This window comes from Cynocephalus volans, chromosome 11 (genome assembly GCF_027409185.1).
Source record: "Cynocephalus volans isolate mCynVol1 chromosome 11, mCynVol1.pri, whole genome shotgun sequence".
Taxonomy (NCBI): Eukaryota; Metazoa; Chordata; class Mammalia; order Dermoptera; family Cynocephalidae; genus Cynocephalus; species Cynocephalus volans.
In genome coordinates this window covers 28,123,105-28,267,283 of record NC_084470.1, presented here as the reverse complement: position 1 = coordinate 28,267,283, position 144,179 = coordinate 28,123,105, and the positions used below count along the sequence as shown (strand labels likewise).

The 144,179-nt window shown below is 39.4% G+C and overlaps 1 protein-coding gene across 2 annotated transcripts; it reads left to right on the top strand.

Moving 5' to 3' along the window:
- The first annotated feature begins 53,934 nt into the window (after positions 1 to 53,934).
- Positions 53,935 to 143,544, top strand: COL6A5 (collagen type VI alpha 5 chain). Of its 2 annotated transcripts, none has more exons than XM_063114881.1 (40): positions 53,935 to 54,001; positions 55,577 to 56,176; positions 57,755 to 58,387; positions 64,920 to 65,480; positions 68,583 to 69,137; positions 71,164 to 71,739; positions 74,817 to 75,392; positions 76,983 to 77,323; positions 77,436 to 77,517; positions 79,475 to 79,617; positions 80,179 to 80,271; positions 81,895 to 81,948; positions 83,816 to 83,887; positions 84,236 to 84,262; positions 84,355 to 84,399; positions 84,490 to 84,543; positions 87,055 to 87,117; positions 87,800 to 87,865; positions 88,279 to 88,332; positions 91,573 to 91,608; positions 91,981 to 92,043; positions 93,570 to 93,632; positions 94,669 to 94,731; positions 95,903 to 95,965; positions 98,139 to 98,189; positions 98,310 to 98,345; positions 99,725 to 99,787; positions 100,837 to 100,899; positions 103,156 to 103,191; positions 103,305 to 103,341; positions 107,818 to 107,829; positions 109,808 to 110,295; positions 114,564 to 114,657; positions 115,201 to 115,860; positions 118,312 to 118,399; positions 120,592 to 120,800; positions 134,606 to 135,295; positions 136,630 to 136,726; positions 137,509 to 137,753; positions 143,468 to 143,544. In XM_063114881.1, the coding sequence occupies exons 1-40, from the start codon at positions 53,935 to 53,937 to the stop codon at positions 143,488 to 143,490; spliced, it is 7,842 nt and encodes a 2,613-aa protein (XP_062970951.1). In that variant the 3' UTR covers positions 143,491 to 143,544. The 2 variants fall into 2 exon arrangements, with proteins under 2 accessions (XP_062970951.1, XP_062970953.1); XM_063114883.1 differs by lacking the exon at positions 143,468 to 143,544 and adding an exon at positions 138,948 to 138,976.
- Positions 143,545 to 144,179: the final 635 nt, after the last annotated feature.

The window sequence follows — 144,179 nt, the reverse complement described above, 5'->3', positions numbered from 1 at the left end:
TGTTTGCTTTATATATCTGGGTGCTCTGGTTTTGGGTGCATATATATCATACATATTTATGATTGTTATGTCTTCTTGCTGGATAGATCTCTTTAACATTTTAAAGTGGCCTTTTTGTCTCTTTTTATGGTTTTTGGTTTAAAGTCATTTTATCTGATGTAAGAATATTCTTAACTAAGAAAAATTATCCTTTGATGTCCACCCGAGTGAACGCTCTATGGCTTGTGCTATTAGTCTTCTGAACAAAGACAGCTGGTTCCCAAAAAGGGTACAAGTCTGCTTGATCATGGGTCAAGTTGAAGGCTAAAAACAATTTTTCCCCAGGTGAAGGAATACTACAGTCTCCTTGCAGAGAATTGCAGTGTTTTATGGGATCTGTGTCATCAGGGTAATTGTCAATGACATGGTGGGCCTAAATAATTCCCAGGAATGATGGGGGATCATAGGCAGTGCATGCCCCTCTCTCATGATATGATTTGATGATTCTTTAGTTAGAGAAAATATTTCTCCAGCCTTTGGAGAAGAGAAGGTGTTCATGAAATGTTTGCTCAAAAATGACTGAACTTAATTGCCTGCTCCCACAAAAATGTGTGCTTTCTGAAATAGAAATAAACATGGTCTCACTCTCTGTTGATGGATGAGAAGAATAGTGAAAGACTGAAAATATTAAAATATCATTTTCTACTTCAGGCCTTTCACTAAGTATAACTTCTAAGGGCCCTTCCACTCACTAGGGAGCAGAATTCTTCCCATGTCTTCCTGTGATCCAACATTCAAGTATTGAGTAATTTCAATTGACCAGGCTCTTTGCTAGTTCTTATTGGGCATGCAATGGGGATAAAGATAGAGACTTAAAACACATGAATGAGCAAGACTTTACTTTCTCTTTCAAAAAGCCCAGAATTTAGTGAGGTTTAAATTCTCCCTATGAAAGACAGAAGGAGTTGTGGACTTCCATAGACAAGTCCTACCACTGTGAGTTACGGTTTATCATCTATAAACTGGAAAAATAAAGTTACTTATTTAACAAGGTTGAAAATTCAGTATGCTTTTGGTGGTCTCTCTTGGTTGTACAAAGTTGAGGGACTACATCTAATATTTTTTGTCTTTTTTGGCAAGCTGGTAAAACCTACCAAATTGAAAAGACACGTAAGACATGAATTTTGGATCTCAGCAGTCCTGCATTTGAATCCTGTTTCTCTCATCAACCAGCTATGTAGCTTTGGGAAAGTTACTTCACCTTGTAAAGCACATTAGTTTATGGGAATACTCATGCCCACTTTGTAGGGTTTTTTGAGAATTAAATGATACAAAACATTTAAATTATCTAGCGTAGTGCCTCGCATATAAAATATAGTTGATAAATACTAGTTATTACTATGAATACTAAAAGATCCCTCAAAAAATAAGATAGCACTTTCTAAATAAAAACCAGTAATAAAAACAGTTAATGTTCTAGGAGTTCAAAGAAGGAATTGACCCAACATACTAGTTGAATTTTTTTGTGATAGTATTGTATAATTAACAACCCTGACAATCCCAGTAGCTTAAAACAACAAACATTTGCTTCTTGCTCATGAATTTTAGCTTAAAATGTGGCCCAGAAATCTAATGTAAATTCAGCTGGATTGGGATGAATTCCAGGCATCCAATAGGATTCAGATCTGCTCCACAGATTTTCATTTGGCTACCTAAATTATGCTGTTCTCATGGCAAAAGTTTGAAGTACCAAGAGTGCTGGTAGAAACTCCATAATCCTTAAAAGTTTAACTAGAAAAAGACACTGTCATGTTTGCTTACATTCCATTAGCCAATGTATGTCACAAGGCCACACCCAAAATAAGTGCAGGTATACTTATAAGTTGTGGAGGAAAGAAAGAATTGTGAGCAAATATTGCAATCTACCACTCCAAAGTTCTCTTGAAAGAGATATGATCTGAATTCTGCGTTACAGAAAGGTTGCTTATAGTTAGAAGAAAAGGATGAAATTCTTTCAGGCAGGGAAAACAATGTATGTACAGTTACAGATACCAAATTTTGCATAGCATGTCAAAGAGGAATTAGAAAACAAGGTTACCTGAAGCAGAAGATTTATGTAAATAAAAAGCAAAAGAAATTTGAAAGGGGGTATGGGTGAAATTGTCAAAGACCTTTCATAGCTAGTTATGCAAAGTACTAGTAAACATTGAATTGTATTGAATTACATAGGCAATAGAAACTCACGGAAAGTTTTTGAGAAAGAGGATGGCACATACAAAGCAATATTTTAGAAAGTTAACCTTGAATTGGACCATAGGACGCATTGGACAGAAAAGATATTGAAGGCAGAGAGTCCAACTAAGTAAGAATAAGCTATTGTAGAGGTTTATGGGATGAGAACATGGAGTAGGTGCTTAGAGAATGGAAAGAAAATAACCAATATTTCAAAGAAAAGATCAATTAGATCTTCTGCAAAGTATGTCTTTTTTAATGGCAGGTAATAAAAACCTAGTTTAAACTAATATATGGGAAAAAAGGGGGGGTCTCATTGTAAGGACTTGGAGATTTCTTATAGAGTCCAAGGTGAGCACTGGAGTTAGGTTATAAAGACAACTGGGATGAAGGTTTGAACTCCATCATGTTTTCTCCATTTTTTTTCTGCTCCTTTCTCTGTGTTTGCTAATTCTTATTTTTTCTTTCTTTCTTTAGTCAGGCTTTTTCAACTTCTTCTACCTGTATGGCATATGGTAGCAAAGCTGGTCACTGATGGCTCCCAAATTTCAGTCTGGGTACTCAGAAAGAGAGTGATCCAAGTTCCCAGTGTCCAGGAATGAACTATGATTGGGATTATAGCTTGGGTGAGGTTTCCACCTAGGTGAATGAAAAGTGGGCAAGAGGCAGATATTCTTGAATAAATATGGCAGCTACTGTAGTAGCCATGTGGGTGGAGGCAGGAGGACAAGTCAAAAAGGGATGACAGATAGTCTGAATGAGCTCTTTATGTGTGGTGACTGCTTATTTTTATAGAGATTGGAGGATAGCACAATCAAAGATGACTTTAAAGTTTGAGTCTGAGAGAATACCGGTAGCACTGACAGAAATACAGTCTTGTGGAGCTGCTGGATTTTGGAAAAAGACTGCAAGCTTGCTTGTGGATATGTTAATATTGAGATGTCATGTAATGTCCAAACAGAACTGTCCAGCAGACAGTGGAAGATGTAGTACTAAAACTGAGCAGAGTCCTGGAGCTGTGGTATTAGTGTTCATTTGCTCAGAGATGAGAGATTACATCATCAGAATGGATGAACGTGTAGGAGAAGCAGAGCAAAAGGTCAGGGATTAAACTTTATTCAATATGGCTATAGGCAGGAGGCTGGAGAATGACTTAAGAGTCAAAAAAGTGTCATGATATATAGGAGTAAACCTAGAGTGTATGGCCTCCCCAAAGGCAAAGGAGAAAACTTTTAAAAAAATCTATTTATTTATATTATTATTTTTTCACATTCTAAGATGTTGTGGAGCAGTTGGAGAGGAGGAGGAGAGGATAGGAGAGAGAGAATTAGGGTGGAAGTAGGAGAAAGGAGGGGGACATGGTCAGGGCCCATGGCACTCCCCTCACTCTGGTGGGGGAGACCATGGGGGTTCCAATGGCATCTCAGTCATTGCTAGGCTGGATGCAGATGTCAGGTGGGCCTGGTTGAAGGCTTTGGCCTCCATCACCCTGGCTCAGGAGCTTGGCGATCATTGCTGGACTGGTTGCAGATGTTGGGAGGGGAGTGGCTGAGGCTCTTGGTCCCCCACTGCACTGGCTCAAGAGCCTGTGGAACTTCCTGTGGTGGCTTAGTGGTCATCTCTGGGCTGGGTGCAGATGTCAGGGAGGTGTGGCTGAGGCCCTTGGCCCCACTCCTGAGCCAGGGCACTTCTGGTGACAGCTTGGTGGTCATTGCTGGGCTGGGTGTGGTCATCATAGAGGTGTGACTGAGGCCCATGGTCCTCTCCCATCCCCAGACTGGGAGCCTAGGGGGCTTCCAGTCCTAGATTTTATAGGTATTCTTTGGTGGTGTTAGACCTTTACTGGTTAATACCAAACTTTGATCTGTGGGTTTTTTGTTTTTTCTTTCAGTTCTGTGTTGGGTTATTTGCTGTTCCCACCACTTAAACTCTGCACTGGAACTAATTTGTTGTCCTTTGTTTACTTCTAAGGTGGGGGAAATTCCTAAGGGAACCAGCACTTGAACCCTGTAGTTGAGCTAAGTCATTGCTTTGCTGCTGATTCTCTGGGGAAGGCTTTTGTGCAGCTCAGGTTTTAACTGTTGACCTTGTAAACACTTTCTGGTCTTGTGAGGTCTGGTACACCTGGAAACTCTGGTCTGGACCTGAGTCTTTTCAGCAAACTGCACCCCTGCAGTTCTATATTTCTGATTAGTCTACACTGAGTGAGCCCATGCTGATTGGAGGGCAGATCAACTGTCCATGCTGTGCCCTAGTGTTCTCCCACTGGCCCATCTCCCCCACCACCCACACTCCAAAAACTTCCCATTGGACCAGTCCTGTGCCAGTCCCTTGGGATCATTCACTGGCCTCTGAGTGGCTCCTTTTTGCAGCTGTCTGTGGCCCCTCACTCCTATTGGGTCTGTGGGAACCCTGTTAGGGGTCTTGCTGAACTGGGGGCCACCAAGGCCTTCATCTCCCCTGCTGCCTCCAAACAACTTCATAGGAAAGTCACAGCTATGGCTTTTGCCAGCTCTTTCTCTGTGTGCTCACCAGTGCCAGGCTTGAGATGGCTGGGGCTCAAAATGGTGGGAGCAATCCTTCCTTTTTCTCATCATGGCTTTTCCTGCCTTCATGGACTCCGTAGGTCTCTCCTCCTCTTCCTCTGAGCTCTAGTGGCCCTAGCTTGGCTGTTGCTCCTTTTTAATAGTTGTAAATTGGTTGATATGTGGGAGAGAGTGATACTGGAGATTGTCTATTCTGCCATCTTGACTGGAAACCCAAAGGAGAAAACTTTTAATGGTAAAGACAGCAGAACTTAACACCATATAACTAACACCAATTGTTCTCAAACTATTCAAAAAATGGAAGAGGAGGGAATTCCTCCAAACTCATTCTACAAGGGATCATTACCATGATACCCAATCAGACAAGAACACAAGAAGAGAAGAAAACTCCAGGCCTATATCCCTGATGAACATAGATGCAAAAATCACTCAACAAAATATTAACAAACAGAATTCAACAGCTTGTCAAAAAGGTTATACACTGTGATCAAGTGTGATTTATCCCAGCAATGCAAAGATGGTTCAACATTGCAAATCAATAAGTGTAATACATCACATTGAGAAAATGAAGGAAAAAACCTGTGATTATCCCAATAAATACAGAAAAAGCATCTGATAAAATTCAACATCCCTTTATGATAAAAACTCTCAACAAAATAGATATAGAAGAAATGTACCTCAACACAATAAAGGCCATATATGACAAATCTATAGCTAGCATCATACCGAATGGGGAAAAGTTGAAAATTTTTCCTCTGAGAACTGGAGCAAATCAAGAATGCCCACTTTTGGCATAGTACTAGAAGTCCTAGCCAGGGCAATTAGGCAAGAGAAAGAAATAAAAGTTATCCAAGTCAAAAAAAGGAAGTCAAATTGGCCCTGTTTGCAGACAACATGCTATATATAAAAATCCCTCATTTAGCACCATACTGAATGGTGAAAAATGAAAGCTTTTCCTCTAATATCAGGAACAAGGAAAGGATGCCACTCTCATCACCTCTATTCAACATAGGACTAGAAGTCTTAGCCATAGCAATTAGGCAAGAAAAAATATATATATAAGGTATCTAAAACAGAAAGAAAGAAGTAAAATCATCTCTGTTTGAAGATGATATGATCTCATATGTAGAAAACCCCAAAGACTCCATGAAACACCTGTTAGAACTAATAAATGATTATGAGAAAGTTGCAGGGCACAATATCAACATACAAAAATCAGTTGCATTTTTATGCACTAACAACAAACTATTTGAAAAGCAAATTTAGAAAGAAACCCAATTTATAATAGCATCAAAAAGAATAAAACATCTAGGAATAAACTTTGCCAAGAAGATGAAAGACTTGTATAATGAAAACTACAAGTCATTGGTAAACAAAATTAAAGAAGACACAAATAAATGTCATAAATAAAAGACATCCCATGTTCAGAGCCTGGCAGAATTAATATTGTTAAAACGTCCATACTACCCAAAGAAATCATATTCAATGTTATCCCTATCAAAATCTTAATGGAATTTTTTACAGACATAGAAAAATAATTATGAAATTCTTATAAAACTACAAAACCCTCCAATAGCCAAAGCAATCTTAAAAAAGAACCAAGCTGGAGGTATCACACAACCTCATTTCAAAATTTAGTACAAAGGTATAGTAATTAAAACAGTGTGTTATTGCCATAAAAACAGACAGATAGACCAATGGAACAGAATAGAAAGCCCAGAAATAAACCCACACATACAAGATCAACTGAGATTGGACAAGAGTGCCAAGAATATACAATGGGGAAAGTATAGGCTCTTCAGTAAATGGTGCTGAAAAGACTGGATATCCACATGCAAAACAAATTGGAACCTTTATCTTATACCACATACAAAAATCAAAGATTTAGGATTTAAATGTAAGACCTGGAACTGTAAAACCACTAAAAGAAAACAGAGGAATAATTTCATGACATTGAGCTTGGATAGGGCACCAAAATTACAGGCATAAAGGCAAAACTAGATAAGTGGGACTACATAAAATTAAAATCTTTCTGCACATCAAAAGAAACAATCAACAGAGTGAAAATGCAACCCACAGAATGGGAGAAAATATTTGCAAAGCATATATATGATAAGGTATTAATATCCAAAATATACATCAGAACGTCTACAACTCAACAGCAAAATTTAATAACCCAATTAAAAAATGGCCAAAGGATCTGAATAGAACAGTTCTCCGAAGAAGATATCTAATATGAGGAACAAGGAAAGGTTGCCAACAAATGGCCAACGGGAATGTGAAAAGATGCTCAAAATCGCTAATCTTCCTGAAAATGAAAATCAAAATGAGATGCCACCACATACCTGTTTTAATGGCTATTACCAAATAAACAGAAGATAAGTGTTGGTGAGGATATGGAGAAATCGAATCCTTTGTACACCATAGGTGGAAATGTAAAATGGTGCAATCAGTATGAAAAACAGTATGGTAGTTCCTCAAAAAAATTAAAAATAGAAATACCATATGATCCAGAAATCCCATTTCTGGGTATATATCCAAGAGAATTAACATTAGGATCTCAAAGGTAAATATTTACTCCAATGTTCATTACAGTATTGTTTACAATAATAATGATATGAATTAAAAGATAATGGAAATAAATAAATAATAATGAATAAAAAGATATGGAAACAGCTTAAATGCCCATCAACAGATGAATAAATAAAGAAAATGTGGTACATACGTACAATGAAATATTACTCAGCCTTTAAAAAGAAAGAAATCCTGCAATATATGACAACATGTATCCACCTGTAGGACATTATGCTAAGTGAAACATGTGTCACAGAAGGAAAAATACTGCAACGTTTTACTTATATGAGGTACCTAAAATAGTCAAACTCATTGAAAGAGTTTGCCAGGGATTGGGAAAAGGGGCAAAAGCGGTGTTACTGTTCAATGGCTATAAAATTTCAGTTATGCAAGATGAATAAGTTCTAGAGATCTGCTGTACAACATTGTGTCAATAGTTAACAAACTGTATTGTGCACTTAAAATTTGCTGATAGAATAGATCTTATGTTAAGTGTTATTACCACAGTATAAGTACTGAGAGAGAGAGAGAGAGAGAATGTTTAGACATTCCCTCATATGCAATTGGCTAGAAGAATTTCACATGGCCACTGGCAAGAATAGGACTACCATGACTGGTTTAAACTGAGCAGGGAGCAGTGTCACTTTCACTAAGTATAATGCCACACAGAGAGAGTAGACACCTAAGCAAAACTTGAACACTGCTAGTGAAGAAGAGTGGCGTAGTGGATTTTGAGTAGAAAACCAATATTTTCTGCTACATTCATCTACTGGGAAATTGACAAAGAGTATGTGAGAGTTAAGAAATTGATTGGTATAGAACAGTTTGAAATAAATGTGGTAAATTAGGCAGAACCAAATGGAATGAGTAAAAGACGTCAAAGAGCAGTACAGGCCTATTGAAGTTAAACAGCATTGCTCGGAGGACAATGATCAGCAATGTTTTGAGTTATTGAGTAACATTCAAGACATTTATTTACAGGAATTGCAGTCATCAAAGTTTCTGACACTAGTCAGGGGAAAATTCAGGGGAATAATGCTTTTCTAAGTGTCCATAAAAACATCTTGTTTGCTCAATGAGGAGGGCTTAGGTAAAACCCTCACTTGTCTTGAGTCATAAAATTGACTTATTCTATTATTTTACTGATTAGAAATCAGAAGATTCCTGAAAACTCCAAGCCCAATAGGGCAAGAAGGCAAATAAGTTACCTTACCATCGAACCTCACATGATCACAATGAATGAATTTTTCCTAATATACGGATTTCCTTGAAGAGATGCTATTAGCACAGTCAAAATGCCCTTGATTCCTCACTTTGGGGTCACTGTATAATCAGAATCGGGTGTCACTCTCTCTTTACAAGTCCCCTGGGTTTGGTGAAGTGGTTGATGATCAGGATGTACCTACCCAGCAGAAAATTCTGTTCTCCAGTTAATAGCAAAAAAGAGTGTTTTAGAACTGCCTCCCTGGGCTGTTGAAAATCAAACTGAATCAAAGGAGCTGTACCTGTTTGGAAGTGTAAAATTTGACCCTTGACATCGATGGTGAAAATGTTCATCCTTTTGATAAATTATTTCCCAAGTTTCTTGGGTGGGAAAATGGGTTAAAGTCTAGGAATTTCAGATGTTGTGACCATAAATTTCATTTGTGTTACATTTTCCACACATTTGGATTTGGGAAGCATTTGGAATTCTTCTGTAAAATCTTTTCTAACACCCCTCTCACCATCTCTTAAGGGAGGTCCACTGCTGGTGGCCAGTCGTGGGGGCTGAACGCCACTTTGCCCTCGGCAGGAGAGGCTGCCTCATTTACAGGCAACAGCTTTGAAGTATGGAACAGGAAAAGAACTGTTTTGTAGCTGCAAAAGCGAGTCTCGAAACAGGGAACACGGTGCCAGAGCTGCTGTGGATGCAGACAGGATCCCGGAGGCCGGGGCCATGCTGAAGGCAGCCAGCTGCCCTATTCATGATTCGAGGCTTCAGGCCGGCATAAAAGAAGTTTCCTGGGAGTGCCAGAGCTGCACCGCGGGACCAAGCAAGCAGTCCGAGGTGGCGGGAACCGAGAACGGGGAAGGCGACAAACCAGAGGCAGAGAGTGAGCGCCCGACCTGGCACAGCCCTGTGGGTGACCCCTGGCCTGGCCCTGCTCGGGGGGCTGATGCCCACCTGGCTTCCGCCTGCATCACCGGGCCACTCACCGCCCTGGGGCTGCCTCCATTTTCCCAGGTGCTGGCAGCTCCGCCCGGCTCGGCCGTCACTGAGCCTTCCCACTTGCTTGGCCCGGCGTGGGGCTTTCCGGAGCCTGTGGGCCGGACTCCCCTCCCACTCCCTCCGCGGTTCTCTGGAGGGGCTGGTGGCGTGGGGCATCCCTGGCCAGTGTCGGGAGGGCAAGGAACTATGGGCGGGCCGACTGTCACTCCACCACACCCTGGACTCCGGCCCCCGGTAAACTTCCTGTTACTGGGAGGCAGATACCATCTCTGCGGCCACCAGTTCAGAAAGACACCTAACCAATTTCTGGTTGGGAATAGTGTGGTAGGAGAGTCCCCAAGTCCGCTTAAACCTGCTGGAGAGCTGTCTGCAGGTGGGCATTGGACTCGTCTGGGCGGGGGGATACAAAGGTGAACCGTGTGCTGCGGACTCCTCCCCCGAGGAGCTCATGCTCTGGTGTGGGAGATAAGACAGGTACACAAATAACCGCAATACCAGGAGGAAGGTGATTAGTCCCGAGAAAGATCTACACAGTGCTACAAAGGCACCCAGAGGGAATGGTCGTCAGTGCCTAGCAGAAACCTGGTAGACTTCCTGGGCGAGGTGGTGCCGAGCAGGGTCTTGAAGGCCCAGCTGATAGACGAGGGTTCCAGAAGACACATCCCAGCCCAGCCCAGTGTGCACAGAGCAGGGAGACATGCGGCCAGGGAGGTGGAGACTCGACAGAAACCACACACCGTGTGGGGTCGCCACTGCACGACCCAACAGCCCGGGGCAGAGCACACAGAACAGGGAGAAGTCCTGCACGGGAGGTGAAAGCTCAACAGAGATCACACACCCTGTGGTACGTGATCCACCAGCCCAGCAGAGTCCAAGTGGACCAGAAAGGTGGCTTCCCGGAGAGGCCCAAGACCTGAGGCAACCATACACACAAGGCACTAGAGGCCAACTGAGCAGTCACGGAGGGAGCCATACCAAATTGGCAACCACAGCAACATCTTAGTTAGTCAATAGTCTCAAACCGGTGGACTGTGAAACCCCCTGCCACAATGAATAAACATTAAAAAAAAAGATACCAGAAATACAAAAAATCAAGAAAGTACACCACCAAAAGTTAATAAATCTCAAACTCTAGATCCTATAGAACAAGAAGCCCTTGAAATGACTGACAAGGAATTTCGAGTGATAATTCTAAGGAAACTGAATGAGATACAAGAAAACTCAGCTAGACATCATGATGAAATGAGGAAAAGTATACAGGATCTGAAACAGGAAATGTACAAGGAAATTGAAGTCCTGAAAAAAAATGTAGCAGAACTTGCTGAACTGAAGAAGTTATTCAGTGAAATAAAAAACACAATGGAGAGTTTAACCAGCAGGCTTGTCGAAGTTGAAGAGAGAACCTCTGAACTTGAAGATGGGCTGTTTGAAATAACACAAGCAGACAAAAAGAAAGAAAAAAGAATCAAGGACATTGAAGAAAATCTGAGAGAGATATCAGACAACCTTAAGCACTCAAATATCCGAGTCATGGGTATTCCAGAAGGGGAGGAAAATTGAGATTCCATTTAAAACATATTCAACAAAATAGTGGCAGAAAACTTCCCAGGTATAGGAAAAATCACAGATCTTCAGATCCAGGAAGCTCAACGATCTCCAAACTTATTCAACCCAAAAAGGCCTTCCCCAAGACATGTTATAGTCAAATTGGCAAAACTCAGAGATAAAGAGAGAATCTTAAAAGCTGCAAGAGAGAAGCGTCAAATCACCTATAAGGGAGCCCCAATCAGGCTAACATCAGACTTCTCATCACAAACCCTAAAAGCTAGAAAGGAATGGGATGATATATTCAAAATACTAAAAGACAAAGATTGCCAGCCAAGAATACTCTACCCTGCAAGGCTGTCCTTCCGAAATGAAGGGCAAATAGTATATTTCTCAGACAAACAAAAACTGTGGGAGTTCACTGCCACACGACCACCCTTACAAGAAATCCTCAAGGGAGTACTGGGTTTGGTTCCTGAAAAATAACTACCACTGCCATAAAGACCCAAGAAAAATCTAAACCCACTAGTATAATAAAAATAGCATTCATGAAGAAAAAAAAAAAAGGCTATCTACAACCTAAGGAACCAACAAACACAGAAAACAAACAGTAAATCAGAAAGCAAGGAACAAAAGACACCTAAGACAACCAAACAACAACCAATAAAATGCTAGGAATAAAGCAACACTTTTCAATAACAATTCAGTGTAAAAGGCTTAAATTCCCCAATCAAAAGACACAGACTGGCTGACTGGATTAAAAAGGTGGACCCAAATATATGCTGCCTTCAAGAGACCCACCTCACCCATAAAGACTCACATAGACTAAGAGTGAAAGGATGGAAAAAGATTTACCATGCAAACAGAAAAGAAAAACGAGCTGGAGTAGCTATTCTTATATTTGACAAAATAGACTTTAAACAAAAAACCATAAAAAGAGACAATGAGGGACACTAATGACAAAAGGACTGATCCATCAAGAAAACAAAACAATCATAAAGATGTATGCACCCAATGTTGGAGCAGCCAGATTTATAAAACAAACTCTATTAGACCTAAAGAAGGAAATAGACACTAATACCTTAATAGCAGGGGACCTGAAAACCCCACTGTCAATATTGGACAGATCATATAGGCAAAGAATCAGTAGAGAAACACAAGATCTAAACAATACTCTAGACCAATTGGACATGGCAGATATCTACAGAACATTCCATCAAACAACCTCAGAATATTCATTCTTCTCATCAGCACATGGATCATTCTCCAGAATAGATCACATATTAGGTCACAAATCAAGTATCAACAAATTCAAAAAAGCTGGAATTATCCCATGTATTTTCTCAGACCACAATGGATTAAAACTAGAAATTAATAACAAACGAAACTCTGGATACTATACAAACACATGGAAATTAAACAGCATTCTACTTAATGACATATGGGTCCAAGAAGAAATCAAGCAGGAAATCAAAAAATTTATTGAAACTAATGAAAATAATGATACATCATACCAAAATCTGTGGGATACTGCAAAAGCAGTATTAAGGGGGAAATTTATTGCATTAAATGCTCACCTCAGAAGAATGGAAAGATGGCAAGTGAACAACCTAACACTTCACCTTAAAGAACTAGAAAAACAAGAACAATCCAAACCTAAAGTTAGCAGACGGAAAGAAATCATTAAGATCAGAGCAGAACTGAATGAAATTGAAAACCAAAAAACAATTCAAAAGATCAGCGAATCAAAAAGTTGGTTTTTTGAAAAGATAAATAAAATCGACAAACCATTAGCATGGCTAACAAAAAAAAGAAGAGAGAAGACTCAAATAACCGAAATTAGAAATGAAAAAGGCGATATTACAACTGATTCATCTGAAATACAAGGAATCATTCGAGACTACTATAAACAACTATATGCCAACAAATTTGAAAATCTGGAGGAAATGGATAAATTTCTGGACACACACAAGCTCCCAAAATTGAACCATGAAGACGTAGAAAATTTGAACAGACCAATAACAATAAAGGAGATTGAAGCTGTTATCAGAAGGCTCCCAACAAAGAAAAGCCCAGGACCAGATGGATTCACAGCAGAATTTTACCAAACATTCAAAGAGGAATTGACACCGATTCTTTACAAACTATTCCAAAAGATTGAAACGGACGCAAATCTCCCAAACTCATCCTATGAAGTAAACATCATCCTGATACCAAAACCGGGTAAAGATATAACCAAAAAAGAAAACTACAGGCCAATATCCTTGATGAATATAGATGCAAAAATCCTCACTAAAATACTAGCAAACAGAATACAGCAACACATACGAAAAATTATTCATCACGATCAAGTGGGATTCATCCCAGGGATGCAAGGTTGGTTCAACATACGCAAATCAATAAATGTGATACACCATATTAATAAACTCAAACACAAGGACCATATGATCATCTCTATAGATGCTGAAAAAGCATTTGATAAAGTTCAGCACTCATTTATGACAAAGACCCTCTATAAGTTAGGTATAGAGGGAAACTATCTCAACATAATTAAAGCCATATATGCCAAACCCACTGCCAATATCATCCTGAATGGGGAAAAGCTGAAAGCTTTTCCTTTAAGAACAGGAACTAGACAAGGATGCCCACTCTCACCACTCCTATTCAACATAGTGTTGGAAGTACTAGCCAGAGCAATCAGAGAAGAGAAGGAAATAGAGGGCATCCAGATTGGAAAAGACGAAGTCAAACTGCCCCTGTTTGCAGATGACATGATCCTACATATCGAACAGCCTAAAACCTCTACAAAAAAACTGCTGGAATTGATAAATGATTTCAGCACAGTAGCAGGATACAAAATCAACACACAAAAATCAGTAGCATTTCTTTTCTCCAATAGTGAACATGCAGAAGGAGAAATCAAGAAAGCCTGCCCATTTACAATAGCCACCAAAAAAATAAAATACTTAGGAATTGAGTTAACCAAGGAGGTGAAAAATCTCTATAATGAGAACTACAAACCACTGCTGAGAGAAATTAGAGAGGATACAAGAAGATGGAAAGATATCCCATGCTCTTGGATTGGAAGAATCAACATAGTGAAAATGTCCATACTACCCAAAGTGATATACAAATTCAATGCAATCCCCATCAAAATTCCAAAGACATTTTTCTCAGAAATGGAAAAAACTATCCAGACATTTATATGGAACAATAAAAGACCACGCATAGCCAAAGCAATGCTGAGCAAAAAAATAAAGCTGGAGGCAAAACACTACCTGACTTTAAGCTATACTACAAAGCTATAATAACCAAAACAGTATGGTACTGGCATAAAAACAGACACACTGACCAATGGAATAGAATAGAGAATCCAGAAATCAACCCACACACTTACTGCCATCTGATCTTTGACAAAGGCACCAAGCCTATTCACTGGGGAAGGGACTGCCTCTTCAGCAAATGGTTCTGGGATAACTGGATATTCATATGCAGGAGAATGAAACTAGATCCATACCTCTCACCGTATACTAAAATCAACTCAAAATGGATTAAGGATTTAAATATACACCCTGAAACAATAAAACTTCTTAAAGAAAACATAGGAGAAACACTTCAGGAAATAGGACTGGGCACAGACTTCATGAATACGACCCCAAAAGCACGGGCAACCAAAGGAAAAATAAACAAATGGGATTATATCAAACTAAAAAGCTTCTGCACAGCAAAAGAAACAATTAACAGAATTAAAAGACAACCAACAGAGTGGGAAAAAATATTTGCAAAATATACATCTGACAAAGGATTAATATCCAGAATATATAAGGAACGCAAACAACTTTACAAGAAGAAAACAAGCAACCCAATTAAAAAATGGGCAAAAGAGCTAAGTAGGCAATTCTCTAAGGAAGATATGCAAATGGCCAACAGACATATGAAAAAATGCTCAACATCACTCAGCATCCGGGAAATGCAAATCAAAGCCACATTGAGATACCATCTAAACCCAGTTAGGATGGCTAAAATCCAAAAGACCCTGAACGATAAATGCTGGCGAGGTTGAGGAGAAAAAGGAACTCTCATACATTGTTGGTGGGACTGCAAAATGGTGCAGCCTCTATGGAAAATGGTATGGAGGTTCCTCAAACAATTACAGATAGATCTACCATACGACCCAGCTATCCCACTGTTGGGAATATACCCAGAGGAATGGAAATCATCAAGTCGAAGGTATACCTGTTCCCCAATGTTCATCGCAGCACTCTTTACAATAGCCAAGAGTTGGAACCAGCCCAAATGTCCATCATCAGATGAGTGGATACGGAAAATGTGGTACATCTACACAATGGAATACTACTCAGCTATAAAAACGAATGAAATACTGCCATTTGCAACAACATGGATGGACCTTGAGAGAATGATATTAAGTGAAACAAGTCAGGCACAGAAAGAGAAATACCACATGTTCTCACTTATTGGTGGGAGCTAAAAATTAATATATAAATTCACACACACACACACACACAAAAAAAAAACGGGGGGGGGGGAGAAGATGATATAACAACCACAATTACTTGAAGTTGATACGACAAGCAAACAGAAAGGACATTGTTTGGGGGGGGGGAGGGAGGAGGGAGGGAGGTTTTGGTGATGGGCAACAATAATCAGCCAGAATGTATATCGACATAATAAAATTTTTTAAAAAAATCTTTTCTAACAAGAACAGCAACAACAAGAAAGTCCTAATCACCCACTGAAGATGTCTTCCAGACTTATATAATGGCAAAAACACAAAGATTCATCAGCTTATTCAACATGTCCCCCTCTACTTTTTTCTGGCCTCACTCAGTTGCATTATTTTCCTTTTAGAGAACTAATACAGAAAAGTGCAGAAATTTCAGGGGTATGCAGCTGGAATAATTACACCAACTCAGGACATCCTGCCAATGTATGACTTGGTAGTTATATGTATACTGTAGAATGAACATTAAGAACTTAAAACTTCTCATTACTTAATATCCTTCAGGAACATGTTTACAGAATTACTATGCTTGTGTTTGACAGATGTTTGGTGGTTCAGGAATGAATAGTTAAGAATTCAGATATGTAAACATAGATATGAACGGCTCAATAAATGAGACAGGGAATAAGTTTCCCAAGAGAACCAAGTAAAATAAGCAGAAAAGGAGCCAGAACGTTTGGCCTTTCCTTTAAGCTTTATACTTGCTTATACATAGACCCTTAGGTCTATATTGGTTTCTTTAGATTCTTGACATCAAGGCCAGTGTTTGTGGAGTAGCAACAACAATATGAATTCAGGATATTTTCAAAGGTAGAAGTAGCAGTTACAGGATTAATATGATGGAAGCCATTTCAAGATGGGAGAATGAGCTCACACTGTGGTATCTTTTGCACAAAAGATGGAAAACTAAATAAACAAACCAATTGGTAAATACATACACTAGCAAATAGAAATGGAAACTCTTGAAGGACCAAAGACTAAAAGAATTTTCTAAAGATGAAAGTTAGACATACTCAGATTAAGGATTAAAAACCATAGCACAGGCCATTTGTGGGAAAATACTATAGTGAAAGATAGAAGAAGGATTAAGAGTAATCCATGCTGAAAAAAATAGACAGCAGAGTCTGTAAGCATCAGGAGGCTCAGGGACAAATGACAGGGTAACTATTTGGGGGTGCTTTAGGGGAAGGCCTGGGGAGAGAGATGCCTAAGTTTCTTCCTGATCTTGGGCCAGGTGGTGACAATGGTGGAATTTTAGTGCTCTAGGTGGAAGCAGTGAGTATGGGACCTGTATTTCAGAGGCAGAGTTTTGTGTGGTAGATGATCCTCTGAAAGAACACTAAGGAGACCAGCCTCTGAAGCATGGCACAGAGGTATGCCCCATTCCTCACCAACTTTTACTGAAAGCAGCATGGTAGACCAACCAAGGCAGCAGCCCTCGCTTACTCTTGCCCTCTAAGAGGACTGCTGCTGCGGGCTGAATGTCCTCTCACACTCATTGAAGCTTAAGCCCCTCTGTAACTGTTTAGGGTGGGAAATCCTATTACGGTAATTGAGAAGTGGGACCTTGAATAGGTGACTAGATTGTGAGGACCATGCTGTAGCGAATGGATTAATCCATTTGATAGTTTAATGGTGATCATGAGCATGATTCTGTTGGCTTTAAAAGAGATCACGAGATGCTCTCTTGCTTCTGCCACAATGTGAGACCATGTGTTGCTCTAGTCACCACCAAAGAAGGCCCTCACCATATATGTTCCCTGGACTTTGGATTTCCCAGCTTCCAAAACTGTAAGCAATAAATATTGTTTTTTTTTAACAAATTACCCAGTTCCGGGTATTTTTTCATAAGCAACAGAAATGGACTAATACAACTACACAGCAGGAAATCTCAACTACAATGATGACCACACAATCCTTAGTCACCAAACATTTAAATAAATCCAATATCATGTAAGGAGAAATCATACATAAAAAAAGGAAGAATTTGCACCTAAGGAAATAAACTTAATAAAGAAATAAGGACTCCATGTAGGTTTTATAAAGACTTAGATTCTTTGTAATCTCAGCTCTCCCTTTTTTGTCTTTGGACTAACTTTCCTCCTGGAAGCAAAATGGCAGCAGGAATTTTAGGCATCATAACTGTATATCACACCATCTAGGACAAAAGAATATCTGTATACAAAAATTTCCAGAAAACATCCTGAGAGGCAAACTGCCTGGACCACTCTTAAACCAACTCATGTGTTTAGCAGAGGATCAGACACTGACTGGATTAGACTTGGGTTACCTGAACCACTGATGGCAGCAAAGAGAAAGAGATTAGCCTGATTTCTTGGACCAATCAAGGCCCATTACTGAAAATGGAGGTGAAGTCATTTCACCCAAATCTCATGACCGCTACACAGTGATAAAGGGATAGAATAGATGTTGGGGAGACAAAGTATTCATTACTGTGGCAAAAGGAATCTTGATGAATTCTAAACAGAGTATATCAAACAGGCCTTGCTCAATGATCTCAAGTCATGAAACTAGAAAAGACACATGGAAAAATCTAAAAACCTAGTTTAGAATAACTCAGATTAAAGAAAAAATTTAACTGGAAGTCAAAATGTATTTAGAAATGAATTAAAATAAGAAGATTATACAAAAGGTAATTTTGTTGCAATGAGAGCAGTAGTCAGAGGAAAATTTTGTATCCTTTGATAAATTCATCTTTCAAAGATGGGAAAAAATATGCATTGAAACCAAGAGACTGAAAACAGTAAGATAAATAAAAAAGTTAAAACAGAAGTTACTATAATAAAAAAGAACATTTGATCAACAAGTCAAATCTATTGTTTTAAAAAAACCAATGAACAGAGAATATTTTGAGAACTCTGTATAAGAAAATATGAGAAGATAGAGGCTTCTGGTCAAGATGGTGGAATCGATGGTCCCTAGCATCACTCTCTTCTACAAATCAACCAATTTACAGCTATTAAAAAGCAATGACAGCCAAGTTGGGGCCGCTAGAGCTCAGGGGAAGAGGAGGAGAGGCCAAGAGGAGTGCATGAAGGCAGGAGAAGTCATGATGAGAGAAAGAAAGGATTGTTCCCACCATTTCAAATCCTGGCCACTTCAAGGCTGAAGCTGCTGAACACACAGAGCAAGTGGTGGCAAAAGCTACAGCTGTGCCCTCTGGATGAAGTTGCTTGGAGGCAGCAGTGGAGAAGAGGACCTTGGTGGCCCCCAGGCCAGCAAGACCACTAACAGGGTTCCCATGTACCTACACAAGAGCAAGGAGCCACAACAACTGATAAAAGGAGCCACTCAGAGGTTGCTGAGTCATCACAAGGGACCGATACATGGCTGGCCCCACGGGAAGTGGTTCGAGTGAGGGTGGTGGGGGGACATTGGGGCACAGCATGGACAGCTGATCTGCCCCCCAAACAGCTCAGGACCACTCAGTGGAGACTGGTCAGGAATATAGACCTGCCGGGGGTGCAGTTTGCTGAAAAGTCTCAGGCCCAGACCAGAGTTTTCACACAACCCAGGGGCACTGGATCTCATGAGAGCCAGAATTACATACATGGTCAACAATTAAAACCTGAGCTGCACAAAAAGCCCTCCCCAGGGAATCAGCAGCAAAGCAACAATTTAGCTCAACCACAGGGCTCAAGTGCTGGTCCCACAGGAAGTTCCCCCATTTTAGAAGTAAGCAAAGGACAACAAATTAGTTCCAGTGCTGAGTTTAAGTTGTGGGAACAGCAAACAATCCAACACAGAACTGAAAGAGAAAACAAAATACCCACAGACCAGAGACAAAATTTGATATTAACTAGTAAAGGTCTCACATCACGAAAGAACACCTATAAAACCTAGAAGGACCAGAAGCCCCCTAGGCTCCCATGCTAGGGCAGTGGGGGGCCTCGGTCTTTGGCCATGCCCCCTAACACCTGCAACCAGCCCAGCAATGAACACCAAGTTGCTGCAGGAAGCACCCTGGGCTCCTGAACCAGGCTGTTGGGGGGCAGGGCTCCACTTCTAATTTTGGTTCTCTTTCTATTTCCACCAGTTACTTCCTCCACGGAAGCACTGATCTCCTCAAAGTCATCCATGAGGGCTAAGATCAACTTCTTCCAAATTCTTATTAATGTTGATATTCTGACCCCTTCTCATGAATCACAGATGTTCTTAATGGCACCTAGAATGGTGAACCCTTTCCAGAAGGTTTTCAATTTACCTTTGCTCAGATCCTCCATCAGAAGAATCACTATCCATGGCAGCTTGAGCTTCACAAAATGTATTTTTTAAACAGTCAGAATTGAAAGTCATTTTTCCTCCTTGATCCATGGGATGCAGAATAGAGGTTGTGCTAGCGGGCATAAAAAATAACATTAATCTGGGCTGACCCCGTGGCTCACTCGGGAGAGTGAGGCGCTGGGAGTGCAGTGGTGCTGGGAGCGCTGAGGCCGTGGGTTTGGATCCTATATAGGGATGGCCGGTGCTCTCACTGGCTGAGCGCGGTGCGGGCGACACCAAGCCAAGGGTTACAATCCCCTTACTGGTCACTAAACAAAAACAAACAAACATAAAAAACATTAATCTCTTTGTACATCTCCATCAGAGCTCTTGAATGACTAGGTGCACTGGCAATGAGCAATAATATTTTGAAAGGTATCTTTTTTCTGAGCAACATTGGGTTTAATCATTTAGTAAACCATGCTGTAAACAGATTTGCTGTCATTTAGGCTTTGTTCTTCCATTTAAACAGCACAGGCAGAGTAGATTCAGCATAATTCTTCAGGGCCCTAGGATTCTGCAAATGGCAAATGAGCACTGGCTTCAACTTAAAGTTACCAGCAGCATTAGTCCCTAACAAGAGTCAGCCTGTCCTTTGAGGCTTTGAAGCCAGGCATTGACTTCTTCTCTCTCGTTCTGAGAGTCTTCCAGCAGAAGGCTGTTTTGTCTACTTTGAAAATCTGTTGTTTAGTGTAACAATGATCTCAGCTAGATTTTCTGGATCACTTGCTGCAGCTTCTATATCAGCACTTGCTGCTTCACCTTGCACGTGTATGTTATGGAGATGGCACCTTTCCTTAAACCTCATGAGCCAACCTCTGCTAGCTTCAAAGTTTTCTTCTGTAGCTTCCTCACCTCTCTCAGACTTCATAGAATTGAAGAGAGTTAGGGCCTTACTCTGGGTTAGCCTTTGGTTAAGGGAATCTTGTGGCTGGTTTGATCTTCTAGCCAGACCACTACAACTTTCTCCATCAGCAATAAAGCTATTTTGCTTTCTTATCATTCATATGTTCCCTGGAGTAGCACTTTAAATTTTCTTCAAGAACATCTCCTTTGCATTCACAACTTGGCTCACTGCTTGGCACAAGAGGCCTAGATTTTGGCCTATCTCAGCTTTCAAGATGCCTTTCTCACTAAGCTTAATCATTTCTAGCTTTTGATTTAAAGTGAGAGATATGTGACTCGTCTTTTTACTTGAACACTTAGAGGTTATAAACTAGCCTAACTTCAATATTCCTGTGTCAGAATATAGGGAGGTTTGAAGAGAGGGAAAGAGATGAGGTAACAGTGAGTCAGTCAGAACACACACAGCATCAGTCGATTAAGTTCTCTGTTTTGTATGATCAGGGTTCACGGTGGTGCCCCAAAACAATGACAATTGTAACATCAAAAATCACTCATCACAGGTCACCATAACAGATATAATAATAATGAAAAAGTTTAACATATCGTGAGAACTATCAAGAAATGACACAGAAATGAAGTGAGCACATGCCTTTGGCTCTGTTGCTCCATGCAGAGTTGCTACAAACCTTCAATTTGTAAAAAACATAGTATCCATGAAGTGCAATAAAGTGAGGTATGCTTATATTTCAGGATATTCAAAAAGAATGTTAACTATCCAACCCATTTTATCCAGCTAAGAGTGTACTGATACCAAATATAAGAACAGAACAAGCAAATAACAGAAAAAGAATAAAAGAATAATGTCGTGTGACTGAATAGTATTTACTCTGGAATGGACAGATAGTTCAACATCAGAAAATAAGGACACTTTAACAGATTAGAGGAGAAACAATAGTATTGTTTTGTTATTAACTTGTAGTTTAATCCCAATGTGTACAGAGAACAAACTTTGTATGACTTGAATCTCTGTACTGAGACTTGTTTAATGGCCTGCAATACAGTCTGTCTTTGTTAATATCCTGAATGTGCTTAAACAAATGAAAATTAAAATTTCTGTTTGAAAAAAGCTACAGTTGTAAAGATAAAATAAAATTGATAGAATGGAAGCAAATATTTGCAATAGATATTATGTATCTATATACTACAATAGATTTATATCTACAATATGTAAAAAATGCCTACAAATTGAATAGAAAAATATTCTCATTAAAAAAAATAGGCAATGAGTGGGAACAGGCAATTCAAATAAGAGAAGATGTAAATGGCTAGAACTCAATTGCAAAAATGTCAAACTTCACTATTCTTTATGAAAATGCAGTTAAACAAATGTGATGTCATTTTTCACCTATAAGACTGGCAAAAGACAAAATCAAAAAAGAAACACATTTGTGGTGATTAATTTTATGTGTCAGTTTGACTGGGCTATAGGGTGCCCAGATATTTGGTCAACCATTATTCTGGGTGTGTCTCTGAGGATATTTTTGGATGAGATGAACATCTGAATCTGTAAACTGAGTAAAGAAGATTGCCTTCCATAATGTGAGTGGACCTCATCCAATCAGTTGAAGAACTGAATAGAACAGAAAGGCTGAACTTAGCTTGAGTAAGAAAAATTTTCCTGTGTCTCAAGGAAATTAACTCTTCCTGTGTCTCAAGACTGTTGGCCTTTGGATTGGACCAGAAACATCAACTTGCCTTGTTTTCAAGTCTTTGGGCTCGAACTTTAACTGCATCATTACCTCTCCTGGGTCCCCAACTTGCCAACTCACCCTGCAGATCTTGGGACTCATCTGCCTCCGTAATCATGCGGACCAATTCCTTTTTAAAAATCATATATATATGGCTATTGGCTCTGTTTCTCTGGAGAACCTTGATTAATACACTATTTCATGGTATCAATTGAAGTCTAGGGTATAAAGAAATAAGTTTCGTACTTATTTAAGAGTCAACTGAAATCATAAGGCCAGCAGTTCATGACCTATGCCTCTTTTATACTAAAGGGTAATTTTCAGTTTAGTCTCCACATGGGCTATGGTGTATTTGGATCATTGTTGTCACTTCTTCGCTCTTTCTGCATCCATGACCTTTGCCATATGACTTGCTAAGTCCTTTCACTAGAGTTGGAGGGACATATTTTTCCACTCCATCGATATTGAGTTTGTCCATGTGAACCACTAGCCCAAGGAAAATATGGAGACCTGTAAGAAGACCTTATACCCCAAAGCATAGAGTCAAGCTCTTACCTACAGCCTGAAGCAGAGCCACTTCAGACAACCCACAGGCCCATGTGTGAGAAAAATAAAGGCTTGATGTTATAAGCCTCTAAGTGCTGGCAAGGTTTGTTGTGAAAAATTATTGCAGTGATACATGAATAACTCAAGAGCCAAAGAAGCAGAAATGAGCCTATAAACTGGAAGTTTCAAACCAAACTCCCAAACAAAAATAACCTAGATGTGAAAATGATGTATAATGTAAAAATGTGAATGAGTAATTATATAGCAGCCTTTGTAAACCAAAGGAATCTTTATAATTTCTCCAAATCATTTAATTACAATTGTACTTTAAAAAGTATTTATTGAGTACTGGGCGAGTCCCTGGTTCTGGGGATGCAGCAATATACAAGATAAATATAGCCCTTGACCTCAGAAGCTTGCAGTCTGGTGGAGGATCTGGTATTGGACTAAATAGTCCAGTATTTAACCTCTTTTGTACGTAAAACCAAAACCAAACAAAAAATCCAACTCTAAATACGTAATTTCTCATTTCAAAATGAGAGACACCGCTATTAATCCCTACAGAATACTTAGAAGCACTGTTTCCTGCGGTCCTCTAGGTGTAAGCTATCAGTGTGTGGACATCTACATCTAATGGGAATAAGGCACTTTCTGAAAATGGAGCTAGTTAACCTCAAATTTCATTGTTGACAAGTGTTCTGCAAACTTATGAAACTGAATTTATTATGAACATATGCTGAAATGAAGAGGGATATTAATAAGAGCAAATAGAAAGCAGAAGGGAGATGTTTACTGACGAGTGCACAACAGAGATCTGGCTAGCAAGGCTTTGACAATGCTTATACCCAGCTTCACTTATGAGAAGGAGATACTGCACTGAATACTCATAAGCTCAGAGAAATAAATACTACCACTGGAATTACCTAACCCTATAGATGATGACACTAAGATCCAGAAAAGTAAATTAATCTGCCCATTCTAATTTATTACAGTGAAACTGGGGGTGCTTTATCAGCCTCCACATAAACCTGTCTCTTCCTCTACCTGGTGAATTCGTACATATTCTTCAAAACCTTCATTTAGTTATTTTCCCACTTTGGCCCCTTTTCTTCCGATTTTTTTATTGTGTTAAAACATATGAAACATGAAGATTACCATTTTAAGAATTTTTAAACACACAACAGAGTGTAATTAATTACATTCACAGTGCTCCATGACTACTACCTCTATTTCCAAAACTTTTTCATCGTGCTAAGCGTAGACTCTGTACCCATTAAGCAATAACTTCTCCTTATTCCTTCCCCTGCCCCATTTCTGGCAACCTCTAATCTACTTCTGTCTCTGAATTATTTTTTTTAATTGACCCATGATAATTGTACATATCTATGGAGTACAATGTGATAGTTGTGTACATTTATAGGGTATACAATGATCATGTCTATCGCCTCAAACACATTTGTCACTTCTTTCTGTTGAGAACGCTCAACACCCTGTCAAGTCACTACTTGAAGTTATACAGTAACTGGCTGTTGACTGTAGGATACCTATGTTGCTATAGAACACTAGATCTTATTCTTCCGGTCTACAGTTTTGTATCCATTAACCACCCTCTCTCCATCCCCGCTTTACCCTCTTTTTATTAATTTCTGGTAACCACTATTCTACTCTCTACTGCTATGTGATCAACTTTTTTAGCTTTCAAATATGACCCACTTTGCCCTTTCTTGGCCTACACAAGTGGTATGAACTGTTACTTTCACTGTAATCTTGTAGAATTTAGGTATTTACTCTATTAGGCTGCATCACAATGTGTTATGATGGTTAGTTTGTATATCTTATTCTCCCCTTTCCACCCATCTCTCACCTCACTAAATTATGACCTCCTTCTGGGCAGGAGTTGCATAAGGCTTCAATGTTGCATGGACCACAAAACAGCTTTATTTGCTCGTGCTCCATTCTTTCAGTTGCCACATTAAATAATTTGGCTCCTCCAAACCTGGTTGTTGAAATGGGTAGAAGGCCATGCAAATTTAGGCCAATGGAAGGGTCTACTCATAACAAGGACAACATAAGTGGGCATTATGTTTTGTTAAACAGGATTTTATGCATTTGAGTCTATGAATTAGTGTTTGGACTGGTGGCACTCAACCCTATATGGTCAAAATCATCAATCCTGGAGCCTTAAAATATCCAAATTTCTAGCACCAATCTCCCAGGGATTCTGATTCAGTAGGCCTTAGGTGGGGTCTATACAGATGTATTTTTCAAATGCTTTATTGATTTTGATACACAATCACTCTGGAGACATATAATCTCATGCCTGACATAGCTAGTATTCATAACAACCTGCAGCATAATTATCATCCATGATTAGCAGATGGGGAAACAGACTTAGAGAGAGATTCAGTAACTTGCCCCAAATCATACAGCCAATAAAAGCAGACACATTTTACATAATAAAAGGCACATTTTACAACTACAGCATTTCATTTTATTCTTATAACATTGTCATGTGGCAAACGCAATTATCCCCATATTGCAGACATAAAAGCAAAAAGGTTGACTTGCCCAAGATCATCACCTTGCTGTTTGTAAACTGTAAACCATTTTAATTCATCTCACTCTCAAAATTCATATTGTAGTTCAGATGATGTTGCATTAATAGGGATAGCACGTTTCCCACAATAGCTTGGAAATATAGAATGGAATTCTTGTTCAACAAATTTCTTAAAAAAGATATTTTTTCATGTTTTTGTTAACTTTAAAATCAAAGTGTAGAAACAGCTGAAATTGGCTTTGGGTTGGTTTAGAAAGATTCATAGCTATTATCCTTGCTGGATAAATCAGGGGAACTTGAGCATGGGGTTTTAGGATCCTGCCCACCCTGGGGAACTTTCTCCTGTTATCTTCATATTCATCCTTTCATCCAGGACTAGACAAAGTTTCTCCTCACATTTCTTCAGTATCTGAGACTTTCTTGACAACGCAGGGAGGTAGGGGATTGCCCTTCTTTTTACCAGGAAATCTTGAGCTTTCTGCTTTTAATCGTTCTTGGAGGTGGAAGTTTTCTCCTAATGAGATATGGTTACCCAGTCTTGCAGCGTTGAACTCTTTCAGACCTAGCTCTCATGTCAACCTCTCATGAAGCTTTTATTTATTCTACTACCCCCAACCACCCACACATCACCTTCCTCTGGAATGCTGTAGAATGAAATAATAAACCTGATTACAGTCAGAAGACCACCAGAAAAACCTGTTCATCAGGCTCCCTGCAGTAATGGTGAAAACCACACTGACAGAGTCTTAGTAGTGTCTCAGAAAGGAAGTCGGGAAGCATATTTATATGGTTCAGGTCCTGGGCTGGGTGAATTTTAGGTGGGTTTTGCATCCAGAGAACTGGTTGGGTTTTGGCAGAGTTCATGACATACTAGCATTGGATTGGAAGACACAGGGAAATGAAGGAGTTGAAGCATGTCTTCTTGAAAAAGCTAGTTAATATTAAGCTATTTTGGTTAGGCATAGTCTTGTCTTTTAGGAGCAAGTATTTCCTGGAGCAAGTGTTTTCTGTTCTTTTCTCTCTTAATAATTTTAATTGCACCAAGGAGAAAGTCAATCAAATTTCATTTCAATTATCTTCACCCAAAATTATCTTACATATATCTGATAATATGGTTTTCACATTTTGAGAAGTACCATCAATATTTCCCAGTGGGAATTGATGAGTACACAGTAGAGCAGAGTTTGATATCTCTCACTCTGATCTTGTCTCCTTATTTAGAACAGTTCCAGAAAATACAAATTGTGAAGGCTAGATTAATAAAAAGCAGATATAACTAATAATAAATTCTGAAAAAAATATTTAATATCCTTTCCAAGCTTTTGAAATTCTGGATTTCTTTTCTTTCATTCAGTAACTTTCCCTTTTCTAGAGAAAATAATAAGTGAAACCCAAGTCAGATAAAGTAATGTTAGTCCAATTATGTTCTTTTCTGTGTTGGGAAATTTAAAACTTGGTGTTTTCAGTGCTCGAGTTCCTTCAGATGTTCATCTCCAAACGCCTACTATCTGAAACAAATTAAGTTAATGTGTCTTTAATGGAATAAATGCAATTCTCAATAGAGGACAAATTTTGCATTACAATTTCTTTAGTGAAAAAGTTGTTTCAATTTTATAAGCAGAAGAAAGGGAGAGGAAAGGATAAATTCTGGGGAAAATGTGGTAAATTCCCAAAGCCACTTTTATTTCATATTGTGATTGTGAAAGTTCAACCATAATTGTATTATAAAAAAAAAAAAAAAAAAATCCTACAATATACTTTCCAGAGAAGTTTCTCAAAAAAATGCAAATTCCTTTAGACCCCAGTGCTATTTGAATATTACCCTAACTGTGAAAAAACAAACCCCTACCCTTCTGAAGTAAAACAGGCCTCCTTTTTCGTGTACAGCATTGCTCTTGGTGGGGGAAGTACATTTCAGTTGGTAAATCTTTGCACACTGAGGGGGTGTGGTCATAGCAGGAGCGAAGCGTCTGCCCAGGCCAGGCATGAATGTGAAATAGAAGTATATTTTGTCCCCCAGACTCGAGCTTCCTGATTTTCCAGTCCTCAGCATCACCCTCTGTGTTTCACTCTGGTGACCAAGGTGCGTTCTCTGTTAAAACCTGGTTAGGATCTCAGACTCATTGATACTGAAAGGCAAGTCTCGGCATTCAAATCTAGAATTTCACCCCATAACCCTGACTGTACTAAGTGGATTCAAAATAGAGCAAATACACTTTTGAGAAAAACCATTTCCCCCCATCAATTATTGACTTATACGTATTTGGGTTCTCTCTGTAAAAAACAAAAACAAAAACTAGCAATAAAGGGAAAATAATTTGACAGTCTTCATTCAATTTCCCTCTCTATCCTTCCAAGCCCATTCTTTATAAAGACGTATGTACTTGGATACCTTCTAATTAACTTCAGAAAGAATCCCAGAATTAGAAGGCCTGGTGCCCCAGAAGTCCTTGACAAGCAAGGGTGTGCTCCCATGTCTCCTCTTTCCTGTTGGCCATTTAATAAGAGCTCATCAGCCTAAGTAATTTCGGCATGTCTCTTGGTGGACAGCCTGAAGAAGCTGGCAGGCTGACGGCAGACCGATAGATTGAAATCAGCCACACAAGCTAAGAATATGTTTACTGGGAGGAGAATATATTTATGTAACATAGAATCTGGACCGTGAATACTTGTCCATGAAAAACAAACATAAAAAAAAAAAAGAAAGAAAGAAAGAAAGAAACCAGTCATGTGAGAACAGCCAGTGCTTTCCAAGTTCTTCATTATGAGCTGCATGCTAAAATTACATCTTCATTTTTGTCCTCCTGCATTGCCCCACCCTGCCCTTTCTGGAAGTTGCTGGATAAAACTCCTGCTACCTGTCGCATCGGAAAGCTAGTTAACTTTCTTACTCCGGCTTTCCCCAGACATCGCCCCACTTTGGGAATTTTCTCTGGTTCTCTGGCTCTGAGGAATTGTAAACCTTGGAGCCAAATGGTGACTCCTCAGCCCAAGTAGCAGCAGTGACCTCAGCTCAGCTGCAAACAGACACAGGTTGCGCTCGGTTTCTGAGAAACCCTGCCCTCTCAAGTTCATCTGGCCGTAAATAGCTGGAGCGTCTCTGGACAGTCACATTAAAACCTGCTGAGTTAAAAAAAAAAAAAAAAACACCCAAAACGAAAACCAAAAAAGCCCCAGGGGAGAGCCAGGGTCAGCGCCAGCTTAAAAGAGCCGCCCAGTGCCTGCGCGTTCGCTCGGGGACCCACCTGCCACTGTGCGGAGTGGACGGACTTCGAGTGCGCTGCATCCCGCGGCGCGGCGGGCGGCCAGCAGGGGGCGGTCTCCAGGGCCTTGAGTGTCACCACACCCCGGGAAAGGTCGGTGAGTGTAGGGTGAGGGGTCCTGGGGCCTGCGGCGGTGCGGGGAGGGATCCCAGAGCTGACAGGTAGGTGTGAGTAGGATTCTCGCTTCTGGTGATTTTGCACCGGTCGAGGGCCATAAAGTCCGAGTTTTTAAGGAATTTTGCAAATGGTTGAGCCTAAGGTTCTGAAAGACCAGACTCAAATTGGAAAGGACCTTAGAGCAGCGCTATTAGAAGTGGTCCAAGGACTAGCAGCATCTCCCTCCCCTGGAAACTTGTTAGAAATGCAAATTCGTGGCCCCCAGCTGCTGAACCAGAATCTCTGAGAATGGGGATCAGGAATGTGATTTAACAAGTCCTCCAGGGGGTTTTGATGCAGCTAAAGTTTGCAACCCACTGCCTTAGAGGTCATTTAGTCTAACACTTGGGTCCCTAAACCCAATGCAGGAACCCCCCCCCCCCCCACCAAAACCAGCAATGCTTGCACAGACAATAAGCCATAAAGCGTTAGATGCCAAGGTGTATTCAGGTGTAATGAGAATTTTGAAATGCTTATTGTTTGTGGAATTGCTGTCTGTCTCAAGCTGTAAACTGTGAACTTTGAGATTTTCTCAAAACAGCACTCATGGCTTCAACAAACATTGCTGAGTTCCACCGTGCGCAAGACTCCAAGTAAGGCTCTTTCAGAGTGCTTCCAAACTGACGGCATATTATTTCTTTAACCAGGATCTTTGTAATTTGATGTAGTGCTTTATACTCACACATATTTTAGTTTTCAGTGTTCAATTGCTCTTTCCGAAGTTAATTTTTGTTGTTGTTAACCCACAGTGCCAGATTAGATATTTTGGAAGAAATAAACTAACTTTGTGAGTTCTGAACAAAAATTCTAAAGAAAAATTCATACCGGCAGGACATATTTTTCAATCTTCGTATTTAAGCCTATGGTGCTACAATTAATGAGTAGAATAAATAAGTGGTCCTATTTCTAATGAATACTGAGATTTCTAATGAATTAAAGTAGAAAACACAATTCCCAAAAGTTCTGAATAAATCTGCATATGATGCAGACTTTTCATCACTACTGAGAACCTGACTTATTAAATATTAGATAATAAAGGCTCTATGAATGGTTTGCTGTGAGTTGTGCTTTTTGTTATTATTCTCCTTTTGGTGGCTTAACTTAAATTTTAAGTCTAAATACACCACTGACTTATACTGAGACCTCTAGAGCAAATTTCTTTGCAGATATTTCTGTTTTCCCCTCTCTTCAATGAAGGATGAAAGATGTAGGGTTTTGATATGGCTGTATTATTCTAAGGTATTTCCCCAGAGTTCTCTACCTGACATTGAATCACATTATTAATGTTAAAGCAGAGAAAATATTCAATATTCAATGCAATGACCGTATATTTAATTATGTATTTATGCATGTTTTAAGTTAAAACATATAAAAGGCTTATTCAAATTTCTAGGAATGTTATGAGCCTGCAAAAATAAAATTTGCCACTGTAAATATTCCTCCATCCTGAAATCAGAGCTGCACACAGAGTTTACGCATGAGTATTCAATGAGTATGTGCTCAGCATCCTTCTATAATGAAGTATAAGGTTTACATCACGTGTCTTGTTTTCATGGTATTTCATGTTGTGCTTTTCCTCCTTCAAGTTCAAATCACCTTCCAAATGGGAAGAATTTTCAACTCTGGAACATCTACCCAGAACCCTCTAGCTCTGACAGAGGAAGGCAAAAATTCTCTTGGGATGTGTACTTTTCTTGGTATTGCAAATTGCTTTGAAGATGCTTCTGTCAATCTTGTAGGATCTCAGATCCAGGTCCACTCTGGGTAGGTGCAAAAGAAGAGGAGGTGGGCAGTGGGCTAAGCTGGGACCTAAGGTACAAACGAGATGCATGCCTTACAAGGAAGGGCTGGCTGGTGGTGCATAGGGCCGTTGATAGCATTTTTGTCACTCCTTTTAATACCAGGTACTATGGTACTGCCCTAGATTCCTCTGACTTGTTTAAATTCTCATCCTTCAAGCCATTCTTTGGGACCATCCTGTGATTCGAGACTTGGTCTCTGAAAGACCACTGTGAAGTTCCACATTATTTGATGGTCCTGGGTGACACCTCAAGCCCTCTCCCTTTTATTTATTTATTTATTTATTTATTTATTTATTTATTTATTTATTTATTATGAGATACCCCCACTCTGCTTTGTAGCCCTAGGAATGTTCCCTCCCTCTGTAAGACCAATGCACTGCTGTGGTCTTTCTTTCCTTCCTTCCTTTTCTCTCATAGCTCCCACAAATGAGTGAGCACATGTGGTATTTATCCCTCTGTGCTTTGCTTATTTCACTCAACATGTTTCTCCAGGTTCATCCATGTTGTTGCAAATGGGAGTATTTCATTCTTTTTTATGGCAGAGTAGTATTCCATGGTGTATATATACCACAGCTTCCTTTTCCAGTCATCCATCAATGGACATTTAGGTTGGTTCCACATCTTGGCTATTGTAAACAGAGCTGCTATGAACATGGGAGTGCAGGTATCTCTTTGACATGATGATTTTACATTCCTCTGGGTATTTACCTAGAAAAGGGATTGCTGGATCATATGGAAGATCTATCTGTAGTTGTTTGGGAAAACTCCATACTGTTTTCCATAGTGGTTGTACTAATTTACAGTCCCACCAACCATGTAGGGGTGTTCCCTTCTCTCCACACCCTCGCCAGCATTTGTTATTCACTGTCTTTTTTATTATAGCCAGTCTAACTGGGGTGAGGTGGTATCTCAATGTAGTTTTAATTTGCATTTCCCTGATGACTAGTGATGTTGAGCATTTTTTCATGTATCTGTTGGCCATTTGAATGTCTTTCTTTGAAAAATGTCTTTTCAGCTCCTTTGCCCCTTTTTTAATTGGGTCATGTTTTTTTACTGTATAATTGCTTGAGTTCTATGTATATTCTGGATATCAAACCCATGTCAGATGCATAATTAGCAAAAATTTTCTCCCACTCTGTAGGTTGTCTCTTCACTCCGTTGATTGTTTCCTTTGCTATGCAGAGACTTCTTAGTTTGATATAGTCCCATTTGTTTATTTTTTCTTTTGCTGCTTGTGCTATCAGGCTCATGTTCATAAAGCCTGTGCCCAGACCTAATTGCTGAAGTGTTTCACCTGTATTTTCCCATAGTAATTTTTCAGTTTCAGGTCTTATAGTTAAGTCTTTAATCCATTGTGAGTTGACTTTAGTGTATGGTGAGAGATACATATCTAGCTTCATTCTTCTGCTTATGGATATCCAGTTTTCTTAGCACCACTTGCTGAAGAGGCAGTCTTTTCCCCAATGTAGATTTTTGTTGTCTTTTTCCAATATCAGATGGCTGTAAGCCTGAGGGGTGATTTCTGGGTTCTCAATTCTACCCCACTGGTCTGAATGTCTATTTTTATACCAGTACCATGCTGTTTTGGTTACAATAGCTTTGTAGTATAATTGAAGTTAGGAAGTGTTATGCCTCTGGCACATGGACTAATAGTAGTACTCACTTCATAGGGAAGTTGTAAAGATAAAGAACAAGGAATAGTGACTTGCACATAATAAGAAACATGTAAGTGTTTATTGATCTAGATAGACCATGACTAAGTGAACCAATTGAAAATTATTAAACCTAAGGACTAAGTTAATTAAGGTAACTGACTACAAAATAAATCCAGAAAAGAATAAAAATCTTTTCTACAGAGTAGTAACAAGCAGTTAAAATTGTGAGAGGAAAATTTCTATTTTCAATAGCGATAAACTACAAAATAGCTGACAACAATGAATGTGAAGTGCTCCTGTTGGATTCTTCATTCCTCAACATTACTCCTTTCTCAGATACATATCCAAAGGCCACACAGAAAACCCAAAGCACCAGTATGAGTCTTATGCAAAAATACTTCCAATATAAAATAAAGCATCTTTTGTATGCAAAACAGCAATTAAGAGTTATTCCAGTAAGCAGAAGAGACTTACTCCAAACTCAATGTATTAGAAAACCCAGGTTCTGTAAATCAAAGACTCCAAGAAATGCAAGAGATAATGAGAAGCAAAGCCAAGGAAAGCACAGGAGGAAAATCATACCATTACAAAACCAAAACCCAAATTAGAAGCAGCTAGATGTAAGTCGACCTTGTGGAAAATAGAGTTTTAATTTAGAAGACAACTTTGGGAAAAATCACATAGATTGTAGTACAAAGAGTTAAGTGGTTAGAGAGTATAATAACGGAAAATAGACAACAGAAAAACGGCACAGAACTAAGTGGACTTCCTGAAAAAAGAAAAAAGAACAAAAGGAACTAAAAATAAGTATGAAACATTGTATTTCTTGGATGTGAAATTTTTGTTAATTTCAAGATGCACCACTGATTTAAAAATAGCTTTTGGGGAAATAAAAGAGAACAGTAATATGTTAAATGCATGTGTCACTTACAAGTTATTTCTCAGTTGGAGAAAGACTAAAATGTGAAATAGATGCATCTTTAAATTAAGGAAATGTGGAATTAGATGAAAACATTCCCGCCTGAATTGACAGATCAAAAATCTCATCACGTTCCAAAAAAATAAATAGAAGAAAAAATGAGGTTAGCATGGTGATATTTAAGGACAAAGGATAAAATATTCAGAGAGGATAAGAAAAAATAAATTATGCAGGAAAAGAAAAAATAAATTATGCTGGCCACATAAATTATCTCGGCAATATCAGATTCCAGAAGACAATGACTCAATATCAAGAGCTTAGATGGAAAAGGAGAGGAATGGGACTAATGAAGTCTATAGCCATATTTTATGTATGTATGGCTTATGTTGTGTTTCTATTGGACAGCACTGATTTAGATTGCTCTAGACAGCAAGTTGAAAAGATATCAGAAAGATATTCTTGGTTATGCAAAACCTCAGTATATATGACCCAACCCCTGCTACTCAAAGTGTTTTCCGAGGACTGTGATCCTCTAGGAGCTTATTAAAAATACAGAATCTCATGGTCCTCTCCATAGCTGCTGAATCAGAGTCTGAATTTTAGCAAGATCCCCAAGTAGTTCCTAGACACATTAAAGCTTGGGAACCACTCTTAATTTACCACTTCCTCGTCTGAAGAGTCATCCCGCCCAGAGTTTCCCAGCTGGTGTGCCTTGTGAGAAATATGGATGTGCTGAGACATTGATCTCCTTAGCCCAAGGCTGTGGGGTGGAAAGTGTTGTGCTAAAAATCATTGTCATTTTCTGTGTGTACCATGATCTAAAACTGTGCCATCCAGCAAGGAAGTGCTCATCATATGTGGCAACTGGGCATTTGAAATGTGGCTAGTCTAAGTTGAGATGTACTATACAAGTAAAATACACACTGGATTTTGAGGATTTGGTATGGAAAGAGAATGTAAAATATCTCATTAATAATTTTTATATTGATTACACATTAAATTATAATACTTTGGATATATTGGGTCAAGTAAAATACATTATTTATTAATTTCACCTGTTTCTTTTTATTTTTGTTAATGAGGCTACTAAAATGTTTAAATTACATAGTTGGTTTGCATTTGTATTTCTCTCTTTTTTTCAGGATAATTACTTTATCATGACACAATGTAATCATTTTTTGTGTCCCTTTACCAATTTCTCCCTAAAGTTCCCTCCCCCTACCCCATTCCCACCTCAGGTGGCCTCAGTTCCATTCTCTCCTTTCGAAAGTTCAATGAATTAGTGATTGAATAAATGAATTAGTCACTGAATGAATTCAGTGATTGTTGTATATTACTTTCTTTTTTCATTTATTTATTTATGTGTTTTAGGCTCCCAGTTATGTTTCTTTCTGTGCCTGGCTTACTTAATTTAAGATAATTTTCTCTAAGTTCATCCATGTCGCTGCAAATGGCAGAATTTTGTTCTTATTCGTGGCAGAGTAGTATCCCATTGTGTATATAGATCACATTTTCTTTATTCAGTCAGCGGTCAATGGACATGTAGTTTGCTTCCAACTCTTGGCTATTGTAAATAGAGCTGTAATAAACATGGGAGTGCAGGTATGCTTTCAGCATGATGATTTCCATCCCTTTGTGTATACACTCAGCAGTGGAATTGCTGGGTCATATGGCTGTTCTATGTGTAGTTATTTGAGGAGCCTCCATACTGTTTTCCATAATGGCTGCACTAATTTACAGTCCCACCAACTGTGTAGGAAGGTTCCCCTTTCTCCACATCCTCACCAGCATTTGTCATTCTGTTTTTGATAATAGCCAATCTAATGGGCTTGAGCTGATATATCAGTGCGGTTTGGATTTGCATGTCTCTGATGCTTAGTGAAGTTGAACATTTTTTTCATGTGCCTGTTGGCCATTTGCGACTCTTCCTTTGAGAAATGCCTCTTCAGCACCTTTGCCCATTTTTTAATTGGATTATTTGTTGTTTTTTTTTTACTGTTGAGTTCCTATTATATTCTGGATGCTAACCCTTGTCAGATGCATAGTTTGCAAATATTTTCCCCCACTCTTTGGGTTATTTTTTCACTCTACTGTTTCTTATGCTGTGCAGAAGTGTTTTAGTTTGATATAATCCCATTTGTTTATTTTTTCTTTTGTTGCCTGTGCTTTTAGGGTCTTATTCATAAAGTCTTTGCCCATTGTTACTTCCTGATATGTTTCCCCTATGTTTTCTTTTAGTAGTTTTATAATTTCAGGTCTTATATATGTCTTTAATCCATTTTGAGTAGATTTTGGCTTATGGTGAAAGGTACAGTTCTGGTTTCATTCTTCTACACATTGATGTCCAGTTTTCCCAGCACCACTTATAGAAGTGGTGGTCCTTTCCCCAATGTATGCTCCTGTTGCCCTTGTCAAATATCAGTTGACTGTAAGTATGTGGGTTGATTTCTGGGTTCTCTATTCTGTTCCATTGGTCTGAGTGCCTGTTTTTATGCCAGTACCATGCTGTTTGGTTATGATAGCTTTGTGGTATAACTTGAAGTCAGGTAGTATAATACCTCCAGCTTTATTTTTTTTTGCTCAGGATTGTTTTGGCTATTTGGGGTCTTTTGTTGTTCCGTATGAATGTTAGGATTGCTTTTGCTAGTTCTGTGAAGAATCTCATTGGTATTTGATGGGGGGTTGCACTGAATTTGTGGATTGCTTTGGGTAGAATGGACATTTTCCTAATGTTATTCTTCCCATCCAAGAGCATGGTACTTCTTTCCACCTTTTTGTGTCCTCTTTAATTTCTTTCAATAGTTGTTTGTAGTCCTCATTGTAGAGATCTTTCACCTACTTTGTTAAATTGTTTCCTCGGTATTTTATTTTTTGGGTAACTGTTATAATTCGGATTTCTTTCTCGATTTCTTTTTCTGCTAATTTGTTATCGTAATATAAAAATGCTACTGATGTTTTCGTGTTGATTTTGTATCCTGCAACTTTACTGAAATTGTTTATCAGCTCTCAGAGTTTTTTGGTAGAGCCTTTAGGTTTTTCAATATGTAAGATAATGTCATCTGCAAACAGGGACAGTTTGACTTTATCTTTTCCAGTCTTGATGCTCTTTATTTCTTTCTCTTGCCTGATTGCTCTGGCTAGTACTTCCAGTACTATGCTAAATAGGAGTGGTGAAGGTGGGCATCCTTTTTTTGTTCCCATTATTCAGGATAGTATTGGTGGTGGGTTTTTCATACATGGCTTTTCTTGTGTTGAGATACTTTCCTTCTATACCTAATTTGCTGAGAATCTTTATCATGAAATGATGTTAAATTTCATCAAATGCTTTTTCTGTGTCTATTGAGATAATCACAATGTTTTTGTCCTTGATTTTGTTGATGTGGTGCATTACACTTACTGACTTGCATATGTTGAACCATCCTTTCATCCTTGGAATGAATCCCACCTGATCATGGTGTATAATTTTTTTGATGTGTTGCTGTATTCTGTTTGCTAATATTTTATTAAGGATTTTTGCATTTATGTTCATCAGAGGTATTGGCCTGTAGTTTTCTTTTTGTTGTGTCTTTTTCCAGTTTTGGTACCAAGGTATTGGCCTGTAGTTTTCTTTTTTTGTAGTATCTTTGTCTAGTGTTGGTATCAAGGTGATGCTGGCCTCATAGAATGAGTTTACAATAATGGCTTCTGTTTCATTTTTTTGGAATAGCTTGAAGAGAATTGTTATTGATTCCTATTTAAATGTTTGGTAGGGCTGAGAAGTAAAGCCATATGGTCCTAGGCTTTTCTTTGTTGGTAGATTGTCGATTACTGCTTCACTTTAGCTGCTTGTTATTGGTCTGTTTAGATTTTCTATTTCTTCTAGGTTCAGTTTTGGTAGTTTGTATGTGTCCAAAAATTTATCTATTTTCTCCAGGTTTTCAAATTTCTTGACACATAATTGTTTATGATAGTCTCTAATGATTCTTTGTATTTCTCTATCAGTTTAATGTCTCCTTTTTCATTTCTGATTTTTATTTGGGTCTTCTCTCTTCTTTTTATAGTTAACCTAGCTAATGATTTGTCAATTTTATTTATCATCACAAAATAAAAACTTTTTCATTGATCTTTTGTATCATTTTTGAGGTCTCTATTTCATTTAGGTTTGCTCTGACCCTAATTATTTCTTTCTGCCTTCTAATTTTGAGATTGCATTGTTCTTGTTTTTCTAATTCCTTATTGTGTAGCATTAGGTTGTTTATTTGAAATCTTTCTTTTTTTTTTGATATAAGCAATAAAATTCCCTCTAAGTAGTGCTTTTGCAGTATCCCACAGGTTTTGGTATGAGGTGTCTTTATTTTTATTCATTTCAAGAAATTTTTTGATTTCCTGTTTAATTTCTTTTTGGACCCATAGATTGTTCAGGAGCATGCTGTTTAACTTCCATATATTTGTATAGTTTCCAGAGTTTTGCTTGTTATTCATTCTAGTTTTAGTCCATTGTCGTCTGAAAAGATACTTGAAATGATTTCAATTTTTTCAAATTGGTTGAGACTTGATTTTTGACCTAACATGTGGTCTATCCCAGAGAATGTTCCATGTGCTGATGAGAAGAATATATATTCTGTAGTTGTTAGATGCAGTGTTCTGTAGGTATCTGCCAGGTCCAATTGGTCTAAAGTGTAGTTTAAATCCTGTGTTTCTCTGTCAATTTGTTGCCTAGATGATCTGTCCAGTGCTGAGAGAGTGGTGTTAAGGTCCCCAACTATTATTGTATTGGGGTCTATCTCTTTAGTTAGGTCTAATAGTTTTTGCTTTATATATCTCTGTGCTCCAGTGTTGGGTGCATATATATTTATGATTGTTATGTCTTCTTGCTGGATACATCTCTTTATCATTATATGGTGGCCTTCTTTGTCTATTTTTACGGTTTTTGGTTTAAAGTCTATTTTATCTGACATAAAAACAGCTATTCCTGCTCGTTTTTGGTTTCCATTTGTGGGATATATCTTTTTCTATCCTTTCACTCTTTGTGTGTATCTTTACAGGTGAGGTCGATCTCTTGAAGACAGCACATAGCTGGGTCTAACTTTTTAATCCAATCAGTCAGTCTGTTTCTTTTTAGTGGGGAGTTTAATCATTTATATTTAGGATTGTTATTGAAAGATATTGTCTTACTCCTGACTTTTATTGATTTTCATTTGGATGTTTTAATCATGTTTTGTTCCCTTCTTTCCCTTTTATGGTTTGTTTTTGATGTTTGTTGGTATTTTAGGTGGTATGATTTAGTTTCTTTCTCTTTCTTGTTTGCATTTTTGTTCTGCCAGTGAATTTTTTTTCTTTCTTGTGTATTCATGGTAGTGATTATCATTTTCTGGATTCCAGATGCAGAGCTCCCTTGACGATTTCTTGCAGGGTTGGTCATGTAGTGGTGAAACTCTTGTAGTTTTTGTTTGTCTGGAAAATACACTATTTCTCTGTCATTTATGAAGAATAGCCTTGCTGTGTATAATATTCTTGGCTGGCAGTTTTTTGTTTGCTTGGTTTTTTTTTTTATTTTTTTGAATATATCATCCCACTTTCTTCTGGCCTGTAGAGTTTCTGTTGAGAAGGCTGCTCTTAGTCTGATGGGGGCTCCCTTATGGGTGATGCTTTTCTCTTGCTGCTTTAGGATTCTCTTTGTCTTTGAGTTTTGCCAGTTTGATGATAGCATGTCCCAGAGATGACCTTTTTGGATTGAATCTGTTCAGGGATCTTTGAGCCTCCCGGATCTGAAGATTCATGTCTCTCCCCATACCTGGGAAGTTTTCTCTTATTATTTCATTGAATAGATTTTCAATGCCTTTCCTGTCTCCTCCACTTCTGGAACAGCCATGATTCAGATGTTTGTGCATGGAAGGTTGTCTGCTAGCTCTTTTAGATTTCCTTCATTCTTTTAAATCTTTTTTCTTGTTTTTTGTCCACCTGCGTTATTTCAAAAAGACTGGTTTGAGATCAGAGTTTTTTTCTTCTGCTTGCTCTAACCTGCTGCTTAAGCTCTTGGTTTTGTTTTTTATTTCATTGAATAAAACCTTCTGTTCTATGAGTTTTGCTACATCCTTTTTAACATATTAATCTCTTTGTAAATTTCCTCCTTCATATTCTGGATTTTTTTTCCCATTTCATTATGTTTTCTAACTGAGTCTTTTCATATATCCTTGAGTTTCCTTAAGGTTGTTGCTTGGAATTCCTTTTTAGTTATTTGAAGGGTTTCCTGCTGTTTGGGATCTGGTTACTCGAGAATTACTGTATTCTTTTGGTGGTGTCATATTTTTCTTGGTTTTCTTATGTCTAGTATCTCGATGTTGATGTCTGGTGATCTAGTAGAGCAATTGCTTCTTCTATTACTCTAGAATGGGCTTTGAAGAAAGAGATTCCCTCTTTTTTTTCTGGTCTCTGCTGGTGATTCTCCTCATGTCAATGCACTCAAGTGGGTGAGGGGATGCCTGTTTATTGGCTGAGGTTGCTACTATGGAAGTGAGTTGCCCTTTTGGCAGCAGTAGCTCTGGTGGACCACCTATGGAAGGGGTGTTTTCATCAGGGGCTGCCCTTGGTTCCTGCGTAGACCCCCAGGTGTGCTCCTACCTTCTGCCAGGCAGTGGAGACTGCCCTCCGCTCCCGCCTAGGACCCTGGGCATACTTCTGCCATCTGCTGGGTAGTCGGGACTGCCTAGGACCCTCGCTGTCCTGCTGCCTTCTGCCTGGCAGTGGGTTTATATTTCTCTTGAAAAATGCTGATCTGAATTGCTTTAGATAGTAAAAAGAGGAATTAAAATTAAATCCCTAGAATGTATGTGAACTTGTAGTGTACATTAATTCTATTGAAAATTAAAAATAAAATGGAAATAACTGTAATATTATGATCATAAAGCAAGAATTTTGCTTCTTGAAAGAAAAAATGTAGTATAAAAAACCTTAAAATTTAAAAGATAATTTCATAAAAATAGACTGGGAAATTCCTCTTGCCCCTATAAAATGCAAATAAAAAATTGAAGAAGGGGAAGAAAATGTTATTAGACTTATTTTTTATCTTTCATAAGTGGGAATTATAAATATTATTTTATTTCTAAAGGTGATACATGTAAAAATATAATTTCAAATATTTTATTTGCAAATGATTTACCTAGTTTGCTCTAAGTAATAATGTGATATATATATGTGTGTGTGTATTAGCTTCCAAATAAATGATTAATGGACAGAAAATAGAAAATAAGGGGAAAATAATAAGGTAATAAAAATAAACAAAACAAATGGTAGGGAAAAGTAAAGGATAATATGTAAAATGGAGATGACAGAACCCCAAACATAAATTTATAATATAAAAAAATTAGTTCAAATCCCTCTCTTAAAAAAAGAAAAGAATCACAGATAAGATGAAAAAGTTGGATCGAGCCACATGTTGTCTATAAGAGATACATCCAAAACAAAAGAGATTTGATAATTGACATTAAAATGCTTGTCAGTGATACACCATCCAAGAGAAAGCAGGGATGTAAAATGATATCAGATAATGTTGAGGTCAATAAAAATATACACATATAAAATGTGTATAGTGCATGCTTTCCCCCCTCCTTCCATTCCTTCCTTTCTTTGCATCTTTTTTTCAACCAAGACTTATCAAATGCTAACTATTGATGAGGGACCAGTAGAGACTGCAGGTACAAGAGTGAGACAAAGCGGACATCCGTCTCTGATAGAGGTTACAATCTAGTGTGGCACAAACTACAACCAAAGGTCACATAGACAAATGACAAATATGTCCCACAATGACATAAACCTTATGAAATAACTAGCACTATGTAGAAATGCATAAGGAAAAAACTACAGAAAATAAAGGAGAATTGATAAAAATACAGTTATAGGGGAAACGGTGAATCTAGCCCTCGAGAGATTAGATAGGCAAAAATAAATAAGGATGAACTAATAAATTAATAATGAATTCTATATCATCAGGAGAAAATATATTTTCTTTTCAAGTATCCATTAAGCATTTCAAAAATTGAGTATTATATATATTAGGTCAGAAGGGAAACCTTGATATAGTCCAAAAAAGGAGAAATAACTGTATTTCAGAGCACATTCTCTAACTGCAATGTAGGAAAACCAAAAGTAAATATTAAAAGTCAGAGCTATACTCACACTGAAAAATAAAACAACCAAATCAAAATGGAAAGTCTCTATGCACATGAAAGTTTTAAAATCATAATTGAAGAATATCTGGCCTATAATAATGATAAAAATGCTTGCATATCAAAGATAATGCTGTAGTCAGGAAAACGCATTGCCTTAAAAAGCTTTCATTACAAAATAAGAAAGAACAGAAATAAGTGGATTAACCATCCAATTCAAGACGTTAGGGAAAAACTCAAAAATGAACCTAAGCAAAATAGAATAAAGTGAAGCTAAAGACAGAAAATTGAGAATTAAGACAAAAAAATAGTATTGATTAATAAATGCAAAAAAGTCTTTGGGAAAAACCCATGGTAAAAAGGGAAATCTGCTAGTTACCACAATCCAGAAAAAAAGAAATAAATAAAACAAATGTGTATCATTAGGAATGAGAAATTAGAGATGATCCTGGAGGGTAGAGAGAAATAAGAATAATTTATTTGATTTTTATCATAAGCAATTTGAAACCAGGATGAAATGAAAAACAGAAGGAAACATGAATAATAATTGCAAAATCTAACATAAGAAGCAATAGAAAATCCAAATGGCTTGTAACTTGGAAGGAATTGTGAAATCCTGGAAGCTGATGATTCGGCTATTAAATTTTACCTAAAACAGAAAATATTAAATTTTGAAGTATCTAAAGTTATATCAAAAATAAATTTTAATTTATTGTATTGTGATGAGAGGGGCCCATAAGGCAAAAGTTTGTGGGACACACAGAGGTCATAATATGGTTCTGCAGCCACGCTTGTTTGTTTACATATTATTCTGTGGCTGCTGTTGCTAGGACAGAATTGAGCGTATTTGTGCAAGAGACGGTCTGGCCCACAAAACCTAAAATAGTTTACAAGTTTGGGATAAAATTTCAAATTTATTCTTGGATTTCTCAAATTCCTATTATTGTGGGGATATATAGCGTAGGCCTCAGTTTTGCTGATATACTGATTTAAGATGCAGGCAGTTGGCATTCAACTAATGTAGATTATGACTCATGTATGCACAGGAAAACTTCTGGAAGAATATATCCAAACCGGCACGAGTTTTTTCTCCAGGGAATGGGGATACGTATCTGTAGGTGTAGCCCGATGGAGCAGTGGTGGAAATAATCCATGCAGCTAGGAAGGAGGAGGTTGTTACTGACATCACTTAGAATTGCCTGCTCCTTGGGATAATAAAGCAGGCCACGTTGGTTTTATTTTTATTTTTAAAGTCTCTACACACCCCTTTATCGCCAGTCCAGACTGCTCACACAGCCCGGCCCTTGGTACACCACTTTTAGGATAATTTACCATTCAAACTGTGCACTTAAAAAAACAACACTGTATACAATATAATGCATCCATTTTAAGTATAGTATTTGAACCGTTTTGGCAAATGTATACTTTCATGTAACTATAATCGATATAACAAGTATTTTCATCATTCTGAAAAGATTTCTCATGCCCAAACTGGGGCACAATTTAGCTTCGCAGTAAAATCAAGAGAGAAGTACAGCAAGTTCCCAAATGCCCTCCTGCCTCGAACACATGTATCTTCCCCTCCTATCAATATCCTGCACCAAAGTGGTACATTCCATACAATCGATGAAAGTGCATTGACGCATCAATATCACCCAAAGTCCATAGTTTACATTAAGGTTCACTCTTGGTGATATACAGTCTATGGGTTTTGACAAGTGTATAATGACGTGTATCCACTATCATGGCATCATACAGAATAGTTTCGCTGCCCTAAAAATCCTCTGTTCTCTATCTGTTCATCTCTCCCTATCCCCAACCACAGATATTTTTACTGTCTCTGTAGTTTTGCCTTTTCTAGAATGTCATATAGTTATAAAAATATAGTATATAGCCTTTTCATATTGGCTTCTTTCACTTAGTAATATGCATGTAAGTTTCCTCCATGTCTCTTCATGGCTTGATAGCTCATTTCTTTTTAGCATTGAGTAATGTTGCATTGACCTGGATGTATCAATTTATCCTTTCACCTACTGAAAGACAGTTTGTTTGCTTCCAAGTTTTATCAGTTATCAAAGAGCTGCTATGAAGATCCATGTGCGGTTTTTTTGTATGGACGTAAGTTTTCAACTCATTTGGGTAAATATCAAGGAGCATGATTGCTGGATCATATGGTATGAATATATTTAGTTTTGTAAGAAAGTATCAAACTGTCTTTTAAAGTGGCTGTGCCATTTTGTATTCCCATCAGTAAAGAATGAAAGTTCCTGTTGCTCTACATCCTTGCCAGAATTTGGTGTTGTCAGTGTTTTGGATCTTCACTATTCTAACAGGTGTGTGATAGTATCTTACTGTTTTAATTTGCAATTCCCTAATGACATATGATGTTAACCATCTTTCCATAGCTTATTTAGCCATCAGTATATCTTATCTGGTGCAATGTAGGAAAACCAAAAGTAAATAATAAACGTCCGAGCTACACTCATACTGAAATATAAAACAACCAAGCCAAAATTGAAAGTCTCTATGCACATAAAAGTTTTAAAATTATATTTGAAGATTATCTGGCCTATAATAATGATAAAAATGCTTGCATATCAAAGATGATGCTGTAGTCAGGAAAACACATTTGTTTGTTCAGATATTTTGTCCATTATTTAATTGGGTTGTTTGTTTTCTTATTGCTGAGTTTAGAGTTCTTTGTATATTTTGAATGACAGTCCTTTATAAGATAGTTCTTTTGCAAACATTTTTTCCAGGTCTGGGGCATGTCTTCTCATATTGCCTGTAGTATCTTTTGAAGAGCTGACGTTTTTAATTTTATTTGTCATTTTGAAATTTTAAAAAATTTTTATTTAATCAAAATTGATTACACATATTTTGGGGTTTCAACACTGAGATATGTTGATCAAATCAATATTACTAGCGTATATATTGTTATAAATCATAATTATTCTTTATGCCCCTTGTCCAATCTCTCCCTCCCACCCTCCACCTTCTAATTACCCTAGATTTCTTCTCTCTTTCCAAAAGCATAATGGTTACTCTGGTGATTTGTTGCCTAGATGATCTGTCCAATGCTGAGAGGTGTTGTTAGGTCCCCCAATATTATCATAGAGCAGATGCTTCTTCTGTCACTCTGGAATGGGCTTTGTGGAGAGAGACATCCTCTTCTTTTCTTTATCTCTGCTGGTGACTCTCCTTGTGTCAATGCACTCCAGTGGCTGGTGGACCATCTTTGTGGTGGTTGTGGCATCTAGCCACTTTCATGGCAGCCGTGGTTATTGTGGTGGCTGTGGTGGGCCACCCACATGGGGGTGATGTTTTGGGCACACTCCTTGGTGCTGATGGTGTGCCTGTTTGTGGGGAGTGTCTGATGCCTGGCTCCAGGGCAGGCCCTAGGGTGCTGGCAGTGTGCCTGGTTGTGGGAGGGGGATCTGATGCACAGATCCATCCCTCTGGTCCCCAGGCAGGCTCTGAGGTGCTGGCGTGGTGTGCCTGGTTGTGGAAGGGGGTCTGGTCCCCTTCTCCATGCCTTGGGTCCCTGGGTGGGCCCCAAGGCACTGGCATGGTGTGCCTTGTTGTGGGAGGGGGTTCTGGTCCCTGGCTCCATTCCCCAGGCCTTTGATCTTTTGTCAAAGATCAGTTGACTATATTTGTTTGGGTCTATTTCTGGCATCGCTATTCTGTTCCATTTATCTGTTTGTCTATTCTTTTACCAATGCCACACTGTCTTGATTACTGTAGCTTTATAGAAATTCTTGAAGTTGGGTAGTATCAGTCCTCCAATTTTGTTCTTCTCCTTCAAAATTGTGTTGGCTATTCTGGGTCTTTTTGCCTCTTCATGTAAACTTTAGAATCAGTTTGTCAATATTCAGAAAATAACTTGCTAATATTGATTTGGATTGCACTGAATTTATAGATTAAGTTGGGAATAACTGACATCTTGACAGTAGAGACTTCCTATCCATGAACATAGAATATCTCTCCATTTATTTTGTTCTCCTTTCATTTTTTTTCATCAGAGTGTTGTAGTCTTCCTCATATAGATCTTGTATGTATTTTGTTGAATTTATACCTAAGTATTGCAATTTGGGGGGTGCTAATGTAAATAGTATTAAGTTTTTAATTTCAAATTCCAATTGTTCATTGCTAGTATATAGGAAAGCAACTGAGCTTTGCATATGAGCATTAACCTTGTATCTTGCAACTTTGCTATAATTGCTTATTAGTCCCAAGAGTTTTTCTGCTGATTCTTTGGTATTTTCTACAATTGTGTCATCTACCAACACAGGTAGTTATATTTCTTTCTTCTCAATCTATATACATTTTTTTCTTTCCCTATATTATTGTATCAGTTTGGACTTCCAGTACAATGTTGAAAGGAGTGATCTTAGCAGGAAAGTGTTCAATTTCTCACCATTAAAGTATGATGTTAGCTGTAGGTTTTTTGTAGATGTTCTTTACCAAGTTGAGAAAGTTCCCCTCTCTTCTTAGTTTGCTAAGAGCTGCTAAATAATAGTGGTTTAAACTGAGTGGGGCAGTTGGGAATGTGGAAGGTGGATTCAGGCTGCAGTAGTCAGGGAGCAGATAGGCTAGGTCCTGAAATGCAGTTTGTATTTGACTTTGCACATAAGATAAGGCTTGGAGCAGAGGAAAAAATGGTGTAGACACCATGGCATTTGGTCAGATCCAGAGGGACTGGGAATTTGAGATCTCTCCAGTGAGTCTGGTTCTGCAAAGATGCAGTAGGAAGAAACTGTCATAGAGACCCCAGTCTTGGATATGCCTGGGGTCTGGCATCCAAGTATCTTCAAAGTTTGCCAAGTACATTTTGGTTAAGATTCTTTTGCATGTGAATTAATCAATCTAGCTCAATCATGAAATAGGATTTATTGACTGAGATGCCTGAAAATGTCCAAGCGTTGGTCAGGCTGATCAAGGTGCTCAGCTGATGTCATCACAGGTATGTCTGTCTGGATCTTTGGGTTCTCCTTCATGGTGGCAATATGACTCCAGAAGTTTCAGGTTTGTATTCTCTTGTTTAGAAACCTCAGCAGCAAGAAATCTTCTTTCCAGTAGGTCTAACAAAAGCCTATAAATTGGCTAATGCTCACTGGCTCTGATGTTCCAGGTCAGGGGCTCATCCTCGGATCAATCATAGTGACTGTAGCAATGCTAGCCTGGGCCAGGGGTTCTTTCTTGGAGTTGGGGTGAGGTCAAGATTCCAGCAACTATGTGGATTGAAAGTAGGGAAAGGGATTTCTCAGAAGGAGTAATGAATGTTGGGCAGAAAGAAATAATGGGTGTCTTCTACAAGATGCTTTATATACATGATCTCATGTAAATTCTCAACAACACAATGCTATAGCCATTATTGACCACAACTTACAGATAAAGCCACTGAGATCCAGACTTTCTTCTCTTTTGGACTTTATCTCTTTGCTCTCTCCAGAGAGCTTTCTTAGATCCTTCAGGATGGCCTGACCCAGTGGTTCTCAGCCTTGGTTGCATGTCAGACTCACCTCGGGTACCTTAAAAAATCCCAGTCCTCAGCCCGTACCCCTGATCAATTGAGTCAGATATTCTGGGAGTGGAATCAGGCATCCGTATTTTTTAAAGCCCCCCACTGTACAGCCAAGGTTGAGAATCACCAGCCCAGAGCTTGTTCTCTCTTAAGAAAGTTGTAGTGAGATGAAACAGCAGACCCATGTTCTGTTTTCTCAGCAGCAGCACCAGCCAGAGACGAGGAGATCAAACAGCCTCACGAAAGCAGGCTACAACCCCAGCGGAAACCAGCCATTGGTGGATGGTAGTGACACTAATTTGAGGGTTTCGTGATTTGAAGGGTAGCTATGGTCCAATGTCATTTATTTCCATGTGGATATAACAGGCTTTGTGAAGTTTTGACAAATGGAAGTATTAGAAACATAAGAAAGACATTCTTCTCTGCAGGATTACTTATTTTCTAAAAGCCTGGTGTGGAAGAAGCTTATGGATTTGATGGTTGAAATGTAATTAATAATACTTAGAAAACTAAAATAAAAAATCTCTGATATCTGGGCCTTCTGATAGAGGAGGCTTCTGGATGTGCCAGGGTGGTTTCTGCCAATGCTCTGGCAAGAAGAGTGACTTATTGCCCTTCTGAGAGGTCCTCAGACTGACAGGCCCAGACGTTAGATGGATGGACCAACGCATTTCATGCCTTTGGCTGAGCTCGTGTTCATGAAAGACCTAGACTCTAATTCACAAAATGAAAGCAGCTGACGTCCAACCCTCCTGTTTTATAGATTAGGGAACTAAGTCTCAGAGGGGAGCTTATGATTTGAATTATGAGTTCTGATTCCTTGATATTCTACCCACTACCCCTGATCAAAGTTGTAGAAGCTTTTAGAGTGTATCAAGTGCTTTGGTATGTTTTCTTTTTGATTCATTTTTATAAAATAGACTCTGAAGTGTTATATTTTATTTTTTAAACTGCATTCTAACTCAGTTATTTGCAATTTATTCTGAAACACCACATTAATTTATTCTTTCAACCAATATTCACTATGCGTCTAGTGTGTGCTAGGCACTGGAGTAAGTACCACAGATAGTTATTGTGTGATGGAGTTTGCAGTGATAGTTTAGTCCAAACCAACAAGGTTCTGCCCTTACTGACCTTACAAAGTAAGCCCTTTTCTATGGAGCTTAGCATTGGTGCTTTCTGTATTTTATCTATTTTTGAAACTGTTCTGACTCCCCAAGTAGACTGGACGCTCTTGGAGAGAGTATTTTAGGTATTTTACTCTTCGTGTCCAAGAGCCTATAATAGTTCCATTAAATATCTATAAATGGCAGTGCTGGATGACTGAGTGACAGTTGGTAGACTCATTAATTAAGCTCAGCCCATGTTTCTGTTATGCCTTCATTGTCTTGATTTTAGAAGTCTGTGGCATAGCATTCCTGCCTTCAGTGCTAACCTAATTTGCTCTGATAAAGATGTCCTCAGAATGGCATATCCTCCAAATAAAAATAACTTGAGAAATTGTTTCCTTGGAATGATGTGCTGTGTAATCTAGTTGTAGGTACCTCTCTATCCTGGATCCTTGATCTCTCCTCTTCCCCTTTGTGCACAGGAACCCCTTGCTATTAAAACGTGCACCATGGGCTCTCTAGTCAAGGTCCAGGTGGTGCAAAGAATCAGCCGTCCCTCAGCATCCCTAGTACCTTTCATTCCTTCCTCTTCCTTCAACCAAGAACCATCATTGGCTCACAGTTGCTGATAGAATAAAGTCTGACTCCTGCAGGGCTCCATAGAGCATCTGAAGCCCACCACCACCTCATCATCTCAACCCTGCCTTGTCTACCTTGTCTTCTACTCCCCCATGTCCTACATCCCATGCCACAGCCAAAGCAGAATCCTGCAGCCTGTAGGACAAACCCACTCTTGCTCCTGTCCAGAGCTGAGGCCTATGCTTTAAGTCCATCGTCTCTGCCTTATATATTCCAGGTGTCCTTCAGGCTAATCCAAATGACACTTTTTCCTTGAAACTTTCTCCCAATTCTGCTCTGTTTCCATGGTATTTTGTTCATCCCCTCAGTTGAGATGACACCTCATTCTGCCTTGTTTTATGAACATTTGCATACGTTTATGTCTTCCAATCTTCCTCATTTCTTTTTCTCCTTCCTTACTGAGTGCTCACTCTGTGCCAAGCACTGGAGAAATAAAGATGCATTAAACACACTTTGGTCCCTCCTCCAAAGAAGTTTGCAGCTCAGAGGGGGAGGAAGACATGTAAGCAAGCAGAATGAAAACTTCATGTGAGCTTTTTGTTTGTTTTGTCCTCTACTAAATCCAAATTGCTTACAACAGTGTCAAGAACATAGCTGGCACTCAAAAAATATGTGTTGAATAGACAACCTATCAGAAGTGTGTGCACATGTGTGTACATATATACATATACATGTGTACATGTATATATAAACGTATGTCAACTATATAAATAAAGTCCAATGAGACCACAGAGGAGGGAAGACTTTGTGGAGACAGGTTCTAAATCATGATTTGGACTGTGCCTGGCAAAGATTCTACTCCTGTTTTATGCAAGGATTAGGTCTCTGCCTTCATGTCCTGCACGTTGCTTGCACTGAGCTTCATGCGTCATGGGTGGTCAGTAAATGCTTGTGGCATTGCACTAAAACTGTTGCTAGTCAGACCAGAACTTTGCATCCTCACCTCTCACGTGCTTTGCCCGGCCTGAATTAAAGGACATACTGGTCCTAGAACTGCAGCCAAACCTCCTTCCCTCCATCTACTTTCTCCCCGGGCTGATCCCAGGGGATTTGGAAGGCCTCTGTCTTTTACAAAGATGCAAGTAGGACTCTTCACACAGCCTTCCCTGCTAGAGCAGTTTCTCTAGGACTAGTCTAGAATGGTCCGCTATGATAGTATAGTTTTGCCACATAGTTGCTCAAACTGGTGGACTTTGCTTCCCATGCATAGAGCATTACTTTATCAATCTCAGGATACTCCAAACCATGTGTTTGTGGCATTGGCCCAGATGCTTCAGAAATGGGCCAAAGCACCAGGGAAACTGAGGTCTAAGCTTTGACTCTAGCTCTGCCATGGGCTGGCTGTGTAACCTTGGACATGCCACCCAACCTCGCAGGACCTCAGATACTCAACTAGAGATGAGTTGGTGGCACATGTGCAGTCTTAGGCCCTTACCAGGGGGAGGTAGAGGCTCCCAAAGTTTTATCCATCTCCCTCTGCTGGAGCTCCATGTTCTGGTCAGAACTTTGTCTTGGCCTGTTTGTGGTGCATATATCCTGAGTGACAGATGATTAAAAAGGGAAAGTGGTGGCTGGGTATTGAGGAGAAGGGAAAAAGGGTGGGGGAGAGAAAGAGAGATGGCCTGACCTTTATTTTTTACCAGCTTTCAGGACCTCTTGCTCCTTTGGCTACAGAAGGAGAGAAAGAGAAACTAAGCTTGGCAGTTTTAGAATGCTATTTGTGCCATGTTTGATTTAGGATTTAGTAGTATAAACTTCCAATAAACTGTTTACATACTTATTTTCAATCCAGTGGGCTCAAGACTTACTCTAATGCCTTTGCTGTATTATTAGAGCTTATTAAATAATTTCTGTTTTCCTTTAATTATGGCAATTTGGCAATATCCATAAAAACTTAAATATACCTTTCACCCAGCAATTCCACTTCTACAGAATTAAGCTAGTGCCTCCATCTTGGAGCCAAGACATGCAAAGTGGGAATCTGACCTGGAGAGAGAACTGGAGCAGAGACAAGCCAAGGGAGGTGGGTGTGGATGGCCATCCAGGGTGTCTCCTCTGAGCTCCAGTGTCCATAAGCAAAGACGGCAACTGAGTCAAGCCTGGATTGGAACCAGCCCAACCCTACTCTTCAAATATACACCCAATCTAAAGAGGGATACATACATAACTCTGAACATTTATTTACTCCTGAGTCAGCATGGCTATTCACAGAGCCCTCCTCTTCATCCCTGAGTTCTTATTTATTATTAATTTATTCATCCATTCATTCATTTTTAGTTAATACATAATAATTTTACATTTTTATGGGTCCAGTGTGACTTTCAATACATGTACAAGTACATATGAAGGTACTTCAAAAAGTTCATGGAAAAATGGAATTAAAACATAATACAAAACTTCCCACAAACTTTTTGAAGACCCCTCATATAATTTCTGTTCTTGAAGAACATCAATGAAAATATGGTATTAATGGCATTAGGAGATCCAAAAATTATTTCCTACATGTAAAGCTTATGTTAATGGATTGGAAGATGTAGTATTGTTAAGACGGCAATAATCCACACAAATTTATTTACATGTTCAATGCAATCCCTATCAAAATTCCAGCTGCCTTTTTTGCAGAAATTGACAAGGTCATCCTAAAAGTCATATAGCAATGTATGGGGCCCAGAATATCCAAAACAATCTTGAAAAAGAACAAAGTTATAGGCTCACACTTCCTGACTTCAAAACTTTCTACAAAGGTAGCGCAGTCAAGACTGTGTGGTACTGACATAAGAATGGACATAGATAAATGGAATAAAATTGAGAGTCTAAAAATAAACTCATACACTTATGATAAATTTGTTTTTGACAAGGGTGCCAAGACAATTCAATGGTAAAAGAAAAGCCTTTTCAATAAATGGTTCTAAGACAACTGAATATCCATATGCAGAAGAGTGAAATTGTATCTTGACCTCACACCACGTACAAAAAATAACTCCAAATGGATCAGAAAACTAAACCTAAAAGCTAAAACTATAGAATGCTTAGAAGAAAACAGGAGTAAATCTTCATGACTGTGGAGTAGGCATTGGTGTTTTAGATATGACACTAAAAGCACTAGCAACAAAATAAAAACAGATAAATTGGACTTCATCAAATTTAAAATCACTTGTGCTGCAAAGGACACCATTAAGAAAGTGAAAATACAACCCACAGAATGGTAGGAATATATTTGCAAGTAATACATCTAATAAGCATCTAGTATCTAGAATATGTAAAGACCTCTCACAACACAACAATAAACGACAAACAATCCAGTTAAAAATGGTCAAAGTATTTCAATAGATGTTTCTCCAAAGAAGATATGCAAATGGTCAATAAGCACATGAAAAGATACCATCATTCGTCATTAAGGTAATGCAAATCAAAACCATAAGATATCATTTATATCCACTAGGATGGCTATAATTTTTAAAAAGACAATAACAAGTGTTGATGAGAATGTGGAGAAATTGGAACCTTTGTATACTGTTGATGGGAATGTAAAATGGTGCGTCAACTTTGGAAAACAATTTGGCAATTTCTCAAAATGTTAAACGTAGAGTTACCGTAAGACCCAAAATTCCACTCCTCGGTATCTATACCAGGGAAATAAAAACATACACCCACACAAACGCTATATGTGATTGTTCATAGCAGCATTATTCATAATAGCCAAAAAGTAGAAAAAACCCAAATGTCCATCAACTGACAATACATTTTTGAAGTGTCATATCTTTGTATAATGGAATATTCCTCATCCATAAAAAGGAATGAAGTATTGATACATGCTACAGCATGGATAAACCTTGAAAACATCTTTTTTTTTATGACTCCATTTATATGAAATGTCCAGAATAGGTAAATTCGTGAAGAAAAGAAAGTAGATCAGTAGTTGCCAGGACCTGTAGGGAGGGAGGAATGGGGAATGACTACTAATGGGTTTGGGGTTTCTTTTGGGGGTCATGAAAATGTTCTGGAATTAGTGATAATGGTTACACATCCTGTGAATTTAAAACACATGGAATAGTACCATTAAAAGAATAAATCTTATAGTATGTGAATTATATCTCAATAATAAAACAAATAGAGAAGAAAAATATATGGTGTATTAGAATTTGATGAGCATAGATTTGAAAATCACTGTTGACATAATTCAGCCAATAATTACCTAGGAGCCTCAGTTTCCCCTTTAGTAAGACAGGGAAAACAGGGTTTTAGTCTAAATGATTTGTAGGGTTTTTTTCCATCCAGCTTCCAATGATTCTGTCAATCTTCCTGCATGATCAGCAATTTCAAAAAACTGTTAAAAAAATCAACTCTAGAATGAAAATCAGCCCTTATACCTCTGGTACCTTATTTAAAGAAGATCTATTTCTGAGTATTGATCATTTTGATGTAATCTTTTTTAATAAAGAACAACTCTGATTTGGTGGAATTCTATGAGATTTTATTTTCCCATGAAGATTTCTGACTGTGAGCTTTGTGAAGAAAAACGCCGAACTTAAAGTAACTTGTGAAACTGGTTGTAACCATTAAGTGAGAGAGCAGTTTTCACAAGACTTTAACGAAAAGGCAGGGATAGCTGTTGGCATTTTGGAGCCAAGTTATGAACATATATACATGAGTCATTGCGGTACGAAAATAGAGAGCAAATCGTGTGAGGACACAGATTTCGTATCAGGCTTATGGCACAGTGTTTAAGAGCTTGGGCACTGCAGTCACCTTTTCTGGGTTGATACCCTGGATACACCACTTACCAAGCCACTCTGTGCCTCAGTTTTCTTGCCTGTCCATAGCTATAATAATCGAAACTCCTTCTAAGATTGTTTTGAGGGTTAAATTAGATGATACTTGTACAGCACTGAGAAAGTTGCTTGAGCTATGGTAAGGGCTTAGTAAACATTAATATTATCTATTTTCAACGAATACTCCAAATGCTTGATGAATTGCATAAACACATTTGGCACTGCTTGATGAATACTTGTTTACAGTGTATGTGCTCTAATACAACTATCTCAATAGTTATTCCCTCATATACAAAAAGATTTTTCACATTGTAAATAAAATTTTTTTGTAGAATAAAAGCAAGAAACCTCACCAACAAAATGAAGTTCCTGATAATTATATTTGCTGTAATCCTTTGGACTGAAACACTGGCAGATCAGAGTCCAGGTACCAGTATATTTTATGTTTGTTATTATTTAGGAAAATAAATAATTTTATGTTGCAGCACACTTTATTTTAATAAAAAGAGAGAAATAAAGAATTTATTTACTAAAAAATCAAAGTACACAGCATTTAGTAGTAGTTGTAGGTATACAATATCAAACAAACTTATTCTCTCAAAGATGGCACAAAGTCATGAATTATGTTACATCTTGTTAAAAAAACTTTCAATGATTTATTTAAGTCCCCATGTTCCGTGTCTGTATGAATAAAGTCAAACCATTCATTTACTGGTCAGTTTGAATCTTGGCCTTAATAAATGAAAGAAAAAGAACCCCACGCAGAAAACAAAGTCTAAGTATTTTTGTGGCTAAACCATTGCCTACCTTTTCTTTTACAAACATGAAATACACACACACTCTCTCACACACACACACACACACACACACACACACATGCATATACATACAAAGGTACTTCAAAAAGTTTGTGGAAAAATGAATTAAAAGATAATGCAAATCCTTCCATGAACTTTTTGAAGACTCCGTGTGTGTGTGCGTGTGTGTGTGTGTGTGTGTGTGTGTGTGTGTGTGTGTGTGTGTGTGTTATAAAGGTTAGGTTTTTCTGCTCTCCTGCAATTACTAAAAACATAGTTCAAAGAAGTATTTTTACCCTGCACTTGCTACCCTAGGATTCTCTGACAAATTTCTGAGTTCCTTTGAAAGAAAGAGCCAGTTGTTAGACGTTCACCAGTGCACCACTAATTCCAAGAGTGGAGGGGACTGACCACGACTGCTTAAAGTAGATGCTGCCCGGACTGTCTTTATCAGGCTGGTGCACCCTTCCCCCAGCTGCCGCAAGTATCACCTGCAACAGCTCACAGCTGCACCCCCTTTCTCAGGAGACTGCTCCCAGCTTTCCCAGAGCCTCCTTACCCAAGAGGTTATGCCCATAACCCTCCGCTCCTTTCAATTCCTGGGGGTGGTCTTAGGCCAATGACTGATAGGGAAGTACAAAAATCTGGTCCTCTTGCCTCGAAGAGTGACAACTGCTGTAATTTATGCTCCAGAGTCCCCTGCAGTCTGGGTCAAGGTGAGACTGCCTGATGACACATCATTCTCTGCCCTTTGCCCTGTCCTATCCTGCTTCTCTTGCACTGCTTGACCTCAAATTGAGCCCATTCACCTCAAATCCCCGTCTCAGACTCTGCTTCCAAGCTGTCTAACCCAAGAAGCCGCTCACTCTGTACTGTTTCCAAAAACTGCTGTTAGTCCACAGACCATTTGGGAATTTTCTGGGGTGGTATTGTGTTATTCATTCCTTAGTACAATGTCAGAGCTTGGAGTTTCAGAACTAAAATTTTTTAAATTGTACATTGCCTTTGGTATAGAGTTAAGAAAGAAAAATCCATTGGCTAACTTTACTCTTGTTTGACATTTTAGCAAAAACCAGTGCAGTTTCTTCTATCTGGCCTCTGATATACCCTCAACATCAGGACATAGTCTCAAATGAGTACTGTGGTCTAAAGCATAAAGGCTAAACAGTAACCTTGTTTTTGTTGTTGTAATTTTATTTTGACAGAGCCAGGCCCTGAGTATGCAGATGTCGTGTTTCTGGTGGACAGCTCTGATCACCTGGGAATTAAGTCCTTTCCTCTTGTAAAAATGTTCATCAACAAAGTGATTAACAGTCTCCCCATAGAGGCCAGCAAGTACCGCGTGGCCCTGGCCCAGTACAGTGACAAGCTCCACGATGAATTCCACCTGAACACGTTCAAGAACAGGAGCCTCATATTGAACCACCTCAAGAAGAATTTCAGGTTCATTGGCGGGTCCCTGCGGATAGGAAACGCTCTGCAGGAGGCTCACAGGACCTATTTCTCTGCACCTGCAGATGGAAGAGACAAGAAAGAGTTTCCCCCAATTTTGGTGGTCCTGGCTTCGGCCGAGTCTGAGGATGAGGTGGAAGAGGCTGCAAAGGCCCTGCAGAAAGATGGGGTAAAAGTCATCTCTGTGGGGATGGAGAAAGCTTCTGAGGAAAACCTGAAGGCCATGGCCACGGCTCAGTTTCATTTCAACCTTCGGACGGTCAGAGACCTCAGCACGTTTTCCCAAAACATGACGCAGATCATCAAGGAGGCAGCAAAGCATGAGGCAGGAGCGGCCAGTGCTAATATGAGAGGTGAGGAAGCCCGTGGCCCAAGGGCAGCCCATGCCCATGCGGGGCCGCCTGCGCCCGCCTCATCTCTTGCAAACCCTGCTCGGGTTTCACGACTAGCTGGGCTGAAGCATAGGGAGCTTCTGCTCCTCCTCCCACCTTTGCCTGTGCTGTTTTCAATGACAGCAACCCTGTCATGCTCCTTTGCCTTCTTACAGCTTGAATAACTCCTGACATCATTTAAATATCAACCCCACATTCTTTATCCTCTTGGAAGCCTTCCCTTTCAAACCTCTCCTTGGGTCTCACAGTGCCTGTGCACACCGTATGGCAGGAGCTCTGCCCGTCCTTACCCGTTTCCACGTTTCTCCTTCTCCCCAGCAATGAACTGGGAGCACCGTGAGGACAGAATTGGCAACTTACACGTGTCTTTGCCTTCCTCAGGCCTAGCACAGTGCCTGACAATGAGCTGGTGTTCTATTCCTTATTGATGAGTGAACAAGTGAGAGTTTTCCAGATAAAGCCATAACATCCTTGTCTGTTCTCTTTCCCTCACAGTCCTGGTACAGTGTGAGGCACCCAATAAATTTCAATAAACTCCTGCCAACTAATAGATGGCAACCCTCAGTGGGAATGATAACCTTGCAATGAGACACCCAGTAGCACATGTTCATGCTTTGTGTCCCAGCAGGCAAAAAAGGGGAGCGCCTCGGCTGTGGGTAGTGTGGTGCAGTGGGCTGCGGTCTTGAGCACCACCCGGGCGGCGTGGGCACCTCCTCCCCCTGCACCATTTTTTTCCCCTTAGAGGAAGAATCTCTCCAATGAGTGTCAGGGTCTGCTAAAGCCAGAAGCTTGACTCATTAGCTCTCAGCCATACGGTCATTTTATGACAATATTTTTCACCACTCTTCCCTCTCTCATTGGCTCCAGCCACCCTGGGCTTCTTGCTTGTTCCCACCTCTTGCTGCTCTTTCTGCCAAAATTTCTCTCTTCAGAACTCCACGTGGCTGAATCCTTCATTCATGTCTCAACACAATTGTGATCCTCTCAGAGAGGCCTTCCCTGACTTCAGGTCTCAGGTAAGGTAGTTCCCCCACCCCCGAGCTCCTGTTTTATTTCCTGGCTAGCACTTATGACTGTGTGAAATAATAGGATCTAGTTATCTGCTCTCCCCATAGAATGTGCGCTTCCTGAGGTTAGAGATATTTCTGCTAACTCATCCCTGCATTCCAGCACTTGAGAGCAGTGGTGATGGTGGTCATAGCGGTGCTCAAGGTGGTGGTGCTGGTGGTTGTACTGGTGGTGATGATGGTCATGGAGATGATGGTGGTGGTGGTGGTGGTGGTAGTGGGATATGGTAGGAAAATTGGTGAGAAGCACTCTTTGGATAGACGGAAAAGCATATGCAAAGCTTTTGAAGGTAATGACCACGTAAGGCTTGTTCAGAATTTTGATCGTTTGTCCACTAAAGTAAAACGATGCTAACTTTTTCTGTCATGACTACATCTATTTGCACTAATGCCTGCTGACAATCTATAATGTACCCTTTTCACTCTGGGCCAGTGGTTTATACTAGTCTTAATATTTTTTCTCTCTTCATAGTTCCCTTCTCCATATCCTGTCAGAAAGATTCACTTGCTGATCTTGTGTTCCTGGTGGATGAGTCACTTGGGACCACAGAAAATTTAAGGGCTCTTCAGAGCTTCCTGGAGAACATTACCAGGTCAATGGATGTGAAGGACGACTGCATGCGGCTGGGACTGATGAGTTACAGCAACAGCACTGAGACTATTTCTTTTCTGAAATCAAACACAACTCAATCTGAATTTCAGCAGCAAATCCAGAAGCTTTCTCTGCGGGCTGGAAAATCCAATGTCGGGGCTGCCATTGAGCAGATGAGAAAAGAAGCCTTCTCAGTGTCAAGTGGCAGCCGAAGGGCACAGGGGGTGCCTCAGATCGCAGTCCTGGTCACCCACAGACCATTGGATGGTGACGCACGTGATGCCGCACTTAAACTGCGGCTGGAGGACATAACTGTGTTCACCATGGGCATTGAAGGGGCTAACAGTACCCAGTTAGAAGAAATAGCATCTTACCCTCCAAGACAGACAGTTTCTATGCTGAGGTCCTATGAAAACTTGGAAACTTTCAGTAGGAACTTCCTGAAAAAGATCCAGAATGAAATATGGTCTCAAATTTCTACTCATGCTGAACAAATGGAACTTGATAAAACTGGTATGTTTTTTAAAATACTGTTCTTTTTTTTATTGTTGTGAATATTCATGAGATACAAAGCTAATTGTCACCCCTCGTGCCCATGATGTGAGGGCCAGATTCATACTGCGGACATACCCATTACCAGAAATTACTTTTGTACCCTGTGTCCCCTCCCAGTTATCCCCCAACCACCCTCCCCCTCCCCATTTCCCCCCACCCCACTTTGTAGCCCAAGGAATGTTCCCTCCCTCTGTAAGACCAACGCCCCACTGTGGTCTTTCTTTCCTTCCTTCTTTCTCTCTTAGCTCCCACGTATGAGTGAGCACATGCGGTATTTACCCCTTTGTGCTTTGCTTATTTCACTCAACATAAGTTTCTCCAGGTTCATCCATGAAAAAATGCTCAACATCAGTAGTCATTAGGAAAATGCAAATTAAAACTACATTGAGATACCACCTCACCTCAGTTAGACTGGCTTTAATAAAAAAGACGGTGAATAACAAATGTTGGCAAGGGTGTGGAGAGAAAGGGAACACTCTTACACTGTTGGTGGGACTGTAAATTAGTACAACCACTATGGAAAACAGTATGGAGGTTTCTCAAACAACTACAGGTAGATCTTCTATACAATCCAGCAATCCCTCTTCTGGGTATATACCCAGAGGAATGTAAATCATCATGTTGAAGGGATACCTGCACTCCCATGTTCATTGCAGCTCTGTTTACAACAGCCAAGACATGGAACCAACCTAAATGTCCATCGATGGATGACTGGAAAAGGAAGCTGTGGTATATATACACCATGGAATACTACTCTATCATAAAAAAGAATGAAATACTCTCATTTGCAAAATGCTGTTCTTATTATAAAAATTATAGTATTAGTCCATTTCTGTTGCCTATAACAAAATACCCTGAACTGGGTGATTTGTAGAAAACAAATTTATTGCCTACAGTTTCAGAGGCTGAGAAGTCCAAAGTCCAAGGAACACATCTGGTGAGAGTCTTGGTGGTGGCAACAGTGACCCAGGGGTCTCACATGGCAAAAAATGGTGGAGCAGAGACAGACTGACTGTGCTCTTCTTTTAAAGCCCTCAGAACCATGCCCCTGACCACCATTATTAATCCATTCACTGTGCCATAGTCCTATAATCTATTCACTTCTTTAAAGCCCCACCTTTCAATTACCATAATAAGATTTCCCACCCTCAACAGTTACAGTGGGAATTAAGCTTCTAATATATGAACTTTGGGGGCACAATTCAATCAATCCACAGTAGTTATATAAGTGGCTGCTTAGGGTTGGGGCAGGAATGAGGATGGACTGTAATCGGGTAAGTGGTGGAAATGTTCTAAAACTGGATTTTGGTGATGGTTTCACAACTTTATAAATGTAGTAAAAAACAATGAGCTAAAAATCAATGAATCACTTATAATAAATCAATTTTATAGCGTGTAAATCATACCTCAATAAAATGTAAAAATTAATATGTGTTAATTATAAAATATTTTAATAGTATGGATGGCCATAAAGAAGAAAATAAAATTACCTGTAATCCTGTCTTTAGATAAAACCATTCTTAACATTTATTTCTCTTTTTTTTCAGTCTCTTCTCTCTCTCTGTCTCTCTCCACTCATTCCACTCATGCACACACACACACACACACACACACACACACAGTTTTTAAAAATGTTATCACATTGTATATATCAGTGCTGTTCAACAGAATGATGGAAATAAGGCAGTCACCAGCTACATGTGGCTACTGAGCACTTGAAATGTGGCTAGTGTGATGGAGAAACTGAATTGTAAGTGTAATTTAGTTTTAATTCATTTGAATTTTATAATCAAATGTGCCTAGCAGCTATCTTATTGGACAGTGCAGGTGGATACAGTGGGGTAACTTGTATCAGTTACAATTACATTTGGGTGTGATTAACAGAAGAAACCAAAATAACTGTGATTTAAACAGGATAAAATTACTTTTTCTGTTTCACAAATAAGCCCCGAGATAGGCAGACTGAGCTGATGTGGAACACCACAGTGTCAGGGACCCTGTCTCTTTCTATGTTATCTTTTGCTGTTTGTGGCCTTTATTTCCAAGATCATCGTCCAAGAAAACTGCTCCAGGCATCACATTTACATCCAGCAAGAAGGAAAGATGAAATAGAAGGAACCCCCTTTTCTTCAAGGATACTCCTAGAAGTTATACAATTTCTGCTTACTTCCCATTGGCTAGAACTTGATCACATATCACACACAGTTGTAAAAATGGGGGCTAGGAAATGTAGTCTTTATTTGGGAAGCCAAGTAGCTAGGTAAAAATTGGGGGTTTGATTAGTGTAGAAGAAGGAGAGAATGGATATTGGGGATAACAAGTACTATCTGCCTTACCCACTTTTCTATCAACCTTGTATCATGAACTTTTGTCTGTTTGCTTAAATATTCTTTTGCAACATTCTTTTAGGTTGAGAATAATATTCCATTGCATAGATATACCATAATTTGTTTAATATATCTTAAATTGTTGGGTATATAGATCATTGCCAGTGGTTTGCTCTTGTACCTATATCTTCATGCACAACCATGATTATTTTCCCACATTTTGATCTTTTTAATTATTTTTTCCTTCTATGATTTGACTGAGGAATATCCTAGTTAAAGTTCTTTGTGAAACTGCTATAATTTTGCCGAGCTCTTTTCGAAGGTACATGCCAAGGGATACTTGATACGACTTTGAGTGTATCTGATTCTGAGATATCTGCTACCTTTACACTTTTCCTCTACAGATAAAATGCTTCCAAACAATTGACACTAGAATTTGGCAGCATTCACATGGGAAAAAATTGTAATCTTCCATATTAAAGGCTAATTTTAAACTCAGACCAGTCAATTGAAGGCAAGTTTAAGGGTGCCTCTTGGGCCAGCCCTGAGTTTTTTGGCTTGTGTACATTGTAAAGCAGCAGCAAGAAATCAATCCCCCTTTACCTTCTGAATGATATGTAGGGGACTCCCTCCAATGCAGCTGCCTTGGTGTAGTACCGACTATTAGGGCAAAGGAGGGATGTGTAGTGTGGTCTCTCTTGAGGAGTTTGCAGTGATGGGACAAAAAACTATTATTGTCATTATAGAAATTTTAAATTGGAAGGTATGAGACCAGGCTAGGTCAAAGGCTATCCAAGGGGGATAGTTGTCTTCCATAAGGTCTCACAAGGTGGCTTCTTGTTAATTCAGTTGCTCTCAGATGTACCTGACTCAGGTGGTTTCCTCAGAAGCAGATGTCAGGCAGGGATTCACATGAAATTGATATATTAGGAAATATGCCCAGTATATTAGTCCATCTCTGTTGCTTGTAACAAAATACCTGGAGCTAGGTAATTTATAAAGAAATAGAATACTTATTGCTTACAGTTTTGGAGGCTGGGAAGCCCAAAATCCAAAGAACACATCTGGTGAGGGCCTTCTTTGGTGGGTGGTGACAGCAACACAGGGTGTCCCATGGCAGATGGCTGAGCAGAGAGACAACTTCTCACGCGCTGTCCTTTTAAAGCCCTCAGAACCATGCCCATGACCACCATTAAACTATCAATGGATTAATCCATTGACTTGGGCATGGTCCTCACAATCTAATCACCTCTTCAAGGCCTCCTCTTTTAATTACCATAATTTAATTACCACCCTCTTAACACTGTCATAGTGGGGGATAAGTTTCTAATACATGGATTTTGGGGGACATGATTCAATCCACAGCACCTAGGAAAACTGGAGATTGGTAAGGAAACAAGAAAGTAGAAACAAGAAAGGAAAGATAGTAAGAGAAGTCCCACAGAGGGTAATGTTGGCTCAATTCCATGGTGCCATTCTAGAGACAGTGCAGGTCAAACCTTAGAGTTGTTCCAGTCAGGGGACAATGTAACCAGAGAATTTGCATTCAGCACATGGGGAAATGTAAATTTCCAGACACTTCTGGCTCAAGTGCCAAGCAAAGAGGATTCCAGCAACCCGGGAGCCACTTGCCCACCAATATAGTGTTTACCATTGGAAGTGAAAGCAAAGGACTAGGACCAGTGTGCACAAAAATGGTAAGAGATTTAAAAGCATACATGTAGAGCACCAACAGTACCTGCTGTAAACTTATCAGCATCTCCTAAGGGGCTTGTTAATGATTCAGTGGCCCAAGTCCTGCCTTAAACCTAATAAATCAGTCTCGGAGGGTAGAGCCTGGGCACCTACATTTTATTTAAGTCTCTGACAAACTCATGCTAGCATCATTTAAAAACCACTATCTTAGTGAATTTTCTGTGATCTAGAGCATTGTGGCCAGCTTTGCGGTTTCAGATGACCAAAGCACAGAGAAACACGTTGTATCTGGCTTAGTGACTGCTCTACTCACTACATCTGACAAACAGTAAGTGTTCAATTTTTATTAAATAAAACTTCATTGAATCAAAGGGAAACTCACATTAGCCAAACTCAAGAGACTGATGTATAGGAAGAAAATGAAAATTATCTTTATAACCATGAGAACTGTCAGGGCCCAGCATCCTGTGCATTCATGTCCTCTGAGCAGTACATTCTCTCCCTATAAACATGCCAAGTTAGAAGCTCAATTGTAGTCAAAAGATGGCTAGGGATTGTGGAATTAGAAGAAGGCAGTCAGTTTTATGATTGAAATGTCTAGTTGCATTCAATTGGGAAGATGTTTGTTTTTTAAAGTCAAATATGTTCATCTGTGTCTATGTTTGTCTGTATATCTAACTGCACAGATGAGGCCTTGAGCCAAGGGACACATTCCTCTTCAGCACTGTCCAACTGAGATTTTGTAATGATGGAGATGTTCTGTATCTATCCTGTCCAATATGGTAGCCACTAGCTACATGGAGTTGTTAAGCACTTGAAATGTAGCTAGTGCAATTGAGGGGCTGACTTTTTATTTCATTTAATTTTAAGTAGTTTAAATTTACATTTTAATAGCAACCGGTGACAAGCAGCTAGAGTATTAGATGGCACAGCTCTGGGCAGGGTTGGGTGGACATTGCCACAGTTACCCACTATGACTCACATTTTTCTCTTACATTGCTGACTACTGCTACCTCTCTTCTGAGGAACACTCAACTTTTTTTTACCATCTATATTCTTTATGGTTTGTTTCAAGTTTTGCTGCCCTGGGATCAACCCTGTCTGTTGCAGATAACTGCTTATCTTTGCCCTAGTACTTTATGTATGGATTTTGTAGTTTAATTCTTAAGGCCAAACTTATTTTCAGTATTTCTGATTTTTTAAGGAACAACTGTCCATAGCCTGAAGTAGTGTCAGTAGCTGTAAATTACCCAAAAGCTGCGAAGAAAGAAAAGAATTCTGAAATGACTAAATTGTCTTGTATTTTAAGATTGGTTCATATAGTCAACCAGATAATGTCATAAATAACCTAAATTTTGAAAATATGCTCTTTCTCCTACCCAATTTTGATGAATGACTACATATATTAGTATATAGACTATTAAGAAAGTACCTTTTTCATAGCTTCAGCTTAACAAAGGAAGGAACATTGAGAGGTTTTTTATTAAAATTTTTTTTTTTTTTTTGCTGAAATCCTATGATATGCCAGGCCTATGAGGCAAAAGCAGAGAATTAGGCAATGTCTCTGTCCTCGTGGAGCTGACATTCTGTGGTAGGAAGCAGGCTGTGCTCACAAACAAATGAATAAGATTTGTCCAGAAAGTGCCATAAAGAAAATAAAGGGTAATAGGATAGACAATGACTGATGTGCTTTAAGCTGGAAGAGAAGGGAAGTCCTTTTTCAAAAACAGACATTTGACTTGACGCATCCGTAATGAGAAGGAATCAGCTATGTGAATATTCTGGGGGAAGAATATTCCAAAAAGAGGGGAGGGCAAGTGCAAAGGCCCTGGGGCATATTCAAAGAACAGAAAGAAGCCCAGTGTGATTGGAGCACAGGGAGTGAGATGAAGAATTGCTAGAAATAGGGTCAGAGAGAAAAGCAGGAGGCAAAGTAAGGCTGATTTTTCATTTTTATATTCTAAATGCAATGATAAATCATTTAAGTAGAAGAGTAATATGATGTGATTTTAGCTTTAAATGTATTGTTTTAGTTGCTCTGGGAAGAAGAGATTATTGGGAAAGTAAGAATAGACGGCCATCAGTCCTATGCCATTTGTCAAGAAATGATAAGGCATAAACTGTCTAAGAAGGCAGGTGTCAATGCTAGAAAATTTATTCAACTTAGAGCCTGGAGGCTTGGGAATCTGGTCATCACTCTTTGATTTATTGGCTGTGTGACCTTCAACAAACTACTACATGTACTCTATTTCAATTTCCTCACAAGGTGGTTGTAAATTTCAAAGGAGAAAATGGACATGGGTGTGCTTGATGAAGTGTACAGGGTCCATGCAAACATGAAGAGTCCTCATTCTTTATAACCTGCGCACCTCATGTTCCTCCACAAATTCTCTTGCAAAGTTCTTTCTAGATTCTCTAAAACTAACAGAGAATGCACTTTCTGCTTACCTTTTTTTTTTTTTTTGCAGGCTGTGTGGATACGAAGGAGGCCGATATCTATTTCCTCATTGATGGCTCAACTAGCATCCAGGCAAAACAGTTTGAGCAAATCAAGGCATTTATGTCAGCGGTGATAGAAATGTTTAGCATTGGCCCAGACAAAGTCCGAGTTGGAGTTGTGCAGTATTCAGATAAGAAGGAAGTGGAATTTGATATCGCTGTCTATTCTAATGACATTGACTTAAGACAGGCTGTTTTTAACATCAGGCAACTACAAGGTGGTACTTACACTGGGGAAGCCCTGGATTTCATACTTCCAATAATAAAGAAGGGAAGGAAGGATAGGACAAGCGAGGTTCCCTGTCACCTCATTGTACTGACTGATGGGATGTCTACAGATAGAGTCCTGGAACCTGCTGAGAGACTAAGGGCTGAACAAATCACCATCCATGCAATCGGCATTGGAGCGGCTAATAAAATGCAACTGCAACAAATTGCTGGGAAAGAAGAAAGGGTTAGCTTTGGGCATGAATTTGATGCTTTAAAAAGCATCAAAAATGAAATTGTTCGCAGCATCTGCACTGAAAAAGGTAAGCAAAACAAAAAAGGATGTATTCTCCGCTTTTCATCAGCTTCAGGCACATTAATGGCCAGGCCGAGACAAGGCGCGATGTGACCAGTTGTCTGGTTAACATTTTGCTGACTTCCTTTATCACCCTGGAGGGGATTCAGCACCTCACTTTAAACCAACTATCAAGACTGAAGAATTCCTCTGTAGTCAGCTGTCCCAGGGCCATCTTGGAAGTCATAGCAGGAAGTTTGTTAAGAATGTGTTGTGGCCCTGACAAAGCCTGCTGCTGTGGAGTGAGAGTCTATTCTACGTGTGTGTGTGTGTGTGTGTGTGTGTGTGTGTGTGTGTATGTGTGTGTGTGCACGAAGATGAGAACAGCGGAAGTACAGTACATGTGTGCACACAGATGAGTATGAATGCAGTGGAAAGAAAATGAGCTTTGACTTTAGGGTTCAACTTGATTTTCTGCTTGAGCCTGAAACAACCTCATCTGTAAAATGAGGATAAGGCCTACATCAGAGAATTCTTATAGGTTGAGTGTTATAAATGCCAATCATTATTTTTATATTATGAATGCATATCTAGTACACTTGTAACCATCATTCATTTTTATTTATAACAGAACAAAAACACATATTTGCATTTTTGTTACATCTACAGATTAAGTACTAAAAGTCAGAAAAAATAATTTGTAAATTTCTGTATCTGGTTGTTTGTTATTTCTCTTGTTAGTAATAGCCACTTACGAATTCAAGATGGTATATGTTGATGGCCAGGATTAGCACATGAAAATACTGCCCACTGAGAGGCACGTTAGCTTACTGGTTAAGAGTAAGGAGGCTGGAATTAGAGTCAAGGCTCAAACCCCAGCTTTACTACTGATTAGCTGTGGATAAGATACTGTCTGCCTGCCTTGGTTTCCTTGTCTGTAGGCTTATTGTTAAGTTTAACAGTGATCACACATGTGAAGCACTTAGATGAGTGCCTGGCATGAAGTAAATGCTACGTAAAGGTTAGCCATTGCAGAAATCAGTTAAGTTGATGATGAGTAACGGAAGAGAATTCTCACTTATTTAAACTTACTGAAGTGGAAATGTGTTTGAATTTTTTTCTGAGTCACTAAAAAACAAAATAAAAATAAAGAAGCAAGAAAGTAGCATTAACAACAAAATCCTAAATCACAATTTTGTTCACTTTTCTCCCTGTGATGGACAGTAATAGAGCTGAATCTTCAGGGTATCTCAGAAACAGTGCCAGAGTAAAAGGTCACCAACATTCCCTAGGGTTGATGCCAAGAAAGCACAAGGGTTTCAGGAAGCATAAAGTAGATTGTATCTCAGGTCCTTTCAAGGGAGAAGGTCCTTGCCCAATCTGAGGAGGTGCAGAACATCTCTTGCATTTCAGGTAGTTGCAGTGAAGTTGTCAGCCTGAACACTGGAGGAGACCAGCTGTGCACAAGGAAATAAGTCATAAGATGGTGAAGAGAGAGGCAGGAAAACTTAGGAGCCTAAGGTTGAGGTGCTAGAAAAACACTGACAAGTCTCAGAGCAGATGCAGATGGAATGAGCCACAATACATTGATGGGGGACAGGGTAAGCTGCTCTAATAAAAAGACCCCAAACTACACAATACAGAATATTACTTCTCTACTACACATTCTGTGTAGTCGAGGTCTAGTGGAGAGGCTGTTGTGCCCTCAACACATAGCTTTCATCTTTAGGTCAAAATTGAAGCTTCATTTCTCATCACCTCCCTTCTGTGGAAAGGGGAAAAGGACCAAGGAAACCCACTGCACTTATTTGTTTAATGGTAAGACCCCAAATTGGCTAGATCACTTCTGCTCATATCTATTGGCCAAAACTTACTCACAGGGCCACGTCTAGCTACAAGGAAGGCTTTAGCTGGGCAACTATCTGCCTTGCTGAAATTTTATTAGAATGGAAGGAAGGGAAAATAGATATTAGGGGACAAGAAGCAGTCTCTGTCACAAGTAGATACAAGGAAGTAGATTTTGTAAAAGTCTACTCCTTATACATGTGTTACCTAGAAGACAGTCTTCTGCACTTCACCGCAGTGGGGCTTTGCCAAGGCTACAAACATCATCAGAGATCTCCCTTCTTAGGAAATTTCAGAGGGTTCCAGGGAAGTTTGGGTATTAAAATAGTGGTGTCAATGTCCCTGGTGGATCAGAGGGCTGGCCTTACACAAGTTATTAAAAAGTAATTCACATCTTTTTATTTTTCCATAAATGGCTGATGCTAAGTGTTTATTTTCAAGTAGTATGGGATAGACTATGTTGAGTGTTGAGGAGAAACTGGTAAAAGGAAAGCAGAGATTACAGATAGACAAAAGGGAAAAGACTAAGAGATACACGCTAAAGAAAATTTATGTGCATATTTTATATATGTATATATATACACACATATGTACCATGACTAAACAACACTTTTTTAATAGCTTATAGAAATTTGTCTTATATATGTGTAGATATGTACATATACATATATATGTCCATTTCCAATCAGTAGGCTATTCACAAATTTTATGTATAAAGAAGTAGTCCATGTTAATGGCTATGTGCTTACTAAAGCCCTTATTATCTCTAGAAAATTCTACAATTTCTCTCATTGGTCAAATCACTTTAAATTATCCCAGAAAATAATGCTATTTAAAGATTATTTGGAATTTTGTTTTTCAGGAATATGGAATACTAGTCCTCGGAGTGCAGGGAATCAATTACTTTAGCTCTGATTCCTTTTTTTTTTCTTTTTTATCACCAGTGCATGTTTGACATAGCCTGATGCTTAGCATTTCATATATCTCAAGAATTATGAATGGATAAATTATAAATAAGTGATGTATGCATGCATGTACGAGTGAATACTCACTTTGGAAGTTGCATTTTGTCTTTAAGACTCTTTAAAATCCACGTTCAATGGATTTCTAATTCAGAGTTTTAGTCAGCAGACTTCTACTAAAGATGCAAGTAAAATTTCCAAAAATAATAGTAATTTTCAATCAATGTTTTCTCATTAATGCATTTATTTCTGCTTTACTCTTTCTACATATTCTAAGACCTATGTGGACCTGGTGTATTTCTTGTCTTTTTTATAACATGTAGGATGTGAAGATATGAAGACTGACATCATGTTTCTGGTGGACGGTTCTTCCAGCATAGGACATGAAAATTTTGGGAAAATGAAAACCTTCATGAAAAACCTGCTATCTAAAGTGCAAATTGGTGCAGACAAAACCCAAATTGGTGTCGTTCAGTTCAGTGATCATAATAAGGAAGAGTTCCAGCTTAATAAATACCATACGCAGAAAGAAATTTCCAATGCAATAGATAGAATGTCTCTCATCACTGGAAATACTTTAACTGGAAGTGCACTAACCTTTGTAGATCAATACTTCACCCACCCCAAAGGGGCCCGCCTTGAGGTCAGAAAGTTTCTCATCCTCATCACAGATGGAGAAGCACAGGATGATGTGAGAGATCCTGCCAGGGCTCTTCGGGATGAAGGCGTGATCATCTTCTCTGTTGGGGTGTACGGCGCCAACAGGACTCAGCTAGAGGAGATTAGTGGGGATGGCAGCCTAGTTTCCCATGTTGAGAACTTTGATGATCTAAAGGCAATAGAAAATAAACTCGCCTTTCACGTGTGTGCACTCCATGGTAAGTGACCCTGTTATCCTTCAGGATTCAAGGATGTGAGCTGTTATTTTTGTGGGTGAACAGAGTACTGTATTCTGGGCATGGCCTCTACCTGAACTTCAGTGTTTAATTTTGGTCTTATCTATGTTATATTAAAACACCCATGACCTCCAGGGATATTCCAGATGAACAATTTTGGCAGCTAATTTGGCACACAATAGCCTGGCTTTGGTGACTTCAAATATATTCCAAGAAGGTCTAAAAATTTTACATTAAACTTCCAACTCTTCATACCTGCATACCTGGATTTTACAAAGCCAATTTTTAATCCCAAATGATTTCCTGGAACTGTTTCTTGGCTACCTGTAACCAATGTCAAGCAGTAAACAATTGAAATGCAAATTCATGTTCCTCTTAGTTAAATGAAAGGCAGTACTTTAAGCACCCCCACCCCCCAAAAAACCCCTTTGTATTTTAGAGATATAGTGTGTATTTTCATTACTTCACAATATTCTTCTTAATCCCTATCAACTAGGTATTTTATATTTGTCTGTTCATGTGTCTGTTCCTTTGGAAAATTTTAATTTGGGACTTTTTTCTTCTGATTGCTTAGGGTCATCATTTCTATCTCACAAATTGTAGTGCTTCTCAAATTGTATTGAGAAAACTTCAGTTTGAGCCTATCAATTTTAATGCCTCATGAATGAAAACTTGCTATAAAGTCACACATAGAATAAAAACACCTGTGCTTTTAAATCTATTGTGCTATTACCTGTGTTTTGTATACAACTAAAAGAACAAACCAAAGCATCAGTAAGTTTGTTGTATGTTATTCCCCTAGCAACGCAGACGACTCCTTTGAACTTCATTCTTGAAAATTACGATTGTAAAATTTTCAGAAAGTTAACAAACAAAATGTCTCATTGTAAACTCTGAGTTTTAGATGACAGCTTTAAGTTTTCCTTGCTAACAGTTTAATTAGGGTTTTTTCTTCCTCCAAGAGTAGCAGTGATTCCAGAACCCTTGGTAATGTTGAGTGGTGTACCTAAAGATCATAGCCTCGACTTTGATAAATGTAATGATTGTGGAGGCACTGTCTATAGCATAAGGTGAAATTTCAATTGGCTCATACCTTAGATCGACTCAATATTTATTGTCTTGACTGGTCACCAAATCTCAGTGGAGCGTTGCCCCTGTTTTTAATAGATATAATCTGGGCATCTACAGTGTCTGAGACTTGAAAAATTGAGATTTCATTGCAAGAAATAAGGACTGGAGGTAATATATACAGACGGATAGTGGAGAAAGTGAAACTTTGGAAGGCATGTGCTTACATTATTAAGGAAAGGAAGAAAGGGGGTAGAGAGCCTAGACTCTTGAGACACAGCCAGAGTGGTCACTTGGCTTCTAACATGGAGGAGGGCTTCGGGCTAGGAAAGAGGTGATAGGAGTCTTGGCTTTCCCTCTAGATTGGGCTACTCCTTTCTGAGTTCTAATTCAGGAGGTCAGGGGAAGGAGCACAAAAAAATGTGCAGACACATGATGCACGTGGGAAGGTTTGCCTACCCGAAGCTTGGAAGACAGCAGGGGCCGGAGGAAGTAGGATTAAAAACCCCAATGTACACAACGAGCTCCTGAGGTCTTTAAAACAGCAGGTCAGTTTGGCAAACATCAGTATGTCTCAGCATTATATTAGTATTGAAGTAGCCTCTGACGTTGCCTTTCAGTTGAAAGCCTTCTTAGCAAAAGGCATCACATGTCTTAATGAGATATAGCAGAACAGAGTGTTGTGCCATAAGGACCACCAATCGTGGAGTTGTACAGAAAAGGGTACACATGTCCTTGGAATCATGACATAGGCAAGTTGTGTGCTTGTCTGAGTCTCAGCTTCTTTCTCTGTAAAATGCCAACAGCCACCTCGAGGAACTAAGTGGGATGCAGTGTCTGGCACATAGGAGGCTCATGAAAATGCTAATTTGCTTCCCTTCTCAGCAGTCTGTGTAGAATGCACTGTAGAAAGTTTGTGATTCCCACTTTCTTCTTTCAGATTGCAAAAGGATTAAACTGCTAGACGTTGTGTTTGTGCTGGATCACTCAGGCAGCATAAATTCACAACAGCAAGAAAGCATGATTAACCTAACCGTGCATTTGGTGAAGAAAGCAGATGTTGGCAGGGACCGAGTTCAGTTTGGAGCTCTCAAATACTCTGAGCATCCTGAGATTCTTTTCTACCTTAATACATACCAAAACAGATCAGGAATCATCGAGAACCTGAGGAGGCGCAGGGACACCGGAGGGAGTACCTTCACAGCCAGGGCTCTCGAGCAGGCAAAGACCTTGTTCAGAGAAGAACACGGCAGCCGCATCAAACAAAACGTGAAGCAGATGCTCATTGTCATCACTGATGGGGAATCCCACGACCACGATCTGCTCAATGACACAGCATTGGCATTAAGGGACAAAGGCATCACCATCTTTGCAGTGGGTGTAGGAAAGGCCAAACAAGATGAACTTGAGGCTATGGCAGGGGACAAAAAAAATACTATCCATGTAGAGAATTTCGACAAACTGAAAGATACTTACCTGCCTCTACAAGAAAATACGTGTTCCAATGCACAAGAGGGTGAGTTGTCATTTTTAAAATTTCTATGGGGATAGCAATAAAAGTTTAAACAAAAATAAATTGTAAGTCTTGGCTTCCCAGGTGTCATTGGCTGAATATTTCTCTGCTAAGGTTATGAGTTTTCTCATCTCTAAAATGGGTTGACTGAGCAAGACCCCAAAGGTCCCTTCCCACCACAATATGTATTGAAGAGATTACGCACAAAAGTTTCAGAAGCATTTCTTGCTGTCTTGCCACCCCATTGCCTTTTTCTGGCAGAAAAGAACTCTTCTTAGGATAATATTCATCTTACCCTTTTAATGACTACTCATGCTGCTTTACTTGCTTTCTGGTCTCAGTGCAGCCACTGGGCATCAGTTTCAGGCCAAACTCAGGTGGAAAGTTTCATGGTTTAAATGGATAGACTTTTGTCTTCAAAGATCCAGGGCCCTCTGAATGGGATTATAGGTGTCCTATAAGGCTATAGGAAATTCAAGTGGTCTGATGTGCTGATGTGTTTTTCTGGATAAGGGCTACTAGTGCAGAGGAAGGGATATAGGAGTTGAAGGTGGGGTAATGCAGACTAGCTGCTGGGAATGGGGAGGAAAAAGGACTAAGCTGATTTCATAAGCTGCCACAGGGGTGGGTGGGCTGGAGACAGCACTTCCCAGTGAAGACAGGGTGAGATTTGCCACCCAGTCTCAAAAGCAGCAGAGAATGACAAGTCATCTAGGAAGAGCTGCTGTGCCTCGTGGAAGGTCTGAATCCTTGCCGTGCATGTATGGGCCCAGTCCTCCCAACCTGGCAAATGAACAGCCAACTAACTAACTTCCTTTCTTCTTTCCTTTCTCACTCCCTTCCTCCCTCCCTCCTTCCCTTTTTCCTTTCCTTCCTTCTTTCTTCTTCTCCACCAATATGAAGCCCACTTTTGTAGCCCACACAAATCATGTTTCTAAGACTGACATTAACCACTCCCATCTCTGTAACCAGTCCAACCCCAGATGAAACCTTCCCCCAAATTCTGTGTCAGATCATCATTTGCTTTGCTCATTGAAACCTTGCCTGACCACTATAGCTTTACCTTACGTAAGTACGCAGTAAATTCATCTTCTTGATTTCAGATATTGGACAATGATATAATCTTTACTTAAGAAAAAAATTACGATTTTTCCCAAGGCAATGGGACCATCCCAATTTTTCTCCCTTTTCTGGCCTCTCTCTGGACTTCCCCGCTGAGCCATGGTCTCCCCTCCATCTCTCCTGCCACCTGCCAATCCACTTGACATTGAATGATCTTTCTAATATGCACTGGACTATGTTACTCCTCTTCTTACAGCTTTTTGCAGGCCTCCCTCTTCCCTTGAGGCAATTTCCAAACTCCTGAGCTCCATCTAGCCTCTGCTCACCTCTCCAACCTCATTTACTGCCCCTCGCCTCTTCACAGTCTACTCTGTCATTCAGAAATTCCTCCCCATCTTTACGCACACCATTCTACCCACCATGAACACCCAAGCCCACCACCTCACCTGCCTACCTCTAGCTTGTCTGTCAAGTTTCAGCTTTTGCTAGTCTCCTGGTCTGACACCTGACCCCATGTCCCCATTATGTCCCTCAACTCTTGCATCTTCAGTTTCTCCTGGTGGTAGCACTTGATACATATTTGCTGTTTTCTTATCAGTATCTGTCATAAGACTATGAGCTCCTTGGGCAGGCTTTGTCTTCTATTTAGTATTGGGTCCCCACGAAACCTAGCACATTATTAAGAGTACAGTGTTTTCCTAGGAATATGGAAGCTGTTTTATTCTCAGCTCCCATGCCTACATTTTGGAGGTAGACACTGAGATTGAGTATGGGGTGCAAGATGTTTATTAGGGATCCACAACTGTGAAATAAAGGGGGAAAGCAAAATGGGCAGAAGAAGTCAAACAATGACACTTGTTCTGCAAAGTCAGACCTAGCAGTGAGCTCTGGAGCAAGTGCTGTCCACAAGTGTTGCCCAGCATCAGACTAAAATGGCTGGGACTGAGAACTCCATTCCCACTTAGTCCCAGGATATGGGCTGCCCTGGGAAGGGCATGGCCTTTGGCGAGGCATCTCTCTGTATCAAGGCAGACCCTGAGGGAGCTGACAGTTGGGGCTGTCTACTGGCCCTACTCTCACATCTGGGAAGTAAGGCCTTCATTGAAGGTCTACCTGGGCAGCCCATCTCCATGTCTACCATACTACTATTACAAGGACTAATGTGACAATGGGCAAACTATTGTCTCAATTACATTTAGTAATTATTTAAGTGCTGCTCCTACCCCAGTCATTGAGTTTGGTTGGAACTGAGTGCAAAGTCATACCTTGATTTGGGGACATTTTACACTGGACTTCAGGGAGATGACCGTATGCCCTGCTTACTAGCCACCAGCACTTGTCCTATGAAGTTTTAATATTTGGGTCTTGATATTAAAAAAAAAAAAACATTGCCTAGAAAAAAGTGGTAGATTTAAGGGTAGAAAGGATCTAGAGGTCCAGATACCAGTCCACCCCATAGTAGTTTTATGCACCTAGGCAACTTACTTAACCTCTGAATTCCATTTATATATCTACAGAATTAGGATAATTCTTTATAAGGTGGTTGTGAATACTAACTGTGTTATTGTGTGCCAAAAGTATTTTCAAAATAATATTTCTCAATATGAATTTAATGTGGTAGCATTTATGGTAATAGGAGTACTAAAAATAGTATAGTAGTACTATTACCTTGACTTGGGTGAGTGTTCCAATGTGGGTATGCTGAAGGGACTTCCAGCCTCGTAATTACTTTTTAATGAATCTATCCAAACTTCTTTTTTTCCTCTCTTTGAGTATTTCTAGTGTCTTTTCAAATGAATCATATCAATAGTTAAAATTGGAAAAACCTCTCTTATCTTTCCCCTTCCTGCTATTTTTCCTTCTCTTTGAGGGCCAATCAGTGATTCTCTCTTCTGTTAACTTATCTAAATTTGCTACTAATGTAAAACAATTTAAGTATTTGGGTAAAGGGTAAATAAAGTATTGGGTAAATGTAGAATGGTTCATGAGGAAATAATTTATCTTTTTTCCTATTGCAGTCTGTGACCTTCAAGAAGCCGACGTGATTTTCCTTTGTGATGGCTCTGACATGGTATCTGATTCAGAGTTTGTTACCATGACAACTTTCTTGTCAGATTTAATTGATAATTTTGACATTCAGCCGCAAAGAATGAAAATTGGGATGGCTCAGTTTGGTAGCCGCTACCAGGAAATTATTGAGTTGGAAAGCTCTTTGAATAAAACCCAGTGGAAGACTCAAATTCAAGCTGTCGCCAGGAGCAAGGGGGTTCCGCGAATTGATTTTGCCCTTAAACACGTGAGAGATATGTTTGATCCATCTGCTGGTGGGAGAAGAAATGCTGGTGTCCCTCAGACTTTGGTTGTTATCACCTTTGGGGATCCCCGCTATAACGTGGCAGATGCAGTAAAAACCCTGAAAAAACTTGGAATTTGTGTCCTGGTTTTGGGCATAGGAGATGTTCATAAAGAACAGCTTCTGCCAATAACAGGCAATTCTGAAAAAATAATCACTTTTCAAGACTTTAATAAATTAAAGAACATGGATGTGAAAAAAAGAATGGTCCGTGAAGTCTGCCAGAGCTGTGGGAAAGCCAGTAAGTGCCCTGTCTGGTTTCATTTACCTGCAGCTTCCCTTTTCTCTGTGCTCCAGAGGTGTCTCGTGGGCTAGCTCTAGCAGAACCCCTGTGTTTAGAACAGTGTGCAGTGTGAAGAGACCCGTCCTCTGCTCCTACGAAGTTTGGGATCAGTCAGCCTCCCTCGGAGATGAGGAAAGGGCAGAGGCTGCAGGGCCGGGCTGTGCTCTCTGGTCAGCCCTATCCCCTCACTGCAATCCAGAGTCCACGTTCCTCTCAGCACCTGGATCCTAGTCTCCTCTTTCCACCCTTTTCACTTCCTGGGATGGTGCCCTGCATCCAGTAGAAAATAAGTAAAGTAAACATGTGCTGACTGGAAGTTTTACTATTTTAACATTGTTAAACCATCTTGTAAGGGATGCAGTGTGTGTATGTGTACAGTGTATGTTTCCTTCTCTTAGTGAGGCCATTCCTGTTATTATAACATAGTACAGATTTGAATCATTCTTAGAGATCATTTAATCCAAAGGCTGTAAACGAAAATGGCCACAAAGACCAGGTGGGCAGTGTAAATGAGTCAGGTGGGCTGAGTGTGAGGAAAGGGGCTGAGGAACAATGACCCATCTAACAGGTATGTCACTATCCAGCTCCAGGTGACAGTAAATTTGGGGCTGGAAGGTGAGAGGACAGCGTTTCCAGAAGCAACAGTGAATTTAACATTTTGTGGAGTTTGCACAATATTCAGAAATTCCTCAGCGTGCTTCTGTTTCTGAAGTCATTATGATGAAAGCCACTTCTTTCACAATATGTGTCAGTCTTTCCAAGCTCTCCAGATCTTTTATGTCCTATTTGGGGTGCTCAAGTACAGGTAGATTGCTGTGGTGGAAAGAGCCTTGGCCTGGGAATCAGCCTCTTCATTTGTGGAATGAGCAACCAGACAGGACCAGAGGTGACCAGCAGGCAGGTGGCAGATGCAGTTTATTTATCTCATCTAGTGTTGACATCTTGTTAAATTAGTTGACAGCATTTAACAACTGGAAATTTTACATTTAAAAAAATGTAGGTTTCGAGCTCCTCTCTAAAAAATCAGAAGATCTGACAACACTGGGTGCATTTCCCACGTGGCTGCCCTCAGCTGCAGCTGAGCAGTGAACAGATGCTAGGGTGGGTCATTGTTCCTCAGCTCCTTTTCCTCACACCCTGCCTGCCTGACTCATCTGCACTGCCCACGTGGCCTTTGCAACCATTTGCATTTGTGACCTCAGGAAATTACATTGTCTCTAAGAACAGTTCATATCTGTAATATGTTACGATTTTATAAATCAGAATGTGTCAACATTAAAAGAAGAAAAAACGTGCATGCTCTCATACACACATATGCATACACAAAGCCAGTGAGAATAAGACTAAACTATTGTTTGAACTTCAAATATCTATTGGAACTTGTAATATTTGAAAGGAGACAGAGGAAATGCTGGTGTTATATATTGGTAGAGTAGCCAGTATCTTCCTTCTTGAAGATTTTTTGAGTACTGCAGACCCTCCAGCTCTGTCTGCCCTTCCTTGCTCCTATCTGCTCATTAATCTGGTGTCGTTTTCCTCGGTCTCCAGATTGCTTTGTGGACATAGTGGTCGGGTTCGATATTTCCACTCACCTTCAGGGGCAGCCTTTGTTCCAGGGCCACCCCCGACTGGAGTCGTACCTCCCAGGCATCTTAGAGGACATCACCTCCATCAGGGGGGTGAGCTGTGGGGCAGGTGCAGAGACGCAGGTGAGCTTGGCCTTCAAGGTGAACAATGCCCAAGCATTCCCTGCCAAGTTCCAAATCTACCAGAAAGCAGTATTTGACAGCTTGCTGCAAGTCACTGTCAGTGGGCCAACTCATCTGAATGCACAGTTCTTGCAGTCACTGTGGGACACATTCAAGGATAAATCTGCATCCCGGGGACAGGTACCCATGTCATGTTCTATTTCTCATCTCCATGTTCTTTCATTTGTCCTCTTTCCTCAATTGTATGTTTAGCTTTTACATCATCCCATTCTCTGCTTCCCTCTTTCTCTAGGTGCTGCTTGTATTTTCAGACGGTCTCCAGGGTGAAAGCATCCCAATGCTTGAAGATCAATCGGACAGGCTCAGAGAAGCAGGTATTGAGTTGGAAGCTTAAATGATGAAGCATGGGATATGCTGAATGAGAACCTGTCATTACTCAGGTGCTTTAGATATTGGATATGTCTGGCCACTTGTAGCAGATGCTGTTGGTGCCCTCCCTGAACCCCCTGACCAGCCCGCACGCCATCCCCTGAGTGCTGCAAATGCTATGGTCAAGTGCTTACACCTGTGACCTTCTACAGATGTGTGCCCTTGACTAACCTGAACCATGCATGTGGACATGCTTGGATTGGGGGTGGGGTTGGGTTATATCATGTCCCTCCTCAGTGGGGATGGGGGCTATCAAAAACGTAGAAATATGAAGGCCCAGTACTCTTGCCTCAAGTGGGTCAACTCTGGCACAGTTTACGCTCCAGAGTCTCACATGAATCAAGCCAAGGCTAAGACTTTACTGAGCTAAATCCCTGCTCACAGCTTCTCCTTCCCTTTTCACTTTCTCTCTCTCTCTGTCTCTCTCTCTTTCTCTCAAAAAACCCACATGCACACAAATTTCTCTCTCGGGTTCTGCTTCTAAGGAGCCTGACCTAAGACAGCTCCCACTGTTTCTGGTTATGTGTGTGAAATAGAGCAGTCCTCCCTCTACACCTTCTGTCCATGGCATAGCTTCAGACGGAGCTGGATGCAGAAGCTGACAGTAAGTGCACATGGAGTGCATTTTGCGAGACGTCCTCGGTACAGCCCAGACTGGCTGCTGGGGTTCAGCTTCCACAGGCAACCTTCCTAGAAGCCACAAAACTTCCTGCTTTACTGCTGGGTTGTGTCACCTTCCCTGCTCCGATCCCTTCAGCACCTTCTTACCGTTCTTGGCATATATATCAAATTCCTTACTATGGCCCACGAAGCTTTGCAGGCCCTGGTCCTGCTCTGCACTGTAGCCTTAACTCCCTCTTCACGCTCCATGTTCCAGGTATTCAGAACTTTTCTCCTGTTCTTCCTCCAGTGTACTTGACAGCCTCATTCCTCCTGGTCCCTGCCTAGAGCTCTACCCCCACCCTCCCACCCCTTATCTCCAGTTCTTCTCTCCACCTTCCATCTCTGGTTCTATCCCTTGTCCAACTTTGATTCATCCTTTAGAATTACCTTAGATGTCAGTTTTTCCAAGAAATCTTGCATGACCCTTCAGGACTAAGTTAGGAGTTTTTCTTCCTGACTGTCGCAGTGCCTTGATGTTCCCTCTCAGAGCACGTCTCTTCTCCGGGCAAGTCTCTGATTCTTGTGGACCTGTCCCATTAGACCATAAACTCAGTGAAGGGAAGGAGTGTGCCTGACCTATTTATTTTGTATCCCTGGTACAATGATTAGTACATAATAGGCTCCTAATAAACAAATAAATATTTCTTTAATGAAAGAATGGATGGAGTGAACTAACTAGTGAATGAGTTAAGTGAGTGACTAAATAAATTAATGAACTCTCAGATGTGGCCAGCAGCTCAGCTGAGCCTAGAGTCTCCCTGGGCTTTCCTCATGCTCTCAGGGCCTGGGCTCTCAGGGATGTTTGGCCACAGGGACAACTTGAGAACTATCATTAATTTACATTCAGGCAACTTTGGAAAAAGTCTCTGAAAATGAAAAATGCCCTTTCTTAAAAATCACTTTCAAATGCCCAAGAATTGCATCAGAATTGATGGTGAGGTAATGAACAAGGTTTTCCACTGGTCTGTTTCTATAAGATTTGCAAATAGTTTCCCTTGAATACTTTTTCTCAGAGGATTTTGTGCTAGAGTTGGAGACCAGAGCCTGGTACATACACAGAAAATGCAGACAAATCTCCTGTTGGTTCCTTGTGTGTCAGGAGTATTGTTTCCTCTTGTGTTTGTTTTTTTGTCCTTCCTGATTTTATGAATAGTGTTCACTGAGCAGAAATACGATGGGCTCTTTTTCTTTTTTAGGCACAACCCCTTTGTTTTTATATCTGTTATTTGTATCGGATAGGACTTGATGCTCTACTGGTGGTGTCCCTAAACCCAATTGCTCATGATGAGTTTTCCAGCTTTGAATTTGGAAAAGGATTTGATCACAGGACTCACCTGACCATTGGAATGAGAGATCTAGGCAAAATGCTATCACAGTACCTGGTGAGTTGTTGAGCAAAAAATCTAGTTATTCAAAATGCTATGGGAACTAACTTGGAATCTTGATGAATATTTCCAAAGACTGTCTTTGTTTGCCCCACTGAATTAAGTGCACAGTATATTAAAAAGTGTGAAATGCCAGAGCATTTTTGTTTTTGCATGTTCTTTCATTCGTTGTCATTTCACTAAAGGAATGCATAGGAAACTAAACAACCAACCAACCCCCAATCAAATTTAAAAACTCTCAACATTTTATGCAACAGAAGTTCCAGGAAAGAGGAGACTGTGAACTAGGAAACAACTGGTCTTAGGCAATGTGCCATCTATGTGCTGGTCACTCTTTCTGTAAATAGAAGTATTTCCTTTGGAGAGGAGATGTTGCCAACACAGTTGCTACCTGGTACCCTCTCTGCAGTGTTGTCAAAATCACCTCATTCTCTGCAGCCCCTCACCCAAAGGGAGAAGATGGGCTTGTAGGTGGTGGATAATGATTTGTGTAAATATGGTTCATATGTAATAAAGTTCCTCACAATTTTTACTCACTCAGCTTTGCTTTTTTTCTAGGGAAACATTGCAGAGAGGACCTGCTGCTGTACATTTTGCAAGTGTCCAGGGGATCCAGGACTTCATGGGACCCAAGGACTACAAGGCTTGAAGGTGCCATTCAATTATTGTACTATTGTACTTAATGCCTTGATTTGGTATGGATGGGACTGAGGCTGAGTGGTTGAATTTGCAGTCTTCAACTCCATGCTAATGTAATTGCTTTGGGCATTTCATGTGACTTCTATGGTGTAGGAGTCAGGTTAGAAGGACTGACTTGTGATGCCACTATTAACTCTCTGTTATCATATATCCTTGGTGATGTTCCTTCCTGGTTTTGCAATTTACACTTGCAAGCCTGCTTTAGACAGTTTGAAAGGTGGCAAGAGGTGTTGAAAATAGTAGAGAGAGTAGTGCTTTATCAGCAATGGAATGAGATCAAACTGCAAAAAGATCATAGCAATGCAGATTAATAGCCTTTCAAAAAGCAAATCATAAAAGATCAATTGCACAGCAATAGAATGGATAAATATATCGTGGTGTTTTAAATGGAATATTCTAAGGCAATGAAGATGAATAAACTACAGCTACAGACAACAACATAAATAAAATTTACCAACACAATAATAACCAAAAAAAGCAAAACACAGAACACATATGGTATGATTCTATTTATAAAAAGTTTGAAAACAGGCAAAACTAATCTATAGTGTCTAGGGATGAATACTTAAGTGGTGAAGTATTTTTAAAAAGGCAGGGAAGTATTATCATAGAAGTCAGGAGAGCACTTCTTGGGCGGGGTGTGGGTGTGGTGGGAGCAGAGGTGATCGTGGTTGGAACAGGTGCAGTGCCTGGGAACCAGTGATGCTCTGTTTCTTGACCTGGATGGTGGCTACACAGATGTTCACTTTATAGTAATTAAGCTGTACTTTTATATTTTATTCACTTTTATGCATTTTTTCAAATGGATTTTAGATATCACAATAAAAAGGAGTTTGGTTTTTTTTTAAGAGATCAGCTACAATATTTACTCATGAATTCTTTATAGTCCATCCTTGTGGGAGGATGATTTATATTGGACTTTCCACTGCATTGTGATGCTTCATTCAGTGCAGTTTCCTCTCTCGTTATTTTGCTGAGGTCTGTATTAGAATATAAGAATTATGCGCCTGGAGCACAGACCCCCTGGTATACTGAGCAGATGCAAGGACTGGCATTAGAGGGTAGGGAAAGCAAACTCACATGAAATCTCAGCCACAAGTACGCCACAAAGCAGTCAAACCACGCATGGCTGGGGGAGACGTGACTAATTTAAATTCATGCAACCTTGTTATTGGAAGTGCTTATTCTTCCTTGAGCTCTCAGAAAAACACAGAAGAAAATTATCCCTTTGGAAATGTTATTGATTTGCCTGTTAAAGGAGTAAGGTGGTCCTAGCTGTTCTCTCTGCAGATCCCTCAGGCACAGGAGTGGCCCAGCAGCCCTCAAGACAGGGCGGGTTCCAAAGGTCAGCCTCCAGCAGACATTAGGAGGATGACCTTCTGCAGAGGGGATTCAGAGATGAGTGCAAGGACAAATGCCAGGTCCAGACATTGTCAGACGCTTCCCAAACTCACAGCCATATATGCACAAACTACAACCAAGTTGGAGGGAGGGGCTTGCCTAGAATGCGTAATGATTTCCAAGTTTGCATTGATGGGAGATGACTAAAATTTATTTTTCTCTCTTTCCTCCCAGGGTTCTTCAGGCCTGAAAGGCAGCAGAGGACACAACGGAGAGGAGGGAGACCCTGTAAGTTTTTGTGACAACCCCACCACTTATTGATTTTCTTTTCTATGGAAAAATTTATTTTCATTTTTCATACAGAAGATATAGGTGGGGTTTTGTTCATATGTTTATTTTCTGTAGTTTTTTGGGGAAAGTATTGTTTTTCTTTTCCTTTCTCCACGTCTGAATCATGAGGCACTCGCTAAATCTGCATTTGGTGGGAAGGAGGGAACTCACGTACATGTGGCCTGGCATGCTCTGAGCAGTGGCAGGGGACTGGGCTTCCTCCTTTCTTCCACCAAGCAGGGCACAGCAGGTTATCTGCTAGGGAGCTAGCTCTCTGTAGAGCTGAAACCCCGTGCGCGGTACTTGATTATGGGCCAGAGCTGGAGCGTACATCCCTCCACAGACAGGGAAGTGGGTAAGGCAGCCCCCAACGCATGGCTTCATGGTTAAATGTTACAGAGATTCGAGAATCTCACTGTTTGACCCTAAAACCAGAACTCTCATTTGGTTCATCAATCAAATTATGAGAATAAATTCGGGGGAACTGAAACCACTTGGGTGGCTCCATTTGAGATAGAAAAAGTTCAGGAAGCATCCTGACTGGATCTTCTCCCCCTCAGAATGAAAGCCAGCTCCTCATCTGGGTAGCAAGTTATAAGATTAAAGGCACAGACTCCAGAGTCATATTGCCAAGGGTTGACCGAGATGGGAGAATTTGAACAAGATAGTGCACTTCTTGACCCTTGATTTTGTAAGCATTTGTAAATTTCTCCAGGACTCTAAGACTGGCCTGCTTTACAAAATGACCTCAAAGGGAAGTGCTCTAAGTCACCCATCCCATACCCTCAGATGGGTCTTGGAGACCACCAAGCCAGCATGGGAGTGCTTTGAGTGTAGGGAGCCGTGAAGCCCACCTGCCTGGCTGTGAGTCCACAGCTGGCTGAAAGTCCAGGCAATGGGAAGCCATGAGGCTTACGTACCTTTCAGCAGCCTGTGGCCATGGGGGGCCTTCAGCTTTCACAGGGGATAATCCTCAGAATAAAGAAAGCAAAGCAGGCAAAGGAAAACCCCTTCTCTCTCTTATTAAAAGGAAAGAATTAAGCTCATTGCTAAATAATTGTTTTTTTCATGCAGCAAACTGTGAGCACCTGCTATGCACCCAGACCTGAGCTAGCCACAGGGTCACGATGGGGAAAGAGACAGTTGGGGTCCCTGCCCTCAAGGAACACAAAATTGGTCTTCTTTTGAGATTTGTTTTTAACTCTAGCATTTACCTATATTTAAATATTTCCTGGGAGAAGCACGATTGGTGGGAGACACATGTGTCACTTACCTTGAGCGCTCTTCTCGTGTGGGTGGTCTGGCTCAGGGGATCTCTAACCTGGTGATCCTTCCCATGAGGACTGGCCCGTCTGGCTCTGAGATCTCATTCTCACGGTGGTGTCACTTCCCATTAACTGTTTCTACTCAGCTCCAGTCCCTGGGCACCAACTTGTTCTCCATTGTCAGCAGTGCCAACCTTCCCAGTGCAGCATTAGGGTCCTGGGCAAGATGTCAGGGACAACAGCGTGTACTGGGGTATTTGGAATAAGGCTAAAAAGTGAGGCAACTTCCAAACCTTCGGCTGCCCTATCTGACGAGTGAGTGACACGGCTCAGATCATCCTGCATCTTTTTGTGATCTTGGATCTGTAAAGAAGCCCTGAAGGTTGACAGGGAATGTGTTTAAATACAAGGGGGGAAAACAGATTTAAACGAACAAGCTTGCGGGCTGAGCTTTGTCTAAAACTTGGAGTGCCCATGTGCTATAGTTTTCTAAAAGTAAACTGCTGGCGGCTTCTGGCAAAAGCATCACTTTGGATGCATGTTTGTGTTCCTTTTCTTAGGGAAGACGAGGAGAAACTGGACCCCCAGGAGATAAAGGGATTGTAGGATGTCCAGGGGAGCGGGGTCAAAAGGTAAGGCTCTGCTGGGAATGTGACTTTCAATTCCCTCTAGCGTCCTCTCCCTCTCTCCTCCACACCTCCCCTTCCTCCTTTTCTCTTTCCCTTCACATCCCCCCCTTTTCCTTTCTCCAGTTACGTCTATTAGTTTCCTTGTCTGCAGATTAATTCTGCTTCTTAGTAAATCTCAAGGAGTCTTGGGCATTAATTAAATTCCATCTGTAACCCCTTTATGAACGTATAGCCAGAAGCAACTAAAGAAATACACAATCATCCCCTTTAGACAGGTGGCCCCTTCCTGTTGCGAGTCTGTGAATCCACACTGTCTTTGATATTCAGTGAGCAATATTTCATTTTTTGCAGGGAGTCCAAGGATTGCCCGGACAGAAGGTACTGTAGGTTCTTCTCAGTTAAATTTGACTTCCTAGTGGGATTAGTTTCCCAGTCCTCCTTTTACCTAACTGCTAGCTGTTGTCTCTCAGGGAGAACATGGAGATGATGGGATTGATGGACTTGACGGGGTAGAGGTAAGCCATTTTTCTTCAAGTATCATAAAACTGTCATGAGGTTGATATATTTTTTGAAATTGGAATTTTCTTTTTCTTGTCTCTTTTTAGGGCTTTCATGGATTTCCTGGGAAAAAAGGAGAAAAAGGTTATCCAGGATCTCAGGTAACACTTTTCAATACATTAAAGAAGGAGAATTTGGTGATCAAGAGTCTTAATTGCTGTGTGTCAGTGGTTATGGGGGATAAAATTGATGGCTGACTTAACCACATGATGAAGCCCTATTACCAGTGAATTGGTGCCACATTCCCACTTGGAGCAAGTGGGTAACTATGCAATTTTCAGGAATTTCCAGCTAGAAAAATTCAAAGCATGGAAGATTCTTCTGTGCGTGTGTTTTTAGAAGTCTGAAAATGAATGCTTTGGCTTGTCAGTGGATCATGTGTTCCCTTTATTGCATGAGAAAAAAATAAAAAACAAGAGAAAATGACAATATTATTTTGGTGGACTTGATGTAGCAAATCACAGTGAAACATTTTTTATCTTAAATTCATATCAACACCCAGTAATATGTGCCTATTTGATTCCAAGCAGCTCTGCGTTTATGTTCTTGATACCCGGGGCATACAGCTCCTGGTCTGGCTCACCAAAATTTGTTACCAGGCACAGGTTGAGCTGCCTGCCCCCTTTCAAAAACAAACCACTCAAAAGTCAAATGTTGGTGAAAATGGAAGTCAGCTTTAATTCAGGAATATCAGTGACCTGAGGAGAGACGTTAGGCTAACCCATCTCTCTGGTAAACCTGAAGAATGGCCAGAGTAAAGCCATATCAAAGGCTCAGATTTATTGACGAGATTTTAAAGAGGGGGTTGAGGGAATGGAATGTCGGAAGTGAAAAGCAGGACGTGAGCTGTGGGAGTTCTGTGCAAGGAGCCAGGTGCAAGTCCTCGCCAAGATGCCCTCTAGTTTCTGTTATCTCATCCTTGCTGTTACCTCAGGGTCCTGCTGGAGGAGTGGAATCAGCATAGCTTTACTGATGTCTTCTTTAGTTTCCCAGGGTCTGGATAGTATGTGCAAGTTTGCAACTTCAGGCTGTCTGGAAAAAAAACCTTTCTGTTTATGTAAATAATGTCATCTTGTCCCATAACCAAGGTTCAAAATATCAAATAACCATGGGAAAAGAGGGAAGTCAGAAAAATGCATGCCAAAAAAACCCCAAAAAACCAAAACCGTATTCTTTTAAATCTTTTAGAACTTGTGCAGCTTTAAGTTCCAACATGGCTTCAGTCCTGCTCACTCCAACATTCTGATCCATTTATTTATCAAATATTTTTGAGCACCTGTTATATGCCAGGCACTGAGTTATGTGTTAAAGAGTCAGAGATGAACCCCACAGTCCTTGCTCTCAAGGATCCCACAGTGTGGTGGGGGAGACAGACGTATCAATAGCATGGGATGACACAGAATGTGGTAGGGGCCATGTTGTAGGCATCTACATGGGAGTCCAGAGAAGGGCACCTAATTAGGCTTGGCAAGTGGGATGGGTGTGTCCAGGAAGTCTCCCTGCAGGAAATGATCCCTGAGCAAGGCAAAGATGTGGACAAGGGGCATTCCAGACAGAGGGAACAGCATAAGCAAAGGCATGTGGCTCAGGGGCACTGGGAGTTGTTCTGCCTGGAGGGAGCACTTGAGTACAGGTAGGGGGAGGTTCAAGAGGTGGCAGGAAGAGATCTGGATGGCCCTAGTGGGACACTTGGAGGAGTCTGGCTTTTAACCATTAGGCAATGGGGAGCCTTTGAAAGATTTTAAGCAGCAGGATCATGATCAAACTTGCATTTTAGAGATGGTATTTGGCAGTAGTGTGGAGGGCATGTTGGAGATGACATGGTAAAAGGCAAGAATGAGAGACAGATCTGTGGTGACCAGGTGAGAAGTGACACAGCCTTCAAGTAAAGCAATGGCTGTGAGGACAGACATAACACATACTAAGGACATAGCAGGGTCCAGACTGGAGTGAAGCAAGCGGGCCACGTAGTGTGCAAAAGAGGCACTCACTCTCAAAGCTATGCAGAGGTGAGTATCTTCCTAAATTTTTCACCCTAGGTACCTCTTTTGCCTCCCCTAGTCCTGCCTCTGGGACATAAGATCTCCAGATCTAGGTGAACAGAGGAGCAGGAAATGGGTAGTCCATTAAAATGCCTGCAAGGATCTTGGTTTGGGCAAGTTTAGTTGGGAACAGTTGGGTTTGGCGACAATGGAATATCCTTGTGGAAGTTTCCAGCGAGTAATTTATTTACAGATGTCAGAAGTTGTTAGACTGTCTGGAAGATCCAGTATAGTAGCTACTAGCCACATGTGACTAGTGTCTGCCATATTAGACAGTGCAGATATAGAACATTTCCATCACTGCACAAAGTTCTATTAGACAGTGCTATGCTAGACCATGAGAAGTTTTGCAGTTTTTCAGCCTCACTACAGATAATCCTGACTATAGGCTTAAAACTGGACTTAGTACTCTTTGCAAAGTCTGAGGGAACCTGGCTGAGAGAGAATATCATGGAACATTTTATCTAGTTGACTACCCTCCCTCCCCACCTTCCCCACAACACTCGATATTTAACACCACTATAAGAGCCTCCTACAAGCTAACTCAGAAGCTCATTTTACTTTTCTCAGGGCAGCCCAGGTTCCAGAGGCCCACCTGGGGAATATGGAGAGAAGGGCTTCCCAGGAGATCCTGTAAGTTACTAGGGCCCAGTCGGCTCTAAATTTTATACTGGCTCCACAGTTCCTGTCTCCTTTCCCTTTGCATCTCCTGCTAACTGATGGGCAAATGCTCATCTTTGGAGTGGGTGACTGACAAGGTGACTAAGGGAGGTATTGACTGAGGCTCTTTGTTTGAGAGAAATCTATCTGTGTCTGATCTGGGCTGATTATATTAAAGGTACAGAACTGGGAACTAAAGTTCCCTCTTATGAATTCTCATGGTATGTCGAGACTTTCAAGTTCCTTTGGGAGAAATTTTCCATAGTTTTGTTTACTGGACTTCTAGTCTTGCAGACCTCTAGATTCCATATTTGCATACTCAGTTACAGGGGAATCTTATTACACCTTTGAGGGAGTGGCCTAAGAATGTTCGGACCAGCACAGCAGTGAAGCTGTCTTTTCAGAGAAGGGAAAATCACCACTTAGCAAGACTTTCATAATTATTTATCACCAATTCTCCTTCAAACTTAAGGAAATATTGCTTTCATATTTTCAAAAACTCTATGAGTTTCAAATATGGAAAATTTTCTCACATCTCTCATCCCTTAGCCCCAAATTAGCTCAGTACTTGAACATTGTACCATTTTGCAAAAAAAGAAAAAAAAGAAAAGCCAATATTTCTGGATTCTAATATACTCTTTAAATCTTCCTCTAGGGTAATCCAGGACAAAACAGTAACATCAAAGGACAAAAAGGCTCCAAAGGAGAACAAGGAAGACAAGTAATTGGATCTATTTTTCATATATGAGTTGATTAATTCTGTTATAGATCTAAGTAAATTTAGTAAAATATATAACCCTTTTGTGACTGAACAAACACCCCTAAGACCACATTTAAAAGAGCCTTATTTTCTTAAGATAAGGTATGTCTCTAGTAGGTCACACTTCTATGGGAAAAATTACGAAGTTTCCAGCAAGTGATATTATTTGGGACAACTTGTAGTCTACATGCATGTTGCTATATCTTTTTCTTCTTTAATGGATCTATGACTGACAATGTTAATATGCAGAATGATTCTGGCATGACACATTTATTCTTCTGTTTTAATGGTGCTTGAAGTTTTGATCCTGATGCCTTTATAAATTATTCAGGATCTTTTGCCTTATGATCTTGAAAGAACTATTATATTTCTAGGGTAGAACTGGACAGAAAGGGACGCAAGGCAGTCCTAGTTCCACAGGACACAGAGTAAGTATTTCCATGGACATTTGTCTCCCCTCTTTATCACTTGTAGCTGATGCAGTGGCATTCAAAATATTTGTTGCTACAGAGTCAGCTGACAGGGCTGATAGAAGGCTGGGTTTCTTAATGTCTGCACTATTGACATTTTTAGCCAGATAATTCTTTGATGTGAGGAGCTGTCCTGTGCATTGTAGGATGTTTAGCAGCATCCCGGGTCTCTACCCACTAAATGTCAGTAGCACCACCCCTCCCCCCATGCATGGGTGACATGCAAAAGTGTCTCCAGATATTGCCAAGTGTCTGTGAGTGGTATTGTGGGGGTGGAGTGGGGAGCAAAATCACCCCTGGCTGAGAACCACTGTGATACAGTCTGCCTTTCCCTTTCCACCTTCCAGAATGTTTTGAAGGGAGTCAATGACTTTAAAATAAAAGCCTTCCTTTAGTAGCTTAGTATCTTTGAGCTTATGTAAGAATACTATGAACTGGGTAAACGTACTATACTGTATTTCTCTTTACATGTTGCCAGTGGGAAAGAGGACTCACGAATAAATTCTCGAATGGATGAGAACACTGGCGATTAGGGCCAACTCAGTGCAACCTCGAGGTCATAGGGTAACTTTATAGCATCCCATGTGATATCAAGCCTATCACAGCAAAAGACAGGAACACTGGATTTCCTTGTCTTTTAAAAGAGCAACCAAGAAATCACCTTTTACTTTGTGGATGACTGAAGTTAGAGATGATATTTATAATGTGTTAGAAACCCCTCTATTATGCACTCAGCATGTACATCATAAAAAGAGAATAATGTACAAAGTCCTAGATTTGGCCCTGAGTTTTTTTTCGAGGGAACTGAAAATACTTGGCTTTCTTTTCTATTACAAATTTGGAATCTTGTCATCATTTTGAAGGCTATGGCTGATTGCCCTTCTCTCTTGGACAGATAGTGGAGAAATGTGTTTTAATCCCTCTTGCCTTTGTTTATCTTGAATCATAGTTCTTAAGGGAAAGGATTTGCAATCAGATGGATTGGGCTTCCCAGTGCTTCTGGTAAAATTCCTTGGGACTTTGCCCTCTTCCTCACACGAGAGAATTAAAATGTAATAAGAGCAAGCAGGACAGCAGCACGATGAGCTCAGTGGCATAAATTTTAAAGATAAATAAGTACTTTTGTTGGCTTAAGAGGCAATACTTTTAGTTGGAAATAGCTGCATAACTGACATATCAATCAGGAACTTTTAAAAAAGAGATGCCGGGGGTGGGGGAGGGGATTAATGCTAGGACAAGCTCGTCAATTACTTTTAAGTGGCTCTAAGGATATGAAGTCCTCAGGCCCCCTTCTCATCTTTTCCCCATTTCCCTGCTGATCTCCTTGGTAACTTCCTTTCTCCTGAGTTAAACAAGGTAACGTTGATATAAAACAACATCAAGCTTTTTCACCCTTTCCCCCACCTTTCCAATAAAGAACAGAATTCTCTGTGACAGTCAGAGGATCTTAAGTGGATGACAAATTCTAAACAACACAAGATGACCCAAAACATTGCAAATTAATTGTTGTACCAGCTGTTGCCGAAACATACTAAAACCCACACTTGCAAACACAGTCCAGTCCCTTTGCTTTTTGTCTGCCACCCACAATGAAAGCTTACAAATAATATTTATACTTCTATAGCATCTATCTTATGCCAGATCCTGATAAAATCACTTTCAAGTAGTAATTCATTTAATCCTCATAACATACCTGTGAGGTAGATAGCATTATAATATCCATTTTGCAGATGAGAAAATCAAGGAAACTTAAGCAACTTCTCGCCCAAGGTCAAAATAGCTAGTAAGTAGCAGAGCTGGGATTTGAAGTCAGACTGTTTCACTCCAGAGTCTGGGCTCCTAACTATTATGGTTAAAATTTATCACACAATTGCCCTGTGCTGCACCAGCTTTAAAAAGCAGAGCTGAGCTCAAGACCGCCTGACTTCTAAGGACATGTCTCTAACCATCACGCATACTATCTGTTACACAGAATAAACGTTATTTTATCCTTGGTCTTTAATGGAGACAGTATTGTGATGTCAGGGTAACAGTAGCCTCAACCTTCATTGACTGTTTCTTCTCTATTTTCATACGACAAGAGCTTAGATTAGTCCCATCCAGAAACATACAAACAGCTGACAAATGCTAATGGGTAACTTCTCCCAAAGGGTATTTGCATTTTAAAAGCAAAAAGTACCTTAAATCAAGGGGCAGAACCTCAGTGGAGAAATTCTAACCGTCAGCCAACTTGGTAGACCTGGTATTTGGTCAAGTAATTTATTCTAAGGAACTTTGGAAGATGGGCAGTTGAAAGAAGACAACAGTTCTGAAATAAGCCCCACGGCTATCCTTCTGAATAAATGAATATAACTTTTTAAAGTATTTGTTTTGTACCTAAAGTAATCATAGCTGTTTGTCACAGCACCAAGGGAACTGGTGGTTCAGATGCTTCATGGCACTCTCAAAGAGGCCGGGGCAGGGTGGGGGGCTGAGGGTGCAGATTCTGTCACTGCCGTTTACGGAAAATAAGTTAGGATCTGGGGTCTGAGTCGTCTTCCTGCTTGACTGTCCTCTGGAAGGAGAGAGTGCGGAAACACAGCCACCAGGTGGGGAGCCTGAACTGACCACTCGCTCCTGGCCAGGCGCAGACAGATTTGGGCTTCAGGGATCTGCCAGGCTGTTCTCCGGGGAGCCTAGCGGTAGCATTTGGACCACTACATAGTTGAACAGATCCCTTCAGCTGTTTCCTCCTTGTAAAATTTCATAGAGCAAATCCCAATGGGCCCATAGGAAGCATTGTATTCTAGAAGTTTTTTTACTTTCTCCCAAGATACAATCAGGGGCCCAGGGCAGAGAGAGATGGAGGTGACACCACTCCTTCTCCTATGGGAAGCCTCCAATGAGCAGACAGGGCTTTGTGGGCTTTGGTGGAGCAGGAAATGTAGGAGACAGGTTCTTCAGGAGGATGCAATTGTCCAGACAGCCTCCTGAGTAATTGTCAGAGGGTGTCAGACTGGACCTGGGTTTGTAATGACTTTTAGATTGGTTTGCAATCAATCCCCTAAATGTTAGTCTGTAATTAAGTGCCCAGTGTGAGCGTTTGTCTATGGAAAGCTCATTACTTATGTCAATCAGGGAATGAGAGAGGCTGGTTTGCTTCAAGGAATCCCTCCATCCAGACACCCACACACTAACACTTTGCCTTTTCTATTCCAGGGAAAAGAAGGCCAACGGGGGCTCCAAGGTGCCTCGGCAAGTATCTTTTACTTCCTGTCCTCTATGGTAGGTGGGACCAGGGAGATTTCTACCGTGCAAATGAAGGCCTGACCTTCACAGATACCTTGTAGACATGCAGAACCTGTGAAGTTCCAAACGTTGTGCATTTAACTGCTTTTCGTATGCATTCGGAATCAATTGCAAAAGAGTGAAATTCTTTATTAGAATAAGAAACAAGCTTGCATTCATTCCATAGACGATCTGGAAGAGTAAAATCCTAGGCAAAGTAGGAGATAAGCCACGAGTCTGAAAAAATAGTACCTATGTCCTATGTAAGTACTATCAAGAGAAAATCTATATGGAAACTACGTGGAGAAAATCTTAAAAATGAAAAATCTTCTTCATCAGGGGGAACCAGGAAATCCCGGACTTCAAGGTGCACAGGGAGCTGAAGGATTAAAAGGTCCACAGGTGTGTTGGGATATCTCATAAATGTTGATTAAAATAGAATTATTTTGATGGGAAGAAGGCAGGTAGTTCTGTATAAAAATACGTAACTGGGAAATTTTTAATGTGTCCCCCTACAATATTCTGCATGGGTGGGGTGTGATTTTGTTCAATCAAATGTGCTCCAATATTTGCAGCTCACTAATAAGCCTTTGTGGAGGAAAGGTGTGCTCTTGTGCTCACCTGGTATTGGGTCTGCATGTTAGTACTAACGAATGATTCATATCTTAATATTATATTAATAAATATCAGGATCAATAAACTGGTTTTCCATAACTGAGGCCCTGTACATAGACTCCCACGAAGGGCAGTTAGTTGGGAGTTGGAAATTGTTATTTGACTGGCCTAAAGCTAACTGCATAGGGGGTGATAGTATTTCTGGAATGTCACCAATAGAGCTTTATGTGAGCCATTTGCATTTGTTCACTGTCATTTCATTAGTAGCATGGGCATCAGAAGTCAGGGCATGTCTGTTTCACTCTCTTCCATGCCAGAAATAAGCCGTGGTCATCCCTACAGAATGGCTTTGTAACACATGAGTACTTAGTCACCTCATGGAGCCCACTTTATATGGAGCCCACTTTAAGCCTGGACTTGTCTGGCAGAATCTGTGTAGATGTGCCTACTCTAAGGCCTTCCCAGGACTACTCATTTTTCTTCTAGAAAGTTCCAGTTTATTGGGACTAAACTGGAATTTGGGATTCTCTTGAGTGGTTCTGGGTTCCCTGAACCAAACCACAGGCTAGCAGGTTCTCTAGACTGTGTGACCATGGGATCAGCTGGATCCATTCCCAGGCTTTTAGGGGTGGGAGTGACAACTACCTCAGGTACTCAAGGACCCCTTTGATACTTAGGCAGTGACTCAAGTGTCTCCTGGACAGCCAGGGACCATGGCATGGCTAGGGCTTTGGTAATGAGAAGCATTACTGGCACTTCAAGTTTTTCCTTCTGTGTGAGGGAATCCTAAAAGGATCACACATGTGATAGCAAATATGGCAGAAAGATGTACTTTGATTCCTCTGATACAGGTTTGCCACTAAAATGGTTTTCTGTGCTAAGTTGAAACAACTTTGCCCTCTATTTTACACACTGATAAACACTTTGGCCCAGGTAACCTGCCCCATCAAAGGAATCCATCTAACTCTTGTTTGAATCTTACTTCCTTTTTCTATAGTTTTTATTTTCCCTCTTAGTCTGCCTTGATTTCTCCCTACAGGAGAGGGATGAAGGTCTTATACCCAGGCGGGAAACTCCTTAACAGGATCTGTACCACTGAGTCCATTGGGTCTGTCCTCAATTATTCTTCTAACACATGCTTAATCTCAGAGTTAAAATTATTCTTCTAACACATACTTAATCTCAGCAGTGCATTGCGGCCTGCTTGAAGGGGTGGACCATTGCTTTTCCATGGGGGTGGTTCAAAAGCACTGGCTAAAAAAGTAATATTTCATTGACATCACTGCATTATATTTCTTTTATTATCACAAAAGGGGTTAAATGGAAATCCTGGTGAGAAAGGAGAAAAAGGAAGCCAGGGACATAAAGGACCTCAGGTAAGTGACACAGAGACATTAGGGTCAATGGCTCCCAAACTTTATTTTCCTCTTACTACAAAACATCATATATAGTTTATTTATGTCATTTACATATGGGTTATTTCATTTTTGGATTATCTTTAGGAAAATTTTTAGCACAGCTCAGATTCTGCATACATAGCTAAAGCACGCCTCTTTCTCCTTCCCTGAGGTTTTACTCATAAAGCACAGACCCACTCCATCAGCCTAAAGAAAGCATTTGGAAGAATACGAATATTGCTGAATCATGAACATTTCCTCCAAAACCTAATATGTTATTCTAGTTTTTCTAACTTTTAAAAATCATCTGTGCCATGTCAATGGATATATATCTCCATTGATTCTAGCTATTGGAAACTGACTGTAGAAATATCCCTCACTGCTACCCAAATCTGTTTGCTTCCTAAGTTTGTCTCTTGAACTCTCCATATGACTCTATTTGTTTCCTGAGTGAGTAATGAGAGTTTGGATACTGAGGGATTTGTATGAAACATCTTCTGAATCTATTCCATTATTTAGCTCAGAGAGCGAGAATTCAGAAGGCAAGGGATGCCTGTATTTGCTCCGTTATCTTCCTAGCTACATGCGTGAAAGACACTTTTGCCCATTGCCACATTGGGAACCTGACACCTATTCTGCATGCCAGTATGTATTATGTGTGGTACAGTGCACAAAGGTGGCAGCAAGTGTCTTGCTCTAACAAAATCAGTGCATTGCAGCACATTTCCCACATTTGGAAATAACGTGTGTCAAGTCAAGGGTGTCTTTTTTATTTCTCTCTAAGGCCCCATGTGGACTACTGATGTCCCTGCAGATGAAAACCTGTGGTCCTCTAAGACTGGACCTGAGTCATCTAGTCCAGCCCAGATGACTCTCTCTGTCCTGGGAAGCTGGATCTGTTATTAGGAGTCATCAAGGAGTTGTTGGAAATGACATGAAGAAAAACAAAGTGATTTTATTAGGTTTTCTAAGAATTGCTATGACGCCAACTTTTGCATCTCCCATTCTCTTTTAGGGTTCTCCTGGGCTAGAGGGAGCTAAAGGGAGCATTGGAAGACCTGGACTTTTGGGGAAAAAAGTAAGCGTTATTTCTTATGATTTCAAATACTGAGAGCAAAAGTACCTCCATTCTCTTCCTGATTTTCATGTTAATTCCTCACATGATTGACTCCAAGCACCATCAACAAACCACTGACATTCAGCTAATAGTCTTCTTCCTCCATGGAGCAAAGCATTTCTAACTGCTGACCTCTCCAGGAACCCGCCCCATCTCACCAGGAGACAGGGTGGTCTCACCTATCAGAAACAACTCTGAAAAACCTCTTCACCTCCCAGATGTCCTGAATGCAAGAATGCACTTGGGGGGTGGGGGGTTTCAAACTCAAATCTGTTTGTGCAGGCAATTCTCTAATTCAGCCTACCACCTCTGAGGTGACTGTGCTGGAGACTGTCGGAGGGCAAACTATCAGAGTCTGACTCCCCTGCTTAAAGCCTTTCAGCAGCTCCTTCCCCCAGGGACAGCTTCCTGGGCCTGTGACCTGTGCAGTCACAGGGGGCCTAGCTGAGAAGGGCCCCTGCTGGGTTTAATGCTCTGCTGTCATGGTCTTAAAACGTTTTCTCCTGTTTAAGTGTAAGGCTGTACAGCGCATGTCCCTCCTGCAGGCCTGCCAGCTTCTCTTCAGGGCCTCTCAGATCACTCTTATTCCTCCCTCACTCCTTCCCCAAGCTCGTGTGACTCACCCTTCAGGCCTCAGCTTTCCTGCTCCTTTTCTTTAGGCAGCCTCCCCAGGCCCACCAAATCTGATATAGACCGTTCTCTTTGCTCCCGCTGCACCCTGAACTTTACCACACAGTGTCATAATTGCCTAATTGTTTCTCTTCCTGACCAGACTATGCTTAGTGAGGGCAGGACCACATCTATCATATTCAACAATTCATTTTCCAGGATAAGCAATTGTTAACATCTCAGCAAATGAATCAACCTTCCCTGGAGGACATGTTCTACTCTTTGCCTTCTGCTTTAAACCTTTCAAACACTGGGAAAACATCACTGGCATCCACCCCTGGGCTGTGCCAGATGTTTTCTGCTCACCTTTGGGAAGATCATTATTTGTGCCCTACACCTGGTCCCCTTACTGAGTGCTGACCCCTCACTGGAAACCTTGAGTCTTCCCATCCAGTGGACAGAACTTTCTATGGTGGGAACCTGGTTTAGTTTACTGATCTTTAGCTTTTGTCTCATTTACTAGGGAGAACCTGGAATTCTTGGAGATCCAGGTCCTGTGGGGCAAGCTGGACAGCGAGGAAAACAGGTATGAAGTTTTGAAACCCTTCCCTTCCCCAGCTCCAAGTGCTCAGTTCTGAGCCTAAAGAGAAGGGAGTGGACTCCATCAGCCTAAGCATCTGGGATGTGGAAGGTATTTCAACATCTAGGAAGATATGGAGACATTTCTCCCACCCGCTTCAGCTCTCGTTCTATAGCTAGTCTGTCTGTTAAAGTGAAGGAGAACTGGAAGGGGCAGAAGTGGGAGGAGGTGGACAGCACCACGAATGCGTTAGCACAGGGCATCTCAGTATTTTAACAACCAGTATGCACGTCAGCAAGGAGCAACATCACCTGTTTCTTTCCCCTTCTTGCAAAACTCTAGGGTGAAAACAAGAGATAGAGGAATACAGTAGGGTCAAGAAACAGGACCTCACTTTCTCAGGCCTGCACTCTGTCCTAATGGCTCTGGCTGTACCAAGATCTCAGCTCATGGAGCAGCCAATATAGGGACAATTATTTTATTTTATTTTTTTTAAAATATGTTTGTTATAAACATTATGCATAGGTATTGCAGAAAATTAACCAGGCATAAGCATTATTTACAATAGCCAAGATAGGGAATCAACCTGAGTGTCCATTAACGGATGAATGGATAAAAATAACGTGGTGTATATACACAACAGGATACTATTCAGCCTTAAAAAAAAGGAAATCTGGTCATTTGTGACAACATGGAAAAAACTGAAGGGCATCATATGAAGTGAAAATACCATTATGATCTCACTTTTATGTGAAGTACAAAAAAGTTGAACTCATATGGAACAGAGAGTAAAATGGTGGTTACCAAAGGTGATTGGGGAGATGTTGGTCAAAAATTTAAAAATTTTAGTTACATGGGAAGAGTAAGGTCTAGATATCAGTTGTATATCATGCTGATTATGATTAATAACAATATATTGTATACTTGAAAATTGCAAAAAAAAAAAGAAAGACAGAAGGGAAAATATGGTAAATAAAAATAAGGAGCTAAAGGCTTATGGGGAGCACATGGTAAGGACAGAGCATGTCCCTGACTCACTGCCACACCCCACAGCCTGTTGCCTCCATGAAGGCTTTCAGTCTTCCTTCACTGCAACTTCCATCCATGAATTTAAATTAAAGTGCCTGTAGAAATGGGACAGCTATTTTATAGTCTTAAAAGTGCCTATCTTTTTTCGCAATCTAATTTGAAAATATGAATACTCAAAAAAAGAAAGAAATTTACCAAGCATAAACAATGGGAAAGGGGGAAGAAAAGAAAAGAAAAATTACTCATAATCCCACCATTTTAAGATATATATATATATATATGACAACAAAATAGATTACTCTATTTTTCCCTCTTAACAATGTATCATGAGCATATTTCCATATCATTACATTCTTTCCTCAACATCACTTTTAATTGCTTCAAAATATACTACTGAATGCATACATCTTAGTTTGTTTGACCAGCCTCTTATTAGATATTTCAGTTGCTTTCAGTTTTCACTGTCATAAATAGCACAGCAATGAACATTCTTGTACGTAACTAAATTTTTGGACAAAACCATAATTAATTTCTACATAGAAATTTCTAGAAGTAGCATAGCTGGGTCAAAGAATATGTATGTGTTTAATTAAGACTTTGAACTCTCTTGCAAAGTGTCCTTAGGAAAATATATGGATCCATGTGTTATGCAGCAGAGTGCTTGCTTTAGGGTGTCCACGCTGCCAATGGATGTTGTCACTTTTTTTTTTCATCTTTACCATTGATAAAAATGGTATCTCATTACTGTTTAAGATTGCATTTCTTTCGTTACTAGTGAGGATGAACATTTTTTCTATATGTCTATTGGCCATTTGTAATTCTTCTTGAGGGAATTCCTTCCCCATATTCTCTGGACCAGCTCTTAATTTTTCAGGTGAGAACCTGCCATTGAGCTCAGAAGTCCTGAATGACCATCCTTCTGCTTCCTACAATGGGTGCAGAGTGGAGCTAGAGAGAGATGTGCCAGGGATATATCAGGAAGTAAGGAGAACCCAGCAACGTGCATGTTCCTAGGGCTCAAGGTCACCAATTAGACCCCTTTCACCTGTAAGAGTTCCCAGTGTTTCTCTTCTGACACCATAATCTCTCCAGCATAGATTACAATTAATTTTCACTTTAGAGAAATTGAAATGAACTGGTGTGTTTACAGGGCGATGATGGCATCCCAGGCTATGGTCTTATGGGACAAAAGGGAGTAAAGGTAAATATGGAAAACAATTATTTTCTTAATTGATGAATCAAACCTAAATAATACAATAAGAAGTGATCTACTGTGGAAGTGATGTGTTGATTTACTTATGTTTTCTGCTGAAAATTATAGGGCCCAAGGGGATTCCCTGGAGACATGGGGCAGAAGGTATTGTGGACATAACCTTCTTTCGAAATTATCATGATCTGAACCTTCTACTTGAGAATTTAGATAAGCCTATAGGTCTGAATGAAATAGGACGGGAGGGTGGAGGGGAAGCAGAGTTGTTTTCCTTGGGCTTCAGGATTAAAGGACCATACTTAACCCCTGTGAATCTTTATATCAAAAAAGACTGTCCTGTCCTTTGTTGCCTGATGTCCCATGTCTTGAAAGCCTACCTCCTGGTGTCCTCTGCAGTTTAGTCCTCTGTCCTCGTCTTGCTTTCTCTGCCTCCGTGATCTCACACAGCACTTTTGGCTTCAGTTATTGCTGTTTGTCCTCCGTTGCTGTGATCTGTACTTCATCTCATCTAAAAGATTCCAATATTTTCTCACTGGTCTCCTATTTCCATCTTCTCACCACTTTGGTTAATCCCAAACACTGCTGTCACTTGATTTTTTCCAAAGCACAGCCTAATTATTCTACTTTTCTGATCAAGCATCTGCCATGATTCCTCTTGCCTATCAGACTGAAATTCATCTCATGCCATAGAACCAGACACACCTTCCATTTCAGCCAGAGTAGCTCACGTTATAACTGCTTATTACACTGGAATTCTGTAATATGATTTCCTTTTTTAAAAAAAGTGTCCAGAACAATGTCTTCAACATAGTGGATGCTCAAATTAAAATATGAAATATAAGTTAAAAATAGAATGGCTAATTAGTCAAATCAGATCAACTATAGGAAAACAGGAAAATAGTCAACTTCTGAATCTTCCTAAAAGTGTTTTTAATTGAAGAATTACCAAAACAGATTATTTTCCTTAGGTAGAAAAGGGTACAAGAAGAGACTATAAAAATAATTGTTAGGAAAAGAGTTCTCACAGTAGAAGGTCAATTTTCTAAATTAGCATATTTCAGTTTACTGATGAATATGAAATAAGTATATTGGTAAATAACTTTAAATGTTTCCCATCAAAGTCAGAGTAAAATTTTTTTTTTTACCTGTAACTTTTCCAGAAATGATTCGTGAATTTAGAAAATAATTCATTATTTGGTATTTTATGTAGTCAATACTCCATATATTTTCCCTGGTTTTCAAGCATTGTCTTTAGATATTTTTAGTAACTGGATAGCCACTGAATTTATACTTATACATAAACATTTGCTTTATCAGAAAATTAAAAATAGTTTGGAGAATATCTAAGTGTACCAATGACTTAGTTCCAAATGACAGGAAAAGATGACATTTAATGTTATATTGGCTTTCGTTAATATATAGTATAATTGATAGAAGATCAATTAAGTTTTGGTTTGGAGAGACTATTTTTTATTCCTTCATAGCAAGTATCATAACATCTTGATTTCTTACATCTGAATTTTCAGGGTGATGTTGGCAATCCTGGAGTTCCTGGGGGGCCTGGACCCAAAGGGTTTAGGGGACTAACAGTAAGTGGCCTATAATTCCAGAAATAATAAATATTTCTTTGGCAGGCTCTGGCTTTTATGTTGCAATAATAAATGTGCATTATCGATCCAACCCAAGGGTATCTGAAATACCACTTGCTAGCTATGACTTTTAACACACCTTCTCAGGATCTCTTCTTGTAACGAAGAGTCGAACTTAGTGACACCTAAGGTCACTTTCAGCTCTAAAAGTCTGTGGTTCCTTGAATCAGAACTATTTTAAATATTTAAAAATTGATAACTGGCTATTCCAAGAAGTGCCAGTGCCTTCCAGTCTTTTCTAAGGCACATATTGAATCCCAGAATATTAACCCTGTGAGTGGAAATAAAGCTGACATCTTCCCACTGTGTCCCTGAGGGTTTTCTGGTGATCCCACTATCTACAGGAAGGTCATATGGGGTATTCATTTTAAGGGTTTAAGGAGGGCTATTGAGATCTTCTAATCAGCAAAGTGCAGAATAGAATGTTATCCTTACTTAAAAACAAAATGCTGAGACAAGCATCATTTTAAAGTTTGAGTGCAACGTCAGTGGTCACCATCAGTGTGAAAGAGATGCGGTTCAACAGATACTTTTCATCTGACTGATAAAATTCATCAGTGGTCGTATGCATCACCCTGAGGTATGGGAATGGCATAGCCTACTCGTCCTCTTTTGTGTGTGGGGAATCACTTTTCTTACTTAATCTTTTACAGATGGAGGTTTTGAGGTTTTTCTTTTAATTAGATATCTGTGTGCCCTGGTATATTTGCTTTTCCTGTTAGCACCAGTTTATGACTGATTTAGATTTAAATGCACAGCCAGTGCCGGAACAAAGTATGTCACTAAATGAACCGGCTAAGAGGGGAGTGGATGTTTACCAGTAATTAAGAATGGGGTGGTTTATATTACAAGTAGCAATTTACCTAGCTTGAATTAATAGCCACTATCTTTTAAAAACAATTTTTAAAAAAAGTTAGAAATTCTCATCAAAACTGAGGTAGTCCCTATGGATGGTCAATGTTGAAACTAAGGTATGTTCCTATCTGCAGCTCACCATAGGCACGAAAGGTGAACAGGGATCTCAAGGACTCCAAGGCCCTCCCGGACGGAGAGTAAGTACACCCAGAAGAACTGAGTTTCTGGGAGGTTCGATGGAAAGGGCGCAGGGTTAAAGTCCAGATTTTGCTTATTACTAACTGTATGCCCTCAGGCCAGTCTCTGGGTCTCTAATTTTATTTCTATAATGGGGAAACAAATCCTATTCTAACCACCTCCAAAGGGAGATGTGAGGATCAGAAAATCAAACACTCTTTGTAAACTATAAAGTGCAATGCAAATATTAGCTGTTATGTTGATTTGTTACGAAAGCTTTTGAAATAGGGATGGGATTGCATAAGCTTCACGAAGGTGTTCTGGCAAAGTTTCATCATGTGAGACAGGTTGATAGAATTCCCCATAACCACTGTGATTGCCTTCCTATCCTCGAAATTTAGACTCTAGAGAGATTTGTAAATATAACCACAGCTTTTTCTATTATTCCATTACAAGAGAACTGTCACCTCTGGAAGCATTCCCAAGCAGAGTCAGACACATCTCCCACTAACAGAATAATCCATCTCTCTATTTTGGTGCCTCTCATATTGTTGCAATGATTTAGTTACAGGTCTGTCAGTCAGGTAAGAACTAAATATTGCTAGCACCTGTGTTTGTGGAAGAGACCCAGGCAGAGTTGTGTAAAGAGTAGATAAACCACTTATCTTGTTTTGTTCATCTGAGTTTTTTCTGACCACCTTGAGGGGTTCTTGAACAGGGGACTTTACAAAGAACACAAAAAGTGTGGATGGTTTTGTGGACAAGAGAATCCATAGTAGAATGAGAATCAATTAATTGCAAAGGATACCCTGACACAATCTTTTCTTTTGTAAATATTCTTAGTCCTGGGGGTTAATCTAGTCTCTGGGCCAATCTGGTTTGCTCTGGATTTATCTCCTTTCCAGATTCTGGGGCTTTCATTTGGAGGCCCCACATCTTCCCGGTCTTGTGCTTGGCCTGGCTGGTCTGGACTGGAATGTGGCTTCTTTGTCACCAGCCCTTGATCCTCAGCCTCTGCCTAAGAACTTGCTCAGTTGTTCTTAAGCTCATTCTTTCAGGATATATTCTCCAGGGTTCTGATCCTCTGTGAAATGTGGAATGCCTACAGACAGATAATATTTATTAGCCAGGAACAGTTTCTCTTTCTATCTAAATGGCTGTGCATTCTTCTGTTTTCTGCCATAACTTGTAAAAGAAAGGATAAGACTCTGCATCTTTTAGTGAGATGCATAATTTCTTTGTTTGGGTCAGAAAGACAACATGCCCCATTGGGTAGAATCATGGGTGGCACAACAGCTCTTGTTAACACCAGCAGTACACAATGGGCCACACCTCGTTCAGCAGACATTTAACTGTTTATTGGATGGATAGGTGGAAGAATGGTTGGATGAACAGATGGATGGACAGGTGATCCAGTTGTCATCTAGAACAGAGGTTCTTATGCTGACATCCCCAATTGAGCTTCTGGGGGACAATAAAATTGTACAAGCGTGAACACGTGAGAGCATTTTTCTGAAGCAAGCATACTAGCATTCGTTAATTGTCCAAAGGGATCTATGTGCACAATTTTATCAAGAACCACTGCCAATAAGAAGGCTAATCCTGATAAAAGGAAGTAAGACAGGGAAAGGAGAAAAGCACCAGCTGCTGAGAAAGCGGGACCGATTTCTTTCACGAAGGCTTCCCTGATTCATCTCACCCAGTTGTTTGTATTCCTTTGCTCCATAACCTCTCAGCATTTATGAGCTTAGTGTGTATGTTCCTCTCTTGTGTAATGCCCATTTTGCTATGTAATCATCTTTGGTTCTTTCACATATGCAGAGGTTGTATCTTACTGCCTGCATTTTAAACTTCTTGATTTGTAATGTAACTGTACCTCTGAATATTCAGTAAATTCCTTTCCTTTGTGCTGCCTTTTAGAAAGTCTGCTGTTTACAATTTTAAGCATTCTTATGGGAAATGCCTTCTTCTAAGTATTACATCTTTAGTACAAATATCTTTAAGAAATACTTTTGTTTCCTTGCATTTTAACACCCTAGAAAAATAACTCAGTTCACTTTGGGTAGACATTAGCTTACCTGATTTCACACTGACACAAAAAAGTTTATACCCTTGATATGAGTGGGGAAAGTACATTTTAATTAATCCACTGGGTTCAGGAATACTTTACTCTCTACCAGCTATGCTTTTAAGAAAAATGTTTTTGTTTTCTCTTGTTTTATCACTAGAGACTTCAGTTCACAAACCAATAACTTTCTTTGTTTCTGTTTTCCTAGGGCACTAAAGGCACACCAGGGCAGCCTGTATATTCTGTATGTATCTCTTTATTCATGAAAGAAAACCTAACCAGTCCACTGGGAAGTAAACACAGCCACTTGGAGGTCATTGTACTCATGTTTCCTCTCTCTATTTTTTTAAATTACAGCAATGTGATCTGATCCAGTTCGTGCGGGGCCATAGCTGTGAGTATCTGAATGTCATGGAACAAGAGCATTGGTGGTTAGTGAGGGCACTTAGGACTGAATGTGGTGTGGGTATGTGGAATCAGCAGGCTGGGTCCCCTGGTGGAGATGCCTCTGTAACAGGCTTGCCCCAAAGACCTGCTGTAGGGGCGTCTCACATCAAAAGTGGAAGGAAAAGAGGTGAAAGTGCCTTAGCTCATGAGGAGTGATGCACACAGTGAGAGAAAACATGCATGTGGGAATCAGTTAGAGATCGACTCTAAAGGTACATGAATTAGCTCACATTAATATAGCAATTATGTACAAAAGGACTGGGAGGGCACCGTGTTAAAGGCGTGATCATGGGGGTTTGAGTTTGTTGTTTAGTTACTTGGTTAAGGAAGCCTGCTTGGATGGAGGTAATTGGATCTTGTTATGGGGAAGTGATGGGAGTGACAAGTAAATAGTTTCAGCAAAGGAGTAAAGCAGGAATCAACAGAGTTGTCTTTGGTTATCAAGAAGGCGGAAATGAGACAGAAAAGGCCCAGTCGTCTCCTTTCTGAAAACTTATCCTAAGGAAATAAAGCTAAAGAAGGAAAAAATTATAGGTAAATATGGTCGTTGAAATATTATTCATTAGAGCAGAATGATCAAACATTTAGCATATTTACACTTGTAAAATAATTAGGTTATGATGCATCGTCTTCTCATAAAATATTAAGCAGATATAGTTTTTATGAAGACTCAATCGGAATATGAAAAATATGTGGGCATCAAAAAGCATAAAATTAAATCGAATCTTCATTATTTTTACATATAGGTAAATATATATATATACACAGAAATGAGTACTAGTAGCGAAAATAGAAAAATGTAGCTGTCGATCGTGTTAGGGTGGTAGAATTGTAGGTGAATTGATTTTTCTTCATTATGCTTCCATTGTGGTTTTTATACAGTCACAGTCAGGAGAAGGTAAAAGGGGGAATCACAGGACTGCTGAAGGAGACTGAATAAATGTAGTCATTGCAATTACGTGGCAGGAGAGAACAACAAAAAACAGGTTTAAAATGACTGCAAGGCCAGAGGGGGAGAGGCTTAGTACCACTGTGAGTGAGATGGGGGGTTGTGAAGGGAGATAAATCGGTTGTTGAAGATGAGGAATTTAAACATTTTCAAGGTAGAGGCATGTGGTGTAGACCCTAAGTGAAATAAATGATCAACAGGCAGCTGATGAAAAAGGCTCTGACAAAGGTGCAGGGCCAGGGAAGGAGGCTCGGATGTCAAAGTCAAGCAAGTGCTGGTAGCCCTTGAAACCACATGGGTGGATGAGGTTCCCAAGGACGTGAAGCTAGAGGGTCAGAAATAGAAACTCAAGGGATGAACCCAGGAAGATTTCTTGGCAAAATAGTGGGGTTAAGGTACAAGAAAATGGCATTCCAGAGATGGGAAGTCCTGCTGAACAGGGGCAGCCTAAAAGAAGGCAAGAAGGAAGAAGCCAGTGGCGGGACGATTCAGAGGAGGGGATAGTGAGAAACACTGCTTGGGGAGGTGGGAAGGCTCTTCAGCACACAGGAGCAGGTGGGGACTAGAGGCCAGGAGCCCAGGGAGCGAAGAGCTGCAGAGCCATTGCAGGGGAAAAGAGTGTGGTGACCACACTCCCTCAAGGCGTTGCCAGTCTCCTCGGCAAAATCAAATGATGTCTTCCTGGGAAGACCAAGGGTGGGTGGACGGGGTGGGGAAGGAGGACCACCCCTTAGAGGGTTTGGGATTTGAAGAGAGAATTTTCCAACATTGAATGAAAGGATGAAAGGAGCTATCCAGTAATTTAGGGGGTCAGGGAAGAGTGAGCAGGTTCTGTGACCACAGAGGGTGCTGACTGGATAGAATGGAAGTCCAGAATGCAGACTGGAGATAAGGCTCTGGGGACAGGTCTTTAGAGCTAATTCGAACAGCTTCCCTTTGCAGATAACATCACCAAGGCCCTGTCTAACATTCCTTGTGCTTCGGTCCTGCAGCAGCTCTCTGCCACACAGGGATGGCGGCAGAGTCCTGAGCTGGTGGCTGAGACCCTCCTCTGAGAATAAAATAAGGGGGGGGACAGGGAGATGACAGGGGTGGTTGAGAACAGAACAAGAGGGCTCAAATGATTAGTTTTAGAGGGAAGGCCATAAATAAAGAGGATTTTTAGAAAAGTAAATTAGAAAAAAAAAAAAGAAAGAAGGAAATACCGTAAAAGAGGTCAAGTCATCTCCCCCAAAGTCACCCGGCTTTGCCAGCCTCAAACCCAGTAGCCTTGAAACTGGGCTTAAAGTGAATACCTGGAGGGCTCAGTCAGAAAGAGGGGACCTGTTTGAAGCCTTGAGATGCAGAGGAGGCTGTGGGTTGTCTGGCTTTCTGGTGGCAGTCAGCATCTCAGTGACCACAGCATTAAGACAAAGAAAAGACATCAACGGGGTTGATGGAGGCCACAGTGCTGGGCAAGTGGGATGGAAGGCTGGTGTGTTGCCAAAGTCCATAAAATCTTTTACTACATTGTCATGACTCATTTGCTTCCTAGGAATTGAATAAACTGAACATGGAAATTGTCAGCCTGTGGTTTTTTAAAGATTTACCAACACTTGCCCTGATTTGTCTCAGGTTTACAGAGAAAATCACTTAGAGAAACCAGATGCTGTTTTGCTCAGAAGAAACCCTTGGGGGCTTTTCCCTTCCTCTCTCTGGATGCAGAGATCACTCAGAGGAGGGTTTTTTTTGTGTTTTTATTTATTTATTTATTTATTTTTTATTTTAATCAAAGACAAAGTTCATTTGGAAATCCCTCTGTGGTTCTACAGGAAAATAGCGGTTTCCAAGGTGTTCATCAGTGAAGAAAATTAGACCCCATATTCTAGCCTTGCATTGCTGAATGACCCTCAGAAGGTTATCAGAAAAGAAACAAAACAGATGGTATCTCAGTGTGGTTTTGATTTGCATTTCCTGAAGGCTGAGTGATGTTGAGCACTTTTTCATGTGTCTGTTGGCCATTCGTATATCTTCCTTTGAGAAATGCGTATTTAGCTCTTTTGCCCATTTTTTAATTGGGTTACTTGTTTTTTTGTTGTAAAGTTGTTTCAGTTCCTTGTATATTCTGGATATTAATCCTTTGTCAGATGTATATTTTGCACATATTTTCTCCCACTCTGTTGGTTGTCTTTTAACTCTGTTAATTGTTTCTTTTGCTGTGCAGAAGCTTTTTAGTTTGATATAATCTCATTTGTTTATTTTTCCTTTGGTTGCCCATGCTTTTGGGGCTGTAATCATGAAGTCTGTACCCAGTCCTACTTCCTGAAGTTGTTTCTCCTATGTTTTCTTTAAGAAGTTTTATTGTTTCAGGATGTATATTTAATTCTTTAATCCATTTTGAGTTGATTTTAGCATATGGTGAGAGGTATGGGTCTAGTTTCATTCTCCTGCATAGGATGGCTAATATCCAAAAGACTGTGAATGATAAATGCTGGCGAGGTTGCAGAGAAAAAGGAACTATCATACATTGTTGGTGGGACTGCAAAATGGTGCAGCCTCTATGGAAAATGGTATGGAGGTTCCTCAAACAATTGCAGATAGATCTGCCATATGACCCAGCTATCCCACTGCTGGGAATATACCCAGAGGAATGGAAATCATCAAGTCGAAGGTATACCTGTTCCCCAATGTTCATCGCAGCACTCTTTACGATAGCTAAGAGTTGGAACCAGCCCAAATGTCCATCATCAGATGAGTGGATACAGAAAATGTGGTATATCTACACAATGGAATACTACTCAGCTATAAAAACGAATGAAATACTGTCATTTGCAGCAACATGGATGGAGCTAGAGAGAATTATATTAAGTGAAATGAGTCAGGCACAGAAAGAGAAATACCACATGTTCTCACTTATTTGTGGGAGCTAAAAATAAATAAATAAAATACACAAATAAACCGGGGGGCAGGGGGGGGAAGAAGACATAACAATTACAATTCCTTGAAGTTGATATGACAAGTGAACAGAAAGGACATTGTTGGGAGGGAGAGGGGAGAGGAAGAGGGAGGGAGGTTTCGGTAATGGGCCACAATAATCAACCGCATTGTATACTGACAAAATAAAATTAAATTAAAAAAGAAAAGAAAAGAAACAGAACAAACTGAATTTCAGCTATCTTGCCATTTAATCAGAGGGTCAACTATTCTGCTTCTAAGACAAGAGATCAGTGTTACAGTTTCAACCAAAATCCTACTAAAGTCAGTTGGTCATGGCTCACAAGGGGAAAAGGTCAGGAAATTTCACAGATTAATAAAATTCTGTGGACAGCTCCCTCAATCCTTTAACCTTGGCTTCCCGTACCTTACAAATTATCCTCATTTGCCATAAGAGTCAAATATAATCTTAAGCTTTGTTGAAATTTTGTGTTTTTTGGATTATTTTTAGTCTGTGTTTCAAAAATGTAACAGACTCTTCTCTCTTTCTCCTTTTTATAGCTTGCTGGAAAGGTGAGTATTCTCACCACACTGCTTCTTGCTGAAATAATTACTGAGTTGTGACAAGACCAATTTGAAAGAAACCCTTACCCCCGTGGGAGGAAGGATGTCTTCCTCTGATGCAGATACTTCTGTCTTTTGATTGTGACTGTAACTGTCAATGTCAGGTTTTGACCTGATTGTAAAATGGTGATTCCCAACATCTTCACACCTTGTCCTTTCTAGGTCCTGTCACAGTTTAGAACTCAGTTTCTTCATAGAATAGAATTCCCTCATGTTGCTGGGGAATTCAGTGATTGATCCACATTCTGTTGCTCTGTCTGTGTTGATCCATTGACACTGGCTTCTTGGATATATGATATGTCCTTTCCTTCCTCTGACCACATTCACACCTGTCACAACCTTACCCTGGCCATGGACGTCGATGGTCTTCCTAAGGAGTACAGGGCAGTCGGCGCTGCATGGCGCCTTAGATCCCTTGGGACAAAGCCACTGAAGCCAGTGGTTATGTTAAATCCAAGAGCTCCTGGTCTCCTAGAGGCCTGCTAAAGGAGACCCGCAGGGTCTTTGAGCTCATTCCAGAGTTTGGAGCCATTCACCTTAATTCTGCCAAAAATACCTTGCATGTGGTAAGTGTTCAGTAAACCTTCATGGGTTTGGATTGGATATATCAGGTACCCTCCTGGGAACTGGGAAGGGAGAGAATAAAAATAAGTGGAAATTGGTTCCACCTACCAGGAGAACCTGAAATAATAGGTCAGTCTTGAAGATGCTTTTCAACCACTTTGTCAATAATTTTTAGTATAGGGCTAAGAAATAAGGAATACTTCATTTTAAAAAATTCTATTGTTCATTATCAGCTTTTGCATTTTAAAATTCCTTCACAATAAAAATCTTTGATTCAAAACACATCTCTAAGTCAACATTTTTCTATTTCTATTACTAAGAACAGTGGTTGGGATATGGGATGTTTTTAGTTCAACGTGCTTTGGGACTTAGCCAGATTGGGGATAGTGGAACAGCCAATGCAGATGGAGGTGTTTATTTTTAAAAGAAATTCTTTTTCTCTTCTTGTGTTCAGACTTTAATAAGAACATTGAAAATTTAGGTTTGGTACATAGGGCAGATTTTGTACAAAATTCCTGAAGTTCAGCCATCATTTGACTATTCATATTGAGTTGGGAATTGCAAACAGTCCCATTTTTCTAATAGCTTATGGTAAACCTTCTCTGGTTCATGCTGCTCCCTTCCCCCTGGCTTCACAAAATCCAGCATTCAGGAAGCCCCTGAGATACCCCTCTTGGGAAACAGCCTCTTTGTCCTCTGAATCCTCATTACAAATAATAATCACTCTGTACCTGATAGTGTAATGATTCTTCCAATACAAGGTCTTTGAGGGCAGACCTGCACTTGGTTCATCTGTACATACATTTCACAGTGGATGTCACAGTGCGTTTCACATGGTGGGTACTCAATAAATACTTGTTGTGTAAATGGATGAAAAATTACAACTGCCTTTATCATTAATAGATCATTTTAAGATTTTTGAGGACAGAAGATTTTCAAAATCCCCAACAAAGTATTATTTGCTTTTATTATTGTCTTAAAATTTACAGTCAAATTCACTTTTTTGTGCATTCAGTTTTATCATATGCATAGATTCATGTAACCACTACCCCAGTCAGGATACAGAACAGTTCCATCAGCTAAAAATCTACCAATTTCCTTTTAAATAGTAGACTAGTGGTGGGCTGTGAAGTCTGAGCACTGAATGGCCACATATTAATGCTCTACCTTTATATAACGCCTTCATGTTTACAAAGCAGATGCCCTTCTTTCCTTTGCATGTGGGTGCCCCTAGTTCTAGAGCTAAGTGAGCATTTGCTTCACCTTGGTGTGGACCAACTTCACTGGCATAAAGCGTGTGGGAAACGTTTTGATTCGCTGAAATAACTTAATACTTTTGCTTTTTTTTTTTTTTTTTTTGTAGAAAAGTGTCCAGTGTATCCAACAGAGCTGGTATTTGCCTTGGACCAGTCCTCTGGTACCACAGAACAGAGATTTAACGAAACAAGGGACATCATCACTTCCATTGTCAATGACCTTAATATCAGGGAAAATAATTGTCCCGTGGGAGCAAGAGTTGCTGTCGTTTCCTATGATTCAGGCACCAGCTATCGCATCCGTTGGTCCGACTACCATAACAAGAAGCAACTCCTCCAGCTTCTTTCCCAAGTAAATTATCAAATTCCCACAGAGGCTCAAGACATTGGTAATGCGATGAGGTTTGTGGCCCGCAATGTTTTCAAGCGGACATATGCAGGAGCCAATGTGAGGAGAGTTGCGGTGTTTTTCAGCAATGGGCGAGCGGACAGTAGGTCATCCATCCTCACGGCCACCATGGAGTTTAATGCCCTAGATATCAGTCCGGCAGTCTTTGCTTTTAATGAAAGAGTTTTCCTTGATGAAGCTTTTGGGGTAAGCATTTCCTTTGGCAACTTCTTTATTTTTAAGACAGTGGTATTGGGAGGGGTGGGTGGGAGTGGTGGGGAGTCGGGGAGACATGTGGCTTCTTGTTCCTTTTTTCAATTTTTACAGCTGTATTGTGGTCATTGTTCATGAAATCCAATACCTAATAATGACAGCCAATAATAATAGCAACCACATTTGCTCAGCTCCTGCTTATATGCCAGGCACTCTCTGCCTAGAGCTTTACATACACACTCATACATTCTCATGACCCTCTGAAGCGGTGCAGTTGTTATCCCCATGTTCAAAGTGAGGAAACTGAGGCCCAGAGGGTCCTAGTGACTTATTCAGTTTTGTACAGCTACTAAGTGGCTACATCAAGATTCGAACTCAGGTCTGTCTGATGTAAAGGGCCATGAATGTGGTGCTCTACCAGCACTCTTCCCTTTGGGTGTTTCTCAGATTTTTTATGTGCTCACTATATCTCATTGGACAGCTGGTCTTAACCTGTGATGGATGAAGTCTGGGGGATCTTTGCACCCCTAAAGTTGTGCAAAACATCTGATGTGTATGAACATTTTTCCCAAAAGAGGTTCCAGCACTTTTGGACTCACAGATTCTCAAGGGATTGATGCTTCCTCTTCTTCCCCCAAAACAACATAAAAACCTCTTCATCTACTGTTCTATGACTTTTAAATATATTCACATTATCCATGAAATACATTTTTCTGAAGCTGAGTGAAACCATCGTGTTGTTCAAGAGACTGTAAAGGTCTGTTTCCACAAAAATACACATATTTCTGCTGTAAAGAGAAAAAGAATCCCTCTGTAATATGGAGAAAATCAATCTGTTCCTAACATATCCAAGAATTTTTTGGAAATAGGAACCATAGAGAGAGTCACAACAAATCCCAGCAAAAAGGATTATAGGAAATTGAAGTCCTATGGTTTTCAGTTTTTCTTTCCAAATTTTTCTGCCTCCTTAATTTTGCTCCTTGGGGGAGACAAGTGACATTTCAGCTTTGAGAGCTGCATCAAATTCTAGAATAGGAGAAATCTGAACAGGACATCAAGTTCAATCCTTATCCTCAGATAGGATTATGCTAAAGCCCCTCAGCCTGAATTATTTCAATCAGCAGGGGAAAAAGAAACAATTTTTCAGTTACTGCCCCATTTCTTGGCTCCCAGTACAGCAATCTCCTGGGGGAGGGGGGGGGGAATTGTCTGTATTTGCTTTCTCCAGAGCCTCTCCTCACATTCTTTCTTGAACTAGCCCTAGTCATGTTTTTGTGCCTCCTACTCCCCTGAAATTGCTCTGTCAAGGTTGCCAGAGATCTCCAAGTTTCTGCACCCAGTGATTGATTCTTGTCCTCAGCTCACTTGACTCCTTAGCAGTATGAGACATCGTTGACCCACCCTTTTCTCAGAAATGTTTTTTTTTTTTTCACCGACTTTCAGCGTACCCCATTTCCTGGGTTTTCTCCTACCTCATTAGTTGCTCCTTCTCAGTCTAGTGTTATGATTCCTCTTCATCTCCCTGACCTCAAAATGTTGGCAATGCCCCAAGCCCATTTCTTAGCCCTCCTCTCTATCTATATTCAATATCTTGACGCTCTCATCCAGACTCATGGTTTTCAATACCCTCAATGGTATACACTTGTATCTGCCTTCTAGACCATGTCCCTAAACTCTAAATTCATATACACGACAGCTTACTCAACACTTCCACCTGCAAAACAAGCCAGGCACAGAAAGGGAAATACTGCATGTCCTCACTTATATGTGGGAGCTAAAAAATGAAAGAAAGAAGAAAGGAAGGAAGGAAGGAAGGAAACCACAGTTATATGTTGCACTTTCAGAAGCAGAGAACAGAACTGTGGTTATTAGAGGTGGGAAAGGGGGAGGTAGAAGGAAATTAGCAAGAAATTGGTTAGTGGACACAAGGAACGATTACATTTTATCATGATGAATATGCTAATTTTCCTGATTTGATCTTCACACATTGTACACAGATGTTGAAATTCAACTCTGTACCCCACAAGTGTGTATAATCAATTATGCTTTAATAAAACAAAGAAAGAAACAAATGAAGAACACTTCCACTTGCATGTCTAATGGATATTTCAAACTTACAAGGTTCAAAATGAAGCTCCTGATTTTCTCCCCAAAACTTGCTCCACATACAGCTTTTTTCATCTGTTAATAAAAACTTCATCCTTCTATTTGCAGTTTTCCTTGATTCCCCAGCTTTTCTTACATTCTACATCCTTAACTTAGTATATACAAGTGTGTAAATACTAAAGTATGTATATGTATGCACACACCCAAGTATATCAGTATTTATTAGTAAATACTTAGTATTTAGTGCTTAAGTACTAGTATTAAGTGTAAGTAGTAATATTACTATTATTAGCACGAAATATATATCCAGAATTTGACGACTTCTTAGCACCTTCACCTTGGACACCGTGATTCAAACCACAATTATGTCTTTTTTTTTCCAGCATCATCTCTTGCCTGTACTTTGCGACCGCCTTTTCATCAGTGTCCTCACATCTCTTTTCACCCTGCTGCAGTCTGTCTCAACACAGCATCCAGAGTAATCTTTTTACACCCTAAGCCACCAGGTTATTCTTCTGCTCAAAACCCTTCAGCACCTCCTCGTTACTCTCAGAGTTAAAGCTAAGGTTTTTACAACAGCCTGCAAGACTCTAAATGATCTGCTCCCCAAACCCTCTTATTATTTCTCTGACCTCACTTCCTACTTCCCTTGCTCTCACTCCATCCCAGGCACAGTGTCCTCCCACAGATCCTCAAACAAGCCAGGCACACCCCCTGTTTCCCCAGAGCCTTGGCCTGACTATTCCCTATGCCAGAAAATCTCCTCCCCCCATATGAATCCTTCCTGTCTCCTCCTTTGAGATGTGCTTAAATGTTACTTTCTCAATGGATTCTATTTCATTGTTATCCCAACATTTCCCATCCTTATGACCAGGCTTCATTTTTTCTATGAAAATCACTACTTTCCAACATACTAATTTACTTATTTATTGTGTTTGTGGTATATCTCTCCCCACTAGAATGCAAGATAGAGGTTTTATCTGTTTTGTTCATTTCTGTATCCCCAGCACCTAGAACTGTACCTATAACTTTGTAGGTATTCAATGAATATGTTGAACAAATGAATGAATGAAAGAACGAAGAGCATGTGGTTTACTCCTATGGATAAACTTTCTGGGTTTACCAATCGAGCATTTAATCTTTACCTGGGGTATCAACAAGGTTAAATATAAAATAACACCCAAAACATCCAATCTCATAAAAGTAGAGAGTAGAAATGTAGTAAATACTTTCTAACCACCACGTTGGAATGATCATAAATATTTTCGAATGCTCACTCAGCACTTTACAGAAAAACAGAGGGTATGACTTTTCTAACCCTTTAATTTACTGAGGGAGAAAGAAAAAGCATGAGCATCTTTGTGGGTTGAGAGATTCCCTCACCACCACCTGGGAACGATAGATTTATTTCAACATAATAAAAGTGTCTGCCTTGCATGGTGCCTTCCAAAAGCCCAATAAATAGTTATTGACTCACTGAATGAATGAATGAATGCTATATATTGTCCATTTCAGTGAGTATTAAAACAAAAAAGTAATCAAGAAGTGGGTGAATTCAGGCAGCATACTACCAAGAATTTTGAATCAACTTAGTGTCTTCTGTCTACTGCCTTTTGAAATAGATTTTTAATTGGAATTGTGATTGGGAAGCTCCACTTGACATCTGAAAGATGATCCTTCTTCTAGATAGTGGAATGGAAATAGTTAGGATCACTGCCTCAACAGACCAAAGGGAAGTGGTGAATTAAACATCTGCAGGGCCCAACTTCAGGAGCTGGTACGTGGTATACAACCAGCTGGTGCATAATCAGATGCATATAAAAAAATCAGTCCAACATTGCTAGCTTGGAAATAACAGATCTTAATACTTGCCTCAGTGAGTTTATCGGGTCAGGTTATCTTGTAGCAGTTTTCTCATTGTAAAATAGGGATGCTGATACTTATTCTGTACATACTTTTTGGAGTTACGTTTAGGATGAAAAGGGGATTGTGTAAGTGTAGAAAAAGATGCACTGAACAGAGCAAAGAGCTATCATGGAAGGTAACAGTGATCAGTTGGGTGTTTTCCAAACTAATCCTTAAAGTGGGTGCACGATGGCTTGCTGGTGATGACTAACGGAAACAAGCATCCAAGCATCTACTTCTTCTCAATGCAGTTTGACAACACTGGAGCATTTCAGGTGATTCCTGTTCTTCCAGATGGGGAAGGTGAACCGTTAGAAAGGCTTCAGCGCTGTACACTTTGCTATGGTAAGGCCGATGAGAATTTTCTGTGCTGAAAAGCTTCAACGACTTCTGCGTAAGTTATTGGATCTAGCTTTATCAGAGGTTTCTATTTTTGACTGTAGGCTTTATTTTCAGTTTTTCAACACCATCTGTTAGAGTTTCAATCTCTTTAATTTTGGAGGTTTCCATAGAATGTAAAAATTGGTTCGGAAGATTATCCCAAATGATGTAGCCTTTCCTGAAGACAATTTGGTAGTTTGTATCAAAAGCCTCTAAAATACTAAAATATTTTCTAAATGAGTTTGGACATGACGCGTAGACTTCAAGTATACATGCTACCTACATCTGTTTTCAACAAAGACCTCCCCAAATTGTCTGCTAGTTGCCACAGAAATACTGGAACATTGAAAACTCCTCATTCATTTAAGTAATATAAGATTGAAGAGGTATTTATCAGATTATTAATTCTTGGTAATTAGTCACTGAATTATTCGGAGAAGATCTCAAACAACGATGTGGTGTTGTGCCAACACTGAACAAAGGATATGTCTCTCTGTGTGTTTTCAGATAAATGTTTTCCAAATGCTTGTGCTGAAGAGGTTTTCTTACCTGAGAATTCAAACATGGATGTAGCCTTCCTCTTAGACAATTCTCGGAATATAGCAAATGATGAGTTTAAGGCCATGAAAACCTTGGTGAGCTCAGTGATTGATATCTTCAACATTGCTTCAAACCCTTTAGTCTCCGATTCTGGTGATAGGATTGCCTTGTTGAGCTATTCTCCTTGGGGTAGCTCCAGGAGAAAGACTGGTACAGTGAAAACAGAGTTTGAGTTTACAACCTATGACAACCAAGTCCTCATGAAGGACCACATCCAGACTTCCCTTCAACAGCTAGATGGAGAAGCCACCATTGGTCGTGCCCTACTGTGGACCATGGAAAATATCTTCTCAGGCACACCCAACCTAAGAAAACACAAGGTCATCTTTGTAATCTCAGCTGGAGAAAATCATGAGAGAAAGGAATTTGTGAAGAATGTGGCTTTGAGGGCCAAGTGTCAAGGCTATGTCATATTTGTGATTTCTCTGGGCTCTACACAGAAGAATGACATGGAAGAGTTAGCCAGCCACCCACTTGATCACCATCTGATACAGCTTGGGAAAATGCATAAACCAGATCTGGATTATATTGTGAAGTTCTTAAAGCCATTCATATACTCAGTCAGACGTAAGTAATTATTTAGTTCTTTTCCTTTGTTTTAGTAAGCTAGTACTTATTATTAGTATTGATAACCTAACATATCTTTATGCCTACAGCTAATCCAAATATATGAATTAGAAGGTGAGATGGGGCGGGGTGGAACATATCCTGGTTATACCCTGTTTGTGGCCTGGTCATAAAATGATGACACCTTTTTCATGGTAGAGTGTCTCTTCGCCAAAATCTCAGCACTAGAAAGCACAGTGACTGGAGGTCTCCTAAGTTACACTTGTTCAAGCTGAAGAAGTTCTAACAGCTTTTAGATAGTCTCCAGAATGAGCATTTAAATAAAAGTTTTACCTGCTACACCTGATTTATTTCCAACTTGGTCTACCCTGTGTCAGGTGTAAAGATGGCACTGTTTTGTGCTCCTCCCAAAGAGTGTGAACTTACACGTCACCTAGAAATCTTGTTAAAATGCAGGTTCTGATTCAGTATGTCTAGTGTGAAGCCTGAGATTTTTGCACATCTAACAGGCACCCTAGTGATGTCAATGCTGCTGGCTCATGGGTCACATTTTGAATAGTATGGTTCTAGGCCAATGCACTACAAAGTGTCACCTATTGTATGGGTGCCAGTCAGCCCACAAATTGATCTGGGAAGAGATAAATACAAAAATTGAGAGTAAGCATCTAGCAACGTTGAAAGCAACTTGACAGGATTTAGACCAAAAGTATCAATCAGCAAAGAATTAGAAATAAAAATATCTTGTCATCTACCACAAAGAGTTTGAGAAAACTCTCAAATTGCTCTTCTAGAGGAATCATTCTCAGCCAGGAATGATTTACCCCCTAATTTGGAACATTTGGACATTTGGAAATGTCTGGAGACATTTTTTGTTTGTCACAACTTGAGAGTGCTACTATCGTCAACTAGGCAGAGGCCAGGGGTGCTGCTAAACATCTTACAATTCACAATAGAGACCCCACTCCAAAGAATAATCCAGCCCCAAATGTCAATAGCACTGAGGCTGAGAACCCCTGCTCTAGAAGATCCCGTAGAATTAGAGCTGAACCTGCTCTTTCTGGGAATCTGACAAATTCAGAGCTAGATTCTGCTGGAACAATCCCAAGCCTCCCTGGTATTCAAGGAATCTGCCATCACCACCACAGTGATAATGTCCTGAGAGTTTACTCTTCGTTGCAGGGAGAGCTCCACCTTTCTCCTGTGACTCATATTCAACCGGAGAATCCAATAACTGCCCTCTTGGGAATACCATGTTATTTCTTTAAATTTAAGATGCCCCTAAATTTATGATGTAAAAAGGAAGAAAAAAAAGCTTTCAATTAAATTTTGATACCAACTCTCCTGTTAGAGTTGTTTATTTTATAGTAATTGAAAGAGCTTTTTTTATATATATATATATTTCCATATATCATTTCTGTGCCTGAATATAAGGAAATATATGTGAAATAGACTGGTTAAGGCATTTCTAACACTTCTTCTCATTCAGAATTTGACTCTTGTGAGCTACTAAGAGTTATTGATATCCATCTTTTCCCATGCAGTATTGTTCTTTGTGCCATCAAGATTGACTAAAATGTAGCATTTAAAAAAGACTGCAAATTAACTCAAAGCTGGTGATGCCCAGCTCTTAAGTGACTTTACAATTATGTAGAGCTAGCTTACTTTTGACTGCCACTTAAGCAATGCTGTTAAACACATCCAGTTCACTGCTTTCCCACACCACTTGGTTTGTAGGAGTTAAAAGCTCCTCTACTGATACGTCAAGGAATTTTTTCCAAACTCCTGGCCCCAATTCTACAAGTTTTAGTGCTGGCATGTTTGTTCTTCCCACATATATATATATGCTCATCTTAGAATCAGAGAAATGTGATTATTATAAAACTACAGACATTCTCTGAGATACTTGCATACAGTCTTGCATCATTCAATCATGAAAGGCCTCTTTAACTGAAAACTATTCATTTTTCTAAATGAGGGGGAAAAATAACGTACTGCTCAATATTCCACAACTTACAGAACAACATCAGGAAGATGATACAGGGGCATACTATTAAACCTGTAAGCTATTCAGATTTGTGCTACTGGATATGATTTGATCCAGTAGCATAAGTCTGAATGAAAAAGGTGTAGAGAGTCAGAACAGAATATCTCTTAGATTATGTTAGCCTGAGCATGTGGAAATCATGTGTCCCTGGGTCACAATTAACCCCTAGATGGACAAGTTGAGGAGGTCTGTTGCTATAACCCTGGTAATTCTTTGGCTGTGAAAACACCCTGAAATCAAGTTTTGAATGCTATTTCTAGTTGCTACTATTTTCTGTTTTTACCCCAGCCAAATATCGCTGAAATACGTTAGTGACATTTATTGCTTCAGGAGGATTCCTGTTGGAATTCTCTTTACATAGCAATCAGACTTTCTAGCTTTAAAATCTAACTTTGTTCTCTCAATAGGAGGATTCAATCAGTACCCACCACCGATGCTGGAGAAAGCATGTAGACTCATTAATTTAGAAGAAGATAATCAAAATGGCTATCTCCAGTGAGTTGGAAAACTCTTACGTTTACAAGTGACTGTTAATTGACTGATGGCTGCATAAACTGGCTGATGGCAGGTTATTAGGTTGGGGGAGCTGATGAGGTCTCTGAAGTAAAGGCTTTCATGTATTCCATTTTCTGTAGCAGAAGCTACATATCAGGCATGCCTTCTGGTTTTATGTTTTTATAACATTGTGAGCTTTATTACAATTTTGCCTTTAAACTTGTGGTTTCCTCAGAAATTTCTATATAGAAATTTATCCCAGAATAGAACCCACATTTTATCTTCAACCTCACTTCCCATTTCTCTCCCCTGTGAGGCGCTGAGTTCTGGCTGCTCTGGACTCTCGTTTGCCTCCTGTGAACTATGCGGTTCCCCCCCCAACCCCCACCCTGGGTCTCTGCTCACATTGCCTGGGAATCTGTGCCTTCCAGTGAAGCCCCTACCTTCTTTCATGACTGACGAAGCTGTTTGGAAGCTGTCTTGGAAGTTGATCTGTACTCCCAGTCAAAATCCACAGCCCTCTTTTTCTGTACCATTTTTATACCTCTGCTGAGGCACTTATTACAGTGTATCCCAATGTCTTATCTCACCAAAGTCTGAGGCTGCATGTAATTCATTATTTCATCCCCAACACATAGCACAAAAGGCCCCACAGTATAATTGCATGTGTAAATAATTTTCCTTAATATTAGATCCTAAATAAAAATATAATTAATCTGAATGAATCTTGAGCCTCAAGCAGAGTGAGAGTGCCCATTGTGGAAGCTCTCTGCTTTTCTTTGTGTACTTCACCCAGCTTGGATCTTCAACTGCAGCCTTGTGAAAGCCAAGATTTAGGCCCATAATTACCCCATCTCGCAGACCGCAATTAAGCAAAAGAGCATCTCCAAACAGATAAGTCCTCTTACATACATCCAGAAGCAAAATGGCAAGAAAAGGAACTCCCCAGGACTCATGCAAGTATATGTTCCTTAGTGTTAGATGTCATTTACTTGGGAGTGTAGCAGGGAAGTACCCAGCAGCCAGCACCTTCTGAAGGACGATATGGCACTGATGTCATATGAAGCAGTGCTTCCTGACTTTGAAAAGCCATAAAGTCATTGAAAGGAAAACCAATTCTTATAGGTCTGCAGACAAAATATTTTAATGTTATTTAAACATGTACAAACATAAATCTAGCTATAAATGCCATATACTTTATAGTTCTTATGCAGCTATTTAACCAAAACAAGTTTATACATCAAATCCAAACAAACAGACAAAAATTTTCAACACCAATTTAATGTAATGGATGATTCTGCCTTGCCAAAATCTAATCCCTGAAAACCAAAAACTACGATACCTATTGGTACGTAAAATATGGTGCATGCTGCAGTGGTACCTCTGAGTTCAGCTTGCCTGCTCTATTTCATGATGACTTGGTTCCTCACCGCTTACCTTAACCTCCACTGCTGCAGAGTTATCCTTCATACAGTGTGTCATGTTGTCATTTGGCTTTTGCTTGCTGTGAATATAGTATTCATGTATTACATTTGGCTTTTTTTCCTTTCCTCATTAACTCCCAATGGTTAAAGTAGTACTACTGGGTGCCCAACATCAATGTCAAACAAAAATGCAAACACAGACACTGAAATTACATTATTGAGGATAAGCTTGTATTGAATATGTTTTCCATCTTCATCTAAATAAAAACACGAAATTATCACAGAGAACTCTTCAACTGCTAAGAATATAAATGCAGACACCATTTTAAGAGACACTGATCCATGGGATATGTTTTATATTTTCTTCTTCTCAGAGCCGTGCTTGGTAAATTAAGTGATGATTTTTAATATTTTCTCTGGTGATGGTTATCAATCTGAGACATAATAAGTTTGTTCCAAATAACCTGATTCAGTTTCTTGTCATTTATGTAAAACTCTGCACACATCAAACTTGGTTTATTCATAGGCTACATAAGCAGATGTGGGAAAAGGAAGGATTTTCTTTATTTATTGGAGTTTTTAAAAAATAACATGTATGATGAATCTTAATAAACCTTATTTGATTGAGATGAATTAAGATTTTTTTTACTACCCAATTGTTTCTATTTTAAGAAATAATTAAATAACTAGATTAAATTGTTGGAATATTTTATTTGCATTCTCCAAAGTTACCTGAACTCATTTAAAATTTTCCTATTTTTCTTCTAGATTTGCTGCTGACCTACATGAGGTTTCTCCAGGTGACGACAGCTTCAACAGCCAGAAATCAAGAGCTGAGAGACACTCATCTCTTGTGTTGGAAGGCAATGAAGGTGACCGTTTTCTTCACATTCCAAGCCAAATATTTGAGCCACAGAAATTAGTGGCTAATTATGAAAAAAATCAAGAGTCTGCGAAAGTTGCACATCTCATTTCTGGTAAGGAAATGAAAAATCATGTTGGAAATTTTTAAATAGCCTGGATCTTCATCTTTTAAGTCTAGTAGAGAATCAAATATGTTAATACTGGTATCTAAAGCAACTATTTTTTTCAAGCTCAAGATGGTGGCTCCAATTTCTGCTTTTATTGAAATTGGAGAAGTAAAGGGTAATAAGCCCTACTAGGGAGGTCACTGATTTAAGCTCTCAGAAATGTCCTGATAGTCTCACCAAACAAGATTTCTCTAGAATTGACAAATTAGAAGGTTAATATGATATAGAAGGAGGCAATATAGAGAAGAATAGAGCAAAGGAGGGATTAAAATCACTTTAAAAAGTAAGCCTGGCCAGTGCCCTAGAATTTGTGATTATATGAGAAGGTATAAGTTTTATTTTTGAGATACCCAGAAATGATAAAGCATAAACTCTGCCACTGTTTTATAATGTTCATTCTTAATAGCTTCCTTGGATACATTTTCTTCTTCTTGGGTTTAACATTATGTTCCAATAACTATTTCTGAAATATAAATATTTGAACTTTGTCTTTAAACAGCTAAACTTAGCATTGTAGAAGCTGCCATTAAGAATAAAAAAAGTCAATCATTAGTTGAAAAATAAGGCATCTTAGCTTAAAAAAGAACTGATGCAATAAAATTGGATATATGTAGTAACATGGCATCAAGGCACTCAAGCGTGTATTTTTTTTAGTTAAAACAATTTTTGTTTGTTTTTCTGGCTTCGCTTTTATTGATCTTCTTTCATCCCTTTAGATTTTGCAACATTACAATTTAATTAAGACAGATTTCTCCAGTCCAACCTTATATAATTAATGAACCATTTTGTTGCACCACTGAATGTTTATAGAAGAAATGCCAGGTTAATTTGAAAAAAGACAGTGAAATAATTTATTTTCAGCTTTCAGAAATATTTAAACAAAATACTGTGCTTTCCTCCAAAAGTAGAAGGGAGAATGGCCCCGAGGAAAACTATACTAAAAATGACTTTCAGTTAAAACAACTTTTTTTAAACAAGATCCGAAGTCTTATAATACACAATGTCCAGTTTTCAATATAAAGTAAGTCATCATCATACCAAGATCCAGGAAGATCATAAATGAAAAAACATAATCTGTAAATGCCAGCACTGAAGATGACATAGATATTAGAATTATCTGATAGGATTTTACAGCTTCACTTATAAAAATGCTTCAACAAATAATTACACACTTGAAATGAATAAAACATAGAAAATCTCAGCAAAGAAATAGAAAATATAAAGAAGAAACAAATGGAAATTTAATAAATGAAAATTACAATGAAAAAATTAAAACTCTCAATGGGCTCATCAACAAAAAGAAGAAAACATATAAAAATCAGTAAACGTGATAGAACAATAGAAATTACACAATCTGAAAAACAGGAAAAAAAATACTTTAAAAAAAAGTGGATCATCTATTTAAATGTAAAACTCTAAAACTTTTAGAAGAAAGCATAAGAGAAAACATTCAGGATTTAGAACTCGGTGAAGCCACGCTCTCCGTGGCGCACTAGGGAGAGTGCGGCGCTTGGGAGCGCAGCGACGCTCCCGCCGCGGGTTCGGATCCTATATGGGAATGGCCGGTGCACTCACTGGCTGAGTGCCGGTCACGAAAAAGACAAAAAAAAAAAGAACTTGGTGAAATGTTCTTAAATTTTATACCAAAAGCACGAAACATAGATGAAAACAATTGATAAATGGGACTTCATCAAAATTAAAATTTTTCTCTGCCAAAGACCTCATGAAGAGGATGAAAAACAAGGCACTGACTGGAAGAATGTGACATGCATATTACATATCTGACGAAGGACTCATATCTAGAATGCACAAATTTTCAGAACTCCACAGTAAAAAACAACAATAAAACAATTTTTTATTCTCATGTAGATATAACCTAAAGAAGAGAATGAAATATTTGTTATTTTAATGGATGTTATTAATTTGGGTGTTCATTTTAATAACACGGGAATTCCAACGGTTCTCAAGACACAAAGATTTATTAGGTTTTGGTTTAAGAAGAACAGGAGTTTTGGAAGAGTGTTAGAATATCAAATTGTCATTTGTGGTAGCTTTGTTACAGGTGATCATTCTAAGGTATAATAATTCAAAGTATGAAACTTTTTAGGAAAGAAAAGTATGACTGGATATTTGAAGGGGAAAAAAAGACAGAAAAAGGAAGGAAGGAAGGAAGTCATCTTTGTAGCCATCGTTAATGTAGTAAAAGAGGGGCCTTTTCATTTGGTCTGTTAGATGTCTGAGAATCAAGATACTTGTAGCCAGCATAAGGTCCAATTCGGCTGAAGAAATAATCGTTCACAGCTCTATCAGGAACAATAATGTAAATCCCACCCCATCCAATTCCCCAGCAGCAGGTTGAAGTATGCTGGGAGCTCCAGGGAGGATTATGTCAGGTTGGGATAGCTGGAACAGACAGTGTTTCAGACCTAAGGATAACGTATATGTATTTTATCTGTAAAATAAATCTTAGTCTCAGATCATGAGTGTTTTCTAGGGACTTTGTGCCATTCCTTTTTTTTCTAAATCATCTTTAGCCAGTTGCCAAAAACTACCGAGAACTTTCTATATAATGTGCTGTCATTTTGCAGAGTAAACTGTGGCTCAAATATTTTATTCAGTCGCTAAGAGACGAGCTTTGATAAGTTCCAGATGTTTTGCGCAAATAAAAGGTTGATAACTTTCATAAGCACCTCCATATGCTGTGTTTGTTACTCATTATAAAGTGATTCTTATGGTTGATGGCTGATCCTTCTGCCCTTGAACTTAGAGTCTTGGGGGAAGTCAGGAACCTTAACTGTCTAAGAAATTTATAGTTCCCAGAGCCCTGTGGGCTGGCAGTGAGCTGTGTGCCACCCTCTCACAAGAAGCACAGCCACTGTCTCCTGACCTATGACTCTCCCTCTGCTACTTTCACCCTGCTCTGATCTAAATTGAGTTTATATGGAATTCCATCATTTTTCCTGGCCCTCTCCATTTCTGAAAGCATCCCAAGGATACCTGTATCAGAATTACCTGGAAGTCCATCGTAAGCACAGATTCCTAAGCCCTCCTCAGAACTGCTGCTTCATATTTAGGGGTGTGAATGTGAAGGAGAAAACTGCAAGCTTTATAAACCACCACAAATAATTTTTGTATGCCCTCAAGTTTGAGGTCAACTGTCCCAGGGGTTCTCAAAGTGTGGTTCCCAGCAGCATCCTGGGAACTTGTGAGGAATGCAGATTCTCAACACTCATCCCAAGCCTAATGAATCAGAAATTCTGGGTCTGGGGCTCAGCAGTCTGGGTTTTAACAAGCAGCACAGGTGATTCTGATGTAGGCTGAAGTTTGAGAATCAGTGCACTTTAGTGTGCCAAATTTGGTTTGTGTTCTCAATGGAGCTGAAAGCAATTAGGTATCTGGTATCACAGTAAAGAAGTGAGAAGTCATGTTTCCAAAGGGTTCCAGGTGAACTGGGTAATAATTTCATTTTAGTCATTCAAGAACATCCATCTAGCCATCTGTCCATCTATCTAACAAAATATTCTTAAGATCTAAATATGTAGAGACTATCTAGAGATACTAGCAGGCATTTTGACTACAACATCTGCACTATAGAAATCTCTTGCAAAATGCAGTCCCTCCTAATTACTTACCAGTGGAAAGCACTTTGGTTTTGGAATTATGTAATAAAGAATGGGTAGTTTCATTCTAATTAAATTGCACCTGTTGACCCACTGGCAAGCCTAGCACTTTCGTTAAAGATGCTGTATTAAGCAATGTTTAAGATACAGCTAGTCTACTTTCAAGATTAAAGGAGGGCAGATAATTTGTAATAAATGTTAAATATCAACCCAAACTCGGCCTAGAGCTTGCTCCAAGCTTTAAGCAGCCCCAGGCCTTAGGAAAACATCAACTGATATTCTTTTCGATGAATTCATTAAGAAATGAGAAGCAACACTTGCCCCTTCAGACTAGGCTGGAGTTGTGCTCAAGGGAACGTGCGCTGGTTTTGTTTTTCTAACTTTAATCTTATTCTAATTTAGATATCATCCTTTAAAAAGCCAATATACTCGTATATCTTTTGACTTTGAATCAATCACAGGATAATAGAGCTGGAAGGGTATTTAGTAATCACCTGGTGCAAACTCACTTGGGGGTGATTCTGTGTACCCCACCCCAGGGGACGTATTGCAATGTCTGGGGACATTTTTTACTGTCACAACTGGATGCTGCTACTGGCATCTAGTGAATAGAGGTCAGGGATGCTGCTAAACATCCTACAATGCACAGGACAGCCCCTCACAACAAAGAACGTTCATCAGACTGTTAAACCCTGTTTTAGAAGAAACCTCAAGCCCCCAAGATTATGGAACTAGCATACTCACTATAGAGACTCACAACCTCTACATCCTTTCTGCTGTTTCCTCATTACACTTCCAGGATTCTACTAATTCTTAAAAATTTTGAAAGTACTATCGTACCATATTAAAATTTGAATGCAAAGACTCAAATTAAACAATTTAGCAAGCTGAGCTATTTTCAGTGTGGAATACATTCTTTGTTTCCTGTGGGCAGATAGGTTTATATAGGTTTGTTCAATTGCAAATCCTGCTTTTCACATAACATTATGTCATAACATTTTCCACATTGCTGTAAGCTCCACACTGATTTTTCTAAATGTCCTCCCAATTTTCCTTTCAATGAGTGAATGTATTTAACCATTTACCTCTTTTTGGACACTTAGCTCACTTCTAATTTTTGCTGTCATTTTAAACTTGAATGTGTATCTTCTTCTAAATTTAAATCTGTGCTGGAATTAACTGCAGCAGAGTTGGCTTCTGAGTCATCCATGGAACAGCACTGAATGTTTTACTTTCCTATCAGTACACTTTCTAAAGAGAGGAGTAGTAGAATCGTGGTCATGCCTGAATTTTAATGACATATTTCATGAAATCTTCAGGAAATCTCAACCATCTTAATGATCTCTGGGGGATAAGTTATCTCCTGTTACTTTATTTTAAACTGTAGATCGAGGTTGTTGGATTTACTTTTGGTTGAGAATTTCCTATAAATACTGTCATTATAGTTTTGGTTGTCTTCCTTGAAGATTTTACATGTGGGCAAGACCAAGGTGAACTGAGAGTTTGGTTTATGTGGGTTATCTAAATTCAAATGTACACAGAGGCTGCTTCTGTATGTCATGCAATCACTCGTTGCCACTAATAAAGCAATGTTCTAGAGAACTGGTGACATTTTACTTCATGTAGTCCCCCCCACTTTTCTGAGTTAAGAATGAATTTTATTTAAAAAATTTTGACACATAAAATATACTAAAACTATGTTCTACTGCACTTTTCACCCAAGAAATAAAGTATAGTTTTATATAACAATATGTAAATATCTACTAGTGATGTATTGACTTTTATATGAAATTTTCTATCTAAAACGTACACTCTAAATGCACGCGGGGCTGAAATAAAACCTTAGAAATTAAAATGTACTAGAATATACTATACATCATTTGGGGGATAAAAGTAAAATAAAGTCAGGTAAGCATTAAACCCAGTTTTTTTTTAAGTTTGGATAAAATGTACTAGAATATGTACTAAGTGGCCCTTTTGTTAATTTTATTTTTTTAATTGTACATGTGTATGAGGTGTGTTTTGTTGTTTCAATACATGCATATGTTGTATAATGATCTAATTAGGAGAGTTAGCATATCTGTCACCTAAACATTTATCATTTCTTTGTGGTTATAAAATTCAAGATCCTCCTTTCTGGCTATCTTGAAACATGCAATACAATATTATTAGCTATTGTCCCCCTAGAGCAGGAGAACTTACTCTTCCTGTCTAACTGTAACTTTGTAACTCTGTCCCAGTCGACCACCCTTCTCCCACCCCCCCACCCCCGCCCCTTTCCCTGCTTCTGGTAACCAATATTCTATTCTATGCTCTCTTTTAAATTTGTTTTTCTTAATTGACCCATGATAATTGTATATATTTATGGAGTACAATATGATATTTGGGTACGTTCATACTGTGTGCAATGATGATATCAGCGTGCTTAGCATATCCATCACCTCAAACATTTGTCACTTCTTTGTGTTAGGAACATCCAACATCATCTTGACTAGCTTTTCAAAGACACACAGTACTTTGTTAACTGTAGTCTCTCTCTATACTACAGAACCCTAGATCCCATTCTTTCTCACTCTGATATTTTGTATTCACTATATGGTCCCCTTTCTAATGGGATAAAATTTGGATACTTCAAGTAGTAATTGGGTGATGGTGGTGCTGGTCATGGTCGTAGTGAAGACAATAGTGGTAAAGGGGTCTGCTGCTGCTGACGGTTGTGGTAGAGAGCATGGTGGAGGTGGTGGAGATGGTAAAGGATGGAGCAGAAGCATGAGGAAGGGCGGTGGTGAGGAGGTGATGGTGATGGCAGTGGCAGTGGAGATGGCAGGGGTGATGAGGCAAAATTACGAGGGTGTTGTGGTGGTGACAGTGGTGTCGGTGGTCATGGTGGAGATAGTGATGGTGGTCGTGGCAGCCCTCATTGAGAAGTTACTCTGTGAAAAGACTCTGTTAGGCATTTACATGAATTTTCCCATGATTATTTAGACATCCTTTTACATAACAAGTATGTATTTAGCTCCTCTTCTGAGTTAAGCCCTGAGCTACTCTTTCAGGGGTTAGGGAAATAAATAAGAATAAAAAAACTTAGACATAGGTACTGTCTTCAAGAAACTTGTAGTCTGACAGGTATATTCTCTGTGTACAAAAAATTGCCTAATCCAAGCCAGGAAGTATTCAGTTTATTTAAAAATGCAAGTGGAATGCTTTGGGGGCCCATATTCATCCCAGGCAGGACAGTTCTCAAAGCATTGCACACACCATCTCACCTGAGCACTGACCTGTGCATGAGCACTAATAGTGACTGAGGAAGGTACCGCTTATTGACTGCAACCATGGGCAGGCACCACGTAAGCACTTTCTGTACATGTTTTCATTGAATCTTGACCCCCCCAAAATATTATTGTTATTATTCCATTTTACAGATGAGGACACTGATGCAAAGGTTAAGGACCTCTCACAAAGACACATAGCTTTTAAGAGGCAGAACCAGGATTCAAACCCATGGCTGTCTGCACAAAAACACAGACTTTTAACTATGTATGCCATGTTGCCTGGAGATGGAATTTTCTGTATTTACAAATGAGGAATTACATCCAATTGCCAAATTCGAGAATAAGTTAAATCATGTCATCATTTGGGGGAGTTATTTTAAAATAATTTTGGTGGCACAATTTTATTTTTAAAATTTGATTTAATTATAAATAAAAAATCCGTCTTATAAACTCACCCAGAGGCATGAAGCACAGAGTAATTCCATTAAAACCAAAGTTTTAGATCCAGATGGTTTGGGTATAAGTGATGCTGGGACCTTTCTGCAGATGGTTGTTTCAGAGCGTGAAATGGTCCACAAGACACACTCTTGTCATCTAAGTGCCACCTAGAAAAGCCTAGGCCAAAAAAGACATTCATTCTAAGTCTTTGGGGAAAAGGATGAAATCTATTTGAAAACAGTCATTCCTACTTGTTCAGACAAATGGGGGAAGAGAACCTCATACAGCGAAAGAAGAGAATGTTAAATGTGTTTATAGTTCCCTTTGGCATAAGATCAGTGACCTCCAGTCAGTTACACACACATGTGCCTGCCTCTCTCACTGCCCCAGCTCATGCCCTTAGAGCTTGACAAGTGACCTCACCAGATGGGGGGAGGACAGCCCTAGGGTGGCAGCGTTAAAGGGAGAGGTTTATAAATTATTGTCAATTCCTCTCAAGTTAAGCATGCGTAAACATAAGAGAATGAGCTTTCTCATTTCTGAAAGCGTATGTGCACTTGTGAGTATGTAAGCTGTACCAGTTGACTTGCATTTTTTTCTTATGGAAATTCTAGTTTGCAGGATATACTATCAGAGGAAGGATTTTCATATGCCTGAGATTTTTCTACTTGTTCGTTTCCTTCTAAAAATTATATTTGTGGAGTACTCAGGATATGCTAGACACTGCAAACTTTATCTAATTCTCTCAAAAACCTTGAGAGGTTGTAATTATTATTACCATCTTTCAGTTAATGAAACTGAGGCATGTAGAAAACTCAGGCTCGCAGAGTTAACAAATGGCAGAGATAGGACTTGAACTCCAAAGGTTCTGCTCATAACATTGCTCTACAATGCCTAAAAAAGAAAAATTTGCAAATTTTATTTAATGCATATAATTCCTTACTTTTGGGAGAAAATATTCTCTAGTGACTTCAACCAAAAAGGAATGGAAATTAACTGAGAACACGTTCTCCAAACCAGGTTTCAAGGCCTTTAGTGAGCTGGTTAATTTGTGCATTAATGTTCCTGCTCTACCCGCATATCTGATGATCAGTTCTTCTAAAGGAGTTAGACAGATGGATCTGGGTTCAGACCCTGGCTCTACCACTTAGAGGCTGTCATTTCTTGGCCAAGTCATTTATCCTCTCCAAGCCTCAGTTTGCTCATCTGGAAAATGGGAATGATGATAATTCCACTCTCATAGTGCTACGAGGAAGATTAAATGAGAGAAGACATGCATAGAGTTGAGCATAAGACCTGAAGCAAACTGAATGCTCAATTAAATACTCAGAAGGTGCAACTGCAAAACAAAAGTATCGCCAACCTCATGGGAAGTCATTATAAAAATGTTAACTTGAAAAATATCAGCTACAGTTCATCTGGACTGAATCTGACACATAAAATAGCCTCAATTGTGCATGTGGCTTGTATGTGGAGAACACATGGCTAATTTCAGCCCCTGGACAAATTCCAAGGCAGACCACTGGATAACTCATGCTTATCTTGAGGTTTCCCACAAATACCAGGAAGAGCAGCACTTCATTAACAGCATACTTAATCTCGGTCTAAATGTCTCAAGTCCTTTAGATTCTCCCTTCTCTCCAAATTTCCTTTCTACCCCCCGCTTCTCCCTAAAGCTGTTGGAATGCACTTGGCATTGTGGCTTAAATCCTTGGCCAAAGTTAGGCTAGTCTCTGGGGATGCTTCCCTAGAAATCCAGCCTCATTTCATGCAAGTGTGCCAGATCTTCCTCCTCTGCCATTCGGAGGAAATTCTTCCACGGAGTTGAAGATGGGAATTTGCCTTGGTTGACATTTCCAGAAAATACACAGCATTGCTGTGAGCTATGGGTATGTTTCATCCACACCACTGCCAGGTATTCTTGAAGGCAAATATTTTTGAAGGCCCTGACTCTCTAAGTAAGATGAATTTAGACTCAAAATAGATAATCCCACCCTAAAATTTAGAGTTTTCAAGGCACAATCACCTGCATTTAGCTTCTTTGATTCTCATGCTTATCCTGTAAGTAGGGAAAGAACCTATTTTTAGAGATCTTGTAGACGAAATATATGTCTTTTAGAAAATAGTTCTGCCAGATACTTTGGGAAACTGTTGAGATTTTGCTCATTTATAAAGAGAAAACTTGAAAAAATAGTACTACTTATATTATGAGCATGTGTGAAAAAAAAGTACACTAATGTGGTAAGTCAACCCTTCCTCTTCTACCATAACATTTATGAAATACTTTTCTTATGTTTTAACAAGCTATATTGGTCATCCTTTTCAAAGAATCTGAATGTTGTAAGTTGGAAAACAGAGATCCTGGTGGCAGAGCGAGTAACAGTTAGTCAACTCCAGGACTGTAGAAATGTCCATTTAATATTAATCCTCACAGTTCCTAACACTATGGCTGGGAACTCTAGATGTGTTTTTGCTGGTAATGTTTTAGAACTAATGTACATTATACAGCATCTACAGCAAAGAAAGCTATAAAATACATGCTGTCATCTGCACTTTTAGTTTTATATTTAGTAGTTTAGTTGAAGACCTCTGTCTTGATCAGAAATTCTGAGAAGAGTTTGAAACCGGGTTTCTGGTGGGGAATGGGAGGCCCATAAATGTCAAACATACTTATGAAATGCAAAACCCCATTCAATTACTACAAATGTATTAATAAAGGAAAAATCTTGTATATGAATGACCAGTTGTTAGTCCTTTGTGAGAAGGAGAACCTGAGAGCATCTCAGACAAGACAGTCAGTTCTCATCTGTTAGAACTGCCCAAGATGGAATAGAGAAACTGGATTTGCCTCCCAACTTAAATACCCAAGAGAAAATATAAAGAGATGAAACAACAGTTTTTAAGACACTGGACATCAGGAAATGAAAATCAGTGATGGGAAAAAAATCAGCAGAGATGGGAAACACATGAGGTGAGCCCTATGATTGCTGCAGCTTGCTGCCTTGAGAGTATTTCCAGGCCATAGCGCAGGAAGGAAGAATTCATCTGGAGCCCAGTGAGCTCCTTGAGATGAGGAGATAGAGCAGAGGGTCTGGGGAGACCAAGGGGCTAAGAGTTCACAGGACATAATACCACGGAGGGGAAAGCTTCAAGAAAGAGAACCCCAGAGATCTGCAGAGGATCTGCCTGGATTACCCTGCAAAATACTGATAGCACATGCATGTGAGAAAATTACCTGAGACTGGGGAAAGAACCAGTAAGACTGGAAAAGCTCATAATTCATATAGTATTGGGGAGAAAACTCAGGAACGTCTTGCCTCAGTAGCAGGAAATAATTAGCCCTAAATTAAGCACCCTTCCAGGTTCACTAAAGGAATCATAACAGCATGATCCAAAAGGATCAAACTCTTTTTGTGTAAACCTAACTGCCTCCCAGAGCAAAGCACATGAATATATACTAGAATACAAAAGTATTGCACACCCAGCAAGGAAAGTTTCATGATGTCTGGTATAAAAAGAGTGTGATCAATCATAATCTCTCAAAACTAAACCAGAATTGACACAGATGTTAGAATTAGCAAAGATATTAAAGCAGTTATTATAACTGTATTCCATGTGTTAAAGAGTTAAGTAGAGATATGTAAGACGTAAAACCAAGATTCAAATAGAATTTGTAGAAATAAAAATTATAATGTCTAAGATGAACAATACACCAGATGAAATTATTGGCAGATTAGATTTGGCAAAAGAATAAAATTAGTGAACTTGAAAATGTAGCAATAGTAGTTATCCCAAATAAAACACAGAGAAAAAAAGCTTCAAAAAAAAAAAAAAAAAAGAGCAGCAGAAAGTTTCAATAACCTCTCCCAATAATTGATAACAAAAGTAGACAGAAAATCAGCAGAATATAGAAGGCTTAAAAAACACTAGCAACTAATTTGATCTTATTGACACTTATAGGACACTCTTCCCAACAGCAGAATACACATTCTTTTCAAATGTACATGAAACATTTATCAAAATAGAACATATCATGGGCCATACAACAATGTTCAAAATTTTGAAGGATTTGAGCCATACCAAGTATATTCTCTGACCCAAACAGAATTAAATTAAAAATCAAGAGTAGAAAGATCTTTGGAAAATCCTCAAGTATTTGGCAACTAAGTAAAGGACTTCTGAATAATCCATGGTCAAAGAAGAAATCAAAAGGGAAATTAGAAAATATTGTGAAATCAATGAAAATGAAATCAATATATGAGAATTTGTGAGATTCCACTAAAACAGTACTTAGGAAGAAATTTATAACATTAAATAACCATATTGGTAAAGAAGAAAAGTTTCAAATCCATGACCTCAACTTCTACCTTAAGAAACCACAAAAAGAAAAGCCAGGGAAATCCAAGATAAGTAGAAGAGAGTAATAAAATTAGACTGAAACTCAATGAAATAGAAAAGAGAAAAACATTAGAGAAAATCAATAAGAGCAAAAGTTGTTTCTTTGAGAAAATCAGTAAATTGATAAACCTATAATCAAACCCACCAGGAAAAAGACTCAAAAAATCAATATCAAGAATGAAAGAGGAGACATATTCTACAGATATTAAAAGGATAACAAAGAATGATTGCATATTGTAATGATGAATAAGCTAATATACTGATCTAACCACCACACATTCTACACAATTATTCAAAATCAATGTTGTACCCCACATGTATGTACAATTAAAAAAAATTTTTTTAAAAGGATAACCAGGGAATATTATGAACAATTTTTTTGTGATATGTTAGACAGACTAGGTAAAATACATGGATTTCTTGCAATGTACAAATTACCAAAGCTCACTCAAGAAGAAATAACCTACATGGTCCTATTAAAGAACTGAATTTGTAGTTCAAACCTTCCCATTAAAAACAAAACAAACAAACAAAAAACTCCAGGCATGAATGATTTCACTGGTGATTTCAACAAAACATTTAAGGCAGAAATAATACCAGTTCTACATAAACTCTTTCAGAAAATTTAAGAGGAGGAAATATTTCCCACCCTATTCTTTGAGGCCAGATTACCTTGATACCAAAACCAAAGACATTCCTTGAAAGGAAAACTGCAGACCAACATTCCTCACGAACATATATGCAAAAATTCTGAACAAAATGTTAGCAAATCAAATCCAACAAAAGATTTTTTAAAAAGATAATATGGAGTTTACCCCAGGTAGGTAGTATTCACTGAACATTCAAAAATCATCTGACTGAACATTTGCCCTGCTAATCACATCACCTATGAGGTTTGTTTGTTGCATTCTATATCAATGCTAAGCTTTTAGAGCATTAATATAGGTGCACTGATTCATTTGTTGTGAAGATTAAGTAAAATAATAAATGTAAAAGCATCAAATAAAGGGTTGAGAGGAAATGAAGATCAATACATTTTTGCCAGCAAGAAATTTACTTAGTGTTTGATTAGGTTCCCAAACAGCAAGAATCTACTTATTGCTTGACTAGGATCTTTCATAGAAGAAAAGAACATCGGCCATCTCCTTCCTGTCTTTCTGAGCTGGAGTTTCCTGCTGTGGCCTCACCAGCCAGCCATCATTCCCACACATGTGGACAGGTTTCATGATCCCTTAGGCTTACAACAGTGCTACTTGAAGTGCTGGTCTGCAGCAAGAGAAGAAACTTGCATCAGAATATAAATCCAAGTCCTGCATTAAGAAAAAAATTAATTGCTACAAAAAAATAAATGTCAGCTGAACAATGTTCTCAGTAAAACAGTTGACTTACCTCATGGTGCAAGCTCCTTTTCTTGTCATGGGTTGATAAATTGTTTCCAGACTGGCACTTTGAGTCTAAAGGTCTTAGAGTATGTCATATCTTACACTGTGTTTAGATTCTATAGTCAGCACTTATTTATGCTTTCTCTCATGACATTGCTCCATGGTGCATGTTTTGATCACATGTGTGAAAGTATATGTGTTTGTGCCACCAATAAATGTAACTTTGACATTGATACTTTGTCTTGGGGTTGTTACATATAATTAAATCTCATGCAAATGCATACTCCAAATATTACAACTATGTGCAGGGCACTAAAGATAGCTACATTTTTAGATACATTAAAAATATGTATCTTGCATATTAAAATAGCTGGAGGATTAAATCAATTCTCTGACACAGATCCAAGATGGGATAACAAATAGGTTTCTTTTCGTGTGACAACATATATCAGATGGTAATAGCTCTCCATGAACTATGTGGAGACAGATTTGGAGAATGTGTCTGGGAAAAGGTATTGCGACTGATCAGTGATGTCTAATTAGTGCCATGGGTGTAAAAATGAATCATGGCAATACCTCATGCCTAGGGGTTCCAAGTTTATCCTTCTACTAAAAGAGTTACTTGAGTTATTCTGTTGCAGGACATGAAAATCAGGACAAAAAAGAAGAGCCAGATCTTACTTATGAACCAGGAGATGCCTCTCTTCAAGAATATTACATGGATGTGGCTTTCCTCATAGACTCTTCCCAAAGAGTAGGAAGTGATGAATTTAAGGAAATGAAAGCTTTTATAATCTCAGTGCTTGATTACTTTCACATTGCCCCAGACCCTCTGACCTCCACCTTAGGAGACAGAGTGGCTGTCCTGAGCTATTCTCCCCCGAGCTATATGCCCAACACTGAAGAATGCCCCGTCTACCTGGAATTTGATTTGGTTACTTATAATAGTATATACCAAATGAAACACCATATCCAAGATTCTCTTCAACAGCTCAATGGAGATGTTTTTACTGGCCATGCCCTGCAGTGGACAATTGACAATGTCTTCGTAGGAACCCCCAACCCGAGGAAAAACAAAGTTATGTTTGTAATATCTTCCGGCGAAACCAACCCTTTAGACAAGGAAGTCTTAAAGAACGTATCTCTGAGAGGAAAGTGTCAAGGCTACTCCATATTTGTGTTTTCCTTTGGTCCTATATATAATGCCGTGGAGTTAGAAGAATTAGCCAGCCACCCCCTGGATCATCACTTAGTCCAGCTTGGCCGAACCCACAAGCCAGATTGGGACTATGTCATCAAGTTTGTCAAGCCATTTGTTCATTCAATCAGACGTAAGTCACTTAAGCTTTTCTCTTGTATTGTGTTTGCAATAGATGTACTGTCTCTTTGTAACATCCTTTAGCAGATTTAGTAAAACGATCCTCCCTTCAGTTAAGAGTGGTGGAGTGTAAATAAGTAGGAGGCAGTGAAAAATCTCAGAGAAAAGTCCCAGGTTTTTTTGACCTTGAGCCTTGCTACTGCACTGTCAAAGTTTTTGCCAGGAAATCCTCAAATGGGTGAAAAGTTTCTCTAACCCTAATCTGTGAGGATTTACTATGTGCTAGATTCTTTAAATGGATTGTATCATTTAATCTTCAGTGCAGCTCTCAAAGGAAAATATGTATATCCATATTTTGTAAGTGAAATAACATTAAATAAGTTGCTCAAAAGCTCACTGTTAATAACTGGTCAATCCTAGACTCAATCCCACATATTCTAACCCCAGAGCTATGCTCTTTGTCAATTAAACTGTACTTCAATTGCTAAACCCTTAACAAGGTGTACTGCTCTAATAATATCCCACAACCACCACCATCTAGCTGCTCCAAAGACTTCCATTTTGCTTTGTCATTATAAATTAACCTTGGTTCTGACTTGAATTTGTATGAGCCACAGACACAAATCTCTTCTAGAGCCTCTGTCCTAGGCAGCTGGCTGGCTCAGATGCACCCACACAGGGAGTTCAAGGGTGTCTTTACACAGTGGGGCTTTGAGAGTGGCTGCCCCCGCCTCTGCCCATGTGTTATAATTTCAGACATAGCTATAGCAGCACACCCAAGATCTTGTAGCATCAAACAAGCCCTGGCTTGTGCTGGGAATTAGGAAGGGGGCAGAGGCCACATTGAATGGTTACCTGCAGCTCCCACAAATTTACTAGGGAATCACAGGGATGCAAGTTTTCTAGCACTCATAAATCCCCAGGGCTCACATAGTCCTCAGGAATCTTGGAATTTAGGAGTATTTAGTAACAGGCAAAAAATGGTATCTTCCCCCAACCCCAAGATAAATAGAGCAATTTCAACAGCTATTGGAATGTATTATAAAGATCCTCCTTTTATAGGGAGAGAAACAGATGATAGGAGAAATTAAGGAATGTTGTTGAATTATACCACAAGCCTGTGACATGCACGCAGAGCAGGGGAAGTTTTTACTCAATTATTGCTATATCTCATTGACTTTGCCGACAATGAGGTATTTCAATGTCAGAGTGTGCCTACTTTGATGAGTCCTTATAAATTTAATTTGTTCTTGAAAACACTGCAAACCAGAGGACTGAATGGACTTTGGGTGATAGTCATAAAGTGGAATGATAAAATTCAGACTAACCAGCCCACTCTTTCTCCAGGTGCCATCAACAAATATCCCACCAAAGATCTGAGAGCCAAATGTGTTAACATCACCTCTCCAAACCCAGAGAATGTTGACATAGAAAACACTGTATTGTGAGTTGAGAAATTAAAAGTTTGGGTAATACCACAACTGGAGATAGTCCTTAAGAAAATAATTTGTCGTGAACGGAATTTTAGTTTTTAAGATGCAGGTTTTGGAGGGTGTGTGTGTGTGTGTGTGTGTGTGTGTGTGTGTGTGTGTGTGTGTGTGTGTGTGTGTGTGTGTGTGTGTGTGTTTGTGTGTGTGTGTTTTAAATGCTACTTTTTCGTGATGACTACATAGATCTGGAGTTAATAGCAGATAAAACATGACCTATATTAGAAAGAACCATTTTTCCATTTCTGTTGCTTTCACAAAAACAAAGCCTCTTATTAGTACCTTATAAGTAACTATATAACACAACTCTAATATTAGGTACTGCCAAACAAAAAACTTATAATTATATCATAGGTTAGATATAACAATTTTAGAGTAGATAAAAAAGAAAACAAAACAAAACATTTGCCATTTAGAAAACAAAACACATATGAAGACTGGCAGGAAGAATTCTTTTAAGTTTATTTTGCAAAATAAAACCCTAAGTACTCAATAAAAATTCAGTGATAAAAATAATATTGGTTTGGGGTCCTAAACCACTAAGAGAAATAAATGTCTAGTTTTCCTTTAGAATATTAGAAAATTGCTCCTGAGTCAAATTACATCCACAAACTCCATTTGGACTACTCCAATCACATGAGTAAAATGGGTTCCTGTTACATGGTCTGGCTGTATTTATATTTAATCTTGCAAGGGACTTGGATAACTAATTTTTCATCTCTTTTCTCCATTGTCTCAGGCTGATTCCTGAGGTGTATGAAATAGAGACAGAAAACAGTGAGTTGTTTGGTGACTTTGGTTCCCAGAAGCAGCATTTCTTTGTATTAGGGAGCAATCATAGTACTGGTCCTGAGACCACTATTGATTTGATTCAGAAGTTATACAGGCTCTTTTCAACTGGGGAATTGATGATGAAAGACAAGGAAGAGGCACATTCAGAAGAAACTACAGCTCCAGTGAATGATAAACAACTAGAAGAAAGAGGTAATCTTGAGTACAATAGAGTTGAAGACCCTAAAGTACCATTGTTTGGTTTCCCCTGGTGGAAAATGAGCAGTGAGAATTCATTGGGACAGGCAGACATGACAGGACAAGAGTAAAAGAGGGGCTATAACGGGGCTCCAAAATAAGGAGCAAGGGAGATACAACTCCAGAAAGACAAAAAAAAGGAGCTGATTGCACTGGCGAAACCAGAGCTAGAAGTAGGTATAAATGTTTGGTGTGGAGTCAGGGAACTAAGAAGTGAGAGGGATAAGACAAGAACAACAGGTCCTGAGTCAGCAGAAGCCCTGCAGCTTTGTGCAGAATGGGGGTGAGGTGGAACTGTGCAAGGAGCCTCCAGAGTCTGAGCACTCAAGGTCAGCTTTCTTCCTTAGCAACCAGGGCTTTTTTGGTTTGAGCTGCATCCTCCTAGCTGGGCCCCAGCTTCACCCTGTTGCCTCATTTAACCTTAATTACCTCCTTAAAGACCCTATCTACAAACAGTAAATGGGGGTTAGGGCTTCAACACATGAATTTGGTCAGAGGGTAGGGGGGACACAATTCAGTGAATAGCAGGGGATGTAAATAACTGTTATCACAGGTGAGAAGCCTATGAATCAGTGGTTCCCAAATTTGTCTATGTATTAGAATGACCTAGATAATTTTTGAAAAATCCCAGGTCAAGCCCACACCTCACACAGTTAAATCACAATCCCTGGGGTGAGATATAGGCATCAGGTTGTTGTTTTTTTTTAAGCTCCCAGGTGATTCCAATGTGCATTCAAGTTTGAAAAACATTGCTTATAAATTCTGGTTGAATCAGTCCTATTAGATATCTAAGGGTGGTTTGCTGCTGCAAGTGATAAGGTTGGTAGGATCAAAGTGATTATTACCATTAGGATTACCAATACCTTTCTTATTTATTATCATTTTTTATCATTTATTTCTTCCAAAAGTTTTCTGCATTTTTCTATTGTAATTATATATCGTACATTTAGAAATAGATGATGTCTTTAATCCTTTTCCTAAGAGATCTCTAGCCAGCAGCTTGTTTTGGTGATATTTGGCCAGCCCTACTCCAATCTGAGTCTCTTCAGTATATAACAGTTTGGCATTTTTCTTGGAATCATGAGGCTTAGAATTTGAAAAATTGTAATGACTTTGAAAATCACTGAGTCATACTGTATCTTTTTACAGATAAGGAAATGGAAGCTACAGACATTTGAAGTGTCTTATCCAAGAACATTCACAGCACCTAGTCCAATGCCGTTTTGTCATAGTGATTCATACTCTACATTATGTTTATAAAACATAAGTTCACAAAGTTAGGCTGTGAAAAGGAGATCATAAAATCAATCTCTGAGTTGTTAAAAGGTTGGAGATAATATGAGGGTGCTTCAAAAAGTTCATGGAAAGATTTATATTATCCTTTAATTGTATTTTCCCATGAACTTTTTAAAGTACCCTCACACATACAAAGCTCAAAATACACCCTGTGCCCTAGTATTATCTCTATATGAATTATGTAAGTTTTGTAATATATCTGGCAATTAAAAATAAGAATCCATTGTGTAGAATTATCAGCCTTTATATTGCTTTGCTCATCTTTTGTTTTACTGCTGAAGGTGGGCTTTTCTTTTCACCTGCCCATTTTTCTAATGTTTTCATTTTATACATCTACTTAATAAACAGATTTTCTGTTTACTCTTTATAATGTACATTTGCAAGATTTTAATGTGGAGTTCTTAAGCATAACTGTATCCTTTTTCCTTTTAGACCAACGTTAGTCTTTATTTTTTCAACATCAAGTGTAGTATTTCTCAAAGTGTGGTCCCTCAGCCTGCAGCAACCCCAGCATCATTTAGGAACTCATTAGACATCAGTCTTCTTTTATGGGGATACTTTCACTGGATATTAATAGGTATTTTGACCAAAAAAATCATTTCCCTGGAAATCACTGATAAGTAGGTATCCTTTTTGCAGGACTCTTCGTTGTTATTAATGGACTAATGGTCATTGTGATTCTGAGAGAGCAACTGTAGGTAGTCAGAACAATTTGACCACAGAATCTCATGTCAGGGAGCATCTTTAGGACTACTGTTTGGTTGAAACCACTTTGGGAAACAGTTGAAAGATGGAATCCTGGGTGCAGATATGGGTTTGAATCCTATTTCTGCAATTAACAGTCATGTGATCTTGGGCACGTCACTTTGATTTTCTAAGCTTTCATTTCCTCACCTGTAAAGTAAGGATAATAACAGAGTCTATGTCACAGGTTCACATTAGTGAGAAGTATATGAATGTGAAGTGAGTCTAACAGCACCTGGCCTGGAGTAAACGCTTAGTAAATGCTACCTACTATTTCAAATTGTGATCATGATGATGACGATACTGATGACAGATATTTTTATAGCTGATGGCCATGCTAGAAAGAACACCAGGCTGGGAGTAAGGAGACCCTGGTGCTGATTTTGGTTCTGTCATTAACTTGCTTTGTGATCTCAAAAATCACCTGATGGCTGTGGTCCTCAACTTTCTTACTGGTTCAATGAGGAGCGAGGGTGAAACCAGTGTTTTTCATACTGGGATACACTGGGGGACACACAGAGACTCTCCAGTGTATGGATTTCTAAAAGCTTGTCTTAAAGGGCTCTGTCTACCTGAGAATGTATTTGTGTCTAGGAATCACGGGGGACCTCTTTCGTGCATCCTCTTTAACAAATGACCCCCGCTTCACACACACAAAAATGACGTATCTCTCAGCCATTCTGAATCTAATTATGGTGCTTTGTCCCAAATGTACAAACTTCCTAGGGAGGCATTGCGGGTGGAGTGGGAGTTGTCAAACCAGGAGTCATTTTAAAATACTGGGTCTGTAGGCCTCCTTTAATCAATGCACCATAAACCTAGGTAAGGCTTCATGTATTTTCTATCCTGTACATATCTGTTAAGGAAGAAGTGTAGTGCTAGAAATGAGGTATTTGAACTCATGTTGGAATGTTCTGAGTTCAGGTATATTATAAAGTGAGGGTGATAGGAGGGATGATAAATTCCATTTAGTAATCTGGCCTGTTCTGTTTCCCAACTATTGTCAAAGGATGTCTCTCTCCTGAGTGAGTATTCTATGAGAACAAAGCAAAGAGCATGTTGGAGATATATCAATGGAGAATACTATGGTTGGAGTGTTCGTGTCACCCTCAAATTTATATGTTGAAATCCTAACCTTCAAGGTGATGGTATTAGAAAGTGGGGCATTTGGGAAGTAAGTAGGTCATGGGGGTGGCACCCTCATGAATGGGATTATTGCCCTTATAGGAGAGGCCCCAGCGAGACCCCCACTTTCTTTCTATCATGTGAGGACACAGTGAGAAGGTACCATGTTTGAACCAGAAAGTGGGTCCTCACCAGACACTAAATCTGTTAGTGCTTGGATCTTGGACTTTCCAGCCTCCAGAACTGTGAAAAATGTCTGCTGTTTACAAGCCACCCAATTTATGATATTTTGTTATAGAAGACTGGGCAGACTAAAACAGAGCAAACATTCTTTCATCAGGCAAAAAAATTATGGCAAGAGCCATATACCTATCTTGGAATAGAATACAAATAAAATGTCATCATGAGGACCCCAAATACCATAATTATTTCAGCTGATAGATGAGATCAGACTCTTTTTTTTAAGGTGGAAGTGCTGACTGGTTTTACAGTAAGGACTAGATCTTCCAGTTAGGCTACACTGGGGACATGTTCCATAAAGTGAATGAGCTAAATTGAAGCTTCAAAATTCTGAAATATATATATATATATAAATATATATATATATTTATATATATATATAAAACATTGTAAGAAATATTTTATCAAAAATATAGTAATAGCACGTGTCAAGTGTGCTTAATTTAGCAATATTAAACGTTTCCAAACATACTTTAGTTCTTTAAGTTAAATACTATGCTTTTAAGTGAAAGAGTAACAGGTATAATTAATTGCCATTTGATAAGTTTGGTATAGTGTTTTTTGGTACATTTCTCAGAAATGAGAATATATTATCTAATGATGGGGTAACATTCTTTTGTAATAACTTTTAAAAGATTACTGGGTTATTTTTGACATATGACTTAGAAAGAATTAAAAGAATTGTTTGACATTGCTGTGATAAAATTCCTTCACAACTAATCCATCTGTATAAACAATATTTATCAGTGCTTAAATCTATAACAATAAATATTAATAGAATTGATATTAAACTTTGCCTCATTGTGGCAATAAATAGTAATAAGTTAAAATAATAGGGTGAAACCGTACATCTCATTAATAAATGCATTTCAAATAAAAATGTTTACTTTTTGTTTCTATAGAATCATCAAAATTTATAAATATATGCTGTTCTGATAATTTTTCATGATAATCCATCCAGAAAAATATTTAACACATAGAAGCTAATAGTCATAGGAAATAAAAATATGCTCTTTATATATATAATGTACTTTTTTTTTTCTGCAGAGAATTATGACTAAGCAAACAACAAAAGATTTGAAACATATGAATATATTACAGTTAGAATAAAATTCTATGGGGAAGCAGAATGGAAATACAAGTTTAAGGAGAGAAATATAGACTATAAAATATCTAACTTTTATGAGCATGTTTATATATATTTGAAATGGATAATAGTGGTACTGAATCACTATGATATGTAGATCCCATTGGGTGAATTAAAAAAGAAATGTGAAAGTTTTTACTTTTAAATGTTAGTTTTTACAATATTTCACAAATTATGTCCTTTTCAAAGACTCAAATTCATAATGAAAAAACTTAGATATTAACTTTAAAATGGGCAAGGCAAGAAGTACATGATTTTTTTCCTTTGAAGTGGGTATGTAAACAAGATGTTGGAAGACAACTAGGCTGGAGCACCTCTAAGATTCTGTCCGAGGCCAGCTTCCCCTGAAGTTGAGGATTTGTGTACATGTGACTTATTGATGAGGTGCTCACAGGAGAACCAGCAAGGAAAGGAGCAGAAGCGAAACAAGAGTGTCATCTCAGGCAAAGTCCCGTAGAGGGCAGCTTAAGCCTGATCCTTCAAGGGGACTCAGGAGTGTGACTTAGGCTGCAGAGATGTCCTGACAAAGAAGTTGGGCTTTCTTACTCCCTCCTAGATCATTGATTGGTCAAGGGCTTAGGGAGGGATGTAAACTCCAGGCACTCACCGTGCATGTGTTTAAAGGCACTCAGGTAGCTTGACCGCAGCCCTCCCAAGAAGAATAGTAGGTGTTGGTGTTGGAAGCAAAATCAAAAGCTCACACGGCAGTGGTTGTGGGGAGTGGAGGGGCATAGGAGAAGGAGTAATGTTGTTCTAGAAATTAATGCTAAAGAAACAAAGATCAGATGGTTACTGGGCAGAGCCTTGACACTGTCTATCACACTTTCCTTCAAGTGCCTGTTCAATGACATCAGCCACTACATTTGCTACACACGGAATTTCAAATCATGAATATACCAGTGTTTTCCCAGGAAGAAGTATGTCTATAGTTTCTACCTATGTATTGCTCATTTATATCTATTATCACATCACCCTAAGTTGAACCTTTATTTTGACTATTGAAGATGGCAAAAACTACTTGTGTTTGTTTCTTACGTGGCATATAAAAGAGTAGGCTCTAGAGGGAATGTAAACAAATACAGTGACACTGACGGCAGTGCATATTTTCATGTTGCAGATGATGAGGACGACACAAGATGATCATGGCAGAAAAGAAAACGGCTCCATTGGCATGTATAATTTCGTGTGTTTCTAATCAGAAAGTATAAATCATCTGTTAGAGGTGGCGTGGTAAGCGGCAGGAATTTCTCGTGAAGATAATTGACTAACAGCATGCTAAATTTGTTCTCTGTCTCAAATCGGAGGAAAAGACTTTTCTGAGTGAAGACTTCAGTGAGAAGATGTGAGAAACTAGGGATGATTTAATTTCTCCTGAGAACTGGGAAAACGGCCTTGAAGAATTAACTGAATCTTTTCTCTGACAGTTCTGTATAGTTCAGGCATCAATTCTGATGATGTATCTGTCTAAAGAAAATTGTTGTCAGAATTTTCATCACATCTATGTCTCAGACTCTTGAGTAAAAAGCAATCAGAATTAGAATTTCCTATAAATGTCTTCGACCATGGACCTAGAAACCCACGCCCATTTCTTCAGCTCTGGTACGACCCTAATAATGCATCTAGCACTGATAGCCCTGAAAACCCACCTGTCAGGCTGCTACTACCATAGTTCATGCTTTCTCTTTACTAGGACATTGACAAAAGAATGGTATTTGTGAGAAAGAAAAAAGTGAGAAGAGGCTAATTGTATGAACTGCTGTTTTCTGTTGTGATCATTTGTTTTACATTTTAGTATGCTTTGCTTTGTGTATACTTGATTTTTGCTGCCA

Bases quoted from the DNA above. Each gene is read 5' to 3' on its own strand.
- COL6A5 (XM_063114883.1), top strand. From the start codon at position 53,935: ATGAAGTTCCTGATAATTATATTTGCTGTAATCCTTTGGACTGAAACA. The intron at 93,633-94,668 runs GTAAGTGACACA...ATTCTCTTTTAG, and splicing joins AGGGACATAAAGGACCTCAG to GGTTCTCCTGGGCTAGAGGG. The intron at 99,788-100,836 runs GTAAGTGGCCTA...TCCTATCTGCAG, and splicing joins AAGGGTTTAGGGGACTAACA to CTCACCATAGGCACGAAAGG.